The following is a 101,863-nucleotide window of genomic DNA, read 5'->3' as shown; positions in this document are numbered from 1 at the left end:
TGTGGCTTTGGAATTTTTCTTCGGAGGTGAGGTGATGTGATGTGGCACCACTCCATGGATTGCTGTTTTGTTTTGTCCCCTGTGAAGATGTTCAACAAAAAATTTTCATGCTCAACCTTGTAACATGATGCAAACATTTCCACACGGATGGTCCTTCATTTCTCTTTATGGTCTTCTGTTAGGCAGTGAGGAATCCAGTGGGCACACAACTTTGACTACCATAACGCATGTATGAGTATGTCAGCACTACCAACGGAGACATCCAGTTGGGCAGCAAGGTGTTTGGTCGTGATCCATTGATTACAAATAATGATAAGTCCACTCGTTCCAATACTGCAGGAATCACAGCTGTTTGTGGCCAGGCGGCATTCAGGAGATAGGACAGATGTGTGCAACCTATTTGCAACGATGACAGATGCCTCACCCAATGACTCACCACGCTTTTGTTCTCTGCCAGGTCTCCATGCCTACACATGCCAATGAATATCTACGATGTTCGGTTTTCCGCCAAAAGAATCTCAATTAAAGGTCTCTGCTTGGAATGCACCTCCATTATAGACACCATTTTGAAAACTACACGTAGCACCACCACCGTCAGAACGTTATAAACAACTATAGAGGCTGATGCGGAAATATTCCACGATGTCCCACAGCAAATTCCAAATTTTCTCCACTGAAATTGCCTGTATTAATTATTCAACACCCCTCATATCTTGAGTTACAAGAAAATGTTTTAATGTCATGTGCCTCACTGGTTTATTATTACAGGGTACAATCTACAAAGCGCATTCGATTTTAAGCAAGGATTATATTACCATTCTGCTACCTAAATGTATTGGAAATACTATCTTCATTGTCATTTTTTCAAAGTATTTTACATTAATGACTTATACTTTAAAAAAGTGAGATTTATTTGTAAAATAAACAAAAAAGGGGTAAACAGATCAATAGTCAGGTGTAAGAGGGAGAAATCTTTTGTAAGAACAATGGATGCTTGCAGGATAACCATAACAAAGAAGTAACTTACACTGTTTCCTTTGTTTAATCCATAAGTAGTTGCACAATTTCATTGACTCTTTTATTTCATTTCCTGTTTTGAATGAATGTGTACTTCTTTTATAATTACTTGTGTAGTAGCTCTTTTTAATTTATCATGTTATTCATCTGAGGTGCTTGCATTGATCATAATGACAGATCAGCTTTGTTTACATTCACTTTGTAAATTTAACTATCTGTCCATTCCCACACATGACAATGAAAATGAGTAAGAATAGGAACCTTTCTAGCTAATGAATGTGGTTGCCACAGGCCATCTAGAGGAATCCCTCCTAACTGCTCTGAAAGCCAAACCCCTCACCTGGTTCAGATTCATTTATGACATTTTTATGATCTGGACTGAGGGGAGAGCACATTATCTGCTTTCCTTCCGAGCTTCAACTACTTGCTCCACCTGATGCTCCTCAACCCAACAAACCACCTTCCTCAATGCTGGTAACCACCTCAAAGGTAGCTGCGTAAGTATCTGTGTCCATATCAAACCTGCCAAGGATCACCAACACCTCATCATCTACTGCTGCCACCCATTTCATACCAAGAATTCCCTTCCATAAAGCCTATCCTGAATTCTCAACCTGGTCATGAAAAAATTGTGCTTCGTGTTGTGGTTTTCAGCCTGAAGACTCATTTGATACCACTCTGTCACACTTGTCCATCCTATGCATGTCTCTTCATCTTTGCTCATTTACTCCAACCTGCATCCACTCAAACCTGTACATTAGTTACTTTATCCATCCATTTAATCTTTGGTTTTCTTCTACATCACCATTTTTCAAATGGTTCTATTCTCCTATTGTCTGTGCTATTTACTATCCACATTTACCTTCCCTAAAGGCTACATTCACACCAAATAGTTTCAAAACAGACTTACGAACATTATACTGAAGTTAGACGTTAACAAATTCCTCTTTCTCAGAAACGGGATAGGTGGAGAGGCATGGGGCAGGGAGGAGGATGCAGAAGCATGCAGGGACATTATGGTGACATGTAGGTTTGCTAGGTGCAGAGTTGAGTGGCTGTGCTGGGATCATACCACTAGTATACCAGATCATACCACTAGTATTGATATTTAAGCCACAAAAATATCCTTCTGGGTGGACTATATAGTGCCTGCAGTACTGAGTAGTCTCTATTTAGTTTCTGTAGTTACAAAATACAGTACAAACTGACATCATCTCATATGCTCTTTTATCTTCCTACAGATCCAGAACACAAATTCAGTGAGCAAGAAATCATCTGTTTTAAGGTACGCCATTGCCTCCAAATGATAATGCAAGGTTTCTCCAATCCTTCAAAAGCAGTACAATTGCTACTGCTAACAGCTCACCTTTATTGCAAGTGCTGACATATGTCTGGAAATATTAACCGGCAAAAACACAAAAGATATGATATTATGAGAAATGATTGCATAGTACTATGCACTGTCATGCATACTGAGAACAAATTTCAGGCAATAACAAATCATCATTCTTTGGGTATTGTGGGCTCTGGTGCCATAATTCTGTGTGAAGGACACTGAGGTATGACCCAGATGGAGAACCTAGCTAGATGCCAAGATGCCATGTCTATTTGCCCTGACCTAAACAAGACATAAAGAGGTTTATTTTTTTTCTTTGCATTGTCTTTTTCACATCCTGGAAGACACCCACACCAAACATTACATCAAAATCAATAATGAATATTCTTACAGTTTTTACTCTTTGCATTTGAGTTATTGCCATAAGCTACTGTTTTTGGTAACAGCCCACAGTTCATACTGCACCATTTCCAAACACTATCCACTCAGAAGAGCACCCATCATACGATGGATGCCATACAAATGGCCCCGTTTATAGTGTGAATAAGAACTCCATCGTGGATGAAAATGAGAAAAAAAAAGTCTAGTAAACATGGCCTCAAAAATTTATACCTTAAAAGCTATAAACATGTGTTCATCTTCACAACTGTGATAGATGTCTCTTCTACTGAAAGCTCTTTGCTTTCTGTATTTTTAGAGGTGGTAGTACAGGTCAAAACAACGCTAAAATATCCAGTAAACATGGGCTCTAAAGTGCATACAGTCAGAGCTGTCCGGACTTGTTCATCTTCTCTACTGTGAAACACATATCTTCTACTAAGTGCTCGTAACTCCTAAGGTATGCATTTCAGAGCCCATGTGTACCAGACATTATCCTCCCCCCCCCCCCCCCTCCCCCCCTTGATTTGGTCCATACTACCACATCTGAAAGTTTGTTGATGGAGTTCTGGTTCACCCTGTATGCATTAACCAAGAATAACAGCAGAACCTGGCACTACCACAAGCTGCATGATCCCAGTGATCCTGCCAATCCTCCTCCACCATCACCTCTGTCACAACCGAGAAATACACCTGCAGTGGACACGTCACTCTCATCAGGGCCCGCTCTGCCTCTGGCATGTTTTATGGCCTGTTGGGTGCTTAAGGCTCCTTGCCATCAGGGTCATCAGTATAGGACCGTTTGGTACCTTTCACCACAACTGATTGCGATTTATTGATGTTGGGATATGATTTTGTAGGTAACAATAATCTGCTGTCATCCATCAATACACTAAAATTGGACAGTGATGACTCTGATGCCCCCAGTTCCAATCCCTACCCTAACATGCTTGGACATGGCTACAGATCAACTTCAATATGTTCCGTGTGAGGACTGCTTCTGGAGTTTTCTGTCCCGACATTCCTCAGAATGAACATACCATGGAGTAGCATATCACGTCATTCTCAATGTTGTAACTTGTCTGAGAGTTCTACATACTGTACTACTGTATTCATATTCTTTGTATTCGGTGAAAGAATATCTACTGCAGGCAACCATGGCCCTTTTAAATGGTTGCTATAATTCAATCCCACCTATGTTTCTAAGATCCAATACTACAGTACATGCCGGCTGAACTTTCCATGGGAGCCACTTAAATTTGTATTCAACTAAATTTGAATAAAATTTCATAATTTGAAACTCATTTTTAAGATCCATAAAACAGCTCTCATGGAAAGGGGAGGAAATATATGTGGTGAGGAGTGTTATTGGAAACAAGATTTTAACACATCACAGTTTTCTTAGAAAGACAGATATGGAGTTCACAAATAGAGAGAATTTTCACAATAAGCAAAAGTAGTGAGGATGTGACCAAGACAGAAAGCAAGCTTAATGACCTTCCGGGTCTCCAGCCTGAAAGATGTCTGAATATTACCAGATCTGTCAAATATACACTCACAATCATCCATAGACATGAAAAATGAAGCAAATGAGAGGGGAGAGGAAATAAACATCAGTTGTTGTGCCATTGTTTCTGTAGGATGTTGTTCAGCAGTTGCTGCTGTTCGTGTTCTGGTATTTTCACTAGCTATGGTTCCACTGCATGACTGAACATCTCAAAAGTACACTCCAAAATTATCATAAATGTTCTGTCTGACAACAGTCAAATGCCAAACATGTAGGCAAAAATTTCAACACTAAGAATGGTTTTCCTCATAGTGGGTACCACAGAACAAAATTTATAATACATGGTGACATTTTTCACTTTCGTTGTATTTATTTTACTGATTCACATTTAGCTACTGCGTTTAGGCAACTTTCAAATAATTTTCTGCAGTAGAAAAATGTGCCATATTTGTATCTTCTATTTGTTTAGGTTCAAATATGCTGTCTTGCTGGTTTGAAGCTGTTGAACTATGTATTCTAGTAAGTGGACACGCATTACAAATGTTATTAAAATACAATATATTTGTCTGTGTGTGACAGTATGTGCACATGCAGCAGCACAACACTGCTCTACTACACAAAGATTAGTCCAACTATCATTTAATGATAAGGAAGAACCAATGTGTATTATGCTGGAAAACCACTTTGATGTCCACATGATGGCTAATTTCCTGGAATTTGGGAACTGGAATGTACTGAAGACTAAGTACTGCATTCATCTTTACATCATGGTTAAATAGAAACAGGCAAATAAGTAGAAACTTAATTAGCAAATTTTAAATCCTGGAATGGATCATAATCAGGTTTGAGAGTCACAGAGGTTCTTTTTTCTTTTCTTTATTTTTTTAAAGGGACCAGACTGCCACAGTCATCAGTCCCTTTTTCCAAAAAACTAAAACCACCCAAAGAGAATAAAAAATGAACAACAGGAAAGACGGCAGACGACACAGGACAAGAAATACTCCGACAGAGAACAGACAAAACAAATTAAAATCACACCGAGTGTGATGGTGGTTGGCCGACCATAGGGAAGAAAGGAAAAGCCAACCACCGAGAACACATTAAAAACTCAGTTTAAAATCGGAGGCCAAAAGCCAGAATCAACATTAAAAACAAACACTCAGAGTAAATGATAAAAAAAACCCTGCTCGAATAAAATGTAAAACTAAGCTAGACATAGCAATGTTGTCAATTAAAAGGGCAGGGAGCGTATCAGGCAGCCCAAACATCTGCCTGAGCACGGTTAAAAGTGGGCAGCCCAACAATATGTGGACCACCGTCAAAGCCGACCCGCAGCGACATAGAGGCGGGTCCTCATGCCGCAGTAGAAAGCTGTGTGTCAAGCGGGTGTGGCCAATGTGGAGCCGGCAAAGGACTACTGAGTCCCTGCAGGTGGCTCGCAGGGATGACAGCCACACACTCGTTGCCTCCTTGATGACACGGAGTTTGTTGGGGGTGGTCATACCGCACCATTCAGCATCCCATAACGCAAAAACTTTTCGGCGAAGGACTGCTCGCAAATCAGTCCCTGGGAGGCCAATGTCCAGAGATGGTTTACTGGTGGCCTCTTTCGCCAGGCGGTCAACATGTTCATTGCCGGGTATCCCAACATGGCCGGGGGTCCACACAAAGACCACAGAGCGGCCGCTATGAGCAAAAGTATGTAGGGACTCCTGGATACCCATCACCAGATGAGAACAACGGAAACACTGGTCGAGAGCTCGTAAACCGCTCAGGGAATCGCTACAGATAACGAAGGACTCACCTGAGCAGGAGCGGATATACGCTAGGGCTCGAAAGATGGCGACCAGCTCAGCAGTGTAAACGCTGCAGCCAGCCGGCAAGGAACGTTGTTTGGAATGGTCCCCTAGAGTTAGCACATAACCAACACGACCAGCAACCATCGAACCGTCAGTGTAAACAATGCCAGAGCCCTGATACGTTGCGAGGATGGAAAGAAAGCGGCGGCAGAAAGCCTCCGGAGGGACTGAGTACTTCGGGCCCTGTGCCAATTCCAGCTGAAGGCGAGGGCAAGGCACACACCACGGGGATGTACGCAGAGGTGTCCGGAAAGGAGGCGGAAGAGGTAAAGCCCCAAGCCCGGAGAGAAGCTCTCGGACGCGGACCGCGATCGTACACCCAGCCCTGGGCCGGCGTTCTGGAAGATGCACGTGCGACTGTGGGAATAGTAGCCGATAGTTAGGATGCCCGGGCAAGCTGAAAACATGAGCAGCATAAGAAGCCAGCAAACGTTGGCGGCGTAACTGCAGTGGAGGGACACCCACCTCCACAAGTATGCTGTCCACTGGGCTGGTCCGGTAAGCACCAGTGGCAAGGCTTATCCCGCTGTGGAGGATTGGGTCCAGCACCCGCAATGTAGATGGGGATGCTGAGCCATAAGCCAGGCTCCCATAATCCAGACGGGACTGGATTAACGCCTGGTAGAGCCGTAACAGGGTAGATCGGTCGGCGCCCCAGCGGGTGTGGCTCAAGCATCGCAGAGCATTTAGATGCCGCCAACACGCCTATTTAAGCTGCTGGATATGAGGCAGCCAAGTCAACCGGGCATCAAAAACCACCCCCAAAAACCTGTGTGATTCCACCACTGCAAGAAGTTCGCCGTCAAGATAAAGCCACGGCTCTGGGTGGACAGTGCGTCGCCGGCAGAAATGCATAACGCAGGTCTTGGCTGCCGAAAACTGGAACCCATGAGCTACAGCCCAAGACTGCGCCTTATGGATAGCGCCCTGTAGCTGATGTTTAGCAGCTGCAATGCCAATAGAGCTGTAGTAAAGGCAGAAGTCGTCAGCATACAAGGACGCTGAGACAGACGTTCCCACCGCCGCAGCGAGCCCGTTAATGGCTATTAAAAACAGGCAGACACTTAAAACAGATCCCTGTGGCACACCGTTCTCCTGGACTCGGGAGGAACTATGGGAGGCCGCGACTTGCACACGGAAGGTACGATACAACAGAAAATTTCGGATAAAGATCGGCAGAGGGCCCCGAAGACCCCATCCATGAAGCGTAGAAAGGATGTGATGACGCCATGTTGTATCGTACACCTTCCGCATGTCGAAAAATACAGCGACCAGGTGCTGACGGCGGGCAAAGGCAGTACGGATGGCCAACTCCAGGCTCACCAGATTGTCGGCGGCGGAGCGGCCTTTACGGAATCCACCCTGAGACGGAGCCAGAAGGCCCCGAGACTCCAGAACCCAATTCAAGCGCCGGCTCACCATCTGTTCAAGCAACTTGAAAAGTACGTTGGTGAGGCTAATGGGACGGTAGCTGTCCACCTTCAAAGGGTTCTTGCCTGGTTTCAGAATGGGGATAACAATACTTTCCCGCCATTGCGACGGAAACTCACCCTCGACCCAGAGACGGTTGTAAAGGTCGAGGAGCCGTCGCTGGCAGTCCACTGAAAGGCGTTTCAGCATCTGACAGTGGATGCCATCTGGCTCAGGAGTGGTATCGAGCAAGCGGCTAGGGCACTGCGAAATTCCCACTCACTGAATGGAACATTGTATGATTCTGGATGGTGAGTGCGAAACGAAAGGCTCCGACGTTCCATCCGCTCTTTAATGGAGCGGAAGGCCAGGGGGTAATTCGCAGAAGCGGAACTCATAGCAAAATGCTCTGCCAAGCGGTTTGCAATGACGTCGGAGTCAGTACAAACTGTTCCACTCAGTGAAAGCGCAGGGACGCTGACAGGGGTCTGAAAGCCGTAGACGCGTCGAATCTTGGCCCAGACCTGCGATGGAATGACATGGAGGCCAATGGTGGACACATACCGCACCCAGCACTCCTGCTTGCGTTGGCGGATAAGGCGGCGGGCTCGCGCACGCAGCCGTTTGAAGGCGATAAGGTGTTCGATGGAGGGATGCCGCTTGTGACGCTGGAGCGCCCGCCGGCAATCTTTAATCGCTTCAGCGATCTCAGGCAACCGCCAAGGCACAGTCCGCCGCCGAGGGGGCCCAGAAGAACGGGGAATGGCAGATTCGGCGGCAGTAACGATGCCGGTGGTGACCGATTAAACCACCGCATCAATGTCATCACTAGAGAGGCTCAATAGTGGCAGTGGAGGAAAACAAGTCCCAGTCAGCCTTATTCAGAGCCCACCTGCAAGGCCGCCCATAGGACTGACGCTGTGGCAGTGACAGAAAGATCGGAAAGTGGTCACTACCACACAGGTCGTCATGCACACTCCAGTCGACCAACGGTAAGAGGCTAGGGCTGCAGATCGAAAGGTCGATGGCGGAGCACGTGCCATGCGCCACGCTGAAGTGTGTGAAGGAACCATCATTTAAAAGCGAAAGATCGAGCTGTGCCAATAAATGCTCAATGGTGGTGCCTCAACCTGTCGCCAGCGACCCACCCCACAGAGGGTTATGGGCGTTGAAGTCGCCCAGTAACAGGAAAGGTGGCAGCAATTGGGCTATCAGCGCAGCCAGGACATGGTGCACGACATCACCATCCGGTGGAAGGTAAAGACTACAGACGGTAACAGCCTTTGGCATCCACACCCGAACAGCGACAGCCTCTAAAGCTGTTTGTAGAGGGACAGACTCGCTGTGAAGAGAGTTAAGGACATATATGCAGACGCCACCAGACACCCTTTCATAAGCTGCCCGGTTCTTATAATAACCCCGATAGCCACAGAGGGCGGGGGTTCGCATTGCTGGACACCAAGTTTCCTGAATAGCAATACAGAAGAAAGGGTGAAGGCTGATAAGTTGTCGGAGCTCAGCTAGATGGTGGAAGAAACCGCTGCAGTTCCACTGGAGGATGGTATTGTCCATGTCTGAGAAAGGCATGACGGGACTTTGAAGGCAGATTACACCGCTGGGTCACCTGCTGCGTCCAATTGAGCACCGGTGCTAGTGCTATCCATGGCGTCTGAGGGACCGGCGAGATCGAGGTCCTCAGCGGACGCCAGAATCTCCACCTCGTCCTCAGACGCAGAGCTTGTACGAAGCGGTGGGAAGGGTGCCACCGCAATGTCGTTGGTATTGGGGACTTTCTTCTTTTTCGGCTTCTCCCGCTGTGCCTTCGGTGGTTCAGGCTTCATGGGCTTCACTGGGTCAGTCACAGGGACGGACGACGACTGTTAGGCCCTTCAACCAGGGACTGGTGGTTGTTTCAGCCACATGCGGGTGTCCGCTTTTCCACTGGTAAGAACTTGCGACAGGAGGTCCCCAAGGGACCCCTTCCTGGTGAGAGTAGCCGAAGAAGTCTTACGCTTCTCCGGCTGGGAAGGGGGAGCTGATGTCCCCGATGGTTGTGCGGGTGTTGCTCCTGAAGAAGATGGAGCAGGAGCAACAGGGTGTGAAGTGCCCCGCACAATCAAGGGGGATGTTGGATTCTGACCAATCATAGAACCAACCGTACGGGACAACACAGGAGATGGAAGAACCGTCGTTGCAGCAGCGGCGTACGTTAACGTCATTGGCACAGGATGGAGCCTCTCATATTTCTGCCTAGCCTCAGAGTAGGTCAGGTGGTCCAGGGTTTTATATTCCATTATCTTCCGTTCTTTCTGGAAGATCCTACAGTCCAGCGAGCAAGGGGAATGGTGTCCTCCGCAATTAACACAGATGGGAGGCGGAGCACATGGAGTATTGGGATGCGAAGGATGCCCACAATCTCGACATGCGATGCCGGAAGTACAGCGGGATGACATGTGCCCGAACTTCCAGCATTTAAAAGACCGCATCAGAGGAGGTATATATGGCTTCACATCACAGCGGTAAACCATCACCTTGACCTTTTCAGGTAAAACATCACCTTCGAAGGGCAAGGTGAAGGCACCGGTGGCTACCTGATTATCCCTCGGACCCCAATGGACGAAGTGAACACCTCGTCGTTCTAGATTGGCGCGTAGTTCATCGTCGGACTGCAGTAGAAGATCCCTGTGGAATATAATACCCTGAACCATGTTTAAACTTTTATGGGGAGTGATGGTGATGGAAACATCCCCCCAACTTGTCACAAGTGAGCAACCTCCGTGACTGGGCAGAGGATGCTGTTTTGATGAGAACCAACCCAGAGCGCATTTGGACAAGCCCTCCACCTCCCCGAACTTGTCCTCTAAATGCTCCACAAAAAAATGGGGCTTGGTCGACATAAATGATTCCCCATCAACTCGTGTACACTCGAGGTACCAGGGTGAATAATCTCCACTGCCTTCTTTAGCCATACGTTCCTCCCAAGGAGTGGCCAGGGAGGGAAACGATCTCTGATCAAATTTCTTTCCATTGAGGTTAGACCTCGATCGGTTAGAGACTGCTGGTGGAGGCCCACCAGCGAGAGATGATGCACGCTTCATTGCGGGTCATCCGCCTTGATGCCACCCACTCCGACCAGGGGCTCTCCCCAAGGGCGCCACCCAGCCACAGCAAAGACCACCTGGCAGGATGGCCTTTGCCGGGAGTCCCGATGCCACAGAGGGATAGGCATCTACTCCTCGGCATACGTGGGTAGGTAGCAGCTCAGGCATCAGCAGTGCGATCCCTGTGTAGTCAGGGGGCTACCACCAAGAGGGTACATGACGACCCCACCACAACGGACTGGCTACCGTGCTGGATGTCGGGTGTCGAAATATCCATGTACATCACGAGGGCAAAGATGGAAGTGCACAACGGAGGGAATGTATGCTCTCCGGAACACACTGCAGCGGATGTGGACGGAAGCTCGATGTAAATCCAACTCCATGACAATATCGGGTGTGCCAGATCTTAGGGCAAGATGGATTTAAGATGCACCACGTAAAGCGGCCTGCCCCAAATGGTAAGCACTAACGGAAAAGTTGGAAAGGTAGTGGTCAAACCCCTTAGGGGACCATCATATTAAAGGCTGAATCAGTTGAGACTCCTTTTAGTCACCTCTTACGACAGGCAGGAATACCATGGGCCTATTCTTACCCCCGAACCCGCAGGGCAGGGGGGGGAGGGGGGGGGGGGTGTCACAGAGGTTAAAAACTAACATGCATTCATGGATAATTTGTACTATCTAATGTGACTGATGAGTAATTACAAAAAGAATAACAGAATCACCTGTGCTTCACAATTTTTGACCGTTGTATATGTGCCCTAGTGATTACACAAAGGCAAAAAAAGTAGTAAGGTTTTTTTTTTCCAATCTACACACAAACTTTTCACAGTTTACATTTAGCTTCATCACAAATTTTTGCGTATTAACTTTTCTAAGTCTAAGATTATCACATAAATATAATAAATTGATAATATATTGAAACTGCAAAGCTTACCTTTTTATGTCAAGCTTCTCATACTAAATCATCATCCACTATTGATGGTATCAAATAGTTTTTATCTAACTGATAATGACTTGCTTCACTTTGCCCTATTTTCTATTTGTTTTCTGAATAGAAAAAAGAAGTGCAATTAATCATGTCATCTGTATGATTACACTTGGTGTTCTGCTTCTGGATGCAAAGAGGAAAAAGTTTTGCGGATGTCTAACACTTGTACATGCTAAGTTCTGTTGTCTTAGCAGATAAGAGTATAATTTAAAATTCACTCTCAAACATTGGAATGTTTGCCCTTGTTCTTTATTGATAGCCCTACTGTGCGCCCATATTTCAGAAATTTAACTATTTTAAACTGAAATGGTCAGTTAGTTGAAATGTGTGACATTTGTCGTACAAATACTGACTTGACTTTTTCTTTCACAGTTAATATTTCTGCTTTATGATTTTTAGAAGCTTCCTTGCAAGCATATACTGGGAAAAGTGAGTGAATTTAGGAATTCTGTTGGCAAGTTTATACTTCTGGTTTGGTTCACGATTTAATGGATTGAATTTTGTTTTTCTTCCCCTGGTATCATATTCTGCATTTGCCAATTTTTTTGTGGGCCAATGTCATTTTTTTGTTGCTAAAATTGTTTGCTCACACAACCATTCTTTGTTTAGTAGTCTCTCTCTACAAGTTAACCACTTTTTGAAAGACTTGACACACTGTCTTTGGTATGTTGCACAAATCATTGGACAAGAGAACTTTGCCAGAGAGTGGATTGATGCAATTTGTGCCCTTTACAAGTTACATTCTACGACATTTGAAAATATTTGTTAACACTTGAGAATATTCTTAAAAGCTTGAGAACATTATAGAACAATCTCAATTTTTTCCCCTCACAAAATATATGGGTGCAAAGAGACATATGACCTGGTGCTCACCATGGTGCGATTGTGATGACTTCTACATCTACATCTACATTGATACTCCGCAAGCCACCCAACGGTGTGTGGCGGAGGGCACTTTACGTGCCACTGTCATTATCTCCCTTTCCTGTTCCAGTCGCGTATGGTTCGCGGGAAGAACGACTGTCTGAAAGCCTCCGTGCGCGCTCTAATTTCTCTAATTTTACATTCGTGATCTCCTTGGGAGGTATAAGTAGGGGGAAGCAATATATTCGATACCTCATCCAGAAACGCACCCTCTCGAAACCTGGCGAGCAAGCTACACCGCGATGCAGAGCGCCTCTCTTGCAGAGTCTGCCACTTGAGTTTATTAAACATCTCCGTAACGCTATCACGGTTACCAAATAACCCGGTGACGAAACGCGCCGCTCTTCTTTGATCTTCTCTATCTCCTCCGTCAACCCGACCTGGTACGGATCCCACACTGATGAGCAATACTCAAGTATAGGTCGAACGAGTGTTTTGTAAGCCACCTCCTTTGTTGATGGACTACATTTTCTAAGCACTCTCCCAATGAATCTCAACCTGGTACGCGCCTTACCAACAATTAATTTTATATGATCATTCCACTTCAAATCGTTCCGCACGCATACTCCCAGATATTTTACAGACGTAACTGCTACCAGTGTTTGTTCCGCTATCATATAATCATACAATAAAGGATCCTTCTTTCTATGTATTCGCAATACATTACATTTGTCTATGTTAAGGGTCAGTTGCCACTCCCTGCACCAAGTGCCTATCCGCTGCAGATCTTCCTGCATTTCGCTACAATTTTCTAATGCTGCAACTTCTCTGTATACTACAGCATCATCCGCGAAAAGCCGCATGGAACTTCCGACACTATCTACTAAGTCATTTATGTATATTGTGAAAAGCAATGGTCCCATAACACTCCCCTGTGGCACGCCAGAGGTTACTTTAACGTCTGTAGACGTCTCTCCATTGATAACAACATGCTGTGTTCTGTTTGCTAAAAACTCTTCAATCCAGCCACACAGCTGGTCTGATATTCCGTAGGCTCTTACTTTGTTTATCAGTCGACAGTGCGGAACTGTATCGAACGCCTTCCGGAAGTCAAGAAAAATAGCATCTACCTGGGAGCCTGTATCTAATATTTTCTGGGTCTCATGAACAAATAAGGCGAGTTGGGTCTCACACAATCGCTGTTTCCGGAATCCATGTTGATTCCTACATAGTAGATTCTGGGTTTCCAGAAATGACATGATACGCGAGCAAAAAACATGTTCTAAAATTCTACAAGAGATCGACGTAAGAGATATAGGTCTATAGTTTTGCGCATCTGCTCGACGACCCTTCTTGAAGACTGGGACTATCTGTGCTCTTTTCCAATCATTTGGAACCCTCCGTTCCTCTAGAGACTTGCGGTACACGGCTGTTAGAAGGGGGGCAAGTTCTTTCGCGTACTCTGTGTAGAATCGAATTGGTATCCCGTCAGGTCCGGTGGACTTTCCTCTATTGAGTGATTCCAGTTGCTTTTCTATTCCTTGGACACTTATTTCGATGTCAGCCATTTTTTCGTTTGTGCGAGGATTTAGAGAAGGAACTGCAGTGCGGTCTTCCTCTGTGAAACAGCTTTGGAAAAAGGTGTTTAGCATTTCAGCTTTATGCTTGTCATCCTCTATTTCAATGCCATCATCATCCCATAGTGTCTGGATATGCTGTTTCGAGCCACTTACTGATTTAACGTAAGACCAGAACTTCCTAGGATTTTCTGTCAAGTCGGTACATAGAATTTTACTTTCGAATTCAATGAACGCTTCACGCATAGCCCTCCTTACGCTAACTTTGACATCGTTTAGCTTCTGTTTGTCTGAGAGGTTTTGGCTGCGTTTAAACTTGGAGTGGAGCTCTCTTTGCTTTCGCAGTAGTTTCCTAACTTTGTTGTTGTACCACGGTGGTTTTTTCCCGTCCCTCACAGTTTTACTCGGCACGTACCTGTCTAAAACGCATTTTACGATTGCCTTGAACTTTTTCCATAAACACTCAACATTGTCAGTGTCGGAACAGAAATTTTCGTTTTGATCTGTTAGGTAGTCTGAAATCTGCCTTCTATTACTCTTGCTAAACAGATAAACCTTCCTCCCTTTTTTTATATTCCTATTAACTTCCATATTCAGGGATGCTGCAACGGCCTTATGATCACTGATTCCCTGTTCTGTACATATAGAGTCGAAAAGTTCGGGTCTGTTTGTTATCAGTAGGTCCAAGATGTTATCTCCACGAGTCGGTTCTCTGTTTAATTGCTCGAGGTAATTTTCGGATAGTGCACTCAGTATAATGTCACTCGATGCTCTGTCCCTACCACCCGTCCTAAACATCTGAGTGTCCCAGTCTATATCTGGTAAATTGAAATCTCCACCTAAGACTATAACATGCTGAGAAAATTTATGTGAAATGTACTTCAAATTTTCTCTCAGTTGTTCTGCCACTAATGCTGCTGAGTCGGGAGGTCGGTAAAAGGAGCCAATTATTAACCTAGTTCGGTTGTTTAGTGTAACCTCCACCCATAATAATTCACAGGAACTATCCACTTCTATTTCACTACAGGATAAACTACTACTAACAGCGACGAACACTCCACCACCGGTTGCATGCAATCTATCCTTTCTAAACACCGTCTGTACCTTTGTAAAAATTTCGGCAGAATTTATCTCTGGCTTAAGCCAGCTTTCTGTACCTATAACGATTTCAGCTTCGGTGCTTTCTATCAGCGCTTGAAGTTCCGGTACTTTACCAACGCAGCTTCGACAGTTGACAATTACAATACCAATTGCTGCTTGGTCCCCGCATGTCCTGACTTTGCCCCGCACCCGTTGAGGCTGTTGCCCTTTCTGTACTTGCCCAAGGCCATCTAACCTAAAAAACCGCCCAGCCCACGCCACACAACCCCTGCTACCCGTGTAGCCGCTTGTTGCGTGTAGTGGACTCCTGACCTATCCAGCGGAACCCGAAACCCCACCACCCTATGGCGCAAGTCGAGGAATCTGCAGCCCACACGGTCGCAGAACCGTCTCAGCCTCTGATTCAGACCCTCCACTCGGCTCTGTACCAAAGGTCCGCAGTCAGTCCTGTCGACGATGCTGCAGATGGTGAGCTCTGCTTTCATCCCGCTAGCGAGACTGGCAGTCTTCACCAAATCAGATAGCCGTCGGAAGCCAGAGAGGATTTCCTCCGATCCGTAGCGACACACATTATTGGTGCCGACATGAGCGACCACCTGCAGATGGGTGCACCCTGTACCCTTCATGGCATCCGGAAGGACCCTTTCCACATCTGGAATGACTCCCCCCGGTATGCACACGGAGTGCACATTGGTTTTCTTCCCCTCTCTTGCTGCCATTTCCCTAAGGGGCCCCATTACGCGCCTGACGTTGGAGCTCCCAACTACCAGTAAGCCCACCCTCTGCAACTGCCCGGATCTTGCAGACTGAGGGGCAACCTCTGGAACAGGACAAGCAGCCATGTCAGGCCGAAGATCAGTATCAGCCTGAGACAGAGCCTGAAACCGGTTCGTCAGACAAACTGGAGAGGCTTTCCGTTCAGCCCTCCGGAATGTCTTTCGCCCCCTGCCACACCTTGAAACGACCTCCCACTCTACCACAGGTGAGGGATCAGCCTCAATGCGGGCAGTATCCCGGGCAACCACAGTCGTAGTCCGATCAGGGGATGCGTGGGACGAGCTGGTCGTCCCCGACAAACCCCCATCCGGACCCCCACAGTGATGCCCATTGGCAACAGCCTCAAGCTGTGTGACCGAAGCCAACACTGCCTGAAGCTGGGAGCGAAGGGATGCCAACTCAGCCTGCATCCGAACACAGCAGTTGCAGTCCCTATCCATGCTAAAAACTGTTTTGCAAGGAACGTCTGAACTAACCTACAGAGAGCGCAAACAAATCGACAAAATTTAAACGGTTATTAAAATACAAGATTGCCTAGTAAATGCAGTAATGCTGCTACTTGCGCACTGCTGACACTGCTCGGCGGCGGAAGGAGACTAAGCGAATTTACACTATTCAGGTACTAAAACGCGATGCTACAACTCTCAAATACTATAATACGCCCGAAATTTATGAATTAAACAATGCAATTACCAAAAACACACAAAGAAATTAAGAATTAAACTATGTAACAAACGAGTGAGCTAGGAGTATACGACTTGCTGCTCAGCTGCTTATCCAACGGCGGCAGGGAGCACACTGACTGACCAACCGACACTGGCCGTTCAAAACAAAAACAGTAGACAAACGACTACGCGAATTTACACTATTCAGGTACTAAAACGCGATGCTACAACTCTCAAATACTATAATACGCCCGAAATTTATGAATTAAACAATGCAATTACCAAAAACACGCAAAGAAATTAAGAATTAAACTATGTAACAAAGGAGTGAGCTAGGAGTATACGACTTGCTGCTCAGCTGCTTATCCAACGGCGGCAGGGAGCACACTGACTGTGACCAACCGACACTGGCCGTTCAAAACAAAAACAGTAGACAAACGGCTACGCGAATTTACACTATTCAGTTACTAAAACGCGATGCTACAACTCTCAAATACTATAATACGCCCGAAATTTATGAATTAAACAATGCAATTACCAAAAACACGCAAAGAAATTAAGAATTAAACTATGTAACAAACGAGTGAGCTAGGAGTATACGACTTGCTGCTCAGCTGCTTATCCAACAGTGGCAGGGAGCACACTTAAAGCACTCATCACTCATATCAGTACAACCACAACCACTATGAAACATAAAGGGGGGGGGGGTGAAGGTAGCACTAGAAGAGAGAGAGGGGAGGGAAAAAAAAAATCTGCAACTGGCAGTTGTTGGTTTTGGAGGTATCATCATCTTCACCAGCAAACTCTAATTTGCATTGTGACAGAAGCCATTCCCTGGCTGAAACCAATTGTCAAAGAGTTTAACATACAGCTGCATTAATTTACTATACACCAGTATCTTCACTCTCTACAGCTTTGTTGGTTTAGCAATTGCCATTAGGAATACATTCCATATTATAGCACAAATCAACAAATTAGATAAACTAATTGATGAAACTGACAGTCTGTTGGTGTCAAAGTTTTGAATTGGTTGGTCACTGGTTAGTGATTATTTACATGTTGCAAAGACTGGTTTGCATGATAGATCATAATGATATGAAGCACACCATTTTACATTATTATTTCAAATTAATTTGTATATATGGTTACATTCTCAACATTTCTACATTTTTTGTTGTTATTTCTCCAGAAAAAAAAATTACTAATATGGCTTAATTCCTATCCACCACCTTTTCCACATTACAGTAATAGAAATTATTCTATGGAAAAGGAGTTGTCCAGGAGAAACTTTCCAAGTTTGTTTCCAAATTCTATTCTTGCGGTCTGTCAGACACACTATCAGTTGGTAAGTGATCAAAACCTTCTGTTGCAGGATTGGTTAACTCTTTCTGTGCTATAGACAATCTTAATGTGGAGTAATTAATGTCTTTTTCCTTCTGGAATGTCAATTATGTACATCATTATTTCTTTTAAACCATATTAGGTTATTTAAACGAACTTCATGAGGGAATAAATATATTGTGAAGAAGTAGTCAGAACGCCCAACTCTTTAAACATATATCTACAAGACAATCATAGGTGAACACTACATAATATTCTTAGAGCACATTTTTATGCAATGAAGACTTACTTTCTTAAACATGAGTTATCCCAGAACATTATTCTACATGACGTCGTTGAATGAAAATATGCAAAGTATGTCATCTTAATCATTTATCTTTCCCCAAGATTTGCAATGATTCTAAATGCAAATGTGGCTGAACTAAGTGATTTTAGGAGTTTCAAAATATGATTTTTCCAATTTAATTTTTCATCAGTATGTACACCTCAGAATTTTGAACTTCACACCCTGTTTATTATTTCCTCACAATGCGTTATCACAGGTGCAGTATCCCTAGATATGTAGAACTGATGTATTGTGAAACTTCCTGGCAGATTAAAACTGTGTGCCGGACCAAGACTCAAACTCGAGACCTTTGCCTTTCGCGGGCAAGTGCTCTACCAACTGAGCTACCACAGCACGACTCACACCCCGTCCTCACAACTTTACTGCTGCCAGTATCTCGTCTAGTTCTGCAAAGTTCACAGGAGAGCTTCTGTAAAGTTTGGAAGGTAGGAGATGAGGTACTGGCAGAAGTGTGAGGACGGGGCGTGAATCGTGCTTGGGTAGCTCATCTGGTAGAGCACTTGCCCGCGAAAGGCAAAGGTCCCGAGTTCGAGTCTCTGTCCGGCACACAGTTTTAATCTGCCAGGAAGTTTCATATCAGCGCACACTCCGCTGCAGAGTGAAAATCTCATTCTGGATGTATTGTGTCCTTCTAAAACTGAGGGTGAGACCATTTGCAGAAAACCAGTCAATGGTAACTTTAAGAACTTTGTGCGTGTTTTCTTCCGTTTTTACGTGCATGCTTGGAGTGATTAAAATATTAGTGCCATCTGCAAAAAGAACTAATTCTGCTTGTTTTCTAGTAGATGGAATATGAGCAACAATAGTGGACCTCAGTTTGATGATGATGATGATTGGTTTGTGGGGCACTCAACTGTGTGGTTATCAGTGCCCGTATGAAGTCCCAATCTTTACACAGTCCAATCTCACCGCATTCACGAATGATGATGAAATGATGAGGACAACACAAACACCCAGTCCCCAGGCAGAGAAAATCCCCAAGCTTGCCGGAAATCGAACCCAGGACCCTGTGATCTACACGTAGCACCACTGGCCACTAGACCAAAAGCTGTGGACCCTAAGTTTAATCCTTCTCCCCAGTCAGTAATTCTAAGTGCAACTTTCTGCGCTGTTTTGGTTAGACATGGTATTATCCATCGGTTGACTATACCACCAATTCCTTAAAACTTCAGTATATGTAGGAGATCAGATTTCAATCTGTTTTTACATTTGTGTCAATTCTGCTGGTAGCGCTTGCTCAACTGTTCTTTTATTTTGCTTATAACCTTCTCGCAGTGGCGGCTACTTCTGGGTGTACACGACTTTTTATAGTCAGACAAATATGAGAATGTGAAATTAACAGTATTGGTTGTATAACAGTTACGCTTACCAACATATTTAGACAACTTCAGCTGTTGTCAATAATAAATAATAAATTAATAATAATAATAATAATAATAATAATAATAATATGCATAACTTGTCTGAAAAAAGAAAGAATTATTTTTGTGAAATTTTGTTGTTTTATACAAAATTAAATAAAGTTTACGGCAAGAACGAAATAATGTTTAAGCTTTCACTACTTTCCATTTCACATTTTTGTGTAAGTTGGGGTTTTCATGCTTTTTTATTTTTGCGGACAAATGTACAAGATCCCTACTCCAAGCATTAGTTAACGAATTAACTTTCAGACTGAAAATCAGGCATTCTCATGTTGCACCCACAACAACAATGACAACAACAACTTACGCTTATTATACACTTATTTGTTAAATGTTCACTTGTAGTCATGCGTATTTGGTTCTGTAGCTTTCTCAGACAACGGATCTGGTCTGGGAGGCCGTAGTTCCTTTGTGGGTATCTTTTCCTGGTAATTTTGTTTTCATTAGCACTTAAAACAGATTCAACGGTGTTCATGTTGACACTGCACACAGAAGCCAATCCCTGCATAGTAAGCAACCACTGCCAAACACAAACTGCCGCATGGGGAAATGATTAAATTTAAGTAGTATTATTTACTAACAAGATCACTTCACTAGAATACAAATGAGGTGCTGAGAATCATAACGGCCAAAAGCACGCCATCTTTAACTCCACATTTAAGTGGGTAACAGAGAAGCCAGTGTGACAGCTTTTCGCGAATGTTCATATATATCTAAAATGTGGTCCTACAGTACAGATAAAACCGACATGTCAGAGGCATGAAGAATTGGTAGTCTCGCATCGATGTTGGTGTGGTCTATGATTCTCAGCACTTGTAATTGATTACTGTCTGATAAACTCCAAAACTTAATATACTGTATAAAGTATCTCATTCAGAATCCCACAAAATAGGCTTTTCTATAACTACAACATATAATGATGTCTGATCTCATTTTACTATATAGAGAGCGAATTGCCATATCTGAGGAATGTGCTACCATCTAGTGGAATTAATGCCAAATGAATGGGGACAAAAGTCTGCTGCAGTGTGCTACCACAGAGTGGCACTGAAAGCAATTACATCACGCCAGCATCACGCCAGTTGCACATGTGCAAAAGCTCTTTAAAACGCGCACAACTGAAGGTGTGTTTGTGACCCTGATGCCAACTTTTACAGTTTCACTGCGTCTGGAGGTCCAATGTAGCATAGTGCGAGAGATTTGACTGTATTTCAGTTTACTGCGTTTACATTACATTTAACAGCACTCAAAGAAAAATAACCAATAAATCTACACGGTGTCAAAAGTTAAGGTGTTCATGTGCTCTTGTACTCTTAACCAACAACAGCCACTGCCCTCTTGACTATATAGTTATAGTGCACACGGTAAAGAACCCATGGTACCATTACTTATACATCTACATACATAGAGGCATTTAATCAGAACATCAAGCTCACATGATCTTTATTACAAAATTACAAGCACAGCCTTTCAATAGAACGTTGTTAATCATCTTATTCACTATTCTAAATATTTGACAGTCCACATGATTTAACAGTTCTTGAAACTTAGGACCAGGTTGTCTCAAGTTTGATGATAACTGAACACTTAACCTATTAAATGTAAGTGGGTTATGGCTTCATCAGATTTCAAGCAGATTATATGCGTGAAAGTCATGCTAAATAACTAATCATAAGAAAACAGACATCAACAACACTTAAAGAAGAAGAGCACATAGTCAGAATCTGCAAAACCAACATAATTGCACCAGGACTATTTTCATTTTTAAGCCTGCCAGGCTTGCTGTAAGTATCTGGTATGCGCAAAGCATATAGTGGAGATGCCGAGTTGCAGATACGCACACCAAAGACACTGTCAGAAATAAGCTTTTGGCCATTGTCAAAAAAAAATAGAGAGAGAGAGTGTTTGTGACAGTCTTTTTGTTGTGCCTATGATTCAGCATCTCCCCTATATGGTGAGCAGCAACTTTCCTCTTCATGATATTGTTACATTCCATCCTGGATCTTCCACTGTTTAGTATATACAAAGTCCAGGTAAGCTTTAATATTTAATTTATGGTTCATCTGATTACAAAATAGATCAATGAATAATTTGTAAAATAAGAGAAAGGCAATCATTTACCTTTAGCAGACTGATGGGTGGCATACAGACACATGTAACAGAAAATAGTATGCACAGGAATTGATGGTCTTATACCACTCTCAAAATTAATGTTGTCATAGACTCTCAACATGCAATTCAAAGCTAGAAAGAAGTAAGCTCATCAGATAGGAAGTTAGTAATGTAGTGATGAACATTTATTGAAGAAGAGGGAGCTGTAAATATTGCAGTAAGTTTATTACCTTGAAAAATAAATGTTAGAGAAACGAAACAAAAATCTATGTCTGGTAGAACCATATTACATTCATGTGTTGCTGTGGCCACAGTAGTGCGCGTTTTGTTAACTGTGTGGTTGTGAGTGTGCACTCCCTGCCAGAAGAAGAACCAGAGCTCAAAGGCGAGTGCATACTGTTTTCTGTTACATGGCTATGTGCCACACATCAGTTTGCTGTAGGTGAGCAGTTGCCTTTTTCTTATTTTATGTATCGTTCTATCCAAGAATTTCCATTCTTGTCATAAGAAAATAATTTAATTATGATATATGTTGTAAACATCTACAATTCCTCTTATTTGCTGAAAATCAATATCTTTATATTCGCAAGATGACTTTACATAAATTATGCTAGTACATGCATAACCATACGCAAGAAATCATACATTTTCAATAATCATCAACAGGAAGCGAAGTACCAAGCATATTTACTATGAGCTTTTCTCCATCAGTTAACAACACATCGTAAAATGGAAATTTAATTTTGTAAACATTTTAGTTTGAAAAGTGTATTAGCATAAAAAATTACAGAAACTGCTCTTTTTAGTTTGTTGACAATTAGGCAATTAACCCGTATCTGCACCAGTCCGAAGCAGAACTAATGCTTTCTCCAGGTTTTCTATGGCGGTTGGTACATCATCATAGTTCAAGGCACTACTTGCCCACTTGCAATACTTCTGAGCCTTTGTGATCTGTGCTGGATTCAGTGAAGCTGAACTTCCATTACCTGAAACATGAAAGTAAAAGCTTTAACATACACAAACTGAAGAATGCTGATACATATACCTTTATAAAGAATGTGTAACAAAGGTGAGAAGAAAAACATTGGGAAAGATACAGAAGGACAATAAGGTAGAAAGAAAGTAGATGTAAATCACAAGACAATTACAAAGTATGGACAACACAAGGTTTAAGAGGGAAGGGGGCCACTTGGCGATTTAAATGTGGTATGGAAATTTCTGCTAGAATTTAAATAATTATTTATGTCTTTGCAAGATCAAGAGAACAAACCAGAGTAGTTGCCAAGATCTGATACAGATGTTCATCCCATCCAACTGTTAGTACACAAATGGCAACAATCTTTACAGATCACTTTATGGGAGACAAATATGAATGAGCTCTTCAGCAATCTACAATGTACAAGTCAAAAACTGCAACTCTTGACCACAAGTATTGTGTGGCATAGGTACTACTACAGCTGCAAGCACAGGGTTCTGCCACAGTATAGTACTGTTCATACATCTTGCCCGACTCTTTAGGACCTTTAGGATAGTGTACAATGGACAGGGTTGTTGGTGGTACTACTGCCATGTGCTAGTTCTTAGATGTTGGTATTCAGATTTGGGTGAAAATATTGTGAGCTGTGGAGCAAGGCACCTCAAACAATGGCTTCAGGTCATGGAGGATGCAGAGACATTTCTGTGCCCAAATATTTCTACACAAAGTTTGGCTAAATACACAGAACTGTGGGCCATAGAGAACAAATGCTTCAACTAACTTCTATTTGTTATCAGTAAACAGCAGAACCCTAGAAATCAAAGATAGGTTAGCAGAAATGGATAAGGGATTAAATGAGATTTACTGAAGAACAGTGTGTGTGTCAGAAATTCAATGATAAAGAAACAAAATTATGTCTAACAATGAAAAATCCAGGGTGGAATGTAACAATACTATGAAAAGGAGAGTTGTTTCTACTCACCATATAGCAGTGATGCTGAGTCACACAACAAAAAGGCTCTCACAATTAAAGCTTTAGGTGAAACGCTGCTGCTTAGACGGAAAGTAGGAGAGAGATGGGGAGGGGAAATAGCGGAAAAGGAAAGAAATAAAAAGACAGGGTGTGATTGTGGAATGACGGCTGTGTAGTGCTGGAAAGGGAACAGGGAATGGGATGGATGGGTGAGGACAGTGACTAATGAATGTTGAGGCCAGGAGGGTTGCGGGCACGTAGGATGTATTGCAAGGTAAGTTCCCACCTGCACAATTCAGAAAAGCTGGTGTTGGTACGAAGTATCCATACGGCAAAGGCTGTGAAGCAGTCATTGAAATTAAGGATGTCATGTTTGGCAATGTGTTCAGCAACAGGGTGGGCCACATGTTTCTCGGCCACAGTTTGTCGGTGGCCATTCATGTAGACGGACAGCTTGTTGGCTGTCATGCCCACAAAGAATGCAGCACAACGGTTGCAGCTTAGCTTGTAGATCACATGATTTGTTTCACAGGTAGCTCTGCCTTGGATGGGGTAGGTGATGTTAGTGACCGGACTGGAGTAGGTGGTTGTGGGAGGATGTATGGGACAGGTCGTGCATCAAGGTCTATTACAGGGGTATGAGCCATGAAGTAAGGGCTTGGGAGCAAGGGTTGTGTAAGGATAGACGAGTATGTTGAGCAGGTTTGGTGGCTGGCAGAATACCAATGCGGGAGAGGTGGAAAGGATAGTGGGCAGGACATTTCTCATCTCAGGGCATGACAAGAGGTAGCTGAAACCCTGGCAGAGAACGTAATTCAGTTGCTCCAGTCCTGGATGGTACTGATTTACGAGGGGAATGCTCCTCTGTGGCCAGACTGTGGGACTTTGGGAGGTGGTGGGAGACTGGAAAGATAAGGCACGGGAGATTTGTTTTTGTACAAGGCTGGGAGGATAATTATGGTCAGTGAAGGCCTCAGTGGGACCCTCGGTATATTTTGAGAGGGACTGCTCATCACTGCAGATGCGACAACCACGGGTAGCTAGGCTGTACGGAAGGGACTTGGTATGAAATCCTAAGTGGACGCATAGTTGGTGGTTAGTAGGTTTTATATGGACGGAGGTACTGATGTAGACATCTTTGATGTGGAGGTCAACATCTAGGAAAGTGGTTTGTTGGGTTGAGTAAGGGAAAGTGAAGCAAATGGGGTAGAAGTTGTTGAGGTTTTGGATGAATGTGGATAGGGTGTTCTCGTGACCAATGAATCTGAACCAGGTGAGGGGTTTAGGATTCTGGGTTTATAGGAAAGGATTCCTGTACATTGCACATGAAAAGACTGGCATGTGGGTGCCCATAGCTGTACCCTAGATATGTTTGTAGGTAATGCCTTCAAAGAAGAAGTAATAGTGGGTAAGGTTATAGTTGGTCGTAGTGACTAGGAAGGAGGTGGTTGGTCTGGAATCCATCAGGCATTGGGAAAGGTAGTGTTCAATAGCAGTAAGGCCATGGGCATTAGGAATGTTGGTATAAAGGGAGACGTCATCAATAGTGACGAGCAGGGCATCATGTGGTAAAGGGACGGGAACCGTGGAGTGTTAGTGGAGGAAATGGTTGGTATATTTTATATAGGAGGGTAGGTTCCGGGTAGTAGGTTGAAGGTGTTGGTCTATGAAAGCAGAGATTCTCTCAGTGGTGGCACAGTAACTGGCCACAATGGAGCATCCTGGGTGATTAAGTTTATGGACTTTAGGAAGCATGTACGAGTGTGGGAAGTGGTAGGGGTGAGTAGAGAGGAGGACTCTGGGGAGAGGTTGTGGGATGCGCCACGGATTTGAGTAGTAACTGGAGATCCTGCAACCATGTATCCCTGCTCCCTCCATCTGTGTCAATACAGAAAAGTTTCCTTTTCCCTAGCCAGATCCCAGTCCACATACTGTACTTGTGTTGTTGCTTGGCTCATGGCCTTACAGAAATATCAGTCCTTTCCAAAGGCCTCACCTTTTGCTCCACTCCCAAATTCAATCAGGAGGACTTGTTAAAAACCTTCTCTCCTTCTCCCAGTCACTTCAGTGGAAAAGTATTTTTGCCACCAACCCTACCAATCCAACTCAACCAAAGACCAATACTGAACCTTGCCTAGCTCAGTTCACTCCTCAATCCAACTTTGATCCACTCCCACTGCCCCCAAATCACCCCCTGTTAACTTTCCAGAATTTCTTAACCTCCAACCTTGCCTCACCATCATTCCCCAAATCCCTCAACATGCAAACTAACCTTGCATCTACTGAAAGAACCACAGTCCAACATTTAAAAACTGATACCGACATTTAGAATCCTACCTGCAGACTAAGGCTCCACCACTGTTGTTTTGAACTGCAAGTATTATGTGGCAGAAGGACTCTGCCATCTGTCAGATACTTCCCCTATAAACCTTGCCACAGTGACCCAAATCCAGAAATCCTTAGGCCCATCTCTCCATCTCTCTACTCGCCCCTAGCGATCCCCGCCCTCCTACCTTCTTATACCTAACTACCTTGGATGCCCCATTGTAGCTGGATGCCCCATTGTAGCCAGTTACTGTGCCCTCATTGAGAGAATCTCTGCCGTCATTGACCAACACCTTCAGCCTATTACCCGGAACCTACCCTCCTACATAAAAGGTAACAACCATTTCCTCCACCAACTCTCCACAGTTACTGACACGGTACCCTGCTCGTCACTATTGCCGCCACTTCCATTTACACTAACATTCCTAAAGCCCATGGCCTTTCCACTATTTAACACTACCTTTCCCAACACCTGACGGATTCCAGACAAACAACCTCCTTCCTAGTCACCATTACCAACCATACCCTCACCCACAATTAGTTCTCCTTTGAAGGCATAAACTACAAACAAATCCGGGGTACGGCTATGGGTACCTGCATGGCACTAGCCTATGCCAACCAATTCATAGGACATCTAGAGGAATCCTTCCTAAAAAGCCAGAATCCTAAACCCCTCACCTGGTTCACATTCATCAGTCACAAGGACACCCTATCCACATTAATCCAGAACCTCAACAACTCCTCCCCCATTTGCTTCACCAGCTCCTATTCAACCCGACAAGCCGCCTTCCTAGACATTGACCTCCACCTCAAACATGGCTACATTAGTACCTCTGTCCATATCAATCCTACTAACCACCAGCTATACCTCCACTTGGATGGCTGCCACCTGTTCCATACTAGGAAGTCCCTTCTGTAGAGCATAGCCACCTGTGGTCGTTGCATCTGCAGTGACGAGCAGGCCCTCTCGACAGATACCAAGGATCTCACTGAAGCATTCACTGAGAGAAATTATCCACCCCACCTTATACAAAAACAAATCTCCCATGACTTATCTCTCCAGTCTCCCACCACCTCCCGAAGTCTCACCATCTGGCCACAGATGAGCATTCCCCTTGTAACTCAGTACCACCCAGGACTGGAGCAACTGAATTACATTCTCCACCAGAGTTTCAGTTACCTCTCGTTGTTCCCTGAAATGAGGAATGTCCTGCCCATTATCCTTCCCACCCCTCCCACAGCGGTATTCTGCTGCCCACCAAACCTACACAATATACTCGTCCATCCTTATACAACCCCTGTTCCCCAATCCCTTACTTCATGGCTCATAACCCTGTAACAGACCTAGATGCAAGTCCTGGCCCATACATCCTCCCACCACCACCTACTTTAATTAGGTCACTAACATCACCTACCCCATCAAAGGCAGGGCTACCTGCGAAACCAGTCGTATGATCTACAAGCTAAACTGCAGCCACTGTGCTACATTCTGTGCAGGCACGACAGCTGCATTAATAGCCACCAACAAACTGTGGGCAAGAAACAAGCAGACCACCCTGTTGCCGAACACGCTGCCAAACATTACATCCGCCTCACAGCCGGTGCCATATGGATCCTTTCCACCAACACCAGCTTTTCTGAACTGTGCAGGTGGAAACTTTCCCTGCAATACATCCTACATTCCCGGCAATCCTCCTGACATCAACCTTCATTAGTCACTGCCTTCACCCATCCAGCCCCTTCCCTGTTCCCATTCCAACACTACACAGATGTCATTCCACCATCACACCCAGTCTTTATTTCTCTCCTTTTCCACTACTTTCCCTCTCCATCTCTCTCTCTCCTGCCCTCCATCTAACCAGCAGTGCTTCAGTGTCTGCCACCCCGACCATGCTATCCCTCTCCGCACATCCTCCTCCTTACCCCTACCCAGTCACCTATCCCATCACGCACTGCTGCTACTGCCCGCAGTGTGATTTCAGTTGCCCAAGACTGCAGTCTGTGTGTGTGTGTGTGTGTGTGTGTGTGTGTTTCATCTATTGTTGACAAAGGTCTTAATGGCTAAAATCTTTAATTGTGAGAGAGTTTATGTCATGCCTATCTGCGACTCAGCACCTCCGCTGTATGGTGAGTAGCAACTCTCCTTTTCATAATATTGTTAAAATTATGTCTCTTGGACATGGTGTAATACCTCTGAAGAGCAACAAAAACTGATAAATGAAAATATATTTTATTATAAGATTATGGGTGATTTTGATGCAAAAGTAGGAAAAAAAATCTATGTACATTTCTTCAGTGGGAAACATTGACCAGGATACCAGATATGACAGAGGTTATATCAACAATGTGATGAGAACAACAGCATATCTGTCCTTTAACAGTTTCTTCCAAAATAAAACAGACAGAAAATTCACTTGGCAAAGACCAAGTGGAACTAAAAATGAAACTGACTATGTTTTATCAAATGATAAAGAAACTGCACAGAAACTGACAGTCCTATACTACTTTCAAATTTAAGGTGGTCATAGACACTCAACATGCAATTCAAAGCTAGAAAGAAACAAATTCATCAGATATGAAGGCAGTATTGCAGATTATAAACATTTATTGGAAAAGAGGGGGCTGCAGCACACAAAATTAAGCAACAAGTTCCATATCTTGAAAAGTAAGGGTTATACAGGCAGATGAGTGGTATGAAAAAAGCAAGACAAAAACTAATTTTAGGTAGATGTCATATTACAACAGCTGCACAGTAACTAATGACAGTGAGAGAATCATACAAGTGTTTTAAGATAAAGCAGAAACACATATGGTTAATAATTAAAGCAATAACTCTCTGGATATAATTCTGGCTGTGGTGCACAAAGCCATTCAAGGTATGAAGGAAGTCAAGACATTGGAAGCTGTTAATTTCTCAATAGAAATGTTTGAAGTTAGTGAAAGTAATACAAATGGAAATTGTAAACAGTTTTGCAGAATGCCTGAGGAGCACAACTGCCAGTACTGAAATAATGCTCCTTCATACAAAACAGGGTGTAAAAAAACTATACAATATTATGGAAAGGAAAGTTTCCCCTTACCACATAGTCGAGGCATCTGAGTCACAGACAGGCACAACAAAAAGACTGTCACAAATGTTGTGCCTATCTGAAACTCAGCATCTCCACTATATGGTGTGTCACAACTTTCCTATTCATAATATTATTACATTCCATCCTGGATTTTATTATTTGACAAAAAAATTATAGATTATTAACCTCTCCTCTGTAATAAACAAGATATTCATTAAAATTGTAAGTATCAACTACGAAAAAAAGCATTAGATATTGATATGGTAGAAGAACAAGCTGGGTTTAGAAATAGGTATAACACAAGGGACCAGTTGCAAGCCATGAAGGAAATTATTAAAGACAGTAATGAATTAATCATCGTTTTGCCTGCGGTTATATACTTTGAGAGAGATTTTGATTAAAAAAAAAAAAAAAAAATCTATACTGTCAGTGAGAAGCAAAGTGTTCAGTTTATGTAAGGATACCAAACAATGGCTGGGAGAGAGAAGCAGCAATAGCATGGGATAGGTATGTGGCACCCATGAGTGAACTCCGGAACAGGCAGCTGGTTTGTTTTTCTGGTTGGTGCTTTAGGTCATGAAACTGCTATGTCAAACACCCATATCACAATGTAAGAAAAAAAAAAAAACACATACCAAATAAAAGCCTGAGGTGAAAAAGGCAAAAACCCTATCAAGCAAAAACTTCAAAAGAGCAGTAGCTAAGGACAAGGACACCCCTAGGGAATATTTCCCAAAACAGCACTGAAATGGTGGAGGTCCCTGTGGGGAGTATCAAATTTGCTTCGCCATGCCACTGTGGCGAATAAAAAGTAAGACATGATGACAGAACATGTGTCATCTGCTAAAAGGTCTGACAAAGTAAAGGACAAACAATTAAAAAATGGGTATCAGATCAGAAAGTGGCACAGCATCAAGGGTTGAGAGCAGTAGGCACACAGTGGGGCAGGGTTGGCACTTAAATGGTGATGACTAAAACAACAATGTCCTATATACAGCCAGGCTAAAACAACCACCTCACAACGTGAGGGCTGAGAGGAGGTCGACTACGCTATTAGGAGATGTTTCATGTCCCGGGGTAACACACAGCGACAAGATGATCATGTGAGGGAACAGAATAACTAGCACACCGAGGGAGGAGAGCTGCAGCCTTTGCAGCAGCATCAGCAGCCTCATTTCTTGGCATGCCAACGTGACCAGGGATCCACACGAACACCGTGTTGGCTCCCTCAACAGTAAGTGGGTGGAGGCATTCTTGGATCTGTTGTACTAAAGGTGGGACTGAGTGCAACGTGTGAAGGCTCTGAACAGCACAGAGAATCTGAGCAGATGACACAGTTTGGAAGCTGGAAGCAGTAGATGGCCTGGCGAAATGCATGAACCTTGCTGTGATACACCAGGCCAGGTGTAGTGTCCTTAGGAAGCAAATGGAGTCCGAAATGAAAATATACCTCCAACACAAATCCAGGGTGGTGAAGAGCTCGCACCCATGGAGAATGTGGCAGGGAGTGTAAAGCAAAGCTCCAGGAGGCAATAGAAAAGATGGGCACAGCCCATACTATCAATCTATCAAAAAAGAGAGCATAGGATGGGTGACTGGGCATAGAAGACAGACAGCACACGTAATGGCTGAGGAGAACATCCTGCAGGTAGGACAACGCTAAGTCAGCAGCCTCAGCACGACGACTCTCAACAGGACTAGTATAGAAGGCACCAGTCGCCAAACATATCCCACAATGGGGGATGGTTTTTAAGATGACATAAGATAGTCGGATGTGCGGATGAATATATGATACTGCCATAATCCAGTTTCAAATGGACAAGGTCGTATAAATGGAGGAGGATGGTCTGAACTGCTTCCCATGAGGTACCCCATAAAACACACAGAACTCTGGGGGAGCGAATGCAACAAACTGGCAGGTAAGAGACCTAGGAAGACCAACAAATAAACTTGACTCCCAAGAAGTTCCTTGTGTCAATGAGTGGCAGAAGGAATGGGCTAAGTTGCAGGGATAAGGGAGGAAACTTCTGGCGCCACAAAAAGTTCGTACAGACAGTCTTGTCAGTGGGAAAGTGGCAGCCACTGTTGATGCTCCACAAGTAAAGATGATCAAGACATCACTGATGACGGCACTCAAGTAGACAGGATCATTGAGAGCTGCAATCGCAAAGTCATCAACGAGAAGAGAGCATGAGATACCTGGCAGGAGACAATCGATAATGGGTTTAACTGTGCTGGCGTAAGCTGTCGCCAGCACACCGGTCAGCAAAGATGACGTGAGAAGATCAATAGTAGGTGTCGGATCAAGCATGCCTATCACAAGTGAGGACAGAGACACACCAACAAGCAACACGCTGCCAACACCCTCTTTACAGCGTGTACTAAGGCCATCGCTGCTGCGTGGAGGGCCTCACTAACTCACACTCCAGTTTGGCAGGTATAGTTTATTGCAGGCTATGACAGTACATAGCTTCAGATTATGTAACTATAGCAAGATTACCGATATTTTCTGCAAGATGATGACGATGATTTAGGTTTATCGAACACTTGACATCATGTCATCAGTGCCCTGGGAAAAAGTTAACATGCAAATCTCATGGTTGGGGACAAAGGCTGTCCTCACACGTGCAGCAGTTTATAATATATTAAAGTGTGCCACCCTTCCCCACCAATTTAGGGATGACGCCTGACACTTCACAAAATTTCATCACCCTGGTAACAACTGAATTGATATCTGCGAGGATGGTGAGCAGATCTCCTCCAAGACTGAGGACTGCCCTAATATCAGTATATAGGGCACACAGCCCTAATATCAGTATATAGGGCACACACAGCCACAATATGCTCAACTGAAAGTGGCACGTCACAAACTTCACAAATGGTTGATCCTCCCACCAGAGGAGGAAACCACATGTTAAAGGGCTATGTCTGATGCACTATCTGGTAAGCAGAACCTCCTTCCAGCGGCGATGCCGACATTAAGTCCGCCAAACCTTTGTGGTCAATTTGAGCGACCACAGTTTGTTGTCTGTCACCTGCAACCATTCAATCTCTCACTGATGCATGACGCATCTGACAGAAACTGAGATGATGGCATGCAATGGGATGGGACATTGATGGACATCACTATCCCAACATGCTTCCTTGGCAGTTTTGTGGGCCATATTGTTACCCTGTATCCCAATATGGCCAGGTACCCAGCAAAAGATCACCACCTTGCCACACAGTGTTGGAGCCACTGTAATGAGTCATGGATGAGCGGAATCAGCGGGTCTACTGGATACATTTGGTAAGGTGCTTGCAATGCACTAAGAGAATTAGAACAGATAAGAAACCTTGCATGGTGATGTCTGTGGACCCTCTCCAGTGCCACCACAATGCCATATAATTCCGCATCATAATTTGTAAACTGTTCTGGAAGACACACTTCAAAAACCCCATCAGAAAAAACAGCACAGCAACCAAGAGCATTCTCTTGCTTGGATCCATCTGGATAAACAACGATAAAACTGTGGTATGTACTTAAAATGGAAGAAAACAAATTTGTAAAAACAAAACCTGGAGTACAAGTTGTCTTGTCCTGAGTCAAGCTTAAAATCACTTTGGGCCTCTGAAGACATCAAGGCAGCAATGCGTTCCATCCCTGGCTATGTGATGCCCGACAGATTCAGATCCTTGAGACAGTCTGTTGCACATATACCAAATGGCTTGGTCGCATGGGGCCGATTCCTGAACAACCATTCAAAGATGGGTTGGAACAATGAACTAAATGTCAATGACTGAGGTGACGCTGAGATTTTCAGCACCTGTTGAGCCAAAAGGATATGTCACTGAATCGAGAGTGGTGGTTCACCAGCCTCTGCACACAGACTCTGTACTGGGATGGTCCAAAAGGCTCCAGTCGATATCCAAGTGCCCTCATGGTGGACAGCACCTATCATCCTGAGGTAGAAAGGATAGGCCTACCCATAGATCACGCTCCCATAATCTAGGCGTGATCGAACAAATGCCCTATAAAACTGCAGGAGGTGGGACCTGTCAGCTTCCCATGTTTTTCCACTAACACATTTCAAAATATTCAATGACTAGTAGCCCTTTGTTCGTAGGTCTTTCACGTGTGGGAGCCAAGTTAATTTCAAGTCAAATAATAAACCCAAAAAGTGCACAGTGTCTTGAAAACAGAAATTACTGTCCCCCACTGTGAGAATTGGTTGGTTAAAACTCTGATGAGCACGGTTAAAATTGACGCACACAGTCTTCTCAGGTGAGAACTGAAAACTGGTTTTCTGGGCCCAGGTTTCCAGCCTCCAAATGGTCAGCTATAGCTGTCTCATTGTCATCATAAGATCAGAGAAAGAGTAGAAGATTGCAAAGTCATCCACAAACAAAGATCATTTGCCGGGGCTCCTGACTGCATTGATAGCAATGCCAAACAACAGGACACTTAGGACACTGCCCTGGGGACCCAATTCTCCTGAACAAAGCAGTCAGACATGGCATTGCCAACATGATAATGAAACTGCTGGTCCTCAAAGGGTTGGATCAGAAGCAGCAGGTGTCCACGTAGTTCCCAATCATTGAGTTGGTGAAGGATGTTTTAGCTCCAAGTAGTGTCATATGCTTTTTTGAGGTCAAGAAACACACAAACCAAATGGTTGCGGCGTAAGGAGGACTCCTGTATCGCTGTCTCCAGTAGGATTAAGTTATCAAAGGTGGAACGGTAGTGCCTGAAACCACACTGAGAGTGGCTCAGGTGACCTCAGGATTTGAGCAGCCAGACGAGGCGGCAGTTGACTATGCACTCTAGAGTCTCGGTCCGGCACACAGTTTTAATCTGCCAGGAAGTTTCAGTCCAGTAACTGTTAGAGGTGCTACAGTCTTTGCCTGGTTTCCAGAATGGAATTAATGTTGCCTCCTTCCAAGCTGTTGGGTACTGTCCATCAAACCACACCTGACTGAAACAAGACAAGCTGTCCTTCCAGTTCAGGGCACAGGTGATGAAGCATGGTATAATGGATGTAATCAGGTCCTGGAGCAGCGTCTCTGGCTGCAGACAAAGCTGATTCCAGTTTCCACATGGAGAACGGAAGGTTTTAGACTTCCTCATGATGAGAAGAAGAAACTGAGCTTCCTCATTTCTGCAGTCCTATGGAATACCTGAAAAGCGGGAGCTTGTCTGGATGATGTAGTAACAGCAAAGAAGTGCTCAGCTAAAACTTGAGCCATGTCTCCTGGCATGTCTACCAAGACCCCATTACTTGACAATGCCGCAAGGGGATATGTCCTACCCTTGGCTGAAATCCATCTTATAGATTCCCAAACTTGCGCAGTGGAAGTGTACCCACTGATGGAAGTCATGAATTCCCTCCAGGAAGCCCTCTTCTGTTGTTTTATCACTCACCTCGCACATGCTCTTGCAGATCTGAAGGCATGAAGATTGTCTGTAGTTGGACAGTGTTTGGGGGGGGGGGGGGGGGGTGCTACAGTAGCAGTTGAAGTTAATCAACTTGGCCATAGTTTTTGCTTGCTTCTCTTGCGTTTTAGCTCGCAAGATGATCGTTTTCAAGTGTTTCTGATTGCTAATTTGCTCTGTTCTTGCATGTATTCCAGGAGGGGAGTTGCAGAACTAATCAAATTTCTCTTTTCAGAGGCTTTGCTTGCTTTTTACTATAACGTATTTGCGTAAACCGTGAATTCCTCCTCCCCCACCCCCGGGCCCCATGCCTCAGCCACAGCCAGCCAATCTAACAGAAGTTTTTCAGTTTCAGTGCCAACAAACTGCTACCCTACTGACAATGATACAACAACTATTGGCTGCATGAGGTGTGTCTGCCACACAACTGACCAACAAACCAGCCCAACAAGTACCGCCGACCAGTATACCACAGTTCCGGCAATTTACAGAAACGGAAGAGGAACAAATCGAATGTGAGACTCAGTTCCAAGCACATTGTCAAGTTCATCATGTTCAAGGTACTGTAGAGTTACAATACTTGCTTTCAACTGCGGGGTCCCCAGTTTTCAGGTTAATACAAAAACTATTCCCAACTGTGTCTCCCGACAAACTCAGTTACGACAAAGTAATTGCTGCATTAACTCAATACTATGGCCAGAACCCCATGAAACATGGACCTTGCCGTTGGTGAGGAGGCTTGCATGCCTCAGCAATACAGATAGCTGTACCGTAGGTGCAACCACAATGGAGGGGCCAGACAAACATGTGGTTCCTGAAGAGGAGCAGCAGCCTTTTCAGTAGTTGCAGGGGCAACAGTCTGGATGATTGAGTGATCTGGCCTTGTAACACTAACCAAAACGGCATAGCTGTGCTGTTACTGCGAACAGCTGAAAGCAAGGGGAAACTACAGCTGTAATTTTTCCCGAGGGCATGCAGCTTTACTGTATGGTTAAGTGATGATGGTGTCCTCTTGAGTAAAATATTCTGGAGGTAAAATAGTCCCCCATTTGGATCTCCGGGTGGGGACTACACAGGAGGACGTCGTTATCAGGAGAATGAAAACTGGCATTCTACGGATCGGAATGTGGAATGTCAGATCCCTTAATTGGGCAAATAGGAGTTTTGCTATTTGGGGAGCAAAATAACTGATGATGTTCAAAGTAGAGAGGATATAATTGTAGACTGTCAATGGCAAGGAAAGTGTTTCTGAAGAAGAGAAATTTGTTGACATCGAGTATAAATTTAAGTGGCAGGAAGTCGTTTCTGAAAGTATCTGTATGGAGTGTAGCCATGTATGGAAGTGAAACATGGACGATAAATAGTTTGGACAAGAAGAGAATAGAAGCTTTCGAAATGTGGTGCTACAGAAGAATGCTGAAGATTAGATGGGTAGACCACATAAATAATGAGGAGGTATTGAATAGAATTGGGGAGAAGAGGAGTTTGTAGCACAACTTGACTACAAGAAGGGATCGGTTGGTAGGACATGTTCTGAGGCATCAAGGGATCACCAATTTAGTATTGGAGGGCAGTGTGGAGGGTAAAAATTGTAGAGGGAGACCAAGAGATGAATACACTAAGCAGATTCAGAAGGATGTAGGTTGCGGTAGGTACTGGGAGATGAAGAAGCTTGCACAGGATAGAGTAGCATGGAGAGCTGCATCAAAGCAATCTCAGGACTGAAGACCACCACCACCACCACCACCACCACCACCACCACCACCACCACCACCACCACCACCACAACAACAACAACAACAACAACATGGCCAGAAAGTCCAAGGTGCTGCAGCTAGATATCAGTTCCTTCCCTTGCAGAAAAAGCTGGAATAGACGTACCACAAGAGATACACAGAATTAACATGCATGGCTAGCAAGTGTAAATTTAAATGTAGTTGTGGCAACTTTTACAGTGATCTTGTGATACGAGATGTAATAACATTCAATGTCCCAGATAGTAGAATACAAGAATAGATCTTAATGTAGTCAAATCTATCCCTTCCCCAAGTATTGCAAATCTTAGGGCAATATGAATCGGGTGCTATAGCAGCCAATAAGTTTGACCATGCCCCAGTTTGTCGGGTCAAGTTGTCCCTTGTTCGTGACTGCCCCCAAGCAGCCACAACGAACGCATACACAACTGCACAGACGGTCACGTAGACTTGTAAACAGACCTGTGAATTTAGAGAAGTCTTGCCCTAGATGCTCTGCTCATCATGAAAGACAGGATTGCCCATTACATAACGCAATGTGTTAGATGTGTGGGGAAAAAATGCCATGTTTGGCAATAGCACATAAATGCCAATTTTGCCCACTCCCAGAAAAAAACAAGCTCGTGCACATACAGTGAAAGCTGTGTTTTCAAAACCTACAACAGGCTCTGACATAAATGAGATTAATGTTTTGCCTCCTCCTCCTTCCACCTAGTGCTGTGCAATGACATTCTAACAAATTATTTGTGTCATTACGAATTGCTGGCCATCGTGTGAACTTCCAGTTAGACGCAGGTGTCTCAGTAACTTCGTTTAATCGTGCTATGTATGCACAGTTAGGCTCACCATGACTTTCTAAATTTAACAAGGACCTCCTGCTTACAACAGGCAGGAAATTCCAGTGCTTTGACAGTGTTGTTTGCCTGCCACTTCCAAATCTCACACTAGGAGTGTGTACTTTTAGTGTCCGCTTTTGAACCAAAAGACAGTGTAGCTAGCTTGATTCAAGAATTTACTGAACTATTTTCAGAAGGAATGGGGAAGAAAACTTTGTCGTGCATGTTACATAGAAAGACAATGCACAGCCTAAGTTTTTCCAGGCCTGTCCCATTCCAGTTGCTTTAAGGGACAAAGTACCCAGTGAATTGAAAGCACTGCAAGCAAATGATGTAATTGCTTCCATTAAAACTAGTCAATGGGCAAGTCCTCTCATTTTGTTGCCTAAACCTTGTGGCTGCATTTGCATTTGTGTTGACTTTAAGTCTACAGTCAACCAACAGACAGTAGTTGACACTTATCCATTACCTTGCCCTAAGGAACTCATGGACAGGCTTGGTGCAGGACGTTACTTTTCTAAGATAGATTTGCATGATTCCTCCTTGCAAATTCCATTGGATGAAGAATCATAGAAAGTGTTTGCTGTGCCATTTTGTTCAAACTACTTTGATGATATTGCCGTCTCAGGTTGTACACCAGATGAACATATTGCCAATTTGAGTACTCTTTTTGAAGCGTTGTCAGAAGCAGTACCCAAGTGTCGTCTCGGAAACTTTGCTGCTCAGATGACGCCTCCATTGCATTGCCTGCGTCACAAAAATGTAGGTTGTGTGTGGGCTCAAGACTGTCAAGACATATTTCAGAAACTCAAAAATGCTTTGCTTAGTGACAGATGTTTAGTGCATTTTGACCCTGCCAAGCAACTAGTGTTGCAAGTCGACACTTCTTCCTAAGGGATTGGTGCTGCGTTTTCACACACAATTGGTGCACAAGACAGACCAATTGTTTTTGCCTCAAAGTTGTTAACTCAAACTCAGTGCAATTATTCTCAAATAGCAAAAGAGGCTCTTTGCTATTGTGTATGGTGTGACCAATTCCACCACTATTTGGATGGTTGCCAGTTCTTTTTAGTGACAGATCACAAGCCTCTGCAGTCCTTGTTTCATTCGTCAAAGCCGGTTCCTACCTACACACACTGCTAAAAAATTGCAAAGTTGCTTTCACACTTTTAGTATGAAATTGTGTACAGACCTATGGCAAAGCATGGCAATGCAGACGCCCTACCTTGCCTTCCAATTGGACCAGGCTCTGATTTTGCATCTTGTTGCCAAATCGATGTGAATCTTTTCCCTTGCAGTACAGGAAAATTGCACAGGCCACAGAAGCAGACCCTCACCTGAAGATTTTGTTGCATTACATCCACGTGTCTTGGTGTCACTCATTGAACAGTATTCAGAACTAAGTAGTGCGCCAATATTTTGCATGTCGGCATAGTATTCCAGTACAACAAGGTGTGAGTCTAATTAAAAATGACAGTGGACAATCGCATGTGCGTATTCCCAAAGTGTTGCAAATGGATGTGTTGCAGTTGCTCCACCACGGACATTGAGGAACTGTTCACGGAAAACCAATCCACTCCACTGCAGCCATTCTCAGCTTAGCCTAGGACTTAATCCCCATGGCAACAAGTGCACACAGACTTTGGAGAACCATTTTGGAACACTCGTAGGCTCATACTAGTAGACTATTTTAGCAAGTTTCCATTTGCGGTGCCTATGGCTTCTACCACATCATGTAGCACCATTCAGGCTTTGTTCTCCATGTTTTTCATACAACATTTGCCAGAAGTACTTGTGTCTGACAATGGATCACAGTTCACTTCACATGATTTTGAACAGTTTTGTGAACGAAATGGCATTCATCCTCCAGCAAGTGCTCTGTTTCCTGCCCAGTCCAATAGAAAAGCAGAACGCTTCGTACACACTTTCAAATGACAAATGGCCAAGCTTCGCACCACCCACACGTGGGAACAGCCGCTGCAACTCTCTCACCTTCTATTGCTCCCACCCATGAGACGGACCATTATGGCAGAACTTCTGCACGGCCGCCGCCATCGGACACTGTTGCACCCACTGTAGCATCCAGTGTCACCAATGGTCTGCAAGTATCACTTTGCGCCATGTGATCTTGTTTTCTTTTTTCAGAGTTTATGGCAACTATGGGCACTGGGAAAGACATGTGAGCCAGGAATGCATTATCTCTTTTACGTGCTTGATCACAGGTCCCAATGGTTTGCAGCATTGCTACCAGAACCAAATTCGTGCATGTCATTTTCCCTGTGGTTCTGCTGCTTTTGTTCTCCCAGATTTAAGGCCTCATGGGACCATGCGGCCTTCGCAGCTGCCAACGGGTGCCACCAGGGCACCCCACAAGGAGCGGATAGATGATGCGCCCTTGCCCCCCACCGTCTCCACTCGTCCACCCAATGGACGTGAATCTGTCGCCACCAGTGCCATCGTCCCAGGACATGCCCTCACACCTGAACGTGTGCCCTGGCAGCAGTTTTCCAGTGCATATTCCTATTGCCTTGCAGGTCAGATGGCAGGGTAGAGTCAAGAGTGCGCTGTACTCCACTGTCACGGCTCCCGGCTCATCTCTACGTCCAGCATCCTCACTCCACCTGTTGTTCGCATCCGCCCTACACGACAACGGTGCAACATTTCGAGAGGGGAGAAGGAGGAATATGCTGATTTAAGGTATCACCAGCACACCGGTCGGCAAAGATGAAGTACGAAGATCAATAGCAGGTTCTGGATCAAGCGCACCTATCACGGGAGATGCCAGAGACACACCAACAAGTAACATGCCACCAATGCCCTCTTGACAGCATTTATTTAGGCTGGCGCTGCTGACTGGAGGGCCTCACTCTCACTTCCGTCTGGCATCTGTCAGTCCACACGCAGAGCGGGTATAGTTTATCGCAGGCTACAACAATACATTGCGTCAGGTTAATGACTATAGCAAAATACCGATATTGTCTGTAAGAGGACTATTACTGATGAGCTAGTACCTTGAACATGGACTCTATTCAAGACAAGTAAATATTTCAAGTTCATAAAAATATAGAACTGTATTAATTCATGTGTGCATTTGTGTTGTAGAAAGTGGATACCGGCCACCCATAACAACATCCTCTCTGTTGCAGTACAAGACTCTACATTAATGGCTGTGGCAAACAAGACCACGCTGAGCACAGAACTCTGAGGCATCCCGTTCTCTTGAATAAAAGTGTCCAACAGAACTGAACTCACACATACCTTAAAAACATGGTCTTTAAAAAATTTGCAGGTAAAAAGGGACAGGCAACACCGGAAGCTCCACATGTACATAATACAGATGATACCCACCCTCCAGCAGGTGTCATATGCCTTCTCAAAATCAAAAAGCATGGCCACAATTTGGTAGTTCAGAAAAAAAGTGTTCATAATGTGAGCCAACAAGATGACAAGGTGATCAAGTGCAGAGCAGTGCCTACGAAACCCTCAGTGGACGTTAGTGAGGGGTTTCTGAGACTCGAGCCACCACACCAGCAGACCATTAATCAACCATTCCATCACCTTGCAGATGCTACTGGTGAAGGGAATTGGGTGGCAGCTGGTAGGAAGGTGTTTGTCCTTACTAGGCTTAGGTATGGGAATAACAATGGCCTCACACCAGCGACTGGGAAATGTGCCATCTGTCCAAATGTGGTTATATGTACAGAGGATAAAGTGTAGGCCCTCAGGAGGTGGGTGTTGCAACATGAGAATGTTAACACTGTCCGGTCCTGGAGTGGATGACCGGGACGAAAGGAGTGCATGTTTAAGCTCCCTCATAGTAAAAGCCGTATTTTAACATTCATGATTCTGGGAGGAGAAAGATATGGTCCTTGCCTCCGCTGCCCATTTCAGAGGAAGGAAGGCAGGATGGTAGTGGGTGGAACTTGAAATGTCTGCAAAATATTGGCCAAAGGTGTTGGAGATATCAAGATGGTCTTGAATGAAATTTTTTGCTGTGGCCACACAAGGAACCAAGGAATAAACTGCAGTTCCTGAAATCCGATGGAGCTTAACCCAAACAATGTGAGAGGAAGTAAAACTGTTAAAAGAGCTTTGAAATGAAAGCCAATTAGCTTTTTTGCAATTCCTGAAAATAGGGCAACACTGTGCACATAGCTGTTTATAATGGATATAGTTCACCGTCATGGAATCGTGTTGAAAAATGTGGAGAACTCGTCTCAGTGCGTGGATTGCATCACGGCATGCCTTAGTTCACCAGGAGATGGGGGCATGTTGCAATGAAGAAGAGCTGTGAAGTATGGAACATTCCACAGCGGTAAGGATAACACATTAAGGTATTCTGGCTTGTCATCAATGCAGGGGAAATGGTGTTCATCGAAAGTAGGCAATGAGGAGTAGAGCTGCCAGTCAGCTCTGGAAAGATGCCAGCTGGTTGGAAGCACAGACTGGATAAGCATTAGCAAACAAATGACACAGGGCAAATGGTCACTTAAGTGTGTGTCAGAGAACAGACCACTGTACCCACGTTCAAAGAGATTTTATTGAGCTGGCTGAAGATACCTACTAGGAGAGAGAGCCTCTCTGGTAGGAGCGTGGAGAACCCCAAAGGCGATAGTGGGCATGAAGACACCAAGCAGCAATAAGGGAGCAGGAAGTTGAGCAATAAGTTGCAAAATGTCCGCCCTGGTGATAGCAGAAGATGAGGGTGAGTAGAAGTTGCTAAGAGAGAAGGTGAACCACCAGCTTGAAGCTGGGTGCGTAAGGAAATGGTGTGACTATAGACGTCTCGAATGAGCAATATGACTCCCCAATGAGCAGGGAGAAGGTCAAAATGGACTGAAGTGAAGTGTGGGAGGTGAAAGCAATCATGAGGGTATAATTTTCTTTCTTGGAGGCAAAAAAGAACTGGACAGTAAGTTCGCAAGATGAGCTGTAATTCACCCCTATTGGATCTGATGCCACGAATGTTCCATAGGAGAATAACCATATCTCATGACAGGCAGGAGATAGCTCAAATAAGGGGGGGGGGGGGGGGGGGCAGTCATTGTAGTGGTTGCCGAATGCCAGAATTCGAATGTGCAAATAACAAGGTTTAGAGGCTGGAGGATCCTGGTCCATTAGTTTGACAGAGGTGTCAGTATTTACTTTCGGCTGGCCAGCGAACTGGATGTTGGTAGTGCATCCCGGCAAGACTATTGCATGGTGACACTGTTGAAGAAGAACACACAGGCAGAGAAGGGCAAGATCATTTGCCTTTGTTTGACTGCTTAGAACCTTGGCGTTCATCAGGTGCAGACCCAGATGTTGGCTGGCTAGATGTGCAAACGAAATAATCGGAGGAGTACTCCTTTTTGGATTTCCATGCTTCTGTTTGCGAGGCATGAGATTTCGTTGATGCAGGTGAAGACTTGTTTGTATGGTGTGCACCCATAGCAGGTGAAGATAAGGGTATGACTCTGTAGCTGGGCAATTTCACAACCATGGCATTAAACTGGAAGTCACAAGTCTGCATAGACATGTCCTTCGTAGGTCAGGGTGTAGCGAGAACTGTGCTGTAATGGCCAGCCGGCCTTAACTTTAGACAGAAGTACCACACAGTCAAATGTAAGAAATAGAGTGTGGGTTGGCACTAATTCTTTATCAGCCCTTTTCATGACGTGGTGAACTGCAGTCACTCGCTGGTCACTGAGATAAGTTGAATTCAGCCTCAGTCAGGCCATCAAGCAGCTGAGTGTATATGACAGCACAGGAGGAATTCAGAATACGATGGGCCTCTGCTTTAAGAGGACAGCTGTGGAGAAGTGTTGCATTAAGCAGTTTCTGTGCTTGGAAAGCACTATCCATCTCCAAAAGCAAGGTCTCATTATGCAACCAAGAGCAGGACTTCCCAGGATCGGCAATGGCATCTACAGCCTTCTGCATACCAAACAGATTAACTGTCATGAAATTGTGATCATCTTCTGTGCATGACACTAAGAGGTATCAGGGTGCAGCCAGGAGAGGTGTTTATTCTTTCATCTCAATCTATTTAAGTTTCTGAGATGAGGAACTCATTGTCGAGAAATCCCCCACGATTTCCGTCATCTCTGACGGTGCTCTACTTCCTGCTGGGGGCCACCCCATCAGGGGGGCGGCTCACCCGCCTTAGGTGATTGTCCACACCTCAGGTTACACCTTCTTGACTCCAAACAGAGGGACCAGTCAGCGTAAAGAAAGGTACCAGCATAGGCAATTGCCCCTCCGCAGGCCTTGCCTTCACCAGGAGATAAGTACGACCCCTACTTGTTGACCCAGGGCTGTAAATTATGCATTACCCAGTCACCTTTTATGCTGGTCTTCAGGAATGCACAGGGAGGAAGAAGAAGACAAGGAAAAAGAGTGACCTCAAACACCAAATCAGAGGAAGCCTAACTGCCCTGTCCTCTTCCCAGCTCATCCCCGAGTGCTACCCCATGTCACTATCTGCCATCCCTACCCTACTATCCCTCCCCCAGCCTCCTCCTTACCCCACCCAATAGTCACTCCCATCATGCACTAGTGCTGCTGCTTGCAGTGTGGCCTCAGTTGTCTGAGACTGCTGTCATTCGTGTGCGAGTTGTGTTTGAGTGTGTACATGTGCGTGTGCGCGTCTAATTTTGACGAAGGCCTTACTGGCCGAAAGCTATATTTGTGGCAGTCTTTTTGTTGTGCCGATCTGCGACTCAGCACCTCCGCTATATCGCAAATAGCAACTTTCCTTTTCAAAACTGTTACATTCCATCCTGGATTTTCCATTGTTTGATTAAAGTGGAGGAAGGTTAAGAAAAGGAAGGACAAGGAAAGAAAGCTGGGTGGATAGGAAACTTGAATTTCCCGAAGAAGGCATACAACTCTGTCCCCAAGGGAAGGGAAAAGAATAGCAAGAGGGTAGACATGCAGCATGGAAAGGGAAGTAATGTTGCAAAGGCTGGTGCCCCATGGTAGCCAAGCACATACTCACCAAAGAGTGGTCAGCTGGATTGCATAGCAGATGCAGCTGAGCTTTGGGTACCCATGGGGTCAGTGTAGGTACTAACTTTACACATGTCTAGTCCAGATGTAGTCAAGAACAAGCTTGCAGATGTAGGGAATCAGCTGTAGATAGAGAGACTAGGAGGAAATTTTGTAGCCCACTGTGTTTTCTACCAGTAAAAACATGATACAGCAGGTTCCAATCATCACCATCAGAATTAGTTTTACAGGCATGATAGCACTGCTAGTACGGAGAGATCTTGTGAAACAGCAATGTAAATAATGGGCATATAAGAATGGTTAGGTTATTGCAGCATTGTGTTAGCAGAGCTACATCTTCACCAAGCAATTACTATTGATATTTTGGTGTGAAGATTTGTTGCATTCAGACAGCGATCTGATTTTTTCCGTATCTGATGGCTAGTGATCCTGTTTGGCATGCTCTAAGGTAATTGAGACGATGTATTTACACTGAGGACTGGTTTCGTGATCGCATTGCATGAAGTGTGGATTCAGTTGTGGGATATTTTAACAGGCATGGAGAGTTTAAAACAGGACTTCTCGTTGGTTGTACAGCACATGTTACCCGTAAATACCTTTCCCTGAGTTATGAAGTAATTGTACCCTTAAGGCACCGTTAATGTGAGATTTCTGCAGAACTATCAGTACTTGCAGAATTATTGTCACAAGTGGCCCTTCAGTAAGGGAACGTTAGTGGAACATGTTAGCGAACACCTGGAGAGTTCGAATTTTGATTAAATTGTGTAACATCAAGGACACAAGTGGTGGAGGTGCTTCGGTTTCTTTTTAATCTTTTGTCATTGTTTTGGGGAACTGGCTTTGCTGGCACTCATCCATAGCAGATGGTAATTAGCTGCATGGAAATAAAGATCACATAAAAGATGCAGTTATTCGAAACAAACAGAATGTTCTCTGAATTAATCTTCAGCATCAAAGAATGAGAGAGTAAAACGAAGACTTTTCAAAACACACACTGAAGAGAAGCCAAAGAAAGATAGTAATTTTCTGTTAGCCACATCTGCAAGTAACAGACCAAAGATACAATTTATATGTACACAGACTGTTCTGAAAGTAGCCAACTTTTATAAATAAATCTTTATTCAGATAGAATTGTTTGTAACTAGTCACCTTCAAAGTAGTCCCCTTCAATTTCTACACATGTCTCCCAAAGCTACTGCTACTACTGCTGAAAGCATCACTGATAATCCTTGCTTGGTATTGTGCTCAGCTGTTCTGTCGAATTATGCATAATGTCTTCCCTATTCTGAAATATAGTCTCTTTCAGTTTAGGGAAGTGACTCAGTGTTAGATCCGGCAAATAGGGAGGCCAAAAAACCACAGCCATGTTGTGTTTGACCAAAAAACTCCAAATTAATTGAGGACAGTGAGCTGGTGCATTATTGTGGTGAAGGTTCCAATTGCCCACTGTCCACAAGTTTTTTCAAATTGCTCAGGATCTGCCCTGCCCTTTTGGGTCTCAGGGATGAAGGGTGCTTCCTTTGCAATGACTGGAACTTTGTTTCTGGGTCATACCCATAAACCCCAGACTCATCACTAGTGATCACTGTGTTAATAAAGTTTGGATTACTGTTCACAGTATTGCTTCTGCTTAGTTGTTAGCAATTTTGGCATAAATTTTGAGGAGGTACTGCTAAGGTCCAAATGTTCCATTAAAATGGAATGAATGGATCCAACACTACGTCAACCCTATCTGTAAGTTCTCTAATCAAGATTAGTTTATCCTGCATCACCAGTGTCCCTAAATGTTCCATAACCTTATTTGCATATGCTGAGGGCTCACGTGAAAATGCTTCACCAATTAGCATCCATCTTTGAAGTGGTTGTACCACTCCCTTATCTGTACACAGGACCCATTGCTTCACCCCGAAACACTTGCCAAATCTTGTGGGTTGTTTCAACTTGTGAAACACCAAGCTTAAAACAAAATTTGATGCAATAACATAGGTCTACTTTTTCTGTCATTTTGCTCACAACACAAAATCTGACAAATACCACTTACATGTGTTCACTTGTCAATGGCTAGCTGGCAACTGGGTGTCTCCACAGTCATGAAAAGAAGGTGGGGGGGGGGGGGGGGGGGGGCGGGAATCGGACATGGGCACTATGTATGCCTACAAACAGAGCATGCATGTCCTGATACCATTGTTTGTTTAACAATAAAAAATAAAGTCAGATACTTTTTGAACAGCCCCTGTATTCCATCGATCTAGACCAGGGGTAGTCAACCTCTTTTACTTACTGCCCACTTTCGTATCTGTTAGTAGCCAAATTTTCTAACCACCCACTAGTTCCACAGTACTGGTGATTTACAATGTATGGGAGTAATTTAATTTATAAAATTTATTATTATTATCAATATCATTAAATACATACCTTATGTCAAAATTTTATGGAAACCTAATGAAAATATTTTTGAAGTCTCTACTGCCTGCTGTCCACCATGAAAAGTGGGACACTCACTAGTGGGTTGTAGAGATCGGGTTGACTACTACTGATCTAGACTTAAATAGTCCTTTGAACATTATTTGAAACGAATAAAAGTGAAAAATAATTAGATAGAGATAATAAATATTTGGTATAACTTTCATAACAGGAAAAGAAATGAAGAAAAATATCTGAAATTGATAAATAATAAGGAGGGGGACTAAAATTATCTCTGACTTGGTGGTTAATTTAATCTTTGCTTGAAGCTAGCAAAAGTTATATGACATAAGGAGTAAGTTTTGCAGTTAGTGTACACGTATTGATTAACTGTAAGTAAAATAAGCTTTGCCATTTTTAGGTTTGCCCAAGTATTTAACATTTTCATCCCAGAGAATTTATCATGAGTGTTAGTAACGATTAGATTATTTGTTCAAGTAAGTGATATTTAGAGGTCTAACTGCAGTTACATAATGTGAAACTAAACTGTAAAGAACCGTGTATCAATTAATGTGACATTTTGCATGTTATCATTGAATTACTAGTCAAGGTAAAGAATCTACACTTCTCTGATATGGTAACCGAATTAAATTTCAGTAAAACATAATGTACAAGTTGAAAAAATTATAATATTGTTAACTTATCATATGGTAGGTACATATGAGTTAAAACACTAAGATATATTAATTTCTCAGAATCATTTTGCTGAATAACTGAAGCTATTTGAATAATTTACTTTATGCATTAACTGAATAAGTAATCGTGGGTGTCACCACATGAAAAAAATTGTATTGTTTGTTCATACTTCAATTTATACAGATTGAAATTCTTGATCTAATTTTAGAAATTTAAACACACACACATATGCAACATTTTAATATCTGGGACTTTGTCCGTGTATGTCAATCAGATGCAAAATTACATAAAGTTGCAAGTACTTAAGCAATTAAATTGTGTACTGGAAAGGAGTAATATAGGTTCGATACTAGCATCTACTCACTCAATGGCACCTACTCCCCACTTGCATGCGCAGCCACTGATTACTTGCATACGTACACCAGTCCTTAATATACACAGGAATGTTGTGGAACTGAAGTCAACACAGTACATTAAGTGTTGACTGTGGCCAGGATTAGTTTTAGACCTATTTCACAAAGTGCTAGCGCAGTCTGCACATTAACTATTACTTTGTGAGACAGTGCAAAGAGTTTAGACCACTGCTATAATTCATGAAAGATTGTTAACATTGCCAGGAGTATTCTTGGAGACATATTACATGTACATCTTTAATTCATATTATGCTGCAGCAGTACAAGGTACGCCACCGCCGCGTTGTGGACTTTAGTAAACAGCTTATTGTCTGCCACTTCCTGCCACTTTTCTTCACATAGATGCACGGCGTTGTACCTCAACAGTGATGAGATGTCATGCAGGTGGACGGCAACTTGAATTACCAAATGACTAACATGCCACATTGGCTGCTACCTCTGCTATTTCATTCCCCTTAATACCCATGTACCCTGGCACACATCAGAAAGACACCTTCTTCCCCTACCTTTGTAGGTGGAGGAGGGCATTCTGAATTGCTTTATTAACAGGGGTACAAGTGTTGTAGAGAGTGAAGGCACTCAGGAAGACTGAGAAGATGAGGAAACTAGCACTCAAAACCCCTCACCTGTTGCACTGCCAAAAAAAAGACATAATTCCACATCCAAGACATTGAAGTCTTGAGGCACTTGGATCTTTTGGCAACAAGCAGGGGAAACTATAGAGCATCCAACACAAACCCCTGTTTAGACCCCATCTGCAAGTACAGCCATATAGTTGTGGTTATGAGTTAAAATATCATAAAAATAATGTATTAGAAACAGAAGCAAAAGTGCAGCCTCTCCTGTACTGCACTAAACCTAGAATTACTCTGGGCTCCTGCAGCAACAAGGGTGGCAGGCGGTTAAAACCCTGGATTTGAGGTTCTACTTGCTCCACACATGTAATTACAGCACATGCTTCACGCAGATCTCAAATGGCCTTGATGGTTGTGGACAATTAGGGAAAAGGCATTCCATAGCTGAACAAGCTACAGATGGTATGCTGGTGAATTGGGAGCAATGAGGGACTTACATGCCTGACACCATGTGGATTTGCCACAAGATGGTGCGTGGTGGTTCGCCAAACTCAGTGCAGAGACTGCGTATGGGGCTAGTCCTGTAAGCACTCATGGCTAGCATGATCCCCTCATGATGGATAGTGTCAATGATCAGGTAAGAAGGCCTCGCTGATCCACACACTGCATGAAAGACCTAGAAAACTGGGGCAGACACACCCTGCCCACTTCCCAAGACCTATGGCAAAGGCACTTTAAGATGTTCAGGACCTTCTGGGCCCTTGCCTTCAGATATGGTAACCATGACAGACTGGGATACAAAATGAGGCCCAGAAACCTCACAGAGTATTTAAAAGAGTATGAATGAAAGTGGAAGCTGTCTGGCTTAGTATAGCACAAAGTGTAGTTTAATTGTTGCTGATACTTTGTTAAAAAATCTTGAAAGAAGACTGTACTTGTGGAAGATATAGGGGAACACTGGAAAGTTTGAGGCAATAAGAAAGATTTCAAAATCAGGTTTTAAACTAAGATGCTTCCAGGGGCAGTTGTTGGACTGAATGTAATTTATTGGTTATGAACTGCAGATTAAAACTGAAGAAATACCAGAAAAGTAGGAAATTAAGGACATGGGACCTGGATAAACTGAAGGAAATAGGGGTTGTTTAGTGTTCCAGGGGGAGCATTACACAACGTTGGACTGAAACAGAGGAAAGTAATATAGCTGAAGATGAATGGGCAGCTTTAAGAGACGAAATAAGGAAGGTATCAGATGATCACACAAGTAAAAAGACAAGGCCTAGTAGAAGTCACCCAATAACACAGGAGATATTGAACTTCACTGATGAAAGGAGAAAATATAAAAATGTAGCAAATGAAATGGGCAAAAGGGAATGCACACATCTAAAAGGCTGAGAGTGACAAAGTGCAAAATGACAAAGCAAGAATAGCTAGAGGACAAATGTAAGGCTATAGAAGCATGCCTAACTAGGGGAAAAATAGATATCACATATAGGAAAATTAAAGTTAAAAAGACCTTTGGATAAAAGAGAAATGGCTGTATGAATACCACGAGCTCACATGGCAGTTCACTCCTAAACCAAGAAAGGACAGTTGAAGGTAGAAAGAATATGTAGATAATCTACATAAGGGAAAAAAACTCCAGGACTATATTATAGGAGGAGGAGATTAAGTAGGTGAAGATGAAATGGGAGATGGGAGATGTGATAGTGGGAAATGAATTTGACTGAGCACTGAAAGCCCTCAGTGGACACAAGGTTCCTGGAGTAGTTGGCATTTGCTCAGCATTATTGAGAGCCGTCCGTGACAAAATTATTTCACACTGTGTGCAAGATATGCGAGAAAGGCAAAATACCCTCAGACTTCAGGAAGTATTCAATAACTCCAAAGAAAAGCAGCTGCTGATAGGTGTCAATACTAAAACTTATCTTTGGTTGAAAAACTTACAAATGTACATTTATAACATTAGTAGATTTTGAGAAAGCTTTTGACTGTTGGCTGGGCTACATTCTTTAAAATTTTCAAGGCAGCTGTGGTAAAATACGGTGAACCAAAGCTTATTTACAACTTGTGCAGAAACCAGACTCCAATCGTAAGAAAGTAAGGACATGAAAGACAAGCTATTGGAAAGAGAGCAAGACACGGTTGTATCCTATCACTGTTACTTTATCTGTGCACTGAGCAAGGTGTGAAGGAAGCAAAGAATAAATTTGGAAAGGGGATTTTAATTCATGGAGAAGATAAAACTATGACAATTTCCATGTCACTGACAAACCTTAGAGACAGCACAGGATTTCAAAGAGCAGGGGGAGGGGGAGGGGGAGAGAGAGGGGGAGGGGGGAGGTGGAGAGAGGGGGCGGAGGGGGGCAGAGGGGGGAAAGGGAGGTCGAGGGGGGAGAGGGGGGAGAGGGGCGAGAGGGGGGAGAGGGGCGAGAGGGGCGAGAGGGGGGAGAGGGGGGAGAGGGGTGAGAGGGGTGAGAGGGGTGAGAGGGGGGAGACGGGGGAGAGGGGGGGGAGAGGGGGGTGAGGGGGAGAGGGGGGTGAGGGGGAGAGGGGGGTGAGGGGGAGAGGGGGGTGAGGGGGAGAGGGGGGTGAGGGGGAGAGGGGGGTGAGGGGGAGAGGGGGGTGAGGGGGAGAGGGGGGTGAGGGGGTGAGGGGGTGAGGGGGAGAGGGGGTGAGGGGGAGAGGGGAGAGTGGGGGGAGAGGGGAGAGTGGGGGGAGAGGGGAGAGTGGGGGGAGAGGGGAGAGTGGGGGGAGAGGGGAGAGTGGGGGGAGAGGGGAGAGTGGGGGGAGAGGGGAGAGTGGGGGGAGAGGGGAGAGTGGGGGGAGAGGGGAGAGTGGGGGGAGAGGGGAGAGTGGGGGGAGAGGGGAGAGTGGGGGGAGAGGGGAGAGTGGGGGGAAGAGTGGGGGGAAGAGTGGGGGGAAGAGTGGGGGGAAGAGTGGGGGGAAGAGTGGGGGGAAGAGTGGGGGGAAGAGTGGGGGGAAGAGTGGGAGGAAGAGTGGGGGGAAGAGTGGGGGGAGAGGGGGGAAGAGTGGGGGGAGAGGGGGGAAGAGTGGGGAAGGGGGCAGGGGGTGGAGAGGGGGGAGAGGGGGTGGAGAGGGGGTGGAGAGGGGGTGGAGAGGGGGTGGAGAGGGGGTGGAGAGGGGGTGGAGAGGGGGTGGAGAGGGGGTGGAGAGGGGGAGAGGGGGAGAGTGGGAGAGAAGGAGAGAGGGGGTGGAGAGGGGGTGGAGAGGGGGTGGAGAGGGGGAGAGAAGGAGAGAGGGGGAGGTGGGAGGTGGGAGGGAGAGGGGGGAGGGGGGAGGTGGGAGCGAGAGGGGAGAGGGGGAGAGGGGGGGAAGAGTGGGGGGAGAGAAAGAGGGGGGAGAGAAAGAGGGGGGAGAGAAAGAGGGGGGAGAGAAAGAGGGGGGAGAGAAAGAGGGGGGAGGGGGAGAGGGGGGAGGGGGAGAGGGGGGAGAGAAAGAGGGGGGAGGGGGAGAGGGGGAGTGGGAGAGGGGGGAGGGGGAGAGGGGAGAGGGGGGAAGAGGGGGAGGGGGAGGGGGAGAGGGGGAGAGGGGGGAGGTGGAGAGGGGGGAGGGGGAGAGGGGGGAGGGTGGAGGGGGAGAGGGGGAGAGGGGGGAGGGGGAGAGGGGGGAGGGGGAGAGGGGGGAGAGGGGGGAGGGGGAGAGGGGGGAGGGGGAGAGGGGGGAGGGGGGGAGGGGGAGAGGGGGGAGGGGGAGAGGGGGGAGGGGTGGAGGGGGGGAGAGGGGGAGAGGGGGGAGGGGGAGAGTGGGGAGGGGGAGAGGGGGGAGGGGGAGAGGGGGGAGGGGGAGAGGGGGGAGGGGGAGAGAGGGGAGGGGGAGAGGGGGGAGGGGGAGTGGGGGTGTTCCACGCCATTAAAGTATGTAAAGGCATGTCCCACGTGATCAGTGGATTTAGAGCCAGCCGTCAATGTAAAAAACAACAGCATCCTGAAACTCCTGTAAGAGTATTTAGAACAAACAAGAGAACACCACTGGAGCGATGAAGGCTTTGATCCCCAGATAATTTCCATCTGAATCTGTGGCTGAGAAGCTAACCACGGGGGAGGGGGGGAGGGGTGTTGGGGAAGAATGTGGGGAAGTGGACAAGGAGAGGAGATGGAAGTCAGGCAGAGAGGAGCGAGGCACAGCCCAACCAGTAAGCCAACTTGTGGATGGGCAATGGGCACGCAAAGTCACAAAGCTGCAAAAAGAATACAATAGGAAGTGAACAGGGGCAGAGAGGTTAGTGACGAAATAGGAAACCAGGAGCTGGGACCGATGACTCTAAAGAGGAGGGATCACAGCATCAACCAGAAGATTATCAACAGGGCTAGTGCAAAAGGCACCAGTGGCTAAATGGATACCATGATAGTTATCTGGATCCAAGAGGAGCAGTGCAGAAGGGACACTTGAGCCATAAACTTGACAACCACAGTCCAGGCAAGACAGAACTAATGCCCAGTAAAGGCAGAAAAGGGTCAAAAGATCTGCAAACCAAGAAGTGTGGGCAAGGAAGTGAAGAACACCGAGTTTACAAAAACAGTCAACATACAGGTGGCAGATATATGGCAACTAAGTAAGTTTGTTGTCCAGAATGAGACCCAAGGAACAGAAGTGGGTGACCATGGTTACATGTTGGGCATCGAGGTACAGTTCCGGATCAGGGTGGACCAATGTGCGGCAACAGCACTGCATCCATATGGAAGTGTGCTGGATAGCACCCTGGAGCTGTTGTTCTGCAGTGGCCACCGAGAGGCAGCTAGCCCAAAGACAGAAATAATACACATAAGAGTAGGGGTGACCAACGGTCTGGCAGAGGTCACTAGTCCATTAATAGTGACTAGAAAAATAACCCTTAATATGGAACCCTGTGGAGTGCTATTCTGCTGGGTCCCCTGAGAGCTGAGAACAGTGCCAACCCAGACTCTGAATCATCGATGGGACAGGAACTGGTGAATAAAAATCTGAAGGGGGACCCCAAAGACCCCACTCATGAAGCTTAAGGAGGATGTGATGGCACCAAGCTGTGTCATAGGCCTTTGACAAGATGGTGGTGCCGAGGAAAGGCCTGCCGAACTGCGGTTTCCAATCAAAGCATATGACCAATTGGAGACCGTCCCTCTTGAAAGCCACATTGGTAAAGAGATAAAAGTAAAAGGTTCCTAGATTCAAGGTCCCAAATGAGCCAACAAGCCACCATGCATTCTAGTAACTTGGAGGGCCTAGGGGCCAGTAACCAACGAGGGATGATGGATCCATGCCAGGTTTAAGGACAAGAACCGCAATACTGCCTCTCAACTGAGAGGAGAAAATGCCTTGGAGCCAAATATGGTAAAATACATCGTGAAGATATTGTTATTGTGGAGGATTGAGGTGTTGAAGCAATTTGCTATGGTTGGAATGAGAGCCAGGAGCTGAATCATGGGAAGAAGAAATGGCCAGAAGACACTCCCATTCAGTAAAAGGGTTGTACCAAAAGCAAGCTTCCTATATTTTTTACAAACAGAAGACATTGTTTATTGTTATTAATTTATTGTTGAAAGCTTACACTTTTGTCTATTTTTCAACAGTCTCCATTTTTTTGACACACTTTTGAATACGGTGCCCCAGCTTTTGTATTCCTAAGTTGAAGAAGTCTCCTGCCAACACGTTGAGGAAGCGTGTGACCTCTGATCAGACTTCATTGTCGCTCTTGAAATGTTTTCCACTTAAGTGTTCCTTTAGCTTGGGGAAGAGGTGATAATCGCTGGGGGCTAAGTCTGGGAGAAGCAGCACTACTCCCTCCATCAGTCGTCCTCTCCGGCGATTCTGGACTGCTCGCTGGAGTTTGGTCAATGGTTCACAATATCTGTGAGTTTATTGTCATCCCAGGTTGCATGAAATTGATGAGGAGTACGCCCTTCTGAGCCCAAAACACAGTCCCCACAACCCTTCCTGCCAACTGTGTTTGTTTGAATATTTCTGGGGATGGTGAACTGGAGTGACACCACTGACGAGATTGTTGCTTTGTTTTGGGGGTGTAATGAAACACTGACATTTCATCTCCTGTGACGATGGAGACCAACAACTTCTCTTTGTTGCCTCCCCCTGGACACTGTTGAAGAAACTAGCGAGCACAGTCAAGGCATTACACCTTGTGTCCATCTGTCAGCATCCGGGGAACCCAGCAAGCACAAACCGTGCGATAACCCAACGTTTCTGATAAAGTTCTTTCATTTGTGCAGTGGGGAGTTTCAGGAATGCATTCAGCAAATTCACGGAGAGTGACCATCTGATCTTTGAGCAGCTCACTGTTGATCTTCTGGACAATCACATCCGAAACCGGCGGTCTTCCACTACTTTCTTCATCGTGAACTTCCGTGCCACCCTCAGCGAAAGCAATGCACCATTTGCGGACGTGCTGAACAGACATGCACTCCTCACCACGAACTTCAGTCAGTTGCCGATGAATCTCCACAGGCGATAACTTCCTTGCATGGAGAAACCGGAATACTGCTCGAACCTCACACTTGGCAGGAGCAGCGATCAACACTTACATCTCTGACGGCTGCCAAGCCAACACTGAGTGACGTAGTGAATCGCGGACGAGCGGACTCGAGAGTGGGGGAACCACTGCGCATGGCACTGTTGTCGGATTTAACCTAACAGCTTTCCTAGGGGCTGTAGCTCATTGGGAACCTTAGTTTTGGTAAAACCCTCTTAGGATTCTGCCTAATGAGTGGTTAAACATACGCTGGTGGAGGGGGGTTATGGGACTAAACAGGGAGATCATTAGTCCTACGATTCAAAGATTACTTGCATAAGATAGGGGGTCCACTAAAAGTGGGCAGATCCCATCAAAGGAATCAAACTATAATGCAATGAAGTTAAAACACACACGGCAAGGAGTAGGCCAAATCTAAAAACTGGAAAAAACAGAGGGATAAAAGATCAATCTTTGCACGGAGGAGTGGTCATGGGTCCCAGACCTAGGAGAAACAAAGAGGTCCCAAGGACAACCGTCCTGCCCCTGCACCAGGAGTAAAGCAAAACCTTACATCTGAAAATAAAAACCACTTTCAGTAGGAAACTAAGCACCAGTTCAACCATCTGCGAGTCGTCTGCTAGTATTAAAGACAAGGAAGACTATACTTAGTACTCAGAGCCAAAAGAACAGGACATTCCAGCAATATATGGGGCACTGTCAAGTCTGACTCCACAGCCACATTGTGGGGGTGACTCGTTATGCAACATAAAACAATGAATGAGTGTATGGTAACAGATGAATAGACAGCATAAGACAGTGGACCCCTTCCAAGAGGAGAGAAAGGAAGAGTGCCAAATGAAAGTAGTCTCCTTGCTTGTGTGGGGTTTAGTACTAAAGCAATAGTGCACCAGATGTCATTCCACTTTTGCACAAAGAGATTTGACGTGTATCTGCATATCTGCACCTCGCATCATGAAATGGAATGTGGTTAAGTGTCTGCCCCTCTAGCCAAATGGTCAGCAAGTTCATTCCCTGGGGAGCCAACATGACTTGGAGCTCAGAGGGAGACAACAGAGCAGGTGGCACGGCCAAAGGATAGCAGAGTACAAACGGTGATGACAGTAGCATCAGTCTATGCAAGCCGCTCATTGCGTTGGTACAATTTAAAACACTGTGAAGGGAGGCCTGAGTAACAAATTGGAAGCCCCTGTTAATGGCTAGCAACTCTGCTGTGAACACACTGCATGATCCCAGCAGTAAATGGTGTTCCATGCAGTAGGAGATGTAACAGTGTATACCGCCTTATCTGTCATTTTAGAACATCAGTACAGAAGATGGTAGCACACTGCAGCTCTTCGAAGATGGAATGTACAAGATGCCAGAATATCAAAGGGGCAACAGAAACCTTAGGACCCTGGAATAAGTCAGTCCTTATCGGTGGTCGAGGCACCATCCAAGGGGGGGTTTGGGAGGAGATACACGGGGCACTTTCCAATTAATGGAGATGGAGATCATGACAGTAAAGTGAGACACATTCCAACTGGCAATCCCACCCAAGGGTGGGTAATGGGAGGGAGACATATTTCGTTTGCAAACAGGACAGCATACATGGGATGGTCAGGGACTTATCAAATGACAACTGTGTAAGAAACCAAGAGTTGGCTATAGTATTTATAGAAGGGAGAACCCTTACTTCTGCAATAGGGATGTTGACGGGACTTGTGCAAAAGGCACCAACAGCCAGATGCACCCCATAATGATGAACAGAGGCCACCAGAAGCCCTCAAGGGATGACTCAGTTCTGATGGAAAGCACGGAACTCACAAAGGGTCGGTGAGGGTATCCAAATGGAGACGAATGGGCTGGAGCCAATCACACCTCTGGGTCACCATGAGAGATAGCACCTCCAGTGGCACTGTGGGGCTAATGGACTGGGGTCACCATGCGAGATAGCACCTCCAGTGGCACTGTGGGGCTAATGGACTGATAAATGAATATTTCTTGATTGATGAAAACATCTATCAATACATGAACCAAGGTTAAATTAGTTCACAGTCAAGATATTTATAATAATTTGTCAGTTACATTATATATAATGCTGAAGTATATATGTTGTTGTTGTGGTCTTCAGTCCTGAGACTGGTTTGATGCAGCTCTCCATGGTACTCTATCCTGCGCAAGCTTCATCTCCCAGTAACTACTGCAACCTACATCCTTCTGAATCTGCTTAGTGTATTCATCTCTTGGTCTCCCTCTACGATTTTTACCCTCCACATTGCCCTCCAATACTAAATTGGTGATCCCTCGATGTCTCAGAACATGTCCTACCAACCGATCCCTTCTTCTAGTCAAGTTGTGCCACAAGCTCCTCTTCTCCCCAATCCTATTCAATACCTCCTCATTAGTTATGTGATCTACCCATCTAATCTTCAGCATTCTTCTGTAGCACAACATTTCGAAAGCTTCTATTCTCTTCTTGTCTAAACTATTTATCGTCCACGTTTCACTTCCATACATGGCTACACTCCATACAAATACTTTCAGAAACGACTTCCTGACATTTAAATCTATACTCGATGTTAACAAATTTTTCTTCTTCAGAAACGCTTTCCTTGCCATTGCCAGTCTACATTTTATATCCTCTCTACTTCGACCATCGTCAGTTATTTTGCACCCCAAATAGCAAAACTCCTTTACTACTTTAAGTGTCTCATTTCCTAATCTAATTCCCTCAGCATCACCCGACTTAATTTGACTACAATCCATTATCCTTGTTTTGCTTTTGTTGATGTTCATCTTATATCCTCCTTTCAAGACACTGTCCATTCTGTTCAACTGCTCGTCCAAGTCCTTTGCTGTCTCTGACAGAATTACAATGTCATCGGCGAACCTCAATGTTTTTATTTCTTCTCCATGGACTTTAATACCTACTCCGAATTTTTCTTTTGTTTCTTTTATTGCTTGCTCAATATACAGATTGAATAACATCGGGGATAGGCAACAACCCTGTCTCACTCCCTTCCCAACCACTGCTTCCCTTTCATGCCCCTAAATTCTTATAACTGCCATCTGCTTTCTGTACAAATTGTAAATAGCCTTTCGCTCCCTGTATTTTACCCCTGCCACCTTCAGAATTTGAAAGAGAGTATTCCAGTCAACAGTGTCAAAAGCTTTCTCTAAGTCTACAAATGCTAGAAATGTAGGTTTGCCTTTCCTTAATCTTTCTTCCAAGATAAGTCGTAGGGTCAGTATTGCCTCACGTGTTCCAACATTTCTACAGAATCCAAACTGATCGTCCCCGAGTTCGGCTTCTATCAGTTTTTCCATTCGTCTGTAAAGAATTCGCGTTAGTATTTTGCAGCTGTGACTTATTAAACTGATAGTTCGGTAATTTTCACATCTGTCAACACCTGCTTTCTTTGGGATTGGAATTACTATATTCTTCTTGAAGTCTGAGGGTATTTCGCCTGTCTCATACATCTTGCTCACCACATGGTAGAGTTTTATCAGGACTGGCTCTCCCAAGGCTGTCAGTAGTTCTAATGGAATGTTGTCTACTCCAGGGGCCTTGTTTCGACTCAGGTCCTTCAGTGCTCTTTCAAACTCTTTACGCAGTATCATATCTCCCATTTCATCTTCATCTACATCCTCTTCCATTTCCATAACATTGTCCTCAAGTACTTCGCCCTTGTATAGACCCTCTATATACTCCTTCCACCTTTCTGCCTTCCCTTCTTTGCTTGGAACTGGGTTTCCATCTGAGCTCTTGATATTCATGCAAGTGGTTCTCTTTTCTCCAAAGGTCTCTTTAATTTTTCTGTAAGCAGTATTTATTTTACCCCTAGTGAGATAAACCTCTACAGCCTTACATTTGTCCTCTAGCCATCCCTGCTTAGCCATTTTGCACATCCTGTCGATCTCATTTTTGAGACGTTCGTATTCCTTTTTGCCTGCTTCATTTACTGCATTTTTATTATATTTTCTCCTTTCATCAATTAAATTCAATATTTCTTCTGTTACCCAAGGGTTTCTACTAGCCCTCGTCTTTTTACCTACTTGATCCTCTGCTGCCTTCACTATTTCATCCCTCAAAGCTACCCATTCTTCTTCTACTGTATTTCTTTCCCCCATTCCTGTCAATTGTTCCTTTATGCTCTCCCTGAAACTCTGTACAACCTCTGGTTCTTTCAGTTTATCCAGGTCCCATCTCCTTAAATTCCTGCCTTTTTGCAGTTTCTTCAGTTTCAATCTGCAGTTCATAACCAATATATTGTGGTCAGAATCCACATCTGCCCCTGGAAATGTCTTACAATTTAAAACCTGGTTCCTAAATCTCTGTCTTACCATTATGTAATCAATATGATACCTTTTAGTATCTCCAGGATTCTTCCATGTATACAACCTTCTTTCACGATTCTTGAACCAAGTGTTAGCTATGATTAAGTTATGCTCTGCGCAAAATTCTACCAGACGGCTTCCTCTTTCATTTCTTAGCCCAATCCATATTCACCTACTATGTTTCCTTCTCTCCCTTTTCCTACTGACGAATTCCAGTCACCCATGACTATTAAATTTTCGTCTCCCTTCACTACCCGAATAATTTCTTTTATCTCATCATACATTTCATCAATTTCTTCGTCATCTGCAGAGCTAGTTGGCATATAAACTTGTAATACTGTAGTAGGCGTGGGCTTTGTGTCTATCTTGGCCACAATAATGCGTTCACTATGCTGTTTGTAGTAGCTTACCCGCACTCCTATTTTTTATTCGTTATTAAACCTACACCTGCATTACCCCTATTTGCTTTTGTATTTATAACCCTGTATTCACCTGATCAAAAGTCTTGTTCCTCCTGCCACCGAACTTCACTAATTCCCACTATATCTAACTTTAACCTATCCATTTCCCTTTTTAAATTTTCTAACTTACCTGCCCGATTAAGGGATCTGAAATTCCATGCTCCGATCCGTAGAACGGTATATAGTTGTGATGCATTTTCTACTGTCTTGTATGTTACCTTTTAGCTACAGTTGTGTCATACTGTTATAGCTGCAAATGCATTAAAATTAAACTTCCTTAATTATTAATTAATTAATTAATTATGAAATAGGAAGCACTGGAGTCTAAAATGATTAAATTTATGTCATCTGAGCAGCACTTCAATAATAGGACAATAAGCTTGGCAAATAATAGCCAGTATGCCTTATGAGCTTGGGACCTTCACAATTTTGTGTCAAGAGCCTTCAGCAACTGTTTTATCTCTGAGCCAGTGGTCTTTACCTGGTTTTACTTGTTTGCTATTAAGATGATGATTCTTTTCACTTACAAGGGCTGTCCAGAAAGTAAGTTCTGTTGCCAGCTGCTGCACAAAGTGTGTGTGTGTCACCTGGTCAGTAGGTGTCTGGCAGTAACTGTCAAAACGACTTTGACACTATCACTCAAAATATCACTGCCCGTGAATTACATGGTGTAATCTGTTTTCTGTGTGTGAGAAACAATAAAATTGTAGATATTCACAGTGAACTATGAACAGTATTTGAAGGGAATGTTATGAGCAATAGTGCTTACCATATTTACTCGAATCTAAGCCGCACTTTCTTCCCGGTTTTTGTAATCCAAAAAACCGCCTGCGGCTTAGAATCGAGTGCAAAGCAAGCGGAAGTTCTGAAAAATGTTGAAATGCGCCGCCACAACTAACTTCTGCCATCGAATATACGTAGCCGTAGCGCTACACAGGTATGCTTTGTAGGCACAAAGATAAATACTGGCGCCAAAACCTCAGCGTCAGTAAAAAAAAAAAAGGTGGAAGACGAGCTTTTCTTCTCCGCCTCGAGTTTCGACCACTGCATTTTCATACATTATCCAACGAAGTAAATACAAATTCCGTATTGTTTATCTTCGAATGTAGCAGCATTTCAATGTACTGCAAAAATCCACTGGCAAGACTGTTTGGGATGTTTGTCAATATGGCCAACTCCACGTTCCGAATTTTGTCCTACCTGTGAGAAGAGATGGTTGCTAATAGGAACTTGATGAATTGTGAATCACATGCAGTATTCTCTTCACCATAAGAATAATACGAATATAAACATTTTGCCATGTATTCTTTCGTGTTTGCTGCTATCTAATTTAAATCCTGTCTGCCTAATAAACTACGAAACTAGAGTGAGACAACAGTAAACGCGAAAGAGTATACGTATCGTGTCATGCTTATATTCGTATTATTCTTATGCCTAACAGTGATACAGTCAGAAATGAAGCACGGCAACTGACTAGATTTTTAAATCTAAGATGACTAATTTCTGTGCAGAATGTAATGTACTAAAGAGACGCCAGCAAAGATTTTCAAACTGAGAAAAATTTTCGCTACACTCTCGTTCAGAACATCATTTATCATACGCAGTCTATTATTTGGTTCTTGCTTATCATTATCAAAGAAAGCAATGGTGTAAGTAACAAAAAATAGCAGTCTCTTGCCATTGTTTCGCTAATGAGATGATTCCTCTTTTTTTTGTAAGCGGCGGTTGCGCGCACAAAAGCAAGCCATGCCGCGAGCGGCAACAGGCCGTAAACACGCACTATCAGAATGCGACAAACAAGCACGACACAGTTCAGTAATGCATTTTCAGCTTAGAGTGACGTAAACACCTATAACAAAGAAAACGACACTTATCAGATCAAAGCAAAATAAGCAAACTATTTAAACCAGACAAAGCACGTGCAAAAGGAAGGGTACCCGTATAAATACGGACGGAGCACCTGGCGCATAGCAATGGCTACCTGGTAAAGCTTAACTGCTAAGCTTACGACTCGAACCAAACTACTGTAGCTGTATCGTCATTCATTCGACCTAAATTGTGTCTTATATTACAATGGACCAACTTTGTTTCGATTTGGAGCTGCGGCCTAAAACTTTTCCCTCCCCTTGAATTTTGAGTCTCAAATTTCAGGTGCGGCTTAGATTCGGGAATTTTTTTTTCCTTGATTTCGAGTCTCATTTTTCAGGTGCGGCTTAGATTGGAGTGCGGCTTAGATTCGAGTAAATACGGTAAACAAAATGGTGCTGTTTGTTTTGGGAATGCTGGAGGAATGTCAGTGATGAAAAAAGAAGTGAACAGCCATCTGTTCTGACAAATGAATTTCTTCCAAGGATTAACGACAGAATCTGAGAAAATTATTGGTTCACAACTACAGAATTATCAGCCAATTTCACTCAGGCATCAATGATAGTGTTGCAGGAACTTGTGACAGGTAAGCTTTAGAACAAATTTTGAAAGTGATGGGTCGCAAGAGCTTCTGACATATCTACACAACAAAGAGATTAGGAAATGTATTAATGTTTCTGATGTGATACAATCCAGAAGAAGACAAATTCCTCAATCACATTTTGATGGGAGACAAAAATACACATTGCATACTTCAATATGGAGTGATATCATGCTAGCTTGATATGTAAGCCTTTAACACACTGTCAAACATTTTCTACCTAAAAACTGGAGACAGCCAGCCCCTCCCCCCACCCCAACTTCTTTTTAACAAGTAGGGAGTATTCATTGTATTTATGGAAGAACACAGTACAATAAAACTCCAAAATTTACAGAGAAACTCTGAACAAGCTCAGAAGAGCCATCGAGAACAAAAGAGATGGGGCGTCAAATTCTGGAATCATAAAAACACTAGGTCACATACTGCTGCATGCAAACAAGTGTTGCTTAACATAACAGTTCCAATTGGAAATCAGTTTGATCATGCTCTTCACAGCTCTGATTTGTAACCCAGTGATTTTCACACATTTCCAAAGATGAAAAGAATGGCTAGGGTCAGGGCATTATGAAAACGGTAAGTTAAAAGACAGTGTCAAAACATGGCTAAGGATCACAGGCAGCAGAATTGTACGAGGGCACTGAAAAGCTTGTTCCTCAACAAAACAACTGCTTTAACATAAAGCTCAATTGTTAGAGAAACAACTTATAGTAATAGCTTTAAGTTGTATAAAATAAAAAAATTCTTGATACTTCTTTTTATATACAAGTTAACGGAACTTACTTCCTGAATAGCCCTTGACATTGATGCACATTTCTATATTTATCAGTAATTTATACATGCCCATGTGTTAAAACAAATTTTATCAGCTGTTGTGATCTTTCAGCCTACAGGAGCTTGTGTATTGAGATCTCTATTAAATTCATTGTGAAGTCTAATTCCTGTATGCAGTAAATGTCCCAAAAAAGGAGTGGAAATTTTCACTGGCCTTCAATGTCTGTGTGTGACAAAATGCCACTAGTACTCCTCCTAGCATAGCTTAAGACAAAAAATAAATTCATTAAAGTGGAAATTCAGTTGCAGTTAATTACAGAAGTACAGAAAACTGCTGCTTACCTGTTGGCAGAGGCTTACTGATTTGCAAAGTTGGATTTAATGGCAAACCTTCTGTTGGCGTAAGTGGTTGTGGAACTGTATATGGAGCAGGGATGTCTGTCACTTTATTCGACACATTGGGAAAACTTGGGCCAGCAGAAGAAGATGATGATGCTGGTGGGGAGATAAATCCTGTAATGTTAAATATGGAATATAACTGAAGTGGCATAGACAAACCAGTGAGACACAATTAATAATCACAGAGTAAGCATTAAATATACATTTTTCATGAATATTAAAATACACTAATAAAGAGTTTACATCCGTTTCTTTATTAATAAAACATTTTTATTACTTTTGTTACATTTTCAACATCTTCCATGCATTTCAAACCGTATTTTCAGAATATTTAAAAAAAGATTCCTAATACTATTTATTTGAATACTTGTGTGTTCCATGTGCCGTAACTGATTTCTTGCTGTGATGTGAGTGGTATATTGTAGTTTACAACTGTAACAATGATAAATATGGCAACATGCTGCGCACTTATATGATTGTTGGTAACATTTGGACGAAAACTTTTTTTTCTACTTCATTTATATACTTAACGCTACATACATTGAGTCAATCTCCCTACACAGAAATTCTTTGCTGGAGTAGTTGTCAAGTAAATATGATTTTAGTTTGCATTTGAAGTTAATTTTACTATGAATGACATTCTTCACTACAATGGGTAAGTGGTCAAAGATTGTTTCCATGTTCTGCTCTAACACAGAGTGAATGACTGTTGAAAACAAAATTCATAAGGTAATAAATGTACTGTGAGAGTGTTGTTAGCATGTCCATATCTGTAGAGAGCCATCTACATGAGGTTCTTGAATGTGCACCAGAGGGTCCTTATTACACACTTCAAAGCAACAGTATTTTTAAATTCTCAGCTCCAAAAAGTCCAATTTATATTATATAACTTAACAATAGGTACATATATAAAACCACTATAATTAATTACAAGTAATTACAATGCTGCCACAACAACTAATTGCTTACACAAATACTAACATTTTCTACAAAATGTGTGTTATTACAATACAGGCTTCCAAATTACATTGTTTAGAGGTCAAATTATACATAATCAAGACACTTTCAGATCAATTTTTATGGTATAATACTCATTAATCATTGAATGGGCTTGCTACAACAAACCAAATAAATGCCAAAATTCCTACAATTTTACTTTGTCGGCAACGAACAATTTGAAGTGGACCAGCATTATTTCTACATCCAGGATATTGAATAAGAAATCATCCAGGAATTACATCAACCCCTCTACAACCATATGTTCAAGACTTTGGAGCAAATTGTCTCAGACTGCTGTATCACCATCGCACACACGTGTACGTGTGTGTGTGTGTGTGTGTGTGTGTGTGTGTGTGTGTGTGTGTGTGTGGGCACAGTCCAATACAATGTGGCACACAGTGATCTGTACGCCAAAAATTGGAGGGTCCTCTTGCCGGAGCATGAAACCATGCATCATAGAGTTGTGGCCTATGTGAGGACGGAAGAGGAGGACCTTGTTCTGTTGATGTGGTTGGGAGGAGGTACACCATGGCCAAATTGTGGTTTTACTAAACACAGCTTATTCTTGGTCACTTCCAGCTACTCATTTCCCACCGGTACAGGACTCTGGCGCTCAACAGTGAAGTCATAGCGCACAGGGGGATGGCATACTGAAACACCTCAGTATCAAGACATGTCTCCTTGGCTGCTAGATCTGCCCTTTTATTCCCTGCAATTCCCATGTGTCCTGGTACCCACCAGAAAGACACCCCCATCCCCCGTGATTGTAGTTGGAGGAGGGCATTCTGGATAGCCTGGACTACTTTATCTGCTGGGTACAAAAGTTGCAGCGAGTGAAGGGCATTCAGAGAATCTAAACAGACAAATTTTGCACGGGAAGAACATTTCATCTGCTGCAGTGCCCGCAAGATCGGATATACTTCTGCATCAAAGACAGTAAAGGCTTGAGGCAGTTGGAACTTGAGGACACAATCTGGGAAAACAGAGCAACCACAAAATACCCCCGTTTCAACCCACCCGTAAAAAAAGCTACATAGTTGTGGTGCTCATATAAAATACCAGAAAACATTGCATTGAAAACTGGAGCAGGAGTGCAATCTCTACTGTACCACACCAAATCTAAAGTCACTCTGGGCCTCTCCCAGTAACCAGAACGGCAGACAATTAAAACCCTGGATTTGGGCTCGCACTTGCTCAACACCGAGTGACTCCAGCAGACATTGCATGCAGATTCCAAACAGCATTGTTGCTCATGGACAGCTGGAGAAAAGGAATCCCAGTGGTGGATGAGCAACAGTATGGTGTGCAGCTGAAGTCAGATCTGTGGGAAACTTACATGCCTGATGCACCATGACGAGCTGCCACCAGATGGTGAGTGGCGGTTCCCCAGCCTTAGCACAGAGGCTGGCTGTGGGACTGGTCCTACAAGCACCTGTGGTAAACAGAATCCCCTCATTGTGGACAGATGGTCAATGCTCTTCAAATAAGAAGGCCTCACCGAACCATACACCATGCACTCACTCTCCAGTCACGAACGCATGAGGGGACTCACCCTGTTCGTTCCCCAAGACCTGTGTCTAAGGCACTTTATGACGTTCAGTGCATTCAGGGTTCTGCCTTTCAGGTCCCTCAGGTGTGGCAAACATGATAATTTCAAGTCAAAAATGAGGCTCAGAAACCTCACTGGTTCCCTACACTGTAGGATGTTGTCCCTCATATGCAAGTATATTAAAGATACAACGAGAATGATTAAAATCAACACAAGTTGCAACTGACGGCTTGCTGTTGCTGCACTGGAGGAGGAACGGAAAACAGCAAAATCACCCACAAATAAAGAGAACTGTACAGGACTCATCTCTGTAGATGTGATACTGTTTATGGCTATGGCAAAGAGGATAACACTTATGAGGCTGCCCTTAGGGACACCACTCTCCTGCTCAAAATTACCCAAAAGCAAGTAACCTACTTGGATCCTAAAAAAACCACTGGGACAGGAAAGATCATATGAAAAAGGGAAGGTGGCCATGAAAATCCCATTGATGCAGTTGTGCAAGAATACAGTGTCTTCAAGTAGTATTGTATGCCTCACTGATATCAAAGAATATACCAATATAGTGGTGATTCTGTAGGAAAGACTGGTGGACAGTTGCTTCTAATAGGGTCAGGCTGTCAACAGTGGACTGAAACCTCTGGAATCCACATTGAGATCAACTAATGAGATGCCTGGCCTCTAACAATCAGATCAGATGACTGCAAACCATTCACTCCAGGGTCTTTCCTACACATCTCATTAAGGTGATACTCTGATAACTACTGGGACTGTGTGATCCTTTCGTGGTTTCAGGAGAGGAATCAAATGGTCTCTCTCCACAAGTTGTGGAAGTTACCTGTATGCAATGTAAGATTCAATCATTGGAGGAGGATTTTTTTTGATGCTACTGGCAAATGCCTAAGCATGCAGCACCATATTCAGCCATGACCAGCTGCAGTATCACAAGACTCGACAGGGCTGATTCCAACTTCCACAGGGCGAAAGGGTAGTTGTAAGTCTCAGAGTTGTTGTATCTGAAATCCAATTTCCCCTCTCTACAGATGCACAGTAGCAAAGAAATGCGAGATCCTGGCTGGCGTTGGCAGCGGTAGTTTGTGCAAAATTCTCTGCCAGCATCTGAGGAATGTCTCTGGGAGCTCTTTGAAGGTGTCTCTGTTTCAGCACTGCTGCTATTAGTAAACAACCACGTTTAGCAGAAATCATCCTAATGGCTACCCATACCTTCGTAGAACAACTGGAATGGGTGATGGAGTCCAGGAATGCTTGCCATGACCTTTTCCTGCTCTCCTTAATTATGTGTTGGTCCTTGCGACTTTAAAGACTATGAGGCCGTCTGCTGTATGGCTCACTTAAATTGTCAAAGAGCCACATGCCTGTCCTGGTTGGTTGAACGGCACTCATCCGTCCACCAAGGTATAGGTCGCCTCTTAAGACGGCCCGAGGACTTTGGGATGGACAAGTCAGCAGCATGATGCATCACTTGATGATGTGGTTCACCCATTTGTGCATGCAGCTGCAATGTTTGAACACAGCCAGCTGGCTGAACAGCATCCAGTTAGCCCTGATGACCATCTACAATGGTCAATTCACTTCAGGTAATGCCCCACCCAACAGGTGAACGCCGAGTGGTAAGTGTCACTGGAATGAAGATCGTCAATGACCTCCCACTGAACAGAATCTGTGAAGGTGGGAGAGCAGAAAGAGAGGTCAATGGCTGAGAATGATGCAGTAGCAGTGCAGAAATGTGTGTGAGCACCTAGATGCACAGCTCGTGAGACGGCACGAAACTCACCAAAACCTGACCTTGAGGGCAAGTAGAGGTGGAGTCCTGGAAAACATGATGGGCATTTAAGTTTCCCAATAGAAGAAATAGTCATGGTGGTTGTATCACAAGACCTCTGAGAACCTCAGAGTCTATTGTGTCTGGTGGAGGTAGATACAGTGAGCAAACAGAGACACCCATGAATTTCAACAGCAACTGCTTGCAGCTTAGTAGCCAGGGGTGACCAGAGGAATGTTGCGCATTATTGACAAACACAGAAACCCCTACCCCTTAGCTCTATCCCCAGTCAGGTCATCCTTTTGGTGAATGGTATAGCCCCGCAGCACAGGATTGTCCCTGGCTTTAAAATGTGTTTCTTGTAAACTTAGGCACAGGGGGCATTCCAAACTTAAGCACAGGGGGCATTCCACACTAGCAGTTTCAGCTCCTCTACATGGGTCCTGAACTCATTAACATTCCACTGTAAAATAGGCGCCATCCATCACAGGGGTTCCACTTCCACAGTCTTTCCACTGGGGAGGGGAGCCCATAATTGGTGGGGGCTCAGCCTTGAGGGGAGATGATTGCCCTTGTCTGACATCAAGCTCCATTAACTCTACCAAAGAGTCAAGAGAGATGTCATATAATATGACAGCAACATTGTCAAACTGTTTACTTCCTGGCTCTGTCATGGGGGGTGGGGGTGGGGGGTGGGGGACGCTTGGCCTCTGACTTTTTCGTCCTCGGTAGGCTTTAGAGCCACAACCAGGACAGCGGTAGTGGCAGCACTGGACAGTGGAGCAAATTGAACCTTAGGGGGAACAGGGAGCTCTGCAACATTAGCAACTACAAACTTTTCTGATTTTTTTGGGAAGGAAGTGTGGGCTGTAAAGAATCTGCAGCCGCTTAAGTATGCTGACAAATGCAGGTCTAGTGCTAATACTAGCTACCTCCGTTTGTGTAGTAGCACCAGTTTTCTGTACTGGTGTTTTAACAACTGACACAAAGGTGGTAACAACAGCTGGGGGCTGCATGGTCTTATAAATCATACTGGCCTCACCATAGGGGATCCATCATGTGGTTTTTATCTCCTGTATCTTCCATTCTTCAAGGAAGATGCGGCAGTCCCTCCTCCAGACAGGGGGAGCCCCAGAACAATTCAAACACTTTGGAAGAGATGGACATCAGACTCCTCCATGGACAGGCTTTCCAGATTTGCTGCAAGTGGTTTCTCCCTTACATCCAAGTGTGGTGTGCCAATATCGCTGGCATTCAAAACAGCACATGGGATTGGGGACACAGTCCGCACACTTAAGCGAAGAAAACCTGCCTCAATATATTCTGGGACTTTTAATAGCACAAATATGAGGATGAACGAGTCAGATTTAATCAGATTGCCTTCCATTCTTTTCATAATATTCTGCACCTCTACAATGCCTCCTTGCGTCTATTCAACTTCCAGGCCTTTTTTCGGGATTTCCACCAAGTCTCTGCAGGTCACAACACCTTTACTGTAGTTTAATTTGGCATGGAGCTCAGTCTCAATGGCATATTCCCCAAAGTTTTGGCCTTCTGTGGGTTTCTTACTTGTCAGGAACTTTATGTTTCCACCAACAGTGCCACATTTTGTAACCGCTTTACTGATTTTAAAGTACCTGCACTCCCCTCTACTGTTATACCAAGAAAAACACACTATGGCCGCAGTAGAGAACTGGCTACAAGAGCACTCTTATTTGACTGGATGCTAGTACCTACCAGTGGGCCACCCATTCCGCTGGGAGATGGGAGAAAAGACTTCGAAGGATCCATCTCGGTCCCAAGGGTTGCTAGGAAAATAAAAGTCCACCTAGACAGAGCCCCACATGCCCAGGCAAGCCTTGTACAACTGAGGTGTGGCAGGTTGCCCAGAGGTTGCCCGCTAACGACCGTTCCACCTCAACAGCTATGCGATCTTTGAGATTGAAGGTTTTTTATTGAGGTTTTTACCATCCTTGTGACCTGCAACATACTGTTGAAAACATCTCAGGTTTGTCGCCTTTAGAGAACCCATTGATATTTTGGCAAGAGGGAGACTTATCGTTTCAACACCCAAGTCAAGTACAGCTGCTGGAGAAAAAAAAAAAGTCAACACATGTCCATGCCCATGAAGTAATGCATTGGGATAGCAAATGCAATCAAATTTTGAACTGTCAGCAACTATTCCAGCACTTCATCACTGATAAATACCGTATTTACTCGAATCTAAGCCACACTCAAAAAATGAGACTCGAAATAAAGGAAAATAAAATTTCCCGAATCTAAACCGCACATGAAATTTGAGACTCGAAATTCGAGGGGAGAGAAAAGTTTTAGGCCGCACCTCCAAATGGAAAAAAAGTTGGTCCATTGTAATACGAGACACAATTTAGGACGAATGAATGACGATACAGCTACAGAAGTTTGGTTCGAGTCGTAAGCTTAGCAGTTAAGCTTTACCAGGTGGTGGTGGTGGTTAGCGTTTAACGTCCCGTCGACAACGAGGTCATTAGAGACGGAGCGCAAGCTTGGGTTAGGGAAGGATTGGGAAGGAAATCGGCCGTGCCCTTTGAAAGGAACCATCTCGGCATTCGCCTGAAACGATTTAGGGAAATCGCGGAAAACCTAAATCAGGATGGCCGGAGACGGGATTGAACCGTCGTCCTCCCGAATGCGAGTCCAGTGTGCTAACCACTGCGCCACCTCGCTCGGTCTTTACCAGGTAACCATTGCTATACGTCAGGTGCTCCGTCCGTATTTATACGGGTACCCTTCCTTTTTCACGTGCTTCGTCTGGTTTGAATCGATTGCTTATTTTGCTTTGACCTGATAAGTGCCGTTCTCTTTGTTATAGGTGTTTGGGTCACTCTACGCAGAAAATGCATTATTGTACTGTGTCGTGCATTGTTTGTCGCAATTTGATAGTGCGTGTTTACGGCCTGTTGCCGCTTGCGGCACGGCTTGCTTTTGTGCGCGCTACCAAAGCTTACAATTAAAAAAAAAAAAAGAGAGGAATTGTCTCTAACCGAAACAACGGCAAGAGACTGCTATTTGTTGTTACTTACACTGCTGCTTTCTTTGATAATGATCAACAAGAACCAAATAATAGACGGCGTATTATAGAATTTGTTCCGAACGAGAGTTAGCGAAAATTTTTCTCCGTTTGAAAATCTTTGCAGATGCCTCTTTAGTACATTACATGCTGCACAGATGTTGGTCATCTTAGATTCGTGCTTCATTTATGACTGTATCACTATTCAGCATAAGAATAATACGAATATAAACATGACATTATATGTATATTCTTCCACGTTTGCTGTTGTCTCACTCTAGTTTCGTACCTTATTACGCAGACAGGATTTAAATGAGATAGCAGCAAACACGAAAGAATACGCGGCATAATGTTTACATTCTTAAACCTTTTCTTTTAGTTTATTTACTGACGGATAGGTTTTGGCGCTAGTATTTATCTTTGTGCCTGCAAAGCATGCCTGTGTAGTGCTACATACAGTAGACGGCAGAAGTTAGTTGTGGCGGCACCTACCAACATTTTTCAGAACTTCCGCTTGCTTTGCACTCGATTCTAAGCCGCACGCGGTTTTTTTGGATTACAAAAACAAAAAAAAAGTGCGGCTTAGATTCGAGTAAATACTGTATGCCAAAACTGAGATGATAAGATTGCTGTTTATTTCCCATAATGAACTATGATTGTATTTGGATAAACATATCCATTTAAGAGGTGCAGTAATGACCACAGATAAAGTTGACAAGTGGGAACACTTATCTTGTTATCAAAATTCATCAGATGCCCATGTCATATGCATAAATATGCACAGGACACAATGACATGTGACAGAAAACATGGTTTATTTATAACATGAATTTGCAGTTCTTTCAGGTGTGAACTCAAAGAATAAAAACAATGTGCATTCATAAACATTATTGTCAGAGGTTCCTTTTGTCCAAGAACAAATAAAATTTGTAGGAGCCATCATCAAAAATTGGATGTTCAGTGCTGCCACTTGTTAGCTGTAAAGAACGAGTGGCAAAAGCAAAAAGTGGTACATTCACACAGCTTGATTTGGCTTCAGGAAAAATTAGACCAACTCATATACATGATGCCATCAATGCAGAGTTTCTTAATCCAGAAGAAGACCCGCAACACTCTATACAAGAATTATGAAATAATAGTTCATGGTGAATGTGGTGCCTTAAAGAGAGATTTGCCATGCATGTAAGACAACAAGTTGCCATAATGTCACCCTGAGACAATTCTTAAATGATTCCCAAACTGGCCAAGACAGCTTCCCAAAATACAAATGCCGATTGCTGTAACAGTTTGGATGCATGTCAAAGAGCAAGTAGTGAGGCCAAGAAGGAATGGAAATCGACAATCAATGGGCAGTTGTGTACAGTCTGCTTCAATACAGAATGTTACAGAAACAGATAAATGTCAAATGGTAGTTGCACAAAATATAAAATACACCTGCAAGAGTGTGAACAAGGGTACCAATGTGGCCACCTCTATAGGGACCAGGTATGATCCCCACAATGAAATAGTACAGCAAAACTTCTTGAAAGAATGAAACTGTGTGCTGTCCCAGGACTAATAGGAACGAAGCCATGAAGGACATCAACGAATAACAAATTGCAGAGAAAAAATACCCCACTCAGTATGGTGGTCAATAATTTCGAATGACACTGAAAAACTTAGCAAGCAATGTACACAGAGCATGATGGATATGAAGAATTCTGACAACACACACATCCAATCAGAGATTCCACAATTATTGCTTGGGGTTGAGACCAATTTATTTTAATTGCCTTTCAAAGTAACCAACTGCTGGTCTAGTCATCTGGAAATTGGAGTGTTTCATTTATTCTACTTCAAACACAAACTGAGCTTCACAATTGCTTTTACTCCATAGAAAAAGAGTGAATGTGCATGTTTTTCTGTAGGGGGGAGGGGGGGGGAGAAGGGATGCTGACAAGTTTTCTGCTGAGAGGATTTATTTATTATAATTTTAATATTGACTCATTCCACATTTCCACATCATAGTAAGTTGTTACAATTATGATCTGCACAACATTTAAATAACTAATGCACCTTTGAAGGCTGTATTTTCACATCTTGGTACACCAAAGGGGTTTATTAACAATAACAAGGCTAATTCCAAGCTGTTAATCATACTTGAATTAGTAAGATTTGCAGAAGAATGGTCTCCCGTAAAGAATTAGTCCAAAATTTATCAAATCAACAGGTCCATAAATGCTGATGTGTAAGAGCATGGAAACAGCACGCAACCATTCAGCCTCTAGCATTGTAAGTGCATTCCCATGTCAATTAAATCCCCCCCCCCCCCCCCCCCATCTGCTGTGAATACAGCTGGCCATACTCAGATGCAGCTTATCTATACCATGTTTGCCTCAGATTGCCACCAGGGTATTGATCAGTAGAGTATACGTACATGTCGTGTTATGAATGAAGTTATGTAAAGTAACTGAACTCCGGCTATGAGTACTGATCACTTGCTCACCCCTATGAGCCTACATCTTAGCATCACTCATCCAGGACCAGATCTTTTATAAAATGTCAGCAGTGGGATTCTTCAGTTCCCTTACTCATCACTGTTCCTGAAGAGAGAAGAAAACCTAGTCATCCACTGGGTGTAGCAGTGATTGGTATTATTCGCAGGAATCTGTGTGTGGCATCTGTAACTGGAACGAGTGCAAGACTGATGCAGACACCATTCTTCCATCAGACCACGTCTCTCTGATAATGCAGTGGAGTGAGTTGCAGCGCTAAAGGTAGGACTGCTGTAGATGCTGGCTTTGCTTGGTGTGCGTGCTAACTGCAATGCTGGCAAATTTTTTTAACAACTAGAGTAACAGAATAATCAGTCAGAATGGGTACACATTAAGGTGTGGATCTGCTGACTTGTTTTACTGCAATTACACTCAGAAATTCAACAATTAAAAGCAGATGAGATCGTGGGCCAAGTAAATAGTAGCTCTGGATATAACCGATGAAAGTACAATAGACTCAGCAACAGTTAAGAACTTTCCCTTGATCCCTACAGTTCCAGTCTTCTGTGGCACATCAGATGAGGATGGTTCAAATGGCTCTGAGCACTATGGAACTTAACGTCTGAGATCATCAGTCCCCTAGAACTTAGAACTACTTAAACCTAACTAACCTAAGGACATCACACACATCCATGCCCGAGGCAGGATTCGAACTTGTGACCGTAACGGTCGAACGGTTCCAGACTGTAGCGCCTAGAACCGCTCGGCCACCCCGGCCGGCCAGATGAGGATGCTAACGTGTTTTTTAGTAAACTGTAGAATGTAGCAAGTGACTTAGACTAAGTAACTGTGGCAAAACTGTGAAACAAAGATGATGCACTTTATTTTGTCATGTGGGTACCATGTGCAGTTGTGCAGTGGATATCATGAGGAATGTGCAGTATATCTCGTTTGCAAAGAGGACGGTGTATACAGGATGGTCAGCAAATTGTCGAATGGTGATTGTGTATTGCGTAAGCAATCAGGCGTTCGCTCTGTTGTATTTGTAGAGTGGTGCGGGGGTCCCCACTTCTGTGAGGAGGCTGTTGACAGGACTCGTGCAAAAGGCACCAGCAGCCAGATGGACTCCCATAATGACGAACAGGGACAAGTAGTTTCTGAATGGAAGGAGTCTCTGAGCAATAAACCTGACAGCCATAATCTAGTCTGGACAAAACCAGAGTGAGGTACAGATGGAGAAGAGTAGCACAGTCTGCACCTCAAGATGTGTGGGCCAGTGGGCAGAGAGCATTAAGCTTCCACATGCACGTAGTCTTGAGGTGGCGAACACTGAGCAGAAGCATCAGCTTTTTATCAAAAAGAAAGCCCAATAAATGGACCTCCGCTACAAAATCTAGGCACTCGTCACCTAAATAAAGTTCTGGATCAGGTTGTAGTCAAAAATGCATAACCCACATTTTGGAGGGAGAAAACTGAAGCCATAGGAAACGGCACACGCATAGGCCCGTCAGGTGGCACCTTGGAACTGGTGTTCAGCAGATACTACTGAGTGGCAGCTGCACCAGATGCAAAAACTGTCGACATACATTGCCAGAGGTTATAAGCCCAACAGAGGTGCCAACTTGAACCCGGAAGAACCAGATGGATAAAAACTTGTGAATAAAAATCTGAAGGTGGCCACAAAATCCCCAGTCATGGGGGTAACTAAAATGTGATGACACCAAACTGTGTCGTATGCCCCATGTAGGCCAAAGAAGACTGCAATAAGGTGTTAGCAGTTAGTAAATGCCCACTGGATTGCTGTTTCCAATATGAGTAAATGGTCAGTTGCAGATTGTCCTTCCCTGTAGCTTCACTGATAGGGGGCAAAAGGCTCCAAGATCTGATCCATCAATTATATCCAGAGCTGCTATTTACTTGGCCCACGATCTCGTACATTGTGCATCTGCTTTTAATTGCTGAAGATTTGAGTGCCCAACATAATCAGAAACTAACTATCCTCTCAAGTAGTTTACAAAGCACGTTGGTCAGGCTAATCAGGCAGTAGCTATCAAGCAACACTAAATTCTTCCCAGGCTTAAGGATGAAGATAAGTTTTTTTTTTTTTTTTTTTTTTTTTTTTTTTTTTTTTTTTTTTTTTTTTTTTTTTGTGGTTTTCGGGCGCACAACTTCAATGGTCATTAGCGCCCTGACTACTCTAAAAATGCACTGCGAGGCACAAGTTGACAACAACAACTAAAAGGGAAAACACAATAAAAGACAGACTGACAGGCATAGGATTAAAAAACATCATCAAATGTCCTTAGCGAGGTGTGTCAAATTGATAAAACAAAGAACACGAGCAGCTGCTCGTGGGTCATCCGCTAAAATGGCATCGAAAGTATTAGGCAGGTTAAGATCGAGGCGCAGTGTGTTAAGATCAGGACAGGACATTAAAATGTGTCTAACCGTCAGCAAGTGCCCACATGGGCAGAACGGCGCCGGCGCAGCCGTCAGCAGATGGCGATGGCTGAACCGGCAGTGTCCAATTCTTAACCTTGCTAAAACGACCTCCTCCCGCCGAGAAGGGCGTGAGGAGGACGTCCAAGCCACGGGAAGAGGTTTTAAGGCCCGAAGCTTGTTGTCGGTAAGTGCAGCCCAATCGGCATGCCACAGCGACACAACGCGCCGACAAATGACCCTGCTAAAATCGGACGAAGGGACACAACAAGAAGCTGTCCGAGGCTGGAGGACCGCAGCCTTGGCCGCGGCATCTGCAGCTTCGTTCCCAGGGATACCGACATGGCCAGGAACCCACATAAAGCTAACCGGCGTACCGACGTCCACCAGCTGCTGAAGAGAGCGTTGGATCCGGTGTACGAAAGGGTGAACCGGGTACGGATCACTGAGGCTCTGGATGGCGCTCAGGGAATCTGAGCAGATGACATAAGCAGAATGTCGGTGGCGGCAGATGTAAAGAACAGCCTGGTAGAGGGCAAAGAGCTCAGCTGTGAAGACCGAACAATGGCCATGGAGCCGGTATTGGAAACTTTGTGCCCCGACAATAAAGGAACACCCGACCCCTTCATTGGTTTTAGAGCCATCTGTATAAATGAAGGTCATGTTGTTGAACTTCGAACGAAGTTCCAAAAAACGGGAGTGGTAGACCGAACCGGGGGTGACCTCTTTTGGGAGCGAGCTGAGGTCGAGGTGAACGCGGACCTGAGCCTGGAGCCAAGGTGGCGTGCGGCTCTCGCCCACTCGAAAGGTTGCAGGGAGTGAAAAATGAAGGTGTTGAAGGAGGCGACGAAAGCGAACTCCAGGGGGTAGCAAGGCAGAGACATACAACCCGTATTGAAGGTCAAGAGAGTCGTCAAAAAAGGAACGATATGACGGATGGTCGGGCATTGACAGTAGCCGACAGGCATACCGACAAAGCAGTATATCGCGCCGGTAGGTGAGTGGCAATTCGCCAGCGTCAGCATGAAGACTCTCTACGGGACTGGTATAAAATGCTCCGATCGCAAGTCGTAAACCCCGATGTTGTATGGAGTTGAGGCGGCGTAAGATGGATGGCCGTGCAGAGGAGTATACGAAGCTCCCATAATCCAGCTTGGAGCGGACGATCGACCGATATAGACGAAGTAGGACGGTTCGATCCGCTCCCCACGACATACCACTGAGAACACGGAGGACATTTAAAGAACGGGTACAACGGGCGGCCAAATATGACACATGTGGAGACCAGCTAAGTTTCCTGTCAAAGGTAAGGCCTAAAAATTTGATTGTCTCCACGAGTGGGAGAGCGACGGGACCGAGTCGTAAGGACGGTGGGAGAAACTCTTTGTAGCGCCAGAAGTTAATACAGACCGTCTTCTCCGCAGAAAAACGGAAGCCATTGGCGACACTCCAGGAGTAAAGACGGTCAAGAGAACGCTGAAGACAGTGCTCCAGGACACGTGTACACTGCGCGCTGCAATAGATGGTAAAATCGTCCACGAAAAGGGAGCCTGATACATCAGCTGGGAGGCAATCCATTATTGGATTGATCGCGATGGCGAAGAGAGCGACGCTCAAAACTGAGCCCTGTGGCACCCCATTCTCCTGGCGAAAGGTGTCGGACAGGACAGAACCCACACGTACCCGAAACTGTCGATCCATTAAAAAGGAATGAATAAAAAGAGGGAGGCGACCGCGAAAGCCCCATGTATGCATGGTGCGGAGAATGCCCGCCCTCCAACAGGTGTCGTAAGCCTTCTCCAAATCAAAGAACACAGCCGCGGTCGGGCGCTTCCGCAAGAAGTTATTCATAATGAAGGTCGACAAGGTAACCAGATGGTCAACAGCAGAGCGGCGCCTTCGAAATCCACATTGTACATTGGTAAGTAGGCGTCGAGACTCGAGCAGCCAAACCAATCGAGAGTTAACCATTCGCTCCATCACTTTACAGACACAGCTGGTAAGCGAGATAGGTCGATAACTGGAAGGCAAGTGCTTGTCCTTCCCCGGCTTAGGAATCGGGACAACAATAGACTCGCGCCAGCATGCGGGAACATGTCCCTCAATCCAGATGCGATTGTATGTACGAAGAAGAAAACCTTTACCCGCAGGAGAAAGGTTCTTCAGCATCTGAATATGAATAGAATCAGGCCCTGGAGCGGAGGACCGTGATCGGCCAAGTGCGGTTTCGAGTTCCCGCATGGTGAATGGGGCATTATAACTTTCACAATTCGAGGAGCGGAAGTCAGGTGGCCTAGCCTCCTCTGCCTGTTTGCGGGGGAGGAAGGCAGGGTGGTAATGAGCGGAGCTCGAAACCTCGGCGAAAAAGCGGCCGAAGGCATGGGAGACAGCCTCAGGGGCCACAAGGACTTCATTCGCGACCTTCAAGCCAGAAACTGGGGAGTGGACCTTAGTGCCAGATAGCCGGCGCAGGCTACCCCAGACAACAGAAGAAGGAGTAGAACTGTTGAAGGTGCTTGTGAAAGCAGCCCAGCTGGCTTTCTTGCTTTCTTTAATAATACGACGACACTGAGCACGTAATCGTTTATAATTAATACAATTCGCCACTGTAGGGTGGCGCTTAAAGGTGCGTAAAGCACGTCGACGAGCACGTAAAGCGTCTCTACATGCTGCGGTCCACCAGGGGACCGGTACGCGACGTGGAGAAGAAGTAGGGTGAGGGATGGAATATTCAGCAGCAGCGAGAATGACTTCCGTGAGGTGTGCGACCTGACGATCGCAGCTTGTAAAGGTTTGATCCTGAAAGGTCGCCCTGGAAGAGAAGAGCCCCCAGTCTGCCTTGGAGATGGTCCAATTAGAGAAGCACGGAGATGGGGTATGCTGCAGGAGATGGATAACACACGGGAAGTGGTCGCTCGAATATGTATCAGAAAGTGCGTACCACTCAAACCGGCGTGCAAGTTGGGGAGTACATATAGAGAGGTCTAAATGGGAATAGGTGTGAGATGTGTCCGAAAGAAAAGTAGGGGCGCCAGTATTGAGGCAGACAAGATCGAGCTGGTTGAAAAGGTCTGCTAACAAGGAGCCCCTCGGGCAGGATGCTGGAGAGCCCCAAAGGGGATGGTGGGCATTGAAGTCTCCAGTTAACAAAAATGGTGCAGGTAGCTGAGCAATAAGTTGCATCACGTCTGCCCTGGTAACGGCAGATGACGATGGAGTGTAAACGGTACAAAAGGAAAACGTAAAAGTGGGGAGAGTAATGCGGATGGCAACTGCCTGCAGGCCGGTGTGCAACGTGATGGGATCGTAGTAAATATCATCCCGGACCAGCAACATAACCCCTCCATGAGCTGGGATACCTACCACAGGGGGTAGGTCAAAACGCACAGAGGTGTAGTGTGCCAAGGCAATTTGATCGCATGGGCGTAGCTTCGTTTCCTGGAGGGCTACGACAAGCGGACGGTGCAAGCGGAGCAGCAACTTCAAGTCCTCTCGGTTGGAGCGAATGCTGCGAATATTCCAGTGAATAAGTGCCATCGTAAGAAAAGAAAGATGAGAGAAGTGGTCACCTCGAAGGCCGCTTAGGGCCTGGCTTCGAGCGAGCACTGCCGCCGCTATCAGTAGGCGGACAGTCATCGTCCATTGGGTCTATAGGGTCATCGGCCATCTCGGGAGGATGGCCGAGAGGGGGAGCTTCCTCCGCCAGTGAACGGCCAGATGTACGGCGACCAGCGGTGCGGCCAGGCGAAACGGATGACGGCCTGGGGCGGCAGCCGCTGGGTGGCGCAAGAGAAGAAATGCGCCGTGGCGGGGAAGGAGAACTGTGCTTCCTATGCGCCTTTTTGGAAGGACGTGTAGTGGAAGTACCGGTCGAAGGCTGTGAGGTCGAGGTACGGAGGAAGTCTGCACGGGATGGTTCCTTCTTGAAGGCCCGTGCATCTGACTTCGGTGTCTTCGTTTTAGCAGAAGCTGAAGAAGGTGCTCGTGTCTGTGGGGTGATGGGAGGAAGAGGAGACGTCGACCGCGCGATCTTAGCACTGGCCGAACGGACGACCGTGGTGCTGAAGGTCAGATCGCATGTCTGGGTTGCTACCTCCCGGGTAGTCCGAGGAGAGGCGAGGACAGTACTGTATTTCCCCGCTGGGAGCAGCGTGGGCTTCCTACTAGCCAATAGCTTGCGAGCAGCCGAGGTGGACACTTTCTCTTTGACCCGAATTTCCTGGATACAGCGTTCTTCCTTATAGACAGGACAGTCGCGGGAGGATGCTGCATGGTCACCCTGACAGTTCACACAACGAGGAGACGGAGGTGGACAGTCACCCTCATGGGCATCCCTGCCACAGGTGACACATTTAGCCGCATTGGAACAAGACTGTCGAGTGTGATTGAAACGCTGACACTGGTAGCAGCGCGTAGGTGTCGGGATATATGGGCGAACAGAAAGAACCTCGTAGCCCGCCTTGATGCGCGATGGCAGCTTAACACTATCGAAGGTCAAGAAAATTGTCCGGGTCGGTACAAGGTCATTGTTGACCTTTTTCATGACCCTATGGACAGCCGTCACGCCCTGCTCAGCGAGGAATGATTGAAGCTCCTCGTCAGTCAATCCGTCGAGGGAGCCAGTATAGACCACACCACGAGACGAATTCAAAGTTCAGTGGGCCTCCACCCGGACAGGGAAAGTGTACAGGAGGGTGGCCCGAAGCAGTTTTTGTGCCTGAAAGGCATTCTCAGTTTCCAGTAATAAGGTGCCGTTACGCAACCTGGTACAGGATTTGACAGATCCGGCGATGGCATCTACGCCCTTCTGAATAACGAAAGGGTTGACAGAGGAAAAATCCTTTCCGTCCTCAGTTCGAGAAACTACGAGGAACTGTGGGGCAGGCGGTAGTACTTTTGTCACTGTTGGCTGGTCACGTTTCCGTTTTTGGGTCGAAGTCGAAAGAGATGGAGTAGAATCCATTGCGGAGGAATCCCCCATGATTGCCAGCGTCTCCAATGGCGCGCTCCTTCCTTGTGGGGACCCTCTCAGAGGGCACTCCCGCCTTAGGTGAATGTTTACACCTCAGGTCACACCTCCCGAGAAACAGACGGAGGGACCAATCGGCATGGTCAGAAGGTATCAGCTCAGGCAATCACCCCTCCCCGGGCCTGGCCTTTACCAGGGGGTACGCGCGTGCCTTACATGTCTACCCAGGGCGGGGACTTACGCGTTACCCCGTCACCGGCTACGCGTGCGAACGCGTGGGTCGGCCTTCAGGCACGCACAGGGAGGAAGGAAGAAGAGGAAAAAGAAGAGAGAGAGGGAGAAAGAGGACAGACTGTCTCAAACGCCGAGGCGGAGACCAGAGAAGGCAAGGAGAAGAAGGCAATGAGAAAGCAAGGGGAAGAAGGCAATAAGAAGGCAAGGAGAAGAAGGCAATGAGAAGGCAAGGAGAAAAAGGCAATGAGAAGGCAAGGAGAAAAAGGCAATGAGAAGGCAAGGAGAAGGCAAGGGAAAGAGTAAGGAAGACAGTGAGGTGGAGAAGAGCAAAGAAAGGAACCAACAAAAGGAAGGAAGAAACGAGAAGTGAAAAACCAAAAGGACCACGATGATAGGTCGTGGAACCGTCCGTCTCCGGACGCAGGCGCTAACTACCCCCGTGAGGGGGATGGACTCCTTTTAGTCGCCTCTTACGACAGGCAGGAATACCGCGGGCCTATTCTAATCCCCGGACCCGCAGGGGGAGATGAAGATAAGTGTGCCACCTCACTATTGCAAGGGCAAGACACCTGTGAGCCAGACGCAGTTGAAGACCCTGAGTAGATGTTGCCTTCGGATAACATCCAAGCATTGGATCATATGGTTGTGGGTGGGATCCAGAGCTGGGGCCATGTCCTGTGAAGAGGTAAGAGCCTGCACAAATTCCCATTCAGTGAAGGGGTCATTATGGGCTTCAGCCTGGTGGGGGTTGAAACAGAGGGGGGTTCTTCAACCCATCATTTCTACCAGAGAAAGGTAGCAGGATAGGAAGAAGTCGCTGATGCAGTCGCAAAGTGTGTCACAATAAGCAAAGGATCAGTACACACAGCACCCTGTAGGATAAGACTCTTGACAGCTGATTGTCACTGGTGCTCCAGAAGGCTATGGAGCTTGGACCAAACCTAGAATGAAGATGCGTAGTCTTTTTACTCTGCTTAGCCAGCCTTAGGGAAGGAGATGCTTAAAAACTATAAGGTTGGTCTGTGAAGGGTGTTGTTTAAATCATTGTAGTACCTGTCAATGGCCATGGATCACGACTGCAATGTCCTTGTTCCACCATGGTACTGGTCGACAACGAGGGGGACTTGTGGATATGGGGATAACAGTACCAATAGCATGAAGAATTGTGTCCGACAACTTGAACAACCGCATCAATGCAATCAGAGAGAGAGAGAGAGAGAGAGAGAGAGAGAGAGAGAGAGAAGTTAAATCTCACAGCAAATATATATAAAGGTCCGTTGGCTCTGCGGAATGCCCAATGTGGGGGCCTGTCTGCTTGGTATTGGCAGGAGAATGATAGAATCACCGGGAAGTGATCACTGTCACGAGGGTCATTATGGGGTGACCAATGTAGGGAAGCAACAAGAGCAGGGAAGGACATCGTGAGATCAATATCAGAAATGGTGCCATGAGTGGCACTGAAATTGGTAGGAGAACCGTAATTTAGAGCACACAAATCTAAGTCTGTAATAAGTTTGCCAGTTACAAGATCCCTACCCATCAAATTGGCACTCCCCCAAAAGGGGTAGTGGGCACTAAAGTTCCCAAGGAGGAGATACCGGGGTGGGAGTTGCTGTATTAAGGTAGGCAGGTCAACATAAGGAAGTGGCCAACCTGGAGGGAGATAGGCATTGCACATGGTGATTGCAGGGATTGTTCACACTCATGCCACTATTGCTTCTAGGTTGGCATGACATCGGTGCAAACTGATGTGCAGACCCCTCAAGATGCTATTCCAGGGCCTGCACAGTTCTGATAATATGCACAATAACTATGAAAAGATTGGGTGTGGTCACCACGGAAGCACGTTTTGTGAAGAGCAAGACAGAATGCAGAATAATAGGAAAGATGGTGCTGTATTTCCAGTAAGGACGATAATATGTGTTGCATTTCCACTGGGTAGGCATGCAACGAGAATCCGTGTTAGACATAAAGAAGTCGAGGGGAGGTCATGTCACATCGTCGGTGGTCGTCACTGAGTAGGATGTCCGCCTCTGTAGCACAGCGGTAGTGTTACCGCCTACCACGCAAGGGGGCCCGGGTTCGATTCCCGACAGGGGACTGGGTGTTGTGTGTCCATCATCACTTTCATCATCTCTAACATGCAATTCGCCGAAGTGGCGTCAACTACAAAGACTTGCAATACATCAACCGAATGCCAAAGGGGATATCCCAGCCAATAAATGCCACACGATCATTGCTTTTAACTGAGTAGGATGGCATGCCATCCATAAATAAGATGTCAGACTCAGGTTGGCGGGGAGCCCCATCACTGGTGGGTGCCAAAGAAGGGGATCACTTCTTCGGCCAGCGACAGGCAGCAGCACCCGGAGGGGAGAGCGTGGGATCCACAGGCTTCTCCCTAGAAAGCCAGAATAAAAGTGCTTGTATCAGTGCGGTCTTTTTGACATTTCTGCAGTCATCAAGCAAAGTGAACGCCACGTCGCTCCAGATTAGCCGGAGATCCTCATCAGTTTGCACGACAAGGTCTCAATGAAAAATCTCTTCCTCAACTATATTCTAGGAATGGTGAGGGGTAACAGACACTGGGAAATTGCCAAGACAATCACAAGCACAAAGAGCTGCTGATTTGGCATCAGGAGCAGCTTTCATCAACAGAGAGCCCGACCGCATCTTACTGAGACACTCCACAAAAAACAACAGCTTTGTGGCAGTGAATGTGTTCCCATCCATACTATTACAGACCAGGTAGGGGGAAAGTGTTTCATTCCAAGGTGGTGAGTCTGGGTCTCCTGCCAGGGTAGGAAAGAATCATACAAAGCAGAAGCATTCAATGATCCACTACCACTTGAAGAGAGAGCTGTTAGAGAATGGCCAGATTTTTGCGGCTTGATATGCTTCATGTGCCACGCACCCATCCTAATACCAAACACTCCAATCAGGGGCTCTCCCCATTGGTGCCACCCAGCCACAGCAAAGGCTGCCTGGCATAGCAGCCATTGCCAGGAGCTCCGATGCTACAGGATGACTAGCAATCACTCCTTGGCATACACGGGGAGGCAACAGATCAGGTATCAGTAGCATGATCCTTGTGGTGTCAGGATACTCAGCCAGATGGACACATAACAGCCCCACAATGCCGACTGGCTACATGTGCTGGTGACCTAGCAATGGGGAGGGGGACTACGGCAGGGAAAGGAGAGGGGAAGAATGGGGAAGAGAGGAATCCACACCCACAGCATAGTCACCAGGGAAGGCATTCTTCCCCAAATGGCTCACACCAAAAACATAAAATTTAGAAGTGGGGGTCAAACTCCAAGGGGGGATCGAAATGCCAAAAAGGATGAAAGAGAACAGTCACGAGAAAGAAAATTGCAAGGAATATAGGAAACTATGTGGATAGCCAATTCAGAACAATCAGAGAGAGGAATGAGGTGGTAGTAGGGAAGGAGTGAGGGGCACGGTGAAGGAAATGCACCGACGGAAGGAGGAATGGGCTGTAATAGCTCGTGGCCGCAAGTGTGCCATGCATAAACTCGTGAAATAACTATGAGCCCCCAGGGAAGGGAGGGCGGGAAGGGGGGGGGGGAGCAGTCAATAGAGGGGCTATAATTTCTTTGATGTGGAGGCATTTCGTTAAGGAAGAAAGTAAGTGGCAACCAAGCTGTGCTGTTAAAGGGTTAAATAGCAATTGCGTGCACAATTATGGAAAAGTTGTGATTAACTTTGTGATATGACAAGATGAATATGCAGCTGAAATGCAAGCAATAAGGAGCAAAGAAGTGCTACGAAGATATATTGGGATTATATTTCCTCGCAGCTAACCAAACTCAGATCAATGTAGGAGAAAGAGAAATCCAGTTTGGTCACAACAATTACAGCTGCTATGGGAACTCTGAAGGTCAGACTCAAAGGAATGTGAGTGCAGCAGAGGTAATGCGCAAACCGCGTAACAATACACTGTTCCGAGTCATTGTACTGGGTGATCAAAAAGTCAGAATAAATTTGAAAACTTAATAAACCACAGAATAATGTAGATAGAGAGGTAAAAATTGACACACATGCTTGGAATGACATGGGGTTTTATTAAGGAAAAAGAAAGTATTGCTAGACGTGTGAAAGATCTCTTTCGCGGGTCGTTTGGTGATGATCGTGTGCTCAGCCGCCACTTTCATCATCATGCTTGGCCTCCCAAATCACCAGACCTCAGTCCGTGCGATTATTGGCTTTGGGGTTACCTGAAGTTGCAAGTGTATCGTGATCGACCGTTATCTCTAAGGATGCTGAAAGACAACATCCAATGCCAATGCCTCACCATAACTCCGGACATGCTTTACAGTGCTGTTCACAACATTATTCATTGACTACAGCTATTGTTGAGGAATGATGGTGGACATATTGAGCATTTCCTGTAAAGAACATCATCTTTGATTTGTCTTACTTTGTTATGCTAATTATTGCTATTCTGATCAGATGAAGCGCCATCTGTCGGCCATTTTTTGAACGTTTGTTTTTTTTTTTCTAATAAAACCCCATGTCATTCCAAGCACGTGTGCCAATTTTTACCTCTCTATTTACATTATTCTGTGATTTATTGAGTTTTCAAATTTATACTGACTTTTTGATCACCCGGTACATTTCACTGAACGTGAGTGCAATGGAAAGGACTGTATGAAGTCCTCTAAATCATCTCCCCAGGTACATTATAAGTCCAATTGCCGTTTCGCTCTGTTCTAGTGCATGAGAACCATGTAAACCGTATTTCAACTACTAGAGATCAAAAATGAGCTCTGTATACTCATTTTAAACTCGCCAGCAAGTTCTGTGATGTCATCTCCATGTGCCTGTAGACTCTACTCTTTAGTCTCTGCTGCAGCCCCCTCATCATCCGAGTCTGCTGTTGGCTAGAAGTGGACTCTACTCACTTAGAAAGGAGATCGAGTAAATCAGTTCCTATGTATACCTATGAACTCATCGTATTCCCACTACATATGCAATCAATTTGAAAGAAATTTTCACCATTAAACTGTAAATTACTACTCATTTATTTCACATAGTTATGATTTCAGCTTTACAGCCATTCTCAAGAGCAAATTCAAATGTCACAAAACATTTGGCCTGTGTAAATTACAGAAGCAAGTTATATACCAACATAATGACTGATCAGTTTGCAATGAATATTGTTCTGTTTTATACATACATATAAATAAAACTTTTTTGAAGTCTGTCGTAAATTTATTTTCGTATTAAATAGTTATTCAGAGAATGTCTAACAATTACGTTGACGTATACATACTTTTGAGGTGTTACAGAGTCTGTAACTACAGTACCAGAAGCACAATATGCAGATGAAGTGCAATCTCAAAAAGGTGATCAATTATTAAAATAAATTACAAAACTTAATGATAAGCTATACAACTAGCTGATAGCCCATACACAAGTTGCCATGACCAAATGAATATGGAAACAGCACTTTTTTGTTGCAGAAACGTAACAGTGACATTGCTCTGTGTCCAGTGTTTGTTTCGACACAGCGCGTCTATTTTCTCATGGTGGAGGAGGAAAACAGAAATATGAAACTTTGTACATTTTTTGTCTGCAGTACAGACTGTAGCACGAAATTTATTCCATACATCACTCCTCCTCTAATGGAGCATGTTTGCAACTGTTTACTTTGCATGAATTAAATTTTGTCTTACACCTTACACAGCTCACAAAATACAGCTTCCTTAAAGGCCACCTGATTCTGACGATCTGTCATTTCACCTCATCAATGCTACTTCAGAGCAGGATGATGTTTGGTTTGTGGGGCACTCAACTGCGCTGTCATCAGCGCCCGTGCAAAATCCCAACCTTTGCTCAGTCCAATCTCGCCATTTTGATGACTGATGAGGAAATCATGAGGACTACACAAACACCCATTCATCTCGAGGCACGTGAAAATCCCTGACCCCGCTGGGAATCGAGCCTGGGACTCCGTGCTCGGGAAGCCAGAATGCGACCGCGAGACCACGAGCTGCGGACTGTAGAGCAGGAGCAAGATCTAGCCTTACACTCCAACACTGCCAGTCCCATTAACTTGTATCTTCTAAAACCTAGTAATTTATTAGATTAGATTCAGTTTTCATTCCACAGACCAAAAAGTGAGATGATTCTTGTGGGTATGGAACAAATCAGAAAATCTAACAAAAAAGAAGCAAAACATCTGAATACAACAACACTGCCCTGATCACTTATCAGGAGATTGTCAAAATAGGTGAATACATTAAACTGGAACTGCTTATATTTACAGAATTAATACAATGTCAGAATGAAACATAGTTATGCACTTTTAATAAATTTATCACACACAAAATGCCTAATCTTGACTTGTGACCAAGTACTGTAAAAACTGAAATCTAACAGACATTTTTACTTAAGCTGGCCTAACAGTTCCTGTTCAGATATTTCTCTATAGAGTAGGAGGAGTTGCTTATCAAAAAGTCTTTCACACACTGTTGAAACTGTACTTTATCTGAAGCCGTTTTTAATGGTTGCTCACAATTTATTGAAAATGTGTGTTCCTCAATATTGGATCCCTTTTTGGACAAGGTCTTTATTTAGATCGTTCTTATTCTACGTATTGATGCTATGTATTGAGCTGTTGGTTGCAAATAGAGGTACATTACTTGCAACAAATTTCATTAAAATATGCTGAGAAGCAGTGGTTATCATACAAAGTTCCTTGAACAGGTTTCTACTTGATACTCTTGAATTTGCACAGCAAATGAGTCTTTTTACACGTTTCTGTACACTGAAAACTTTTGCTCAGTTCGACAAGTTACCCCAGAACATATAACAAGTGACAAAATAGATTGAAAGAAAGCAGAGTATGTAGGGCCTAAGTGTCTTTATAATTATATCGCCTGGATCTGACCTCATTCTCACTGCAAATACAGAGTTGTTTAGGCAGTTTGGCAATTCTGTGTGTGTTATACCCTTCCAAACTGAATTTATTAGCCAGTTGTAATTCCAGAAATTTGTCACTGTCAAACTCTTCGATTTGCATGTCTTCATACGTTATACACATGGTGGAAAGATATCTCTTACAAGTTCTTTTCAAAGTTTGATAATGGTGAATTAGCTTCAAATCATTTATTAATGTCAGTGGAAATTTGTTTAGCAGCCATTTCTAAATCTGTATTTGCCTTGTTACGTATTGCAATGTTTGTATCATCTGCAAACAAAAGAAACTTAGCATCTGGCAGTGTAACAGATGTGAGCTCAATGTACACAAGAAAAAGCAACAGACCCAAGATGGAACCTTGAGAAACACCATGTGTGATTAATTCCCAGTCATGTATTTTGCAGCGACACCCTTTGTTCCCAGTAGTTAGGTAGGACTAATCCTGTTTCAGTACTGCTGGTGACATGATATTCTAATTTCCTTAAGAGTATGCTGTGATTCACACAGTCAAAGGCTTTTGACAGATCGCAGAAAATACCAGTAGTCTCCAATTTATTATTTAATGAATTAACTACATTTTCACTGCACGTGTAAATAGCTTTCTATATATCAGGACCTTTATAAGAAACCCAAACTGTAACTTCGACCATATATTATCTGCAGCCACATGCTTTAGGAGATGCTTGAACACAACTTATTCAAATATTTTTGAAAAAGGCAGCCAAAGTGAAATTATTTGATAGTTTGATGGTATCCCTTTATACCCATCCTGTAACGAGTTTTAACTTCAGCATTTTAGCCAGTCCAGAAATGTTCCGCTGATAACAGATTACACAAATAACTTAAGACGGAACTCAACTCACATGAGCACTCTTTGATTAACTTCATTGATAAGCTACAATCATCACTAGAATACTTCGTCTTTAAGGATCTTACGATGGATGCTACTTCTTTGGGAGACGTGAGTGTGATTTCCATTTTACTGAAGTTACTGTTTACCAAACCACATGATCCCAAGTTGTCAGTAACAGAAACAAAGTACCTGTTTAAGAGGTTTGGAACACTACAGGCACTTATTACTGATGCCTCATTTATTTTTAGGGCTATCTGTTTCTCTTTCTTTTTAGCCTCACCTGTCTGTCTTCACTGTGTTCCACATAGTTTTTATTTTGTTGCCTGATGTAATTACTTATCTTTCAAAACTAAAATTATATTAAATAAGGCTAGGTTTTGATTTTTATGAGCCTGTTATGTGATAATAAAACAGGTTTTATGTATGGCAAAAATTACAATTGTTTATAAAACCTGTTCAACCTAAAAGTGGAAGATCTCCTTTTCAGGGAATGTAGAACTATATGGTACTAATCAACATTTAAAAAAAAAATGGATTGGCTTTTTTTAAATTGTCTATAAACTATAAAAAAAGTTCCTAACATTATAGTATAAGAACTTTCACAGATAAGTCCAAATAGAGGATTTCTTTGTAAAGCAATTATCTTTCGAATTATAAAAGTATCTGTAACTGTTCCAGAAATACATGATTATAAATTTCTTTCCAAAAATCACATCTTCAAAATGTCATGCGCAAAGTCATCTTTGGAGGGCTTCATCTCTAAACAGATTTTTTTTTTTTTTTGAGAAAACAAAAAAATACGCGTCCCTTACTTGGTCCATCACTTTAACATACACTAGATTCAATAACATCGGGGGCTATGAAGGTAAGATTTCTTTCCTAGCTTGCCTCAATTGATACGGACTATGCCAACAGAAAATAATATATTTTACTAGTCACAGTTTGGGTTCTGATACAGAGAAAGCTCTCTGCACTCACAGTGAGAATGTACTTAATTAATTAGATAATAAATTAGAGGCTACTGGCATTTTCTGTGACTTGTCAAAAGCCTTTGACCGTGTGAATCACAGCATTCTCTTAAGTAAATTAGAATATTATGGTGTTATCAGCAATGCTGTGAAATGGTCCGAGTATCATCTAACTAAAGGGAAACAAGGGGTGTCGTCGTGAAAACACATTATTGGGAATTAATCACACGTGGTGTTTCTCAAGGTTCCATCTTAGGTCTGTTGCTGTTACTTGTGTACATTAATGAGGTGTCATCTAAAAATGGTTCAAATGGCTCTGAGCACTATGGGACTCAACTGCTGTGGTCATCAGTCCCCTAGAACTTAGAACTACTTAAACCTAACTAACCTAAGGACATCACACACATCCATGCCCGAGGCAGGATTCGAACCTGCGACCGTAGCAGTCGCACGGTTCCGGACTGCGCGCCTACAGGTGTCATCTGTTATAATGCCAGATGCTAAGTTTATTTTGTTTGCAGATGATACAAACATTACAATAAGAAGCAAATCAAGTACATATTTCGAAATAGCTGATAATCAAACTTTCACAATTTATGTATTAAAAATATTTGCAGTTCACGGTTGACTATTAAACAGAGCAGCATGTCCAATTGCAGTGACTGCTTTATATTCAGTAATACAACCAGAATTTTAACAGTGACATTAGTTCTGTAAACTAATCTTACCCATTTGGCTTGTCCCTGTAATTCCACTGAAGCTCCCCAAGTCATTTTCACTAGTTCCAGCAGCAGGACCAGCACTAGTATTCTCTCCTGGTTGGTTAGTGTTCTCATCCATCTCATTCTCTTGCATCGGACCAGGTACAGGTGTCTCTCCATTTTTCAAACAATTATGTATATAGGCTGCCTTCCACTTGGCATACTTGCGATTCTGTGTCGCTTCATCAGTTAATTCTCCAAATGTTGTCAGTACGTCATACAAGACTCCTGCGGTGTAGAAGGCTTTCACCACATTCCTAAAAATGTAAGTGTGTTCCAAATGTAGTACATTTAGCAACAAACAATTTTAACAACATTAAATACTAAGGTTGTGCCCGTAGTTGACGTTTCTCTTATGTACACAACGCGTTCTTTCACAAACAAAACAATGGACGATCATAACTTGATTTCGTTTTCTGTCAGTATCTGAGCACTGAACAGCTTAGGATAAGTTCAAGCGAATCCCTAAGTCCAACACCTCAGTGTTTCCATAACTTTAAACACATGATCACTTGTGACATCCCAAAGCGAAACTCCAGAATGTAAATATATTCCAAATCTTACTTGCCGAAATTAGCAGCTCTGTCCTGACTGTCAGCATATAAAAATAGTTTGAGGGCATAATTTTCGATGTGTGCTTGTGCTGCGACGTCGTTTGTCACTGCTTCATTATCTGATAACGATTTCTTCTGTGTTTCCAGCCAGTCCATAATAGATGTAAGCAACGCCTTTGCTTCATCCGATTTGCGATCTATTTTTAATCCTAGCTGCAAAGCGAACAGGCGACCTAGAACATTTTACATTATCCCAGTATTCTGTCACTATACACCCATAAAACTTCAGCAAGCCAGAAGCAAACTTAACTTACACCAGTAACTGATTACTGGATCGCGCTGATCGTGTTCAGCAGCCGCCTTTAGATAATGCTGCAACGACTTCAGTGAAGCTGGACACGGAGGAAATTGTACAGACATTTCAAAACAGAACTTTTATACAGTATTTATTTCATCCAATAACAACCTCATACAACACCCAATAACTACATAGTACATTCCACAGAGGCACCTGATATGTCAAATTCCAGCAAAGATAATCGTAAAGAGCTAGTTGTGTTTCCAGAGGGAGAAGCGGCAAAATCACATTTCCTGAATACCACTTTAGAAAAAGTCAACTTTTAATTATATGCCGTTGACTAATAGAAGTAGTTTCCACAAACAATGAGGGACATGAGAAGAAAGTTGACTATTTAAAGCCGATTCACACTAGGCAATGCAAAGGAACTGACTGTGAGGCGACGCCACCATCCAATTGTGAAGGGTTCACACTAGACGAAGCATCAACACGATGTCATTTCATTTTATTAGTGCGGCACCGAACGATGAAAGTGAGGTTATGAGATTCCGTACGTGAAATCAATATTCACAAAGCTTATTTTTGGCCAAAGCAAACTTCATACAGGATGTTCTTAATCAGTTTTGTACGGTAAACTGCAGATAAGTGAAACAACTTTTAAAGCATCGACAATTACTTGCTAACGAAAACAAGGTCAATTCACGCTTGCCGTCGCGTCACATCACGTCAAGTCAAAACATTCCACAATGTATTTCAAATAGCGTCATTCACATTGGCTGTCACATCAAGACACCGTCAAGGTTTCTCTGGAACAAAGTTTTGATGGCTGAAGTCATTGTCAAGTGACCACCAAGCTCATTTCCAACCAATACACAACCATCCTTCCTATTCCGTTTTGTCGTGTTTTTGTTACTGTAGAGCAGTGTTTTTCAATTTGTGGGTCGCCACCTCCTGAGGAGTCGCAAACCTTGCTCAGGGGGTCGCAGTCGCAGGAGAAAGCAGTTGCAGCATCGCTGGTAACGTATGTTTCATGACGAGCATCTTCCATGTTATAAATGTCACACGGAAGTGACATGGGTTTGTGGAAGCACCTTGCAAATTCTCTCAAGTTCAGATCTGGTTCTTATTTATAATAATGAATAATAATTTAATTTAAACCTGTTCGAACACTTGCAGCCTATCGATCTCTTCCCACTTCTGCGGAATGGAACTAGGGCGGCGGGGGTCACTAAGTCTTGTACAGATAGAATTTACCTCTGAGACGTTTGCAGGGAGAGGGAAAGGACAACATCAACTTCCGGGCTAGAGCGGCGGTGCAGTGCCAGCGTCTTGTGTATCACTGATAACTTAGTTTACATGCCAATCATCTGCTGTTATAAAAATATGATACGGAAAGAGAACAATTTATGAAAGCGCATTTAAAAGAGGCTCAAGTTCAAATATGAAACAAAATGGCTGCAACAACACGCACACAGCTCATGTGCAAGATTTGGCACCACAGTTGCTAGAATGCATTTCATTAACGAGCTTCTAACCAAACACAAGACACAACGTGGAGCAATTTCTACAGAGCAGATCTAGGATGCCTGAGCTCAACTGATCACAACTCAGACTTTAATTCACACACTGCAAGTAGACGTTGTTTCTATTTTCCTAGTTCTGTGGCTTCATCGGGATTGCCACAAAATCGTCGTTGCTGGTCACCTGGTTAGTTTCACATTTCTTTCGTGTAGTTAATTGTGGTGATTGCCGAGAAGTGAATCATTTTTTTATAGTCCTTTATAAAAGAGTTGAAAAATATCTTACAAAAAACTAGTAACATCATTTATAAAATACATACCGCAAATTCTCGCAATTAATTAAAAAGAAATGTTGTCTTCTTTTGAAATTGAAAGGAAGTAAATAACTAATCGTCCTGTTACATGTCTCAAAACTAAGAGTTCCATAATACAAAAAAAGGCCTGTGGAAAATGGAATTTATTTTTTATTAAAATTACGTAATTCCTTGTATAACATTAATTCTGAATTGAGCATAATGTAGATTGTTTTATAATAAATACACCGTGTTAACGATAAATAAACGCAAAACTGGAAACCTGTTTTCAGGAACCGATCGATAATTAAATGAAGAAGATCCAGTAAGTAACTGGGAGAAATTCGAAAAAAGCTCTTCTTGTTTACAAATTGACTATACAGTGGGACCTCGTTTAGCTAGGATAATTCACTTCTGAGTCTTATCTGCATTGCGAAACACTCGTTATGCGAAACATATTTTTCTGTTGGAATTTACGTAAAAAAGGAGAATGCATTCCATTCCAAAAAAGCACTAAAACAGTTTATAGAATGTGCATTCTTTTTTACAAGAAGTCGTCTAAAGACATTTGTTTTTACTTTTTCTTCGAAATCAGTCATAAAATCAGAAGACGGCTAGCTGAATGAAACATCTGCCTACGTATTGCTTAATCCACAGGTTTATTGAATTCTTGTTGGTTAAAGGCGATATATCTAAAATGGAATTCATATAGCGGTATTTCAAGGCCCTGAAGTAACGTGAGTCTTGCCTGCAACACTGTCACAGAGGAGACCTGAGTGGAGGTATCAGTTACAGTAACTGTAACGTGAGGAGTCTCACTAACAATACTGTTGCCTTTGTCAGAGTGTCTAATGTACTTTGTTCGTAGTAATAATAATAATAATAATAATAATAACACTGATGTAAAACATTACGCTCTTTTTTCCTGCGCTTCCTCTGTTATTTCATTGCCATTTCTTTCTCATGGAGCGTAAGCCATAGCATCAAAGGTAAAGTCAAAAACAATAATGGTACGATAAAGCGATTATACGCAAATGCACAGCGCTGCAGTTTGATGACTAATGTCTCTCATTTGTATTACTGAAAAGCATACTTGACACTTATTAAGATTTTATTGTTTTGAACAGTTTTTATTCATCGGGCGACACCAGAAATAACTGCCATGGGTGCCACTTAGCCAGGGTTATAGGTCCTAGACTAAAATAAAAATACAACAGTTTCAATGAGAGGCTGTGCCTGTTTGTTTATTAATAATTTGTCCAATCGTGGTTTTATTTTTGAGACACAAATCACTTAATTATTTTCTAGTTGAACTCTATCTCTCTTCTTAGTTTTTATCTTCACAATTGAAGAGAACGCTAATTCACAAAGGTAGGAAGTGGCGAATGGCATTAATAATTTCAAAGCTTCCTTTGACAGCTGTAGATAATCTTCTTTTCTCTTCATCCAGAAGATGTCAATTTTTTGCGAATTAAATTCCATTTTAAGCATCCCGTCAACTACTAAATCCATAACTGTTTCTTTTGTCATCGTGCTCAGATCGGCCAATTGTACTGACATATCTAAAAAAGGATTTAGTATCCATCTACGACAGTTGTCAGAGTCAGAGTTCAGCTCTGGAAAGTAACTTAACAGTTTCTCTTCCAAATCATGCAAGCTTTTTACCATGAAAGGAATGTGAGAACATAGTACCACGGACTGGTCCATTGCAATTTCTTCGACAATCGTCTGAATTCTAGAGAAAGACTCAAACATAATCTTTTGCAAACACATTGACCACAAACTAAGTTTTGCGAGCAATCCTTTGATTTTATCCTTAACTGTTATAATGTCTTTTTCCTTGCCTTGGAGGCTCTTGTTTAAAATATTTAGGTGGTACAAAAGATCCGCGGGAAATGCTAATTTTAATAGCCAAACAGGGTCAAAAAAGTAATTTGCATATCCAGACTTAGAATCTTGTAAGAACATTAACAATTCATTTTTTAGTTCGAGAACTTGTGTCAATACCTTTGCTTTCGAGAGCCACCTGACCTCTGTGTGATAAAGGAGATTTTGATGGAGCGAACCCATGTCTTCACAATTGATCCTAAAAGGTCGAGTTTACAACGCTTTACCTTTAATAGAGTTTACAACTTTGATCACCTATTTAGCACATAATTTAAATCAGAAGTTAAATCGTGGCTGCAAGAACTTGTTGAAGAAGAAAGCAGTGTGTCCACGAAAAATTTGGCATTGTTGATTTTAATTTCACCACGAGCCCCCTTTTACTGCCTGTCATAGATTTAGCACCATCACTACAAATGGCGATACATTTTGTCCAGTCAATCTTGTAGTTGCGAGTGTGTTCTAAAACATTTGGCCAGTAGTGTTCACAGGGAGTGCTTCGCAAAATAAAATGTCTTCCTTGACACTTTCATCTGCTTCAAAGCGCACAAATGCTATTAATTGAGCACAATCTGAGACATCAGTAGATTCATTGAACTGCAAAGCAAAATGTATGCTCTTCTTTAATTTTTCGACTAACTGTTCTCGAATGTTACCAGCCATAAGGTTTATTCTGCGTTCAATGGTATCTCTTGCTTACCTAACATAATTGCAACCATATCCAGGGCTGCTGGCAAAATAAGATTCTCTGCATCTGTATGCGGCTTCTGCTTTAGCGACTTGGAATGCGACTAGGTAGCTAGCTAATAATGCTTTCTTGTTGACACTGGATACCTAAAATCAGATAAAATATTGTTAAAGCAAATAAACGAATAAAAAAATGAGGAACATTAATACTATTTTAAATCAACAAAGAACATTACTATTTTATTACCTGAATCGTAGTAGTTTTGCTGCTGGTTAAGTGTTTTCAGTTTCCTTTCGAAGAAATCCAACGGTTTATCAGCTTCCTTGGAATGTTTAGTTGAGAGGTGACGCAGAAGCTTTGATGGTTGCATACTGTCATGCGACAATACTTTGCCGCTTGAGGTTTATTGTTCGTGACAGTAAAACCATACTTCAGATAATTGTCATCATAAAGTCTATTTTTTCGATTTTGATTCTCTTCTGCCACTGCCACTTGTACCAGATGTGGAGTGCTGCACAGATCTTTTAAGAAACTTGTCCATTATATGCCTGCTCAGAGCGAAGCGCAAAGACAATAATCACATCCATAGTTGCTGGTGTACTCGGATAACTGATTGTTGTGACCGAAAACGCGAGACTACGCCCACAATGACCTCTTCTCACCCCCCCCCCCCTCTTGCCACTACCATGGCAAAGAATATAATCATATCTCTGCCTGCAGAACACTGCGACTTCTTTTCATATTGCACTTGATTTCTCTATCAGTATACTATCAACAGAAAGAAATTTAAATACGTTGCCTCTGAAATCGCTGACATACTGTGGGGTGGCGGGTTAATAATAATAATAATCTTAATCAGCCATAAGTAATAGGAGGCATTAGAAATTCTGTTCGCCATCTTTTACGAAAGCCTGGAAACTGTTACTGTAGTCAGCCAGAAAGTGATGAAGAACATACTGACTATAGTTCCCAGTCTACAATTCCACATTTTTGACCAGCGCATTGAAAGAAATGTTTCTATTCTCTATTTGCTCAGGGGAATCAGGACTTTGATTATAAATGGAGATTTTTGAGTTCTAATTGATAGATATATTTCATAAAGTTTCACACTTACAATGTTGTAATATTTATTACATTAATACTAATAATAAATCTGTCTATCCTAAACTGCACTATGAGCGGTTCAGAGGCGATGTCTATGGTAAGTTCCTATTAAATTATCTTTCGCCCTGACTACTGATAATCAAAATAATTGCTCGCCACAATAGTGGAAAATCATTGTCACCACTTGCCATGTGGATTTGTTAACCTTACGGGCGCCACATTAACAGTTACTTCCATGAAATCTAAGCAATCCAGGGCAGTGTACAGTCCTCACGAGTTCACTTTCTTGTTAATGGAAATATACGTTTACAGACAGCCTGTCTCTGATGTCATCTGAGGCAGCACATATTCCGGCATTTGACTGGCGTGGATCGTACGGTGGCTGGGTGTGAAGTGAAGACTAATCTTGCCTCTCAGGCTATATTTATATACTGGGACCGATGGAACACCTGCTGTCATCCGCTCTATGTCCATTGTAGTAGTCTCTAAATGGCCACTTCCTCAGTCCCATAATATTTAATAACAATGTCATGAATCAGTTTATAATCTTCATCATTCTTGTGAAACTGTAGTTAAGTTGGTTAACATCACAGAAAAAGTTTTAGCTCACCTGCATTTAAACTTTGGCATCTAAAATTACTTAGAACAGAACTGACAGTAGAACATGACCTCTGAACTACAACTTTAAGAGACCTTGTATTTGTTATTATTTGCATCCAGGCATTGAAACTCCGTATAGCTCTATCATTTAATAGGTTTCATCACTTGCTGTAACCAAAACTTTTTAGCATTAATATAATAGATACTCAATCTACTACAATTAAGGTTGCTTCTGTTCCAAATTTAGTTTTCAGCAAATACTCGAAAACTATTAGAGGTAGCTCAATGGGGCTACAGAGCTATTATTTTTATGTTGAAATTAAGCTTCATACAACTTTTCATGTTTCTAAGTCTAATATTTGGCACCTTCAGTTTTTCTTAAAAATTATGGATTTTGCCCAAAATATTGCTTTAATCACTTTGAGACTTGCATCAGTTAATTTTGACATACAACTGCACATTATAACCAATTTTTGGATCCTTGCTTTATTATCTAGTGCCACTTTTTTTAAAACGATGTATTTAGGGTAAAATATTCTTCTGATCAATCTGAGATTTGGCAGTTTAAACGTTAATATACTAAAGCATATTCTGACAAAGTTTGAAAAAGCAACTTTAACTTTTAATTCCATTCTTAATTATAGTGCAATACCTGTGTGCCAATGGAAATATACGCTTAGAGACTGCCTGTCTCTGATGTCATCTGAGACAGCGCGTATTCCGGCATTTGACAGATGCATTGTGGTGATGTGGCACTACTAGCAGTGATCTGGGGTAAGTGCCACCACAGTCGATAACCTCTGTCTCTCTCAAATGATACAGCGCTTGTATCGTCACAATACTTTTATTATGGTTCTGGGGATCAGCAGTGTTAGGACGAAAATATATATATCCAACCTCTACATGATTGCGCAAAGAATTATTAAAGTGCCAGAACTTAACGTAAGGTCAACAACAGAACAACAATATATTTTTTTAGAACTTCACAGATCTCTAATACAAAGAACAAATACATCAGAGATACTTGCACACATGTAACAGAAACAAATATGAATTTGTAATATTATTTACAATCCTTTAACACTCTACTGCAAGATCATATTTCATCATCAAATCAAGAATTTAACTCAATCTTTATTTTCATTAGTTACTTCCATCCCAATCAAAGTTTTCATTCTTGATAGCTTCTTTGCTGATAAGCCCTTAGTAAGAATGTCAGCTGCCTGATGTTGTATTGAAACATACTCGACATTGATCTTCTTCTCATTGACTAACTGTCGTACATACTGATAGCGTATTTCAATATGCTTAGAGAGTTCATAGAATCCTGCGCCTTTGATATATTTAATAGCACTTACATTGTCAATGTGTAAAGTAGGAACTGAACTCTTTTCAACAATGTCAATTTCTTTCAATAAAAGATCAAACCATACTAGAGATTTACTTGCCTCACTGGCAGCAACAAATTCAGCTTCCATTGATGATTGTGCAACACATTTCTGCAATTTACTTTTCCTCATTACTGGTGCACCACAAAATTTCATTAAAACCCCACTTGTTGAACGTCTAGTCAATTTTTCACTTGTATAATCAGCATCACTATAACCTTCTATAACAGAATTATTCGTTTTCCTAAACCGAATTCTATCATTTATTGCACCCTTCAAATCGTGAAGAATTCGTTTAATTAATTTTAGGTGTGCTTCAGTAGGCGAATCTTGTGCTCTTGAAGCAACATTTACAGCATAAGCTATATCTGGACGTGTCCCCAATGTTAAATATATGAGGCTGCCTATAATTTCTCAATAAGCATCGGTATCATTAGCTGGTGGTGAATTACCAGGTATCCATCCAGGCTCAATTGGTAATGATATTGGCTTTGCATCAGTCATATGATACCTGCCTAACACTCTTTTCACATATGCAGTCTGATTAAGCTTCATACAATCATTAAATCTTTGGACTTGCAAGCCGAGATAAAAATCCACTTCACCTACTACCATATCAAACTCTTCGTGTAATTGTTTTGTGTAATTATGAACTGTTTCACCAGGTCCCATTATTAATCCATCATCCACATGAAATAAAACGCTTAAATTTTCATTAAAATACATACAAGGATCAGCACTGTTCTCCAGCAAATTTGATTTCTTGAGGTATAACTTTAAACACTCATACCAACATTTTGCTGCTTTCTTCAATCTATACAAGCTTGGAAGCAATCTGCAAACACAGCCTGTGTCATCATCATAACCTTGTTGTTGTTGCATGTAAATTTCTTCCTCCGGTTTACCATTCAAGAATGCTGTTTTAATGTCAAATTGTTTGATGTTCCAATTTTTTTGAACAGAAACACACAAGAGGGCTCTCTGAGCTTCAAACCTCACCACAGGACTGATAGTTTCAGAAAAATAAAGTCCTGGCCTTTGGCTAAACCCTTTTGCAACTAGCCTTGCTTTGTACTGTACAATGTCATTATTATTATCCAATTTAATTGCAAACACCCATCGATTTCCAATAGCCTTCCAACCAGCTGGTAAATCAAATAATTTCCAAGTACCAACCTTTTGATGTGAGTCCATTTCTTCATCCATTGCAGCTGTCCAACATTCTACATCTGAGGATTTCACTGCTTCATCATAGTTCCTTGGAACTTCCCTCAGCATCATGATCTTGGGTAGCTCAGGTTCATCTAGGTAACGTACCGACCTTCTAATTGTTTGTCTGTCCCTCAAAACTCGATGACCATCTGCATTTTCAGTCACTTCTACATGATCTTGATGACCCAGTCTTGTAATATTTTCTTTTAATATTTCGTCATGATTAGAATCAGATGGTTCTGTACCACTCATAGTCGATATGTCAACTAATTTGGTAACATCACTCTTCAATGATTGCTTCAATGTTTCATCATTGAATTTTATATCTCAGCTAACAATAACTAATTGCCTATCTGGAAGGTATACACGATAGCCACAGTCATCACAACCAGCTACATAACCTTTCAGAGATTTGGCATCAAACTTTCTCCGTTTCTGTGCTGGAACCCAGACAAAACATTCTGTCCCAAATACTTTTAGATGATTAAACTGACTCTTCCTTCTCAAAAATAATTTTATTGGTGTCTTTTCTTTAACCTTCGTTGGCGCAGTTCGGTTCAGAGTATGAGTAGCTGCATGTACAGCTTCTCCCCATAAAGCTTTTGGAATATGCTTTACTGACTGAAGCCATGAACGTACCATTTCGCAGATAATCCTGTTTTCATGTTCAGCAACCCCATTTTACTGTGGAGTATATGGCACAGCCAAAGAATGTCTCAATCCAATTGACTCAACATATCTCCTCATATCATTATTGTCAAACTCCTTGCCACCATCAGTCCACAGTTCTTTAATGGTACATTGAGCTTGTGTTTTCGCCAACTCAATAAATATTGTCAACTTCTCCTTTACCTCATCCTTTTCCCGTAAAAGATATGTCACTCTGAAGCTTGAGAAGTCATCTTTAAAAACAAGAAAATATCGATGGCCAGCTAAATCGTTTTCTGCCATTGGACCACAGATATCAGCGAAGATTAATTCACCTGGGCTAGTTGACTTGTCAACTCGTGAACCAAAAACTAACCTATGATGTTTACCTAGCATGCAAACTTCACATAATTCATTTTCTAATTTTACATTGATATCATGAGCAGTCAAAAATGATTGTACATGTTGTTTGTTCTGGTGCTCAAACCTTTCATGCCACAATTGAAGAGTATCAGGAGCTTCCTTTACTGCACAGGACTTTCCTTGCTTAATCACGTTCACTGCCAAGCGATAAAGTTCATTGTTGCTTTTAGATATAGAAATAGCAACTGGAATACTGTCTCTATAAAACGACCATATTTTACCACCATATTTGATACTTTGATCAATACCTTTTTCTCCGGCCTTTTCAACAGAAAATAAATTACAAGCACCATCTGGACAATACCATACATCTTGAAAATATCGTCTAGTCCATTCTCTTCCATTAAAAGTTTCAACATCAATACGACCACTCCCAAATGCTTCGACATGCACATTATTTTAGCACTGTACATTTTCTGTGGTACATCAAAAGTAGTTTATAAAACATACCAGTCTTGACGATTTGTAATGTGATGTGTCGAGCCACTGTCAGTATACCACTAGTCACATTCTGATACCTCTACATTTGTAGGTAAATTACATACTTTCAACAAAGTTTCTTCTGGAATTTCTCATGACAATGTCTTCACAGCTGATAACATTGCAGAACCACCTCCACCACTAGTACAGTTCCTGGAGATATGACATTTGCTTTTGCATTAAAAAAAACACTATACCTGTTTTGCAGTCTTTCGAAATGTGTCCAATCTTACCACATGAAAAACATTTCTTCACATAGCGATTGCTTGAATTTTGCACCTTTTTCACATTACCCAATTTAATTTTGCTTCATTGCTGTGTAGATGCACTTCACTTGGTTCTTGAAAACATTGCAGCAGCTACATTTGTTTCTTCACTGTCTTAAATTCGCAGCTCATAATTCAAACACCTTTTCTGTAGTTTATGTCATGTTTTGTCAGCTTTTGGTAGATCATGCCAAGTTATGTAAATGTTATCAAATTCTTTTGGCAGTGTCTGAAGCAAACGTGCACACAAATCAGCTTCCTCTATTGGTTTATTTAGCATAGACATCTTTATTTGTACTTTGTTAAATTTTGCTAAATGACCTTGCATACCGCCTGACCACTCTCATTCGATATT

The 101,863-nt window shown here is 43.5% G+C and overlaps 1 protein-coding gene across 2 annotated transcripts; it reads right to left on the bottom strand.

Annotated features, from left to right (window-relative positions):
• Positions 1-21,103: 21,103 nt before the first annotated feature.
• Positions 21,104-91,228, bottom strand: LOC126418873 (vacuolar protein sorting-associated protein VTA1 homolog). Of its 2 annotated transcripts, none has more exons than XM_050085872.1 (5): positions 91,019-91,228; positions 90,715-90,937; positions 90,118-90,407; positions 63,070-63,240; positions 21,104-22,788 (listed from the first exon to the last, which is right to left on the bottom strand). In XM_050085872.1, exons 1-5 carry the CDS (start codon positions 91,122-91,124, stop codon positions 22,628-22,630), a joined length of 951 nt encoding a protein of 316 aa, XP_049941829.1. In that variant the 5' UTR covers positions 91,125-91,228; the 3' UTR covers positions 21,104-22,627. The 2 variants fall into 2 exon arrangements, with proteins under 2 accessions (XP_049941829.1, XP_049941830.1); XM_050085873.1 differs by having other exon boundaries at positions 90,715-90,917; positions 91,019-91,157.
• Between the last annotated feature and the right edge of the window lie 10,635 nt (positions 91,229-101,863).

This window comes from Schistocerca serialis, chromosome 9 (genome assembly GCF_023864345.2).
Source record: "Schistocerca serialis cubense isolate TAMUIC-IGC-003099 chromosome 9, iqSchSeri2.2, whole genome shotgun sequence".
Classification (NCBI taxonomy): Eukaryota; Metazoa; Arthropoda; class Insecta; order Orthoptera; family Acrididae; genus Schistocerca; species Schistocerca serialis.
This window is presented reverse-complemented; position numbering and strand designations above follow the sequence as displayed.

Bases quoted from the DNA above. Each gene is read 5' to 3' on its own strand.
- LOC126418873 (XM_050085872.1), bottom strand. From the start codon at position 91,124: ATGTCTGTACAATTTCCTCCGTGTCCAGCTTCACTGAAGTCGTTGCAG. The intron at 90,408-90,714 runs GTAAGATTTGGA...TTACATTTTTAG, and splicing joins AGAGCTGCTAATTTCGGCAA to GAATGTGGTGAAAGCCTTCT. The intron at 63,241-90,117 runs GTAAGATTAGTT...TTAACATTACAG, and splicing joins TACAGGGACAAGCCAAATGG to GATTTATCTCCCCACCAGCA.